Raw genomic sequence first — 113,333 nt, 5'->3', positions numbered from 1 at the left:
CGCCCTTCCTCCCCGCCACACTCTTCATGGATGCCCTAAGGCGCGCCACCTCCTCTTCCCCACGCCGACCCTGAGGCCGTGGCTCTGCGCGCATCCTCCGCCCTCTCCCTTCGCGTTATCATTGGGCAATTTCACCTTGGTCACCTTCTATTGGCCCGCTAGGCGTAGCGTCAGTTTCTCCCTTCCTTGCTCCTCCTTGCCTTCCTCCCTCCGTCCCGCCCCTTCCCCTCGCCCGTCAACTCCTCCTCCCTTTCTCCTCGCCGGCCCCACCCGCCTTTTCCACTTCGGGTCGGGCAAGGTGGCTAGCCTGGGAGCGACCATACAGCCTGGGAAACTGGGGAGCAGGCGAGTGGGCCGCGAGCGCGCTCCCGACCACCAGCCCCGCCCGCGCTCGCGCACGCACGCGTCACGTCACGCTGTCACGCTCGCGCGCCTCGGCGGAGAGGCTCGCGCACTTGAGCAGGTTCGGCTGCGGCGGTGGCGGATCACCGGACTCTCTGGGAAAAGGGAGCAAGGAGCGGCTGCGGCGCCGTCGGTCCCCTCCGCTCATCTCCCTCGGGTAGCCGGTAGTGCGGAAGGGCGGCGCCGCCTGCCGCCTCCCCTCCGAGCCCTGCCAGGCCGACTCCGACCCCACCCCCCGCCTGTCGCTGCCGCCCGTGCCCCCACCCCCCATTCCCTTGTCTGTCCGTCCGTCTCCACCCGCATCTTTGCAGAAAGCCCTCCACCCCACCCCACTTCCTGCCGCTCCTCCGCCCTACGTGTGTGGGGCTGTGGGGAGCCCACGGGGCCTGAGGAGATCGCTGGGCTGAGGCGGCGGCTCCGGCTCCAGCTCCGGCTCCATCATGTCTGCTGGAGGGGACTTCGGAAACCCCCTGAGGAAATTCAAGCTGGTGTTCCTGGGGGAGCAGAGCGGTGAGTGAGCGGCGTCTGCCGCCCCTGCCCTGTGCTGCGGGGCCTGCCCGGCCGCGCTCGTTTGCCCGGCTCCTCCTTCCCCTGGCCCCGGCCGCTGCGCGCGGGCTGCCGTGCCTCTCCCCGCTCTGCCCCCCCGCTCCCTCTCCTTCCCATTTTCTGTCGTTGAGTCTGTTCCTCTGGTTCTTCTCTCTGTTTCTGTCTGTCTCGTCTCCCTCCCCCGTCCGTCTGTCTCTGCCATTCTCTCGGCCTCCCTCCGTCTGTCTGTCTCGTCTCTCCCCCTCCCTCTTCCCTTCCTTCTCCTACCCACCCCCTGCCTTTCCCTCCTCCCTTCCCGTCTTCTCCGGGCCTGCTGCTCCATCTCGCCCTCCGCTCCCCATCTCTCCTCTCTGCCCGTTTTCGCTGTGGAGGAATCTACCTTTCCCCAGCTCCTTTCCCTGCAAATAGAAGCAGACCCTAAGCGCCTACCGTGTGCAGGTGACTGCCAGATCTTGGGGATGTGTGTGGAGCCGGCTCTCACGCTTACTCCTCCCAGCTGCGTGCTGCTTTTCTCGGCTCAGGATTTCCCGTCTCTCTTAAGCCTGGACCGGTTTTTCTCCTGCAGATCGTCTCCTTCTACTTGGACCACCACTCTTACCTTTTTCTATGTCTCTCCTGCACTGCCCAGTCTCTTCACCCATCCTTTCCTCCTCCTTCCCTTATTTAGGTTCCATGGTCTAGGTCTCTCATTTGTCTCTATTTCTCTTGGCCCTCCCCGTTGGCCCTGACAGTCCGGCGCCTTTATATGACCCACCTTAGGTAGAGGCTTTATAGGAATCGGGGTGGGATCTGGGCGTTGCCCCTTCCTCTTTCCCCCTCTTTTGGCCTTTGGAAATGAGGATCGTGTTCTATGGGCGTGAGTGTTAGGTGGGGGCTGGTATGTCTTTGGATTGCTGTCTCTTTGGGGGTGAGGTTGGGAGGGTTGGAGCAGAAATCACCCGGAATTGGGCAGTGATGTTAAGGGTTTTCGTCGGTGGCACTGCCCTTGGAGATAGAAGGGTTAGGCAGTGACATATTACAAATCTCAAAATTCTTCTCTTGACTTTCCATTTCCTCACTTAAGATTTTTTTGGTAGTTTTGATTGCTCCCCCCCCCCATCACTGCCTGATGCCTTGTCATGAACCATTTACCTGGAATTTCTCACCTTTTCCCCCTTTTCTTCTCCCGACATCAACCAGTGTCTGATTTTCCTGCCCATAGGGACCTATGCGTAATCATTAATTATTAATTTCTATTAGAGTATTTTCCAATTATAAATATGTTTAGGATTCTTGTGAGAGATGGTTTGATACAGTTCTGTTGGGGAAAAATTGACTGCTAACCAACATGTTTTTTGAGGGGATGGGAAGGGATGAAGCAGAGTGTCAGTGATCTTGTTATTTAAATTTTAAGAAGTGATACTTAGCTGAAATTTTAAGTGGCTTAATGCTTAAGTCTTAAGTATTAATAATTCCACAAATAAGATTTCCTTTTGGTATTTGTCTAGGTTAGTTCTCTGAATTAGCCTACAAGATTTTCTTTTTTTAATGGTTGTCTCCAAGGTTACTTTTGGTAGCATTTGTTTTATACTGTAATTCAGTTTTATAGCATGAACTTGATACCTAATTATTTAATTTGGAGATAAGAAGGATTATATATCATCTATTTCTCCATTAGTCATTTTCTCCCATTTTTATCTTTAAAACTCAAGATGTTGAGAAAATTAGTGTCTGGCATAGAAAAGACTGGAGGACACATGCTAATACTAAATTCAGAAATATAATCGCACCTAGAACCATACATTTGGAACTTCTGTAGCCCCAAAATGGATTAGCATCAGTTAAAAAGTATCCCTCAAATTTTTGTACCTCATCCTATTAACCCGATTGAGAATTTTTTTCTTTCTTTATGAGCAAATTATTGTTTTTCTTATGTAGTGAACAGAGAAAATGTTTGGCTCATAAATTTACAGGAAACAAGTTTAGGCTTGTTTTTAGGTGAGTTACCTGGTATTAGTATGTATGAAGTTCCTGGTTCCGCCATTTTATGTCATTTTTGGAGTATATGAGTATAAAATAATCTACTCAAGTAAATATTGATGTGTAGACTGTAAAGTGCCTCTTGTGCATTCTAGGGATGCCATTGCCTGTCTTTTGGTGTGATGCAAAGCTATTTAGTTTGCTTGAAAAAGCCATTAATTTATGTCTCTCCAAGGAAAGTTTTAGCCTCAAATATAGGTCTTTTTTTACTATTAAAATATGAGCAGGTTTTATCTGAATTTTGGGGATGATGCTGGTTTGATTCACTGTATATTTTAGGGCCTTAAATTCTTTTTTTTTTTTTTTGGTTAGGCAATGGGGTTAAGTGACCTCCCCAGGGTCAACACAGTGTTATGTGTCCGAGACCAGATTTGAACTCAGTTCCTCCTGAATCCAGGACACCGGTGCTCTATTTAGTTCACCACCTAGCTACCCCAGGGCCTTAAATTCTTAAACTTAGTCTAAATTGATCATATTTTTCTTTATACTCATACTTTTTATGTTATAAAATTTTAAGTTAGGTATTATTTTGAGCTGAAAATATAACTGTTTTCAGTTTAACATGGACTATTTAGGTGCTCAAGGCATATTTGCTTTCTTCCCTATTAACAAAAGCTTTATGAACTGATGCTACTTTTTTTATGATGATGAATTACTTTTAAGTCTTAGAATTCCAAAATTCAGTTTCTAGTTATCCTGTTGATATACTATGCCGCAGTGTGCTATGTTTCATATCATTCAGTAGCTCAGTAAACATGTTAGTAGCCTTTTATAGTGAATATGTTGCCAGCATAAATTGTGAGTGTTAAGTCTAAGACTATGACACCTTGTGGCTTTTGGTGGTTGTTGTTTACAAAGGACATAAAATAGGTAAGTAATGGTGATGGTAATAGTTTGCAATTTATGTAGTACTTAGCTTGGGAATAAAAAGTGCAAGTGTTGGTGTGTTTCATAAGATTTTTGCTTTTCATTAAGTTTAGAAAAAATCATTTGAGACTTGTTAAAGTAAGTCATTGATAAGAGAGATTGCTACATTTTTCTTTTTTCCCTCTAGTATACTATACAGTATATTAAGTGATGTTACAAAGATGTATAGAACTGATGGGATATTTAGTAGACTGTACATTTTGTATATAATTTTTAAAGCAATCACAGGTACTTATTTCAAAGACAAAAATTGTATATAAAGTTGTACATAATAGTTAACTTTTTTTTAAAAGTTTTTTTAATATATTTTATTTTTACATCCTGGTCAGTTAGGAGAAACAGTGTATAGAGTGCTGGGCCTAGAGTCAGGAAGACCTGAATTCTTATGTGGCCTCAGACACTTAACTATAACTGTGTGATCTTGGGCAAGTCACTTGCAACATCCTTTCCCTCCCCATTTGCCTCATTTTCCTGATCTGTAAAATGGGGATAATAATAGCATTTACCTTGAAGGGTTGTTGTGGGGATCAAATGAAGCAATATTTGTAAAGTGCTTAGCATAATGCCTGACACATAGTAGGTGCTATATAAATACTAACTGCTGTTATCCTCATCATCCTTTCCCAGCATCTTGCTTCTCCTTTCTACATAGAAAAATGGAGCAAAAAACAACAGCACAGTCAACTTCATCTGAAAGCACATTCAAGAGATTGTGCATCTGTAGTCCCCAAACTCTTCCTAGAGGAAGGAAGTGGGTTTTATCATCTATTAGCAATATTCTCTGGGACTAAGATTGTTCATTACAGTTAATCATAGTTTGTCAGCATTTTGTGTTATTTTCATGTACATAGTTGTAGTTATTATATGTATATATTCTTCTGGGACTGCTAACTTCATTCTGTATCAGTTTATAGAAGTGTCATGCTTCCTTGATTTCTTCCTATTCATAATTTCTTATGATGCATTAATTCCATTACATTCATGCAATGCAATTTATAGCTAACTTTTGTATATGTTAGACAAAGTAATCTTCTTTAAAGAAAATGTGGTTTACATTTTTTACATGATAGTTGGTGGGATTTAATGAAGCTCTAGTAATGTATATTATTGATTCCAAAATCATGTTGTTAAGTGAGTTGTTTACTCTTTTTACTTCTGTACTGTTTTCTTGAAAGTCAGAAGTACTTTGGCATCATGCATATGACAGGTTCTGCAGCATATAAATTTCATCGATTGTGAATCAGTACTTTTGCTTGAGAATCATTTATTGTGTACCTCATTTGACCTAGCATCTCTTCATTTTTCAAACATTGTTTGCTTTTCCAGTTTATCCATCTGTAACTCTTTTTACATGATGAGTAGGGAATAGGTGTAAAGTACTGCATAACAGATCTGCTAGTGTTGATTAGTTTGCGTTTTATTGATAATGGAAAGTCACTTGCAATAAATGCTGAAGGAATTTAGGACTTTACAGAAATGTTTTCCAGATCTGTTTGTTAGAGTTGTAATGAAAATAGGAAGGAAATAATAAACCCATCCCTAATCTTCCAATTCACACATCTCTTTAGATCCTATGACCCTACTCCTTCATTCTACCTCAGCCACGTAAAGGGATGGTCACACACTGGATCTCACCATTACCTGTAAGAGTTTCTCTTCCTTAACTAAAAGCTGACATTTTTCTGTCTGACCATAATCTATTATTCCATCTTTTCCTAGGCCTCACCTATCCTAAATCTATTATTCACTCTCATGATGACCTACAGACTCTCTCTCTCTTAGTACTTTCTCAGGCTGTTACACCTGCTTTGACTTCACTTCCCTCTGTTTCACAAATCTTGACCCTAAAGTTAGCCAATTCAACTCTACTCTGTCCTCTACTGTCCTTTTCCCCTTGTCCTCCTTACCAAACAACCCTGGATTCTTCCCACCATCTAACAACTCTGCTTCAACGCATATATTGCTGAACAGAGCTAGACAAAGTCACATAACCTTATTTACTGGATAAATCATAAATTCATCTTATCCAGCTTCAACTGGGTCCTCTCTGTGGCAAGGTAACCCTTTTATATCTTTCTCCCTAGTTGATTCCCCATACTCACTTCATTCAGAAGCTATGCCAAATCCTCTAACTCCTCAAGCCTCCCACATATCCATCTTCCCCCTCTTTTCTCAGGGAAGGCCTAGCTCTCATTTCACTGAAAAGCTGAGATAATTAAATGTGAACTCCCTCTTCTTCCATTCTCTTCATCTTGAAACCTTTTGATGTCATCCTCCACTTTCTCCAGTGTTCCCCTAGTCTCTGATTAAGAGGTGGTTTTTCTCCTTGCAAAGGTCATCCTTCCCGCCTTCCATGTGCCATTGATCCCCACCTCTCCTATTTTCTCAAGTTGATTGTAACTTCAGTAATTCCCTTCCACATGCCAACATCTTCAGCCTCCCCTTATCAGGTTCCTTCCTTACTGCCTTCAAACTTGTCCAAGTCTCCTCTGTTCTTTAAAAAAAAAAGCTTCTTTAGATGCTGCCATCCCTCAAGTTATCATTCTACATCATCTTATCTCCATTCAGATTTCTCAGTGCCTTTCTTAGTCAAATTCCTTGTAAAATCTTTCTATACTCACTGCTTTCTAGCTGTGGACCTATAACTCCCTTCCCTTTTGTGGCTAAATTCTTTGTCCTCTCTGCATTCTTTAACACTGTCAAATTGTGACATTGCTTTCCTGCTTCTCCTTCGACCTCTCTTCAATCTCTTTTGATAAACCTTCCTTTATAGAGTTTACATTACCTGCCGGGGCATCTCTAGTCGTACTGATCACTATCTTGCCACTCAACCCAGATGGCTCTAGAGGAGAAGGTGAGGCTGGTGACTGTCCAGCTATCCCTCACTTAAATCCAATTCACTTGCATGTCATAGTGTCACCTTCCTGATATCATGGTCCTCTTCCAGAATGAAGGACAAACAACAACAACTTAACATGTTGGTCTTCCTCTCTGTCCTTTAAATGAATACAACTCTTGGGGACAAGGTCACTTGTTTGGTCATTCATATTCCAGATATCTTTTACATCCTCTCAAAAGTAATTGTTGGTAATATGTTGCAGACTACTTACACTCGTCAGGATGTGTACTTACTTAGTAATACTAGAATAGATTAAGTGTTAGTCTTTCTTGTACTTCCCCTGAGCAGTTTGAATTTATTAAAGGATCTTTCTCTAAAGTTCTCTTTATATGTAAGGTGGTCTTCTATTACAGACCTTATAGTAAGCTTCTGGTAAAATAATAGAATTTATGTTTCGCGTATAGATGCACTAAGACTAGTGAATCTCTGCTGGTAAGCTAGACAATCAGCAAGTCTTATTGCATGTGAAAGAATACATAACTCTTATTAAAATGTGAGAAGTGTTAACTGAATCAGGTGGAAAACATTTTTCGTTACAAAGAGAAATGAATTCCAAGATTAGTCTCAAGAGTACAGATGGAAGTACGAGTGAATATCCCTACAATGTCACAGAATCACAGATTGGAAGGAATATTATGCCATCTAGTCCAACCCATGTCTGAGCAAGACTTTCTTCTGCAGCATGCCTGACAAGTCCAGCTTTGGTGTAAAGATCTTTAGTGAGGGGCAGCAGCTCTTTGGGGTGGAATTTGTTTTTTTAGATAACTTTAATTATTAGCAAGTTTTTCCTTATACAGAGCTTAGGTTTGCTTCTTTGTAAATTCTGCCTGTTTTCTAGTTCTGTCTTTTGGGCCAAGCACAATTTTAACCCTTTCCACCCCATGATAGCCTTTGAAATACTTGAAATGATCATGCCCTATCCAAGTCTCTTTGAGGCTTAGCATCCCCAGTTCCTTCACTTGAACCTTGAATGGTATGATGTGGAACCCCTTCACCACCAGGTAACCCTCCTTTTGAAGCTGTCCAGCCTCATGTTGTTCTTCCTAAAATGTGATGCCAAGAATTGAACATATTACCGTAGCTCAGATACCAAATTTTGTTTAACAGTTCCTCCAGGCAAGATGTACCCCATTTTGCTATGATATTTTGATAAAAATGGGAGAGTACTGCAGCACTATTATTTTTCTAGTACTGGACAGTATGTCTTTATTAATAAAGCCTAAGGTGATACTTGCTTTTTTTTTTGACTGTTTTCATTTGTGCTTTGTAGAATTAAATAATTGGTTTTTTTTTTTTTGCTTAGGCAGTTGGGGTTAAGTGACTTGCCCAGGGTCACACAGCTAGTAAGTGTCAAGTGTTTGGTCTGAGGCCAGATTTGAACTCAGGTCCTTCTGACTCCAGGGCCGGTTCTCTATCCACTGCGCCTCCTAGCTATCCCTTGTAGAATTAAATAATTGACAGTGAAGTTGTATCCCTTAATAACGTCAGTAAAAATGTTGCTTATTTGCTTCAAGATTATCTTTCTCTGTTAGACTTTGTGGATAGCTCATGTTATTTGTACCATAAAGTCTAAGTGGACTTAATCTAGAAGTTGATAACATAGGTGGGAGCTGAAGGCTCAGAGTGCTTAGGGGCCAGTATAATGTAGTTTTGCATTATCATTGGTTGCACAGGGATGTGAAATATGAATATGGAAATAATGAACACCATTTAATAATTCTCTTTTTCATGGTCATAGTATTCAGGAAAGTTAGGTAAAATTGATCAGGTTGGGGTGATGGTTGCTTCCTACAGGTTGCAGTCTGAGTAGCTATGATTACCAGAGGTCAAATTCCTTGACTAGAAGGAATTTTTTAATCCAGTATACAAATGTTAGGTAATAAAGTGAGTTCAAGAATTTTAACCCAGAAGTCATGTATGTGATTTTGACCCTCATCAGCTGAGGAGTTTCCAGCTTCAATGAGAAACTTTCAGTTCTCAAATGTCTTGTAGCACTTTACCTGGTCTTGCATTTATTTCGTTCACCTTTGAATCATAGTTATTGGTATGCATGTATTTCTAATAATCTTTATTAGATTTTAAGCTCTTTGAGGTCAGACTCTATTTCATATCTCTTTTCATAACTATCATGCTCTCTGCCCCAATGCTTAAGCACAGGGTTTTGCTTATAATAGAAAATTGTTGAATGGATATGAACTTTTTCTATTTCCTCGAAACTTTGAGATGATGGGGCTTGAGTTGCTGAGGGAAAGAGGGTTGTTGTAAAGTCCCTGAGCTGACTAGGGAGGCAGGCTACTACTGTCAGTTGTACTACTCTTTTTCCTGGAAATTGTGGCAAGCTTTGCACGAACGAGATTTGGCTTACAGTTTGATTATGCCAGGGAAGTCAGTGGTAGGAAGAAAGGTCCTGTTTTCATCAAAATATTCATAGCTGTAGTTTTTGTGGTTGTGAAAAACTGGAAACAATGGGATACATCTTGCCTGGGGGAATTGTGTAACAAAATTTGGTATTTGACCATAATGGAAAATTGTTACGCCCTAAGAAACAATTTGTACCCTCTTTTATCACTGCGCCTGGCATATAATAAGCAATATATGATTATTGGTTGGTCAGTTATCATGAGGAATTCAGAGAAACATGTGAAGACTTATATGAACTGATAGAAAATGAAGTAAGCAGAACTAGAAGAATATTGCTAACAGTGACTAAAATGATGTACATTTTTAAAAACAAGGTGAATTGAATTCAATAAATGCAATGACAAATATTTAATCCAGAGATCACATGTCTAGGAAAGCTTAATATGCTAATTGACCCAGTTGCTGTATTGGTCTGGTTGGTTTTGCTTAATTATTTTTTATTGTTACAAGGAAGAGTTGAGAAGGGTAAATAAGGAAATTATTGTTATGTAAAAAACAGACGTTAATGCTAAATCTTATTTTTAAAAGATTACTAGGTAAGGTTTTTTATTTTTTGGAGGTAATTGGGGTTAAGGGACTCGCCTAGATTCACACAGCTAGTGAGTGTTACGTGTCCGAGGTTGGATTTGGACTCAGCTCCTCCTGATTCCAGGGCCAGTGCTGTCTCTGCTGCGCCACCTAGCTGCCCCTAGGTAAGGTCTTAAAAAAACCTTTAAGAACAGGTAAAATGGGATCCTTGTTCACTGTACAGAAGTGAGGGTGTGTGTATGTGTGTGCGCCTATGCCTCTAAAATAAATATTTATTGGAGACTTACTATTGTGTGCCTGGCACTGAACAAAATAATGATAGTTTCCTGTTCAGCTGGAAATCTTTACTGATTTGCATTTTGGATGTTTATGTTGTCTAACATGTGTTTTCACCAAGGTAGGCAGATTATTTAAATATTTGGTTGCTACTTCAGTATTTTACCATTTCTTCCTGAAAAGATTGACTTTGTGTCTAAGAAGTCTTTTATCTTTTGTGTAACTAATTACTCATGCAAGGTATTGCATTCCCAGGTTTTTAATGAACAAGAATGGGTTTTGCTTCCCCTGTACTCTCCCCCCTCATAACCAGAGATAAAATGTGGGAGAAAAATGAGTAAGTGTGAAGTGATTCTTTTCTGAGAATATTTTCTAGAACGTCAGAGCACTAATTTATAACTGTGGTTTTAAATGATTTGGCCTTCTGTGGCTATTCATCTAGGCAAAGGAGATATCAAACTCTCATAGAAAGGGATCCCTGGGGACAGCATATTTACTTAAAAAATCACAAATTAACATTATCTTTGTTGTCTTGTATTTTTATTTTGTTAAACACTTCCTAATTATATTTTAATCTGGTTCGGCCCACACTCAGTAGTTTTGCAGGCTGTGAGTTTGATACCTCTGGATTTTTTTCAGCATCTTTAGTCCAACTTCAAGTAAACAAGCATTTATTTAGTGCCATCAGTATGCCAGACCTTGTACCAAGGACTAAGGATAGATACAAAGACAGTCAAAACAAAACAAAACAAAACAAAACCCAGTCCCTGTTCTCAAGAAGTTTACTGTCTAATGATACAACATGCAAACAACTATGTACAAACAAGACATATACAGGTTAAATTAGAAATATCTCAGAGGGAAGGCACTGGTATGAGGGTGGGGCAGTCAGAAAAAGCTTCAAGTGATACTGACTAAACCTACCTTTATAAACAATTTAACTCTAATTTAAGTGCTTTAAGCTCCAGCTTTCTTCATTATTATTCTGCTGACTAACCTTGATGTTTTTCTGTGTTGAAATTCAAGTATATTACTGCTTTTTTTTTTGCACCCCAAAGTAGAATGCTAGGTAATATTATCAGCATTAAATTTTGAAATAGGTGATTTGGTTTATGTGATATTTCTTCCTTTGCAGAATCTTCCTATGTCTCGTCGGTCATATATGTGGGAAATTTCTGATAGTTGGTATTGACTCTACAAGTTTTTTACTCTCCATTTCTACCGACCTGCTCAAATTTTCACCTTGTGTGTAGACTGTTTTACTCAGGCTAAATTATTGCCCACTCCAGTTTTTTATGCGAAATTCTCCTTGTTCTTTAATAGTTAGCTCAAGGCTAACTTCCCTTACAGTTTCTTGACTAGCCCCAACCATGAAGTGCAATAATTCACTTGTCCAGGAACATGTTCCTCTCTGTAAATCCCTTGTGCATTAATGTTTTTTTTTAAGGTATCTATGGAGAGGTAACATTTATGTATATCTCTCTATAGATACATAGAGAGGCAATGAGTATTGTGGGAATAGCATTGGATTTGTAATGTTAAACTCACTGTTGCTTAATACTTATTGGATATGTAACACTGGAAAAGCCACTCAATCCTTCTGGGCTCCAGATGTTTCATCAGTGAATTGGCAAAAGTAATTGCACAGTCTTCCTCACATGTTGTTTTAAGAAGAAAGTGCTTTGCAAATTAAAGTTCTCTATGGATAATAAACGTCTATAAACTTCTCTTCTGTACTTAAAAAATGAAGTATATTATCATGCTCTATATTTTTCATTTCTGAATAATTCATCCTCTTAAATGAAGACCTTGCCAAAGCAGCCCAGAAACTTACATTGAATTTTTGAACTTAGCTATTGTTACTACTTCACCAAGCTACCTTTCTGTATGTAGATTTATTACAAGAGCACTGTTCTTGGATGTCTAACCTATTCTGACACTTTTCTTGTGACCCTTGGGCAAGTCATTTAACTGAGCCTTGGTTTTATCTGTAAAATGAGGATGATTGAATTTGTTATGTAGTTGTTTCAGTTGTGTCCAACTCTTCACGACTCGTTTTTGGGTGGTTTTCTTGGAAGAGATACTGGAGTGGTTTGCCATTTTCTTCTCTAGCTTATTTTACAGATGCCAAAACTGAGCTAAATAGTGTTGTGTCTTGCCAGTGCCACGCAGCTATTTCACTACTGTGAGAAAAATGCTGTCTAAACCCATGCTATAAGAAATGGGTGTTATGAACTTTGAACAGAAAGAAGGCCAAAGACAAAATACTTGCTAACAACAATATTTTGGTACAAAGATTAATTTCCTAGGGTAGAACAAAAGGAGGCTACCTATTTGCATTTAGGCAGATTATCTAAACCTAAAGGTAAAAAAAGTTAAAGTATAACTTAAAAAACAGCTATAGAAGTGATTTTTGAGTAAAGTTTTAAAATTTTCATGTAGTATCTTTAAAAAAAATTATGTCCATATGTCCATTATGCGTGTGTATATATACATACATACACACATATTTATGCACACGTGTATATGTATATGTACATGTCTCAGTCTACATTCTACAACCATTACCTCTCCACCAGGAGGTGGGGAGCATATTTTATCATGAATCCTCCAGATGTTTGGTTATTGGATTGATCATTGTTCTTAAATCTTTCAGAGTTGTTTTGTTTTTGCAATATTGTTATTATTGTACAAATTACTCTCCTTGTTCTGTTTACTTCACTCTGCCTTAGTTTGTACAAGTCTGCCTAGGTTTCTCTGAAACCATCCCCTGTATAATTTCTTTTTTTTAAAAGTTCAAGCTGATGATACTTTTATTATTAAGATGTAGTAAATTTACATAATAAATCTGATATAATGTAGCTTCCAGGGCTTAGTGTCTTAATTATGTCTTTAGAGAGACTTGAAATAGTGATTCTGACATGTATTCTTAAGTGTTACCTATTTTATTTAAAGAAGGTGGATTCAGTTTCAAGGAGCATTCACTTAACGTTTCTGTCCCTGACTTCAGTGTCTTCAGACTCTGCACCTTTGTGTCACACTTAGGAAGAGTGAAGTACATGTCAAACAAGTAGCTGCTTTTAACATAATAATGACAAAACACGGTATACAACCTATGTTATAAGGGCCATTCTACACAAAAGGATCATTCTTTGCCATGGGTAGCTAAATGTGTCATCACTGGTAGGAACATGTGATAGGGATACACTGAGATAACAACTTGGCTTTCAGATTTTGAAAATTAATAAGTGGTAAGAGAAAGACCAGAAATTCTGTAAAACCATGCTACAAAAGTTTCCTGTTCATGTACTCAAAGCCAACTTTCCCAATGTTTTGAGTTTACAAAATACAGATTGACTGTCTAAGAGACGTTGATGTAGCAAACTTTGCTTTTTGAAAGAAAATCAGGAAATTAACCAAGCTATGTAATTTAGAAAGTCTAACAATAATATTGGTACACTGTTCAGTTTTATAGAATCATGCTAATTGATGGTTATGGAATAAATCATAACATCTTCTAACACCTTCCAGCCGTGCAAATAGCATACCATAACTTTTTATTTTTAGTTAGTGGCTGATATTTCTAAGTTTGAGAAACATCATTTTTGTATTGGATATTCATAATTGACTGTCTCACAGTGGCAGTTTTGGAGTAAATGGTGAATCTCTGTAAGAAAAGCCACAAAAATGCTTTTTACCTTTGGTTCAAACCCAGATAACAGCCTTGGCTTAAATGCATGAAAACAATGAGTAAATTGGGACCAAACTAATTTGTTTCAGGGCTTTGGTTCTAGAGCATTTATTCTCAGTATGGAGTTTGTGTGCTCAGTATTCTTTCCATTGGAAGATGTCTTTTTCACTGCAAGACTAATCTGAAGAACAGTGACTCTGGTATGGTTTGTTGTAATAGGGCACTGTATTGGTATTCAGTAGATAAACACCCATATTTTGACTGCATCACTGGAATACTGCAGGCTAGAACATAGGAATGAACCTGGAACAGAGGAAGCTAGTCCCTGGGCATGATAACCACAAAGGCCCGAGCTTGGGGACCAGCGGAAGGAGGATGAGGCAATTGGGCGGCTAGCTGTCAGTCACTTCCTTCCTCCAGTGGAGGCACCATCAGCCAGAATGATGTGGGAGGTACCACACAGTCCCAGCTGAGTTTCTCAGAAACATTCTGTAGATGTTCCCCCCTCATCCCTTCCCCTTCCCCAACCAGGCTGACCTGTGCTTCCCAAGAGGCCCCCTGTATAATTTCTTACGTGACAATAATATTATATTAAATTTCATGTATCATAACTTAGTCAACCATTCCCCAAATGATAGGTTTCAGTTTCCCATTTTTTCTACCACAAAAAACTGATATAAATATTTTTGTACTTATGGGTGTCCTTTTCCTTTTTTTTTTTTTAATCTCTTAGGGGTATAGACCTAATAGTTGTGTCGCTGAGCTAAAGGGTATTCACAGTTTAATAACTTTTTATGTTCTAAATTGCTTTCTAGAATGACGGGGCCAATTTACAGTTCAACCCACAGTGTCATCTTTTTAATATAGCATAAAATCCACCTGTTTGCCAGTGTTTAAGTTAAGCTGGAATTGCCAGGGATGTAAAGTTACAATATTTCTTATTCAAACAATAATATTCATTTAGTATTTTTATAAGAAGCTCTGTAGGATAGGTATTATTTTAATTTAGTTGAATGTTGGTGGCTGCTCATATTTTGTTCTTGGCTTTGTTGTAGTTAGCTCTTTTATTTGCCTGTTTCTTATGTAAGTATCTGATTATTTCCAAGTCACCTTTCCTTTCTTCAAGTCAAATTCAGTTGCCACAAATGCCAGTGCCGTACCACATCACATCTATCAGATTGGCCAATATGACAAAACAGGAAAATGATAAATGTTGGAGAAGATGTGGGAAAATTGGAACACTAACACATTGTTGGTGAAGTTGTGAAATGAGCCAACCATTTTGGGGAGCAGTTTGGAACTATGCCCAAAGGACTTAAAACTGTGCATAAGCTTTGACCCAGCAGTAGCACTTCTAGGGCTGTATCCCAAAAAGATCATACAAATGGGAAAAGGACCCACATGTACAAAAATATTTTTAGCAGCTCTTTTTGTGGTGGCAAAGAATTGGAAATTGAAAGATGCCCATCAATCGGGGAATGGCTGAACAAGTTCTGGCATATGAATGTAATGGAATACTATTGTGCTATAAGAAATGATGAACAGGCAGACTTTAGAAAAACCTGGAAAGACTTGTATGGTCTGATGCTGAGTGAAGTGAACAGAACCAGGAGAACATTGTACACAGTAACAGCCACATTGTTTGATGACTAATATCGATAGACTTAACTCTTTTCAGCAATACAAGGATCTAAGACATCTCCAAAGGCCTCATAATGGAAAATGCTATCCACATCCAAAGAGAGAACTATGGAGTTTGAATGCAGATGGAAGCATACTATTTGCTATTTTTTTTCTTCTGTTGTGTTTTGTTTCCTCTTTCTGGTGGTTCCTCCTGTTGTTTCTAATTCTTACTTACAACATCACCAATGTGAAAATATGTTTAATAGGAATGTATATGTATAGCCTATATCAGATTGTGCACCCATCTTGGGGGGGGAGGTGGGGAGGGAGGGGGAGAAAAATTTAAAACTCAAAGCTTGTGAAAGTGATTGTTGATAAATCAAAATAAATTAATTTTTAAAAAAGCATTAAAAATTCCAATGCCAAAAACATTAATTTAAAAAACCACCAGGATCTGGCAATAGATTATTCCTTCACTGTCACCAGATTACGTGCAGCAGAAATGTAAATAGCTGCTTGTTGTAATGGGATTGGATTTAAGAGTTGAGGAGAATGATCATCAGATTGGGAAAGTTAGGACACAAATATGTAAAAGGGATTTGAAATGCAAGATGAGTGACATAGTGGTAAGAGAGTACTATGCTGTTCTTAATCATTATCAAACTTTGGACCAGGAGGGACTTTGTTAAACCCTGAAAGAATTGGTGAATATGATTGATAAACTGTTGTTATTGCTTTTTGGAAAAATTATGGCAAAAGTTATTGTAGGACTGAATGAAGATAGTCAGATATCTCAATTAAAAAGGAACTTCTCCAAGTAATTTTTGTTCTTCAGATTGTTGAGTTTAACTCTTGGGCTCTTCTTCTAGTCAACAGTGTGGTATGGCAAGCCAAAGAAGGCAACTTGATTGGAGGCTGCATTGATAGAGGCATAATGTGTAGGAGTAATGGGTAGGTACAGGAAGCACTAAGGGGAGCTTAACTTGGACAACCCTTGAAAATATAGAGGATATTAGAGGGTGTGCTCGGAAAGTCCCCCAAAGAACTAAACTCTCTATAAAAGAAAGTGACTGTTCTCCTTGTTGCTGTCCTGATCATACTGCATCTGGATGGAATATTGAGTTCAGGTCTAGGTACCCCATGTTTATGGTAGAGAGCATTTGGAGAATGGTCAGCAGAATGGTTGTCAAGGATCTAGAGATCATGACATGTTTTAAAGGGTCAGTTGAAGGAATTAGAGAAGACCCTTTGGAGGGTGTGAGTTCTGTCTCCCAAGTGTTCAAAAAGCTATTTTCTGGGTGAGAAATTGGAATTGTCCTGATTAGCTGGAGAAGTGGATGAAATTTAGACATAGCAGAAACATTTCCTCCATCCTTTCCAAAATTAGAATAGGTTGCTTGCTTGCCCTGGAAGGTGATGGCTTCTCCCTCCTTGGAGATCTTCAAGCAGAGGTTGAATGATGTTGTAGAGGAGCTTCCTATTCAAGTTGGAGTAGGTGATTTTTTAAAAAAATAAATTTTAGTGATGCTTTTTAGAAACATCAGAAATTTTCTGGAAAATAGCTCTATTAAAATTGAATCCTTAGTTTTAATAGTGAACAAGTTAAGCTAAAACACCTTCATATCCTATGTGTGTGTGTGTGTGTGTGTGTGTGTGTGTGTGTGTGTGTGTAGTGCTATTGTAGTCTCCTCAGCCTCTGGCAGAAGGATAGGGATGTATTTCATTTATGTTTTCTGGAACTGCTCAAAAGTCACCGTCCTCTTAGTGATCTTTATATGTAAGTTGTGGTGATTGTTCTTTGGCTGCTGCTTATTTCATTCAGCATCAGTTCATACGAACCTGCCCGTATATCTTTCAATTCCTTATCTGTATTGTTACTGCACAATAATATTCTGTTACTGCACCTACTTGGTTTCTAGTTATTTGCTACTTCAAAAGATGCTATGAATATTTTGGTGCATCTCTCTCTCTCTCTCTCTCTCTCTATATATATCTGTATATATATATATGTATATATATATATATATATATATATTATATATATATATATGTATATATATATGATCTTTGGAATATATTGGCCCCACAGACAGTGTGCCCAGGAATGGGTCCCTAGGTCAAGGTTTGAACAAGATGATTTTTGGGGTCGTCTACACTCTGAGGTTCTTATTCTAGAGCTTTTTAAAGCTGAAGTAGTGGAGAAATTACTATTTAATTTCATTTTAATCTTTATAGAAATGCTACTAGGTGTATCGAATCTTCTGTTTATGAACTTGCTTGGTTATATTGCAGTAACATTATTTTGGTTTAATTGATTTTCCTTTTTTGCTGTGGAATTGCATCATCTATATAAAAAGCAGCACTGGGTCTGGTAATGAAGAACGTTTTGTAACAGGTGAGGTTTTCTGCTGTAGTCCCAAGGCATTCTTTCCTGCTGTTTTTGTTATGATGTTAGAGCACTGAACGTTACTGGTATTCTTACTTATTATATTCAATTGAAAGCCACTAGTTTTAGCTAAAATAAGCAGTATTTGCATTGTAAATTAATCTTTTTAGCAGCTTGCTTTTATTAATGTGAAAAGAAACAAATTGTAAAGATTATGCCCAGGGTCTGAATCAGTGCTAAAGAGTGAACCAAATTATAATTATAAATTTGAATAGAATACATTGTACACAGTTCACTTTTTGTATGCCTATAATGGCATGTTCCATTTAATACAACAAAAATCAAATTTCTACTCTGTTCTTTGGTATGTTATAAGGATACAGGGTTTATAGAATCATAGGTCTAGAGCTAAAAGGAACCTCATTTTACAAATGAGGAAATTAAGCCCAAGGTTATCTTTTTTTTTCCCTCCTGCATTAACTGTATTTCTGGAGCAACTCACTGTCTCAGGGCTGAATAGTCATTCCATTCATGGACAGTTATAACTGTAGTCTTTCAGTACAAGTATTCTGGAATTTGCCTCCGTGTGTTTTCTGGTTTCCACTCAATGTTTCTAGTTCATTTTTTTTTTTTGAGCCAAGTGTATCAAGTCTAATCCTTCTAAGATATTTGAAGACTGTAATCATGCTTCCTGAGTCCTCACTTCAAATTCCTTTACCTCTCTGTTTAGTAAACACAGCTTTGAGTCCAATCACTACATTTATCTTCTGGTTTGAATTCTATCCAGAAGAGATCATTAAATCATAGATTTAAAGTTGAATGGGACCTGAGAGGTCATTGAGTCCAACCCCATCTTTATAGATAATGGAAACTGAAGCACAGAGAGGTTAAATGGTTCATTTAGGGTCGTGTAACTAGTAAGTGCCTGAGGTGGGATTTGAACCCAGGTATTTCTTATTCCAAGTTCTGCACTCCTTCCACTACAACACACTGCCTTTCAAGCTTTACCTATCGGTTAACCATCTTCCTTGACCCACAATTGTGATTTGCTGGTGTCTTGCTTAATTGCATGGGCTAGATGGAACCAAATTATGATTATCAGAACCAGTGGTGCTGGTGCTAGTGGTGTAATTAGTTAGCATTTATATAATGCTGTAAGTTTTGCAAAATGCTTTACATATGCTATCTCTTTGAATTCTTCCAACAACCCTAAAAGGTAGCTGCTCTTATTATTCTCATTTTACAGATGAGGAAACAGGCTGAGAGAAGTTAAATGAGTGTCTGAGGCAAGGTTTGAACTTAGGTTATTTCTTACCCCCAAATCCAATGTTCAATATATACACACTGTAACACTTAGATGCCTCACATACCTATTAAACTGATGGTAACATGGGTTGAGAAGTCTCCTTAGGAGCATAAAGAAAAGGAAGATTGAAAATGATTTTTTTTTCACCATTTGTTGAAATTTGTCCAACTTTAATTTATCTCTTAGTTGTTGTAGTTCTCTAAAATTCTGTATATATGCTTTAATGTGACCTTATGGGTGGTAACATTGCTAATGTTAAGGACAGACCCAAGTCAAAGCACTTGGCAAAGTTGTGACTTTGGAAATAGATGGTGGTATAACTTTCATGTAGTTTAGAGTATCTTAAAATTGTCAAAGATAGACATTAATGCAAAATTATTAAAATGTCAATACCCTTTGACCCTACATATTCAACTGCTAGGCTCATTCTCTAAGGAGATTATTGATTGATAACAAGAAAGTTCTCATATACACTAAAGTATTTATGGTAGCACTTTTTGTGATAGGAAAATTTTCCTTATTAAGCCTAAATTTGCTTTTGCCATTTTTTTCTGGTTCTGCCTTCTGTGACCAAGTTTATCCCTTTTCCATATGACAGCCCTTCAAAAACTTAAAGATAGCTGTTAGATTTCTGTTAAGTCTTCTTTTCTCCAGACTGAAGTTTTAATGTGAGTTGCTTCACTGTCCTGATTGTTCTACTTTGAATATTCTTTTCAGTTAATCAGCTGCTTTTGGAATAAATTATTTTGGTGTATAGGAAAGATATACCTTCATTTTATGAAACAGGCATAAGTAAAGATATGGGCTTTTACTACAACATTTCTTAAGTGCTTACTGTTTGAGTATTATGCTAGAGAAGATGTTTATTGAAATGAGACATGCCCCCTGCTTTCATGGGCATTACTAGAATATACAAAGAAGATAAGCCAGCCAGCTTCAAAAACTATGATGCATAATAATACATGACAAGAGATCAAAGTGTTATGATGTTTGTAGGGGCCTAATTTTAATTCAGTTCAAGAAACATTGATCATCTACTTTTTTGCAAAGTACTCTTTGACACAAAGACATAGTGCATACTTTCAAAGAATTTAAACATTTTCAAAATACATGGAGACAGCTGATGAAAACTCCTTGTTTCTTGTCCACTTTCATATCTTTTTCATGCTGTCTCTTCCTCCTTTCTAGCCCAAATACCAGGGGTTTTGCCTAGATCTCATCTTAATCATACATCCTCCTCTTAAACAGATGTGTATTTGGAAAACAACTCCAGAAGGAAAATGACTCTTGATGTGCAACACAGGCATTAAAGTATAGCTAAACACAGAAGTCATCTAAAATTTTATTGAACAATTTTTCATCGTATTTAAAATTTTCATGTTTCTAAGTAAATCAGTACTTATAAATTTATAACCATATTATCATACTATTGTTCAGCCGTGCATTTATTCCTTTACTCCATTATAAAGGGCCAAGAGTAACTTTTATAGTAATTTGTCCCCCTTATTTTGTGTTGGACTGATAGGGAAAGAAACAATGTGTTTTCTCTCTGAAACACCTATTATAAAATAGAGTTCTTAGTAATTGTTCTGTATGGATTGCTGAAGAAATATTTTTAAAACTAAAATTTCATTTATTTTAAAAATATATCCTTTTTTGCATAAGATTTTTCAAACTTTCCTCTCATTTTGTGTTATTTTCTTTACAGAGTCAAAAGAAACTGCCTGACAAAAACTTTAGCTTCTGTGTGTTTTATTCAGAATAATCTGTAATACCATATATTCTTAATAAACTCTTAAATTCCTTGAGAGCTGCGACTGTTTGTTTCTCTTTTCTTGAATAAAGGAATACTTGTTAGAAGATGCACCTCCCATGGCTCCTCTAACCTTCATTCTCAGATGAGGACCTTGCCTTATATTTTTGCTATTCAGAAAATTGAGTCCATTCTCTAAGAGCTTCCTTTTTTCTTCTCCTCAGCTCCCATCTCTTTGACCTTGCCCATACTCTAATGCAGGTCCTCCTCACCTCATGCCTGGACCATTGCAATAGCTTGCTGCCTGTTCTGTCTGAGTCACTGGCCACTCTCGTCTATTCTCCATTTGGCTACCAAAGTGATTTTCCTTAAGTTCAGCTGTGATTATGTTACCTTTCCCCTCCCTTGCCCCCACTCAGTTAATATCAGTGATTTTGTTATCTTTTTGAGGATCACATATAAAAATCTTCTGCTTAGCCTTCAGAATCTATCTCCCTGCCCTTAAGTCTCCTTACACTTTACTCCCTTCCACAAACTCTTGAGATCCAGTGAGTGACAGTGGTGCCTTTGCTTTTTAACAAGATGCTCCATTTTCAGCTCCAGCTTTGATTAGCTAAACACAGAGCTTTGAATGCTCTTCCTTCTCTTCTTTGTTTTCTGGTTTTCTTGTCTTCCTCCAGGTCTCAGCTAAAATCTCACCTTTTGTGAGAAGCTTTTCTCGAACTCAGTTTAATGCTAGTGTCTTCCTTATGAGATTACCTCCAGTATACCCTGTATATATCCTATTTGTATATAGTTGTTTGCATTCTGTTTCTTCTGTTAGACTGTGAGCTCCTTGAGGCAAGGGCTGTTTGCCTTTCTTTTTAACTATCCCCAGTGCTTGGGGTTAAGAGTTCTTGAATAGTAAGTGCTAAGTAAAGGCTTGTTGACTTACTGACTGCATCATGTTGTCTACTGTGTCTAACCAGCTAGAGCCATGTTTTTCATTACACCTCTAACATCTTGCCATTTTCCTTGCTGCTGCACTGTTTGGACCCTTGGACCTCCAGAGACCATGCCCTGGGAGACTTAACTCTCCCAGCTCCAAACCTCCCTCTGTACTGATTGGTAAGTGGTTCATGTGGCCTGCTACCCTATCATCTATTTACTACTTATGTCATGCCAAACTCCTTCACTCCCTTTCAAGGAACCACAGTCACATCAATATAGCCATCACTGTGGGAAGGGCAGGTGAATTAGTTATTTTCACTTACCATCTCCTTAAGTTTTCATGCCAAAATACTTCTCTTGATAATGTCAACTTCTGTGGTTCCATTTCTTTGTGTGTGTTGGCTCTCCCTACTAAAACATAAGACCCTTGAGAGCAGGAATTCACTCACTTTTGTATTTGTGTATCTAGTTCTTAGCATATTACTTGGCACATAGTAAACAACCAATCAGTAATTTTATTACTGTGTCCTGATTAATTTATTATCTTTTTTAGTTAGTTTATTAAATTGATTTTTAAAAAATCTCTGAATTCTTATAATTTTTTCCAAAGCTAAGCTCAGGTATTACCTCTTCTGTGCCACTTTACTTTATTCACCCCAGTTATTAACTGTTCTCTTCCTTTGTGAATTACTTCTAAGTATCATCTTTTCGCTGTTGGATTCCTTACTCTCCCTGTGTTCTCCTCTCTCCTTCTCAACTCCAGCTTCTCCAGACTATTTTTTTGTCTTCATATCTCTAGTTCCTAGCAAGGTACTATTGGCTAAGGCTACATGTATGCATATATACACAAACATACACATATACATATATTGTATGTGTATATATATGTGTGTGTGTGTATATGTGTGTAGTGCTTAATAAATGTTTATTGAGTTGAAATTGGAAGGTACAATCTAGTCTTTGGTTAAACTCCCTGGGAAATACTCAGGAAGATGATTTTGGTGATAAATATGAAATTCTCTTCTTTTCTAATTATGCGTTTAATTTGATCATCGTTTAAAAAGAAGGAAATTCCATTTCCAACCTTTCAAAGTACCCAAAGAAATTGTATAAAGAATAATTTTAATGACTAAACATGCTTATTTTTTTCCATTCCTAGAGGCCCATTTTCTTATTTTAAGGAGAACATGTTTTCCCTTCCTTCTTTTTAATGGATAAGCTGTTAATTTCCCAGAAGGTTTGGCTTATTTTTTCTATGTTATATCCCACAGTCTTTATGTTCTTTTTTATATAATAGCCTTTCTATATGAGAATCCTCTGTGAAGATTAGTTTAAACAAAAAGTGCTGACTGGAAAGCTTAGTGAAAAAGGTTTACTATTTTAGCTATTTTTTAAATCACTTGCTTCTATTTACATAGTCCTAGAGAAATGGGGATCATTTTCTTTTGGTTTTAAAAACTTGGGATTTTAGCAAGTGAGTTGTTTTTATCTGTTCACATTGAAAACAAAACGAAACCTAGTTATAAATGCTGCTCAGGTTGCTTCTTTACTCTTAAACTTTGGGGGAAAATTTAAGCATTTTTTAAAAAAGCATCATCAGCCTTTTCATTTGGAAGATGTTAAAAAGTCATCCATTGCTGTCATTTAGAGAAATAAATATCTCTAAAAGAATGACTGTTGATATTGCCAACATTACATTGATAAATCAGCACTTTAAAAACTAAAATCTGAATAAGGTAGCACTAGTCAGGTGTCATATCAGAACTTCTTGTGGAATTTAGGTCATCAAATCTTGGTAAAGCAGGACAGAATTGTTTTGATTCAGAAAATCGATTGGTAGGTACGCCTGAGGGTGGGCAGAGAACTTTCAAAATCTCTTTTTAATTTTATAGTGCTAGATGAGCAGTCTGCCCATGTCTCTGTTAATGGAAAGTAAGATAATACCTTTCCTGTCCCTCCTTTCCAATATATTTTTCCCCCAAGGCCATAATTGGAAGGAAATAATAGGCATGTGAATGGAAATGGACTTTTTCATAACTGGAAGATTGTGGAGTAATTCAAGGTGAAGATTAGTTTAAACAAAAAGTGCTGGCTAGAAAGCTTAATGAAAAAGGTTTACTATTTTAGCTATTTTTTTAATCACTTGCTCACTTCTATTTATGTAGTCCTTGAGAAAAATATATTTTTTTTTTACTCTCTACTTGTAGTTCTGTACTTGTTCCTTTTGGGAGATATCTGTATTTGTAGTATTGCTATGTATTCTTTTTGCTCATCTTCTTCAGCTTTAATTTTCGAATTTTTGAATGTTGAGGCTTTGTGCCAGGGCCAATCTTGGCCCCTCTTGAGTTTTTTTTAGATGGGGGGGAAGGGGGAGGCATGGTTGACTCTACTTAGTCCTACCTGCCATCCCCTGTATTCTTGCTCTTTCCACTCTTCCTCCTGGAACTAGGAGTAGGGAACCTTCAGCCTCGAGTCCATATGTGGCCCTCAAATGTGGCCCTTTGACTGAATTTAAACTTCACAGAACAAAAATTTGTGAAGTTTGGATTCATCAAAGTGCTACACTTGAGATCTTAGAGGCCATAGTTTGCTCACTCCTAGATTAGTCCTTCTGAGATTTCTGAGGTTCAGAGTTCTGTATCTCTTGGCAGACAAGTTTTATAGAGTGCTAGGGACCCTTATTGCCTGTGAGCCTCTGGCTGACTTTTTGTATAGTAGTTTCTCACTGGATTTCTTGATCACTTTTCATTGTGTTGTGAGCTTCTGGGTTTTGTTGGAGTGTTTGTACCTATGTGGTAGCTAGGTGATCTGCCTTATTTTCCCCATCTCGGCAGAAAGTTTTCCCCCTTTCCTTTCCCCAATTTGTTTTTTTTCCCCCTTTTCAATTTAGAGAGATTACCTTTTTTTTTTAAAAAATTAGGCAACTGGGGTTAAGTGACTTGCCCACAGTCACACAGCTAGTAAGTGTCAAGTGTTTGGTCTGAGGTCGGATTTGAACTCGGGTCCTCCTGACTTCAGGGCCGGTGCTCTACCCACTGTGCAACCTAGCTGCCCCCACACCTTGATTTTAAAAGAATAAAATTTCTTGTCCTTTTCTAGTTCAGAGAGAACCACCTCCTGCCAAGTTGCTTTTTTGGTTAGGCTTGTTAATAATCCTGCCTTGCACAAATCAGTAACTAAGCAGAGCAAAAAAGGACAATTCCTTCTCATCATCTTGAGGGAAGATGAAATATTGTTTTCTCTGTGTCATCTTAATTCAGAACCTAGTTAAATGCATTTGTGTATGTTAATAACTTGGCAATGCATATACTTTGTGAGTTGGTATGGGACCTTTCCTTTTTCATTATCTCCTCTCCTCCATTCTCTCCTCCTTCCAAACTTCAAGGGTACCCATCATGCTCCTAGTCGTACCCAGGCACACTAGGCTGGCACACAGCCTAGTTCTTATCCTCAACTTCTCACTCACTAATACCTTCCTTATCCGGTCAGTGGTCAAGGTGTGTCAATTTCACATTCATAGCATCTCTCAAATATGCCCCTTGTCTTTCCTCTAATATTATCTCCATCCTGGTGCACACCCTTATTACCTTGCTCCTGGACTATTACAGTAGCCTATTGCTTGGTTTACTTGCCTCCAGTTTCTTTCCTCTTGCCTGTCAGAGTGATCTTCCTAAAGCTCAGCTCTCATTTCACACACCCCTATGCCCTTTTCCTACTCAATAGACTTAGTGACTCCCTGTCACTTCCAGGATGAAATATAAATTCCTCTGTTTGGCATTCACAACTCTTCATAACCTAGCCTGTCCTTCCTCTCCAGTCTTTTTTTTTTTTTTGGTGGGGGGAGTGTCAGTAATTCTGTTTTATTATTTTTTAAAATTAATTTATTTTTAGCTTTCAACATTCACTTCCATAAGCTTTTGAGTTTAAAATTTTCTCCCCCTCCCTCCTCCCCAAGATGGCATGCAATCTGATATAGGCTCCACATATACATTCATATTAAAAGTATTTTCACATTAGTCATGTTGTAAAGAAGAATTAGAACCAAAGGGAGGAACCTCGAGAATGAAGAAAAAAGAAAAGAAGAGCAAATAGTATGCTTCCATTTGCATTCAGACTCCAAAGTTCTTTCTCTGGATGTGGATGGCATTTTCCATCATGAGTCTTTTGGAGCTATCTTAGATCCTTGCATTGCTGAAAAGAGCTAAGTCTGTCAAAGTTAGTCATCATACAGTGTGGCTGTTACTCTGTACCGTGTTCTGCTCACTTCACTCAGCATCAATTCGTATAAGTCTTTCTGAAGTCTGCCTGCTCATCATTTCTTATGGCACAGTAGTATTCCATTACATTCATATACTACAGCTTGTTCAGCTGTTCCCCAATTGACAGGCATTCCTTCAATTTCCAGTTGTTTTGCCACACAAAAAAGAGCTGGTATAAATATCTTTGTACATGTGGATACTTTTCCCATTTTTATGATCTCTTTGGGATACAGACCTAGAAGTAGCATTGCTGAGTCAAAGGGTATGCACAATTTTATAGCTCTTTGGACATAGTTCCAAATTGCTCTCCAGAATGGTTGGATCACTTCACAACTCCACCAACAATACATTAGTGTTCCAATTTTCCCACATCTTTTCCAACATTTATCATTTTCCTGTTCTGTCATGTTGGCCAATCTTATGGGTGTGATGTGGTACCTCAGAGTTGTTTTGATTTGCATTTCTCTAATCAGTAGTGATTTAGAACATATTTTCATATAATTATAGATAACTTTAATTGTGCATACCCTGTTCATATCCTGACTGTTCTCTGTAGATTTTAGAAATGAGGCTTTTATCAGAGATATTGGCTATAAGCATTGTTTTCCAGCTTTCTGATTCCCTTCTAATCCTGGTTGCATTGACTTTGTGCAAAAACTTTTCAATTTAATGTAATCAGAATCATCCATTTTGCATTTCATGTTTTCTATGTGTTTGGGCTGTTTTCCATAAATCTGACAGGTAATTCCTTGCTCACCTAATTTGTTTGTAGTATCAGCCTTTATATCTAAATTGTGTGCCCATTTTGACTTTATCTGGGCATAGGGTGTAAGATGTTGGTCTATGCCTGGTTTCTACCATATTGTTTTCTAGTTTTCCCAGCAGTTTTTGTTAAATAGTGAGTTCTTATCCCAGAATCTGGAGCCTTTGGGTTTATCAAACAGTAGATTACTATAGGCATTGACTGTTATGTCTTGTGTACTGTATCTATTCCACTGATCCACCACTCTATTCCTTAGCTAGTACCAAATAGTTTTGATAATTGCTGCTTTATAACGCAAAGTAAGATATGGTATGGTTTACCTCTCCAGTCTTTTACACCTTACCCCACACCTCATACTCTGCAGTCCAGTAACTGACTTCATTACCCATCTCTTGTCTTTGGCCATTTTTACTGGCTTTCCATCCCTGGAATGCTCTTTCTCCTCATCTCTGCCTCTTGGCTTCTGTCAAGTCCCAGCTGAAATCCCACTCTCTTACAGAAAGACCTTCCTGATTCCCCCCACCCCCGACCCCTCTTAGTGCTTAATCTGTTGATCATTTCCCATTTACCTTATATATAGCTTGTTTGTACATAGATGTGGCATTTAAAAAGTTTGAGAGACGTCATTTCTGGGTAACTAATCATTTTATTAATAATGTCAACATTTTAATAAAAAGAAATCAGTAGCACTCTGGAATGCCAAAGACAATTATGGAGGCGGGCTCATGCTTATATGTCCTTGGAAGAGGAGGTGTTCTGAGGGTGGCACTTCACTCTGATTGGTTAATAATTAATGAGAGAATGAATATTATAGTGAGGGGCTGGACCTGTTCTAATGAACTTTGGTTGTGTCATTTACTTCTAAGTTACCCTCCAGCCTTGGGCAATCTGTTCAAAGAGTTCATCTCTACTTAAACCTGAGTACTGAGCACAGTGGCTTCCCCACCTGGGCGGAGCCTGAACAAGATTATCAAAAATGTCCTCCAAAGACTGAACTTTTGAAATTAGGACTTGAGAAAAAAGGAGGAGCTTTGGATCTCCCCAAATCATTGGTTATTAATAATCATTTTCTTTAAGGGCAGGGACTGCCTCTTACCTTTCTTTGTATCCCCAGAGCTTAGCACAATGGCAGACACAGAGGAAACACTTAATGAATGTGTATTGACTTATTGACTTGCCCCTAATAAAATATTGGGTTTACATCGGCTTTATTTTCTGAAAAACTGATGTTTTACTGCTTATTTTCTCAGTAGTCTCCTATTGTCAGAGATGGGTAATACAGGTAAAATCTCATTACTAAGGAGAATTTGGAATAATGAAGTAATTTTTCTTTCTCATATGTGACCATATAAAAAGCATAAAATTATGCTTTTTAATAAGGAATTCATGAGAAAAAATAATGCTCAGCCACATTTGCTATTTCTATTCCCTAACCTTGTACCAATTAAATACGAATATTTAATAGTGTATTTCTGGATTTCTTGAACATGAAGAATTCTAGAAAAAATAGTTTGTCACATTCAGATTTCTTTCTTTTCTAGCTGTGTTACCTATAGTAATCTTAATATAGTAGGTATTAATAAATATTGAGAAAGTAAGCAGTGCAGTTTCAGGTTCACTTTTGATTTTCAATTATTAGAGGCATGTCTGTAGCTAAACTCTGGCTTTCCTTGTCTCTTTTTTGCCAGGGCATGGAATGTTTCAGTCATGCAGTTCTATAGTTTGGAATAGGTTCAATCTAGCTTGCTTGCCAATGAATGTTAATGCTCATGGGAAAGCTGAATAGGAATCAGACAGAGATGATTGTCATGGTTAATCTACACAGAAATGTAGAAAGTACATAAATAGGATTTTGCAGATGGTCTGATTTCAAGAATTCTCTCACAAATGTTTGGTATGGAATAGAATTTAAATTTTATTTCTGGAGGTGGTATTAAGAATGCACTTTGAATATCATTCCAGTTTTTCCAGAGATTATTTTCTGATTTAAGTATTTATATAAGAGATTTTACCTAATGACCAGTACATTTCTAAATATTAAATTTTAATTCATTCTAGCAAGTGTTAAGTGCCTAATACATGGAAAACATACTATAGACTGGGGATAGGGAGACAGGAAGAAAAACACCCCTTGCCCTCAAGGGCTTTTTTATTCTACTGGGGCAGAAGTTCTCAACCTGGGGTTTATGAACTTACAAATTTTTTTTGATAAGTATTTATATATAGTTGGTTCCCTTTGTAATCCTGTGTATTCTGTTTTGTGTACTTAACGCAATTTTATTTAAATAAATTTAGTTACAGTATATGTGTTTTAAGTATTTTAAGAAAGGGGTCTATAAGCTTTTCACTAGATTGCCTAAAGGGTCCATGTTAAAAAAGTTAAGAATTCCTCTACTAGGAAAATCTTTTTTTTTTTTTTTTGCTAGACAGTGGGGTTAAGTGACTTGCTCAGGGTCACACAGCTAGTAAATGTTATGTGTCTGAGGCCGGACATGAACTCAGGTCTTCTTGACTTCAGGGCTGGTGCTCTATCCACTGCACCATGTAGCTGCCCCACAATAAAATATTTTGAAAAACGATTTTATACCTGATAGTTTGAAAATGGAGAGGGCACTGATGACTAGGGAGTGAGGGAAGATTTCCTTTAAGCTGGGCCTTGAAAGAAAATAGGTGTTCCAAGAGACAGAAGTGAGGAGTGAGTACAGGCAGAGGTAAAAAGATCAGGTATGGAATGCAGAGTTTAAGGCACATCAATTAGGCCAGTTATTTCTCCTACCCCTTTTGACCAGTCTCAATAATCTACCTGCAGAAATTTTCTAAATGCTAACCATCTTTGTTTTCTGAATGCAAGTTCAGCTGCAGGTGGTTCAAACGATTGATGTAGTTTCTTAATGTAGGTGTTAGTAACAGATTTATGGAGTATTTAAGGTTTACAACGTACAGTATCTTTAATTTTATCCTTATTTTTATATTGTTACTGATAAGTTTTTAAAAAATCACCTTGCTTTCTAAATATATCCCTCACTTCCCCCAACAGCCATATGGCATAACAAAGAATAAAAAAGAGGGGAAAAAATGCGATTTAGCAAAACTAACCAGTATATCAACTGATTTTGGCAGTGTGTTCAGTATTGCATACTCATAATTCCTCACTTCTGTGAAAGGAGAGAGGTGTATTTTCTTATTTCTCTCTCTTATAAAAATTTTATTTATTGCATTTTGAGTTCTAAGCTGTCTCCCTCCCAACCTCTCACTACCTCAGGCCAACATTTGACACAGATGTATGTGAAACCATACAATACATACTTATATATATCAATTCTTTCTCTGGGGGTAGATATCATCTTCCTTCATAGGTACTTTGTAGTTGATTTTAACATTCCTGTTACTCAGAATAACTTAGTCATCCACAGATACTCAATATTGATGTTACTGTATACAGTGTTCTCTTCATTCTGCTTGTTTCACTCTTCATTGTTTCATGCAAGTCTTTCCATGTTTTTCTAAAATCAACCTGTTCATCATTTCTTACAGCGCAGTAGTATTCCATCACAATCATAGATCACAACTTCATTAGCTATTCCCCAATTGATGGGCATTCCCTCAATTTCCAGTTCTTTGCCACCATAAAGAGCTGCTATAAATATTTTAGAACATATAGCTTCTTTTCCTTTTCCCTTCATCACTTTGGGAAACAGACCTAATAGTGGTATTGTTAGGTCAAAGGATATACAGAGTATTATAACTCTTTGGGCGTAATTCCAGATTGTTCTCCAAAATAGGATCAGTTCAGAGTTCCACTAACAGTGTATTAGTGTTCCAATTTTTCCATATCCCTTCCAACATTTATCATTTTTCCTTTCTCTCATTTTAGCCAATCATTTTAAGTGTCAGTACCTCAAAGTTGTTTTAATCTGCTTTTCTCTAATCAGTAATTATTTAGAGCATTTTGTCAAATAACTGTATTTAGCTTTGATTTCTCTTCCAAAAATTGCCTGTTCATATCCTTTGGCCATTTATCAATTCGGGAATGACTCATATTCTTATAAATTTGACAGCATTTTCTGTATTTGAGATAAAAGGCCTTTATCCAAGAAACTGTCTATAAAATTTTTCTCCGATTTTCTGCTTTCTTTCTAATCTTGGCTACATTGGTATTATTTGTACAAAAACTTTTAAATTTAATGTGATCAGTTATCCATTTTACATCTCACAGTGCTTTCTATCTCTTGTTGATGCATGAATTTTTCTTCTCCCCATAAATATGATAGGTAATATGCTCCATGTTCTTTTGATTTACTTGTGACACCTCCACTTATGTCTAGGTCATGAATCTGTTTTGACCTTATCTTAGAAAATGGTGTAAGATATTGGACTATACCTAGTTTCTCCCAGACTGCTTTCCAGTTTTCCCAGGTTTATTTTACAAAATAGTGAATTCTTATCCCCAAAAGCTTAAATCTTTACATTTATCAAATACAGGGTTACGATAATTATTTTATATCTATTCTCTCTCTCTCTCTCACTCACTCTCTCTCTCTCTCTCTCTCTCTCTCTCTCTCTCTCTCTTTCTGGCAATTGGGATTAAGTGACTTGCCCAGGGTCACACAGCTTGACACAGTAAGTGTCAGGTGTTTGGTCTGAGGCCAGATTTGAACTCAGGTCCTCCTGACTTCAGGGTTGGTGGTCTATCCACTGTGCCACCTGGCTGCCCCCTATATCTGTTCTCTTCCACTGATCCTCTCTGTGTTTCTTAACCAGTACCAGATAGCTTGGGCAGCTAGGTGGTAAAGTGAATAGAGTGCTGAGTCTGTAGAATCAAGGAAACCTGAGTTCATGTGTGCCTCAGACACTTACTAGTTGTAGTGGCCCTGGCCAAGTCACTTAGCTCTGTTTGCCTCAGTTTCCTCATCTCTATAATGATCTGGAGAGGTAAATGGTGAACCAATCCAATATTTTTGCCAAGAAAACCTCAAATGGGGTCGCAAAGAGTCAGACACAATTAATCAAATAAATAACAGCAACCAGATAGTTTTGATAATTACTGCTTTATAATACAGTTTTAAATCTGCAGCTATACCTTCTTTTGCATTTTTAAACGTTAATTCCTTTGATATTCTTAACATTTTATTCTTTCAAATGAATTTTGCTATTTTTTTCCTAGCTCAAAATGATTTTTGGTAATGTAATTGGGATGGCACTGAATAAGGAGATTACGTAGAATTGTCGTTTTTATTATATTATCTCAGTTTCCCCTCCTCCCATATGAGTAATTAATATTTATTTTGATTATTTAAATCTGGCTTTATTTGTATAAGAATGATTTTATAATTATGCTCTTATATACAGTTCTTGCATTTGTCTTGGCAGGTGTACTCCTAGACATTTTTTATTATCTGCATTTATTTTAAATGAACTACCTCTTACTGTCTCATCTTGCAAGGGTTTGTTGGTGATATATAGAAATTATGTGGGTTTATTTTATATCCTGCTAATTTGCTAAAATTGTTTCAATTAACTTTTTTTTTTGTCTAGGCAATGGGGTTAAGTGACTTGCTCAGGGTCACATAGCTAGTAAGTATTAAGTGTCTGAGGCTGGATTTGAACTCAGGTCCTTCTGATTCAGGGCCAGAACTCTATTCACTGTACCACCTAACTGCCCCTTCAATTAACTTTTTAGTTAAATCTCTAAGAATTTCCAATTATACATTTTATCATCTGCAGGAAGAGATAGTTTATTATCTCAATGACCATTCTGATTTCTTATATTTCTTTTTCTTTTCTTATTGCTATTGCTAGCATTTCTAGTACAACATTGAATAATATTGGTAATAAACATCTTTGTTTCACTCCTGATCTTATTGGGAAGGCTTCTAGTTTTCCCCCATTATGCCCATTTTCTTTAATATAATCTACCAAGGTTCCCCAGCCCAATGATGTTGACAGTTCCATAACCAATTAAATAATTATCCTTGTAACAAGGATGTATAGGATCCTTGTTACAGATAATGCTGGCTGGTGGTTTTAGATAGGTGCTTCTTATAATTTTAAGAAAAAATTTATACCTGTGCTTTCAAGTGTTTTTAATACGAATGAGTTGTATTTTCTCAAAAGTTTTTATTTCATCTACTGATATAATCATATGATTTTTGTTACTTTTGTTATTGATATAATCAGTTATGTTACTAGTTTTCCTTATATTAAACCAGTCCTGCCTTCCTGGTGTAAATCCCACTTGATCACATGGTACAATCTTCGTGATATATTGTTGCAGTCTCCTAGCTAATTTTTTTTAGGCTGTTTGCATCAGTATTAATGAAATTGTCATAATTTTCTTTGTGCTTCCTGGTTTAGTTATCAGCACAATATTTGTTTCATAAAAGGAGCTTAGTAGGACTCCTTTGCATATTATTCCAAATTTATTTAATATTGGAATTAGTTGGTCTTTAAATGTTTGGTAAAATTTACTTCTAAATCCATTTGATCCTGATAACTTTTTTCTTAGGAAGCTCATGTATGACCTGTTCAATTTCTTTTTCTAAAATAGGGTTTATTTAAATATTCCTTTTCTTCTTCTGTTAATTGGGCAGTTTATATTTAAGTTGTTAAATTTATTGGCAATATAATTGGGCAAAATAACTCCTTATTAGGAGTTAATTAGTATTGTTTTAATTTTGTCTTCATTAGTGATGTGTTCACTCTTTTCCTTTTGGATGCTAGTGATTGGGTTTTCTTTTTAAAAAAAATCATTAATCAGTGGTTTATCTATTTTGGTTTTTTTTCCCCCATAAAACCAATGCCTAGTTTTATTTATTAATTCAGTGGTTTTCTTAATTTAATTTTATTAATCTCACCTTTAATTTTTAGGTTTCCAATTTGACATTTAATTGAGGATTTTTAATTTGTTCTTTTTTTTTAGCTTTTTAAATTGCATACTAATTCATTAATCTTCTCTTCTCTATTTTATTGATGTAATCGTTTAGAGAGATAAATTTTCCTCTGATTACTGTTTTTGTTGTATCTTTTATAAGTTTTGGTATGTTGTCTCATTATTAGTGTTCTCTTTAATAAAATTATTGTTCATATGGCTTGTTCTTTCCTATTTGTTCTTTAAGATTAGGTTATTTAGTCTTCAGTTGATTTTTAATCTGTTAACATGGTCCTCAGTTTTCCCCAGATGTCTATCATATCTAGCTTACTAAGGTTCTATGTTCATCTTCTTGATTTCTTATTTATTTATCTTTTTGGTTAGAGAAAAGGTTAAAATTTCTCACTATTGTAGTTATGCTGTTTCCACCTATAATTCATTTACCTTTTCCTATAAAAATTCGGATGCTATAGCATTTGGTGCATGTATGTTTAGTTTTGATATTACTACATTATCTATGGTACCTTTTAACATAATGTAGTTTCTGTGTTTATTTTAGCTTTAACTTTGTCTGAGATCATGATTGCTACCCCTACTTTTTTTATATCAGCAAAAGGATAATAAATTCTACTCTAGCTCTTTATTTTTATTCTGTGTATGGCCCTCATTTTTAAATGTTACTTGTAAACAGTATACTGTCAGGTTCTAGTTTTTGATCTATTCTGCTATCCATTTCTATTTTATGGGTGAATTTATCCCATTCACATTCAAAATTATAATTACTAGTTGTGTATTTCACTCTATCCTCTTTTTCCTCACTGTTTCTCTCTCTCTCTCTCTGTCTCTCTCTCTGTCTCTCTGTCTCTCTGTCTCTCTCTCTCTCTCTCTCTCTCTCTCTCTCTCTCTTTCTCTCTGTCCTTGTCTCTGTCTCTCTCTCCTCTCCTCTCTCTTTCTACTCTATCCCTCCTCAGAAATCCAAGTTATTTATCACCACTGCCTCCCTAATCTTCATACCCTTCTAAAAGTCCCTCCCTTATCCTTCTCCCCTTGTCCTTCTATTTCTTAATCCAGACACCTTTCTGAGAATCCCTCCCTTATCCTATCTCCTTGCCCTCCTATTTCTCAGCAAGTTAAGAAGACTTTTATACCCTATTAGATGTATATGTTTTTTCTTCTTTAACCTAGTTTTGATGAGAATAAGGTTCTAGCACTACCAACCCTCCACCCTTCCTCCCCTTCACTGTAACAGTTCTTCCATTCATACTTCTTTTGTATGAGCTAGTTTGCTCCATTTTACTTCCCTTTTCTACAACTTTTTATTTTTTTGAGAATCTTCCTATCATAATCAATTCAACCACAATCCTTCGATCTATACGTACTCTTTTGAACTGAGTAATGATAACATTTTTAAGAGTTACAAGTAACATTTTCCCATATAAAAAGTAAACAGTTTAACCTTATTACATTATAATTAGTGTTTCATGTTTCTTTCTCATGTTTCTTCTGATTCTTGTAAGTCAAATTTTCTATTCAGTTCGGTCTTTTTCTCGAGGATACCCGAAAGTCCTTTAATTCATTAAATATCATTTCCCCCCTTACAGGATTATACTCGGTTTTGCTAGGTATGTTATTCTTGGTTGCAAACCCAGCTCCTTTGCTCTTAGGAATATCATATTCCATGGCCTTTGGTCTTTTAATGTAGAAGCTGCTAAATTTTGTGTTATCCTCACTGTAGCTCCACAATATTTAAATTGTTTCTTTCTAATTGCTTGTAATATTTTCTTCTTGACCTGGAAGCTTTGAAACTTAGCTGTAATGTTCCTGTTAATTTTTATTTTGGGATCTCTTTCAGGCAATGATCTGTAGATTTTTTTGAATTTCTGTTTTTTCATCTAGTTCTAAAAATTCAGAGCAATTTTCCTTAATGATTTCTTGAATTATAGTGTAGTATAGATTCTTTTTTTGATCATAGCTTTTAGGTGGTCCAACAGTTCTTTTTTGTTTTTTGTTTGTTTGTTTTTAGGCTGTTGGGGTTAAGTGACTTGCCCAGGGTCACACAGCTAGTAAGTGTCAAGTGTTTGGTCTAAGGCCAGATTTAAACTCAGGCCCTCCTGACTCCAGGGCTTGTGCTCTAATCCACTGCACCACTTAGCTGCCCCCTCTTTTACTTGATTTTGAAAGTCCCTTTTAAGCTCTTCAGAAAACAACAACAACAACAAAAACAAGTTCTTTGTGCTTATGATATTTTACATTTTTCTTTGAACCTTTACAAGTAGCTGTTTTGTTTTTGTTGTCTTCTGAGTTTGAACCCTGATCTTCTCTATTATAGTATAGTTATCTGTGGTCAGGTTGTTTCTCTGTTGCTTACCCATTTTTTCTTTTTTAAACAGCCCATTTCTTGGCTGTTAACTTTATGTTAGGGTCAGGTTTTGCTTCTGGGGTGTAGGGTTAAATGTCTTAGACTTCTGTTTTTAGTGCTGTTATTTTCTGAGCTCTGTCTCAGGGTCTTTGACTTGTTGGTTCTTGAAATGTTCTGTAATCCAAGGCCAGGTGTGGTCACTGCTCTTCTAGCTCATGTCTTGGTCTCTGAGTGACCTCAGGTACTATTGATCGGAGACCAGGGCCCTTAGCACTGCTGCCATCACAGATGCACTTAACTCCCTTTATTCCTTCAGGCTGCTACACATGTCAGCCCTCAAGGACACTCTGCTCTCCTGCAAGTGACCACAACTTGCAACAGGGCCCCAGTCTGTCTGCTGCTACACTTAATTATGTGTGCTCAACCTTGTCTAGTCAATAGGTCTGGACCCTGTGTCCAGCCTTGATCAGCCACCTAACCCCCGCACCATCCATGGGGTGAAAGTTCTTGAAGCTGAGGCTAACTCGGGCTAACGTCCATAGCTGCCCCTAGCACTTGCCGTTTGTTGACTAGGCTGTAGCTGTATTTGTAGTTTGCTCTGGCTAGATATCCACTGAGCCACCTAGCTGCCCCTCATTGTGTACTTTCTGTTCTCTTGTTCTAATTTCTTCACTTTGAAGCACTTAATGTAGTTCCTACACTTCTTTCAATGCTTCATATTCATCATTTCTTCTGGGCAGTAGTCTGTTATATTGAAGTACCATAATTTGTTTAGCCTTTCTCCAGTGAATGGACATCTTTGTTTTTTAGTCCTTTGTTAGAACAAGAAGTGTAGCTGTAAATATTTTGATATACATGGGATAGTTCTTGTTAACCTTAGATCTTCTTTGTGTATATACCTAGCAATGGGTTCTATCTTTTCACTTGTATGACAGCCTCATTAGGAGCAGTAGTCTACCTCAATCACCCACAGGGACAGTCACAGGAGATCTTAACATTATTCATAAATATTCTATTACCCATAAATGTTCTAATTCCATGATTAGCAATTCTGTTATTCCACGACCTCACCACAACTTAGCATTCTACATTTTCTTATGTTACACCCCTCCTAGGCCTGTCCTCATTGAGATTTCTAGACCCTTTTAGTCTCTGCTAGCTTCACATTCCTACCTTTCTAACTTCAACCAAGTAGTTAGCCATGTTAATGCTGTCAAATTTATTATTTTTTTTGATGAACGTGAATCACTTTTCTCCTCTCTCTCTCATCCCCCCCTCACCAATGGAAGGAAAAGCTTCTAACAGATATGCATAGTCAGGCAAAATGAGTTGTCACATTAGTCACATCCAAAATAACATGGCTCGTTATGCACCCTGAATCCATTAACTCTCTGTCAGGAGGTAGAGTATGTTTCATACTATAGCTTCTGTAATCATAATAAGTACACCGATCAGCATTATTAAGGTTTTGAAAATTGTTTGATTTTGGAGTGTTGTTCTAAGTATATAAATTTTTCTCTTGGTTCTAGTCACTGCATACAAGTTTTCTCAGGTTTCTCTGAACCCATCCCATTTATAATTTTTTAGAGCACAATAGTATTCCATTATATGCATATGCAACATTAGTTTAGCCATTCTCTCTATAGTTTATTTTTAAAAAAACATTTCATTTTTTTTATTCAGTTAAAATCCATTTTTGTTTCCTTGGAAAAGCCCCCTTAAAACCTGTATGGTCAAGCAAAACAAATTCCCTCATTGGCTATATCCAGAAAAGATAGGTTTCAATCTGCATTCTGAGTCTACCTAATTGCTTTCAGGAAATGGGTAGCATATTTTATCACGACTCCTTCCAAATCATTGGTTTATCATAGGATTAATCAGAATTCTATAGACTTTCAAAGTTGTTAATCTTTACCATGATAATGTTATTGTATAAGTTGTTCTCCTGGTTCTGCTTACTTCACTCTGCGTTAGTTTGTACAACCCTTCTCAGGTTTCCCTGAAACCATTCCCTTCATCATTTCTTACAACACAATAGTTTTCTGTCACATTTGTACACCATGACTTGTTTAGCCATCCTTCATATCGCCTTAGTTGTTTGCCACTGCAAATAGAACTGTTATAAATATTATAAGTATTTTTGTACAAATGGGACCTTTTCCTCCTTTGATCTCTTTGAGGATAGACTTAATATAGGCATTCTTGGGTAGAGGGGTGTGCACAGTTTAATAACTTATGTATGTAGTTTTCCAGAATGGCTGGGTCAGTTAACAGACCCACCAACAGTTTATTAATTTACCTGTTTTCCCATAACCCCTCCAGCATTTGTAATGTCCCTTTTTTTGCTTTTTAAATAAACTTTGCTGATCTGATGGCAATTAAGTGGAACCTCAGAGTTTTAATTCGCCTTTCCCTCAATGTTTATTATTTAGAACAGTTTTTCGTACGACTGTTAATAGCTTGGATTTCTTCCTCTGCAGAATACCTGTTCATGTCCTTCTGTGGTTTATGAATTGGGGAATGGCTCTTATTTTTACAAATTTTATCAATTCTCTGTGTATCTTAGAAATAAGACCTTTATCAAAGAAACATTGTAAAACTTTTTTCTGTTTACCTGCTTCTTTTCTAATTTTAACTACTTTGGTTTTGTTTGTGCTAGACCTTTTTAATTTTGTGTAATCAGAACTGACTATTTTACCTCTGTGATCCTCTTGATCTCTTCTTTGGTCATGAAGTCTTCCCTATCCATAGATAGGTAATTTCTTATTTACTCCACAATATGTTATGATTTCAGTCTTTATGTCTAAGTCATGTACCCATTTGGATCTTGTCTTGGTAAATAGAGTGAGATGTTGGTCTGTATCTAGTTTGTGCCAGATTGCTTTCCAGGTTTCCCAGCAGTTTTTGTCAGATTTAGTTTTTACCCTAATAGCTGTCATTCTCCCCCCCAACCCCGCACCCCTTTCCAGTTTCTACTTATTTGCCACCACAAAAATAGCTGCAGTAAATATACTTGTACTTATGGGTCCATTCACCTTTTTTTTTTTTAAATCTATCTCCTTTATGTATAAGCCTAGTAGTAGCATGTGGGTCAAAGGTATACAAAGTTTAGTAACTTTTTGTGCACAATTTCATAATTCCAGTTTGCTTTTAGAATGGTCATATCAGTTTTTATTTTTATTTTTTTGATGAGGCAGTTGGGGTTAAGTGACTTGCCCAGGGTCACACAGCTAGTAAATGTCAAATGTCTGAGGCTGGATTTGAACTCAGGTCCTCCTGACTCCAAGGCTGGAGCTTTATCCACTGTGCCACCTACCTGCCCCAATAGAATGTCATTTAACAGGATTCTGTTGTTCTACTTTCTCTTTCTGTCTGTCTGTCTGTCTGTCTGTCTGTCTGTGTCTCTCTGTCTGTCTCTGTCTCTCTCTCTCTCTCTCTCTCTCTCTCTCTCTCTCTCTCTCTCTTTCATTTTCAGCTAGACAATGGGGTTAAGTGACTTGCCACGGTTACACTGCTAGTAAAGGGTTGTGTGTCTGAGGCCGAATTTGAACTCAGGTCCTTCTGACTGCAAGGCCAGAGCTCTATCCACTGCACCACCTAGCTGCCATATCAGTTTTTATCAGTTTACAACTCCACCAGCAATACATTAGAGTGCTTGCATTTGTTTTGTTTTCATGATTTCTTGAAATATGATGTCGAGCCACTTTTTAAAGTAAGGTCGTTGAGGTAGTCCAGTGATTCTTAGTCTATCTCTGCTTCTTCTGTTTTCTGGGCCATTCATTTCATATATGAGATATCTTATGGTTTTCTTCTGTTTTTTCAGTCTTTTAACTTTATTTTAATACTTTTTGTTTTGTGGAATCATAACTTCAATTTGCTCATTCTTATTTTTAGGGACTTATTTACTTGGTTTGTTGGTTTTCTGTCTTTTATGCTGAGGTATTAATTCTCTTTCCAAGTTTTTTCTTCATAGTTCTCATTTCTTTAATGGTTCTTAACTATCACTTCATTTTATTTATAATCTCATTTTAGATCTATTTTAAAACCCTGGTTTCATTTCTCTTGGAAATTCTAAATGACCTTGTATCCAAGCTGTGTTTTTCTTTGAGATTTTCCTTGTAGGTTTTGGTATTAATTCTTCTCCCCTGTATTTATATCTTGGTCATCTCTTGTATTATGATAGCTGTTCATATATATATATATATATATAGAGAGAGAGAGAGAGAGAGAGAGAGAGAGAGACAGAGAGAGAGAGAGAGAGACAGAGAGAGAGAGAGAGAAAGAAAAACTTTGTATTAGAACTAGGCTTTCCCTAATTCTTGTGGGACTGGGCTTGTATGATCCTAGCCTTTCTTGTCTGGTATCCTAACCACTATTCTTTGGGTACTGTATTTTTTGAGTGCTGCATTCTTTTTAAGGATCACAGGGATAGCTTGAACAGACTTTCAGCAGGGCCAGGTCAGATCTAGACCACTGTGAGATCAAGAGGCTTTTTAGGTTCTTGACCCTAGTATGTGTCCAGGCAAACCTAAAGCAGTATGCAAATATGTTAGTAGTGTTTGTGATTGTGTTAGTTGTTAATTACAAATTCATGTAATATCTAGAGTTTCTCTTCTTTATCCTAATAGTTATCTTTATGTTCTCCTGAGTCCTGATGTAATAGTCTTCCCTGATGTACCTATTTGATCCTAGCTATAGCTAAGCTTGACTTGCCTGACAAGGTGGAACAAGTGTTAAATTCAGAAGACACCTTGGGTCTAAGTCCTGACTTTGATACTTTTGAGTTGTACAATTGTTGGCAAGTTGCTTAATATCTCTGTACCCTGGTCTCTAAAATGAGGATAATACTTGCATTCCATATTTCAAAGAGTTATTATGGGAGAAATGCTGAGTAATCCTTAAAAGTATTATATTTGACTTATTGTAAAGGTTTACTATGCAGTGTAGATTGAGGTTGTATTCTATAAGGTGCATAATTTGATAAACAAAATAGAATTAAAAAAAAACTTCCATGACATACTTTGCCAGTATATTAGTTCTTGACACAACAGGATTGTTTCAATATCCAGAGCCAAGACTAGATTTTTAATATTACTAGTTATGTTAAACAAAAATTTCTTCAGAGTTTTTTTGTTTGTTTGTTTAAGAGCACTGTTTCTGGTTCTGGCCCAAGTAAAAGTGCTGACTGTTCACTTTTTAAAACTACTGTTAGAAGGAAGGATTGTAAACCATTAGACTAAAGGATTTAGCTGAAACAGATGGTTTCTTGGCTACACACTGAAACCCACTATGTGAATGGAATACTAATTTCTAAGTTAAACAGTTAAACCTTCAAAGTAATAGGTATGTCAACAAAAACAAAATTGCATTATTAAAACAAATGATTCTGATTAAACTTATTTTTAACGTATCTTATTTATCTGAATGTTTCAAAGATTAGCTTTGTATTGAATGAAGACCTAATTGTATTTAGTTATTAAATAAGAGCATGTTGGTGGTTTTCATTTATACCATGCATTTTTTAAGATCTGAAAGAAAGCAATGACCATAATAAAGAGCGGTTGAAGATTACTTTATTGTTGAATTATGTTATACAGAATGACACAGCATAGAAAAATTAACATATAGCTTTTCTGATGTTTACAATTCACTTGGGAATATTTGTATGCATATTTTCATGTATGTAATGCACTGAATTTAGTCTATAACATACTTAGCCAAGTAACCAGTTAGTTTCTGCTTAAACATATTTTTAATAACATGAAACTCACTGCCTGTTTCAATAATCTATTCCGTTTTTGGACAACCCTATTTTTATTAGAAGTTTTCCCATGTGTTAAACTGTTGTCTGTTTCATTGCAAATTCTACCCATTCATTCTAGTTTACAAATATTACCTCATTTTATTCTCACAGCAACCTAGAAGTAGGTGCTAATGTTGTCCCCATTTTACAAATGAGGAAACTGAGGCAGACAAGTTAAGTGACTTGTCCATAGCCTCACAGCTGGTGAGTATGTAAGGCTGGATTTAACCATAGGTCTTTCTGGCTTTAGGTCCAGCATTTTATACACTACACTACTTAGCTACACTAAATACAGAATTATGGACTTGTGGAGCAGGAAAGAAACCTACTTTACAGGCCCTCTAGTGGAATTCTCTTCTTTATGGTTGCATCCCATTTATGATGTCCTATAAAAGTGGTCTTCATAGATTGGCTTACTTAGACTTCTCCAGACACAGAGAACTCAATACCCACCAAGGCAGTCAGTTCAGTTCAGCTAGTCCTTATATGGCTTTTTTTTGTCTTCTTTCCATGCTGTTTCTTTGTACAGCTAACAGTTTTGATTTATATATCTATGTCTGTCTGTCTGTCTATCTATCTATCTATCTATCTGTCTATATCATTAGTGATTGCTGATAACAAAAACTATTTTGGATTTTGCAAATATGTTTTAAATCTACAAATCTTGTGTTTCATTATTCAGAAGCCAGTGTTTTCATGTGTTAATTCCCCTGACCAAGTGACAGTTTAACCACAGCTGGCTCTCATATTTTTAAGTCCTATTTTCTCTGGGTCACTACTACAGAGCACATAACTTGGATGGACTGCCTACATTGTTTGAACGCCAAATGTAGGCTTTCCAAAGGGACTTTTATGGAGAGCTCACACAGGGCAACTGCTAACATGGTGGTCAGAAGAAGTGATACAAGGACACTCTCAAGGTATCTTTTAAGAACTTTGGAACCTGACCTTAACATAGCAGTGTCATTTTGGGCCTCTTCTCTGGGACAAACATCTCAGTTTCATAAGAGGCCAGTTTTAGAGCTGGGAAGAACCTTAAAAATAATTTAGTCCAAACCCCCTTCATTTTACAGTAAGGAAACTGAGGCTTACAGAAGTGTGTTACCCAAAGTCACTTAAGTACTTGAAAGAGCTGAGATTTAGCTTCAGGGTTTTTCATTCCAGATACTGCAATATTTTCATTATGCCAGTTGATAGTTATATAATTTGGAGGCTTCACCATCTGGTTACTTTTCTTTTCTCCATATGTTGTCCTGCTTAGTATTGTCCCTCCTACAATGTTCCTAGAACTGAACCCAGTATCCCAACTATAGCCCCACGAAGACAGAGTATGGTCTTCTTTCTGGTACTGGACACCATACCTTTATTAATAGAGCTAAAGATTCTGTGTACTTTTTTTGTTTTTCATGTTGTAGTTTAAGTTTTTAATCTCAAAAAGAAGCAGCATGACAAAGTGACTTAGAGAGCCAGCACTAGAACCAGAAAAACCTATATTACCTTGGGCAAGACATTTGAGTGATATTAGCAGTTCTTTTTTTTTTCTTTTTTTTTTTTTAAAGGCAGTTGGGGTTAAGTGTCTTGCCCAGGGTCACACGGCTAGTAAGTGTCAAGCGTTTGGTCTGAGTCCGGATTTGAACTCAGGTCCTCCTGACTTAGGGCCGGTGCTCTATCCATTGCGACACCTTGCTGCCCTAGCAGTTCTTAAAACTACAAATTTCGGAGATCATGCTGAACTCATCATTCAACCAAAACTGGTTCCAAAATTACCAAATCAGATGGTCTTCCCTTAATCTTCATTCTCCTTGACTTCTCTATTTTAAATGGACTTATAAAAACAGGCATATTATCTAAGAACTTCTAAAAGAAATTCTGAGTCACAGAGATTTCTTTTATAATTGTTTGCTTCCTGTTGGTAGTTTTTGAATCTTACAAATTTGAGGTGATAAGAAAAGTCCCTGAAGTAAATCAGGTTACCATGATTGGGAAGATGCCCTATTCTTTCTTTACCCTCTTGCTCCGGGTATAAATTTGTCCTTACTCTAGTGAAAGTGATCATCATTTAATTAATTTATTGAATTTTGAGGGTAGGTTAGGATTTTGTGCACGAAAATTTTTATTTAGGATCTAGTTAGGAATGAGTTAGAAATTAATGGATTACTGGTAGGTGTTATACCTACCACTATGTCTGATGTTTACTGTTTAGAAAAAGATGTTTATTAGGTTTCCTTTGGGTGGGGATGGGGTGGAGAAAGGGGGTTCTACCTTTCATCATTACCCAGAGGGATATAGTGCAGTAATGCATATAACATTGACAAATGATCTACAGTGTTCATATTTATAATTTATAAAATGGTCATAAGATTATTATTGGTAAGCTTGTTTTTTGGCTTCAGTGTCTTAAGACATGATACTATTGATAGTACACTTTTAATTTTTCAGTTACTAGTCATGATAAATATTTTGTCTTTCTAATAGCTATAGCAGAAAACCCAGTTTCACACAAATAAGATAATACAAACAGTAGCCGTTTCATTGTTAAACCAGAGAACTCTACTCACCCTTAGCAAAAACATAAAAAGGTTTTCAGGTTCAACTGCTTTTTTCTTTTCTTTTCTTTTCTTTTCTTTTCTTTTCTTTTCTTTTCTTTTCTTTTCTTTTCTTTTCTTTTCTTTCTTTTCTTTTCTTTTTTTTTAATAATAATTGTTTTTCCCCCATTACATAAAAAGACAATTTTTAACATAAGATTAAAAAAAAGTTTTGAGTTCCAAATTTTCTCCCTCCCTCCCTGAGACAGTAAGCAACTTGATATAGGTTATGCATGTGTAATCATGTAAAGCATATTTCCATATTAGTCATTTTGTGGAAGAAAACTCGAACCAAGAGAAAGAAAGGAAGGAAGGGAAAAATGGTATGCTTTGTTCTATATTCAGACACCATCAATTCTTTCTCTGGGGGCAAATAGCATTTTTCATTATAAGTCCTTTGGGAGTGTCTTGGATTGTTGTATTGCTGAGAAAAGCTAAGTCATTCATAGTTGTTCATTGAACAGTATTGTGTACAGTGTTCTTCTGGTTCTGCTCATTATACTTTGCATCAGCTCATGTAAATCTTTCCAGGTTTTTCTGAAATCTGCTTGCTCATCATTTCTTTTTGTTTTTGTTTTTGTTTTTTTGTTTTTAGGCAGTTGGGGTTAAGTGACTTGCCCAGGGTCACACAGCTAGTAAGTGTCAAGTGTTTGGTCTGAGGTTGGATTTGAGCTCAGGTCCTCCTGACTTCAAGGCCGGTGCTCTATCCGCTGCGCCACCTAGCTGCCCCATGCTCATCATTTCTTAAAGCACAATAATATTCCATTACAATCATATACCACAACGTGTTCAGCCATCCCTCATCCCCTCGATGGCCAATTTTTAGCCACCACAAAAAGAGCTACTATAAATATTATTGTACCTTTCTTATCTCTTTGGGATGTAAACCTAGTTAGTAGTATTATTTTTGGATCAAAGGGTATGTGTGGTTTTGTAGCCATTTGGGCTTATTAGCTGCTTTTTTCTATGAACGATTAAGAAACTAGTTTGTTAGCTCTTCGTCTGATGAAGTAAAAATAAATGTATATTTATTTGTCCTTGGTAAATGAGTTCCTTATCTATTTGTATTTAGAGATATATAGATTTTTAAAATAAAATGAGAATTGCTTTGGTGAATTGGTCAAATGATTAATAAGAAAGTCTTGTTTTTCCTTTTCAGGGTTCTTTTTTAAATTGGGGGAAAATTAAAGAATATTAATTTTTAAAATAATCTAGCTCCAAATTTTTCATAAATTAGATCAAATTAAATGACAAGCAATGAAGTTACTTTAACTTTCTAAGTTAGAGTATTAATTTGAGGACTTTGCGTTAGTTTAAAAAAATTTCATCAAACATACACATTTTAGGAGGAATTTTTGCTTTAAATTAAATGAATTTGTTTTGTCTTTATTATGATCACTTAAATAATGGCAATGTTTTGTTTTAATTCAAATGTCCTTTGAAGTACTTTATCACAAGAAAGCCCTGTGCTCTTCATATCACACAATTTTGCAAAGAGCTTTCCTTAATGGACTCTAAAAAAGTTGAATACTCTTGTAGCAACCTTTGGAGCTTCTTTCTTGTTTTATATTGTTTTTAGCATAATTGATTATCTATGAAGTGTGCCATTTGTCCATATTGCACAAGGGGTTGCATTTTTAAGTAGTTTTTATTAGATGTGTGTTTCAGCCCTATATTCATAGAGCTCTGTCAGTGCTTTCCTTATAGTCCATCACTCATAACCATACATTGCTACTTGAAAAACCATAGCCTTGACTCTGCAGACCTTTGTTGGTAAGGTGATGGCTCTGCTTCTTGGTATGCTGTCCACATTTACCATAGCTTTCCTTCTAAGAAGCAAGAAAGCATCTTTTAATTTCATGTCTGCCAGTCGCCATCTGCAGTGATCTTTGAGCCCAAGAATATAAAATTTGACATTGCTTCCATTTCTTCTCCCTCTATTTGTCAGGAAGTGATGAGACTAGTTGCCAAGATCTTAGTTCTTTTGATGTTAAACTTCAAACCAGCTTTTACCCTCTTTCACCCTCATCAAGAGCCTTTTTAATGCCTCTTTACTTTGTGCTGTCGGAGAGGTATCATCTACATATCTGATACTATATTCTTTTGCTTCTTTATGTTATGTACCTAATAACCTCCCTGTTTCTTAACCTACCAGGGATGGGGAACCTGTGTCCGCAAGGCCACATGTGGCCTTCTAGGTCCTTGGGTGCAGCTTTTTGACTAAGTCCAAGTTTTATAGAATAAATCCTTTTATTATGGGGATTTGTTCTGTGAAGTTTAGATTCAAAGGGCTGCACTTGAGGACTTAGAGGGCCACATGTGGCCTTGAGGCTACAGGTTCCCCACACCTGACCAAAATATTTGATGATTAATACTTGGTAGTATAGTTTGATATCTAGTACTGCTTTTCCCACTTTTTTCATTTAGATTTTTTTTTTTTTGTGAGGCAGTTGGGATTAAGTGACTTGCCAGAGTCACACAGCTAGTAAATGTTATGTGTCTGAGGTCGGATTTGAACTTAGGTCCTCCTGACTCCAGGACTAGTGCTCTATCTACTGCACCACCTAGTTACCCCTTTCATTTAGATTCTTACTTCTTCAGATGAATTTCATTACTGTTTTTTTCCTAGAATAAACAGTAATTAGATGGTATTTTTACTTTTATCCTATTGACTTGGCCAACCTGTAAGTAATTTACATTTCTCTAATTATTTAAGTCTGTGACCTTAGATTCTAATAGAGGGATGGTTGTCTGAATGTATATAGAAAGAGGCAATGGCATAGCAAGTAGCACAGTGCTTATGCTATTTTAGCTGTTGCTTCATCCACTTGGCAAGATAGAAACATTTTATTTCTCAGGTAATTAATCAGCAGAGTTGTCAAGGTCTTCAAACCACCAAATTCTTCATTCTATATTAATTATAGGTAGAGTAATTTGAAGCTACTTAGCCAAGCATCATTTAAACCACACCAGTAGCTGGAGGTAGTACTAACATTTCTCCTATTGAATGAGATCTTTTCCATGTATGATGTTATCAGGTGGTTGTGGAAAAGTTCGTTTTTGTTTATCACAAGAATAGAATTTTCTTTTAAAAAATTCCTTTGTTTTGTCAGCATATTCTGCATGTGTATTTGCAAATTATCTTTTTTATTTGTTAGATTTCAGGCTTTTGCAGCTAAAGCATTCATATAAAATTAAACATTAGTCTTTCTTTTTCATTTGTAATAGCATTTATGTATTCCAGTGATAAATATAGCGAATTGTATTATCTTCAATCATTCTCAGATTATTTCAGTTTTAAAGAGGTTGTGGTTTCTGGAAACCAGCCTATTGTTATATACTTACCAAGATGAATGATTGTGAGAAGTATACATGATCTTATTTATACTTTTTAAAAACTTGAATACAAATATTGTTTATTTTTGCTAACTCATCTTTGTCCTGAGCCTGTACCTTCAGATGGTGACTGCAGCTAAATGAATTGAGATTTACTAACTTTGATTCAATCTCATTTCCACTGTTTTCATCTCTGTGGTCAGTGCAGTCACCCTCAGAGTTTATTTGCCTTTCTAATTTCATTTTTGTTGATCTTAATTTGAACTTTATTTTCATTGAGAAAGTGGGTATGTTTACATAGCAATCATACTTGAAAATATCTAATAATTTTGGTCATTACTTTGTCACCTCCCTCTCCCGAAGGCCATGCCCCACAGTTACCTGTCCATTTTAGTTGATGATTAGGTTCGATTTTTCAGTATGTTATTTTGTGTTGTAACTCGATCAGCTTTTCTTATTGGAATATATTGTTCCATTCACTTTGATTTCTTGTTACCATGAGTTAATACTGGTTTGTTTAAATTGTCATTCCTTTGTATTTTAAGAACTTTTCCCTGACTGCCTGAAAAAAAGTTATTTTAATTATAAAATGTAATCAATACATACTGTACAATGTCAGGCATTTTCTTTTGTGTAGTTGCTTTATCTGTGTTTCATTTGCTGTATTCAGGAGTTGTGGGCAGTTTTCTTATGTCATATTCTATGGTAAAGGAGTCAGGGTTTTTTGATTTGTCATATTTTTCTGGAAGTCTATAAATAGTTTAAATTATGTCTTTATGTCTTCAAGGTCATTTGCTTTGGTTTGAATAGAATTATAGGTTTTATTTAAAGTTTCTTTCTGCATATCTTCTCTTAAAATTTTCTTCTACCTCTATATTCTTGTGTTCCAAATTCTTTCTGGGAATTACCTAGATGGAGATGATAGTTGAAACCCATAGAAGCTGATGAGATCACCAGGTGAGATTTTACAGAGGAAGAAGAGAAGGTTTATGCATAACTTTGGAGGAGGAGGGATGGGATTCATGGATAGTGGGTATGAACTGGGCGATGATCTAGCAAAGGAGACTGAGAAGAAACAGACAGGAAAAAAACCAGAAGAGAATAGTGTCACAGAAACCTGAAATAAGGAGAGATTATCCAGGAAGAGAGAGTGATGACCCAAAGGCTGAGGAGAGGTCAGGAAGTAGGAGTAATTGAGAAGTCATTAGATTTAACAGTTAAGAAATCATTGATAACAACAGTTTCAGAAGCCTGATGGCAGAGTTTAGAAGTGAGAGAAGAAGTGGAGGTACCAATTGTAGATGCCTTTCCAAGGATATAGCCATGAAGGGGGAGAGGAGGTTAAGAAAATAGCGGGGACAGATGTATCAAGTGACTTTTATTTTTTTAAAGTATGGGGGAGACTAGGCATGTTTGGAAAGCAGAGAAGGACCCAATAAATAGGGAAAAATTGAAGAGTAATGAGAGATTATTGATGATAATGGGAGCAGTCTGCTAGAGAAGATGGGAGGGGATGTTCTTAAAGGTGCATGTTGTGAAAAACTAAGTTTATTTCCCTTCATCCTATCCCACCCCCCATTTATTCTATTCTCTCTTTTGATCCTGTCAGGACAGTTTTTGAGACCTCAGTGCCTCTAGGCCAGGATTGTGTGGGTCTGAGCACTCTGGTACCTGGTCAGATATTCCTTGGGGCTTACAAGATCCCTACCCTGGGTCTTTTTTTTGTTTGTTTGTTTGTTGTTGGGGTTTTTTTTTTTTTTCAATTTGGTTAGGCAGTGGCATTAAGTGATGTGCCCAGGGTCACACAGCTAGTGTTACGGGTTTGAGGCTGGATTTGAACCAGGTCCTCCTGAATCCAGGGCCGGTGCTGTATCCACTGCGCCACCTAGCTGCCCAAAGGTTTTATTAATTTTTTTTTTTTTAGGCAGTTGGGGTTAAGTGACTTGCCCAGGGTCACACAGCTAGTTGTCAAGTGTTTGGTCTGACGCCGGATTTGAGCTCAGGTCCTCCTGACTTCAGGGCCGGTGCTCTTTCCACTGAGCCACCTAGCTTCCCCTCCTGGTGCTTTTTCAAGGGAAGCCCTCTGTTCTTCCTGCGTCTGTCAGTTGTCCTCTCTGTGGTCAGTTGTGCTGGAAATCACTTTTCTGAATCCCTATTGCCATTGAGCTTCTGGCTGATTTTTGTGCACTTTCAGATGGAAAGTCACATTTTGTAGTTTCTTATTGCATTTCTTGATCTTTATTTAATGTTAGTATAGTGTTAGTTAGCTTTAGGGTTTTGCTTGAGGACGCGTGAAAGCGGAGCATCTTGTTTCCACTTTGAGCTAACATTTTGTGAGGAAGTTGAGAGACTGAGATAGGCACTATATGTGGTTTTTGTCTTTCGTTCTCTAAGAGGACCATGACATCAGACAGGTGATGACTCGACTTGAGTGAGGGAGGGCTGTGAAAAGTCACCAGCCTCGTTTTATCCTCCAGGGCTATCTGGGTCCAGTGGCCAGATGTAGATCAGGACGACTGGAGACAGCCCAGGATATAGTGGAAGACCTTGGTCCTTTTAAGCCAAGGTCTTTCCAGGTTGTCACTTTGAGTGAAGCAATGCCCATTCAGTGAATAGACCTCTTTAAGAAGTGAGTCAAAGGATGATCCCTTTAATAATAATGATTAAAAATAAAATCAAACTAGGAGGAGAAGACCCTCAGGGTTATTGGCCAAAAGAGAAACAGTTACTATTTACATTCACTTTGAGCCAGGAGGGCCCAAAAAATAACCATTAAGTGGTGCTTGGGCAGGGACCTGTTGTCCAATCCATGAGAGCCAGAGTGAATTGGGTTTAAGGTTTGGTCTTTGAGAAAGAAATCTAGCCAGTAAACCCCAAGATAACTAGGTAGCTTTCGGGCCATCAAAATTTACCCTCCTTTGGGCAGAACACTCTCAGGTGAGAGAGGAAAGGGGAGGATAGGCACATTAAACTCATTAAGGAAGGAAGAAGAATGTCTTGGAAGTAGATAGATAATGGTTACCAGGATCTGGATTGGGTGATATATTTGGATGGTATGAACCTCAAAGGAGAGGTTTCTGAATGTACTAGTCCTTTGCATTCGTGTACTACAGTTTGTTTTGCTCTTCTCCGATTAGTGAGCATTTACTTTTTTCATTACTACTTCATAAATGTTACTCTGCTTTGAAAATTTTTTATATATGAGACCTGTCTTAGCTGTAGCTGTCCTAGACCTTTTCGCCAAACAAGGGATGAGGATAATAATAAAAGATAAAATAATTAATTTTGGCTATGTGAAATGAAGCAGTTTTTGTATTAACAGAATCAGTACAGGAGAGAATTGTCAGTTGGGAAAACTTTGCATTAAATATCTCTCATTAAGTACCTGGTATCCAAGATATAAAGGGAACTAACACAAGTATACATGTATGTGAGAGCCATTCTTCAAAGGTTTTCAAAGGAATTACAAACCACTCTACCTTTTTAATCCTTATTCCATTCCACTCCAATCCCTGTTCTTCATTACAAGCTTCTTTCATCCTAATAGTTATCTATTTGGCGGGCAAATGTTAGGTGATCTATGTGCAGGGTTTTTTTTTCCTGATAGTGTTTAATTCTTGCTTTAAAAAAAAATGGGAATTGGAAACTTTTAAATTGTAACACATAAAATGTTAATATTGAGTAATCTTTTCCTTACTTTCCTTTCAGTTGGAAAGACATCTTTGATCACCAGATTCATGTATGACAGTTTTGATAACACCTACCAGGTATGTATTACTTAGATTTTAATTGAAGCATAAAACATAATTACATTTGGTGGAAAGTAAAAGTAACAAACATTTTCACTATAAGATATATGTTTAATAGATCTACCCCTTATTAACCAAATAATCTCAACAGGCATATGCTTTCCTTTCCATGAAGTTCACCCTTCAAATCCCAAGTAACTTTATACTCCATATCTCCACCTATTCTTCTTTTAGATTTTCCCTTCTAAAATATTTCCAGAATATTTTTCTTCATGCTCTTTAGCTTTTGTTTTACTTTAAAATTTTTATATCTGTATTTCTTAAATTTAGATCTAGTATATGTCTTAAGTGTAGTTTAAAGTTGTGGTTTTGGTTTTCATTTACCAAAGACTATGATTTCCCCCACGTATTCTAATGGTCTGTTGAAGGAGTAGACAGTAAGCCATTCTAGAATGGTCCGAATGTATCTCTTGCTTGTAGTACTAGAGAAATTGGTTTTCAGGATATTTTTCAGTTCTAATACACTATTATTGCAGTCTAGGAGTCTTGAGGACCCTGAAACACAAGGGCAAAGGGCATGAGTCTGCCTCAAAAGAATTCAACCACTCAAGCCTTCTTTCAGTCCAAGTAGTTTATTAAAACACCGCTTGGGGTGGGCGAGATTCTTAGTGAATTTGCACTATTTGTGATGCCAATATAAGCGGGCCAGATTTTAAGAATCTGAGCAATTGATGAGGGTAAGATTGATGTTTTATACAGAAAGACTGTGGGAAGATCTAGATGGGATTAAGGAGTGGCAAGTAGCCTGGGATAGGGCCAGGTGCAGACAGTGTAAGGAGTTATGTGGGGGAGAGTCCCAGTGAAAGGGCAATTAAAAGGATTATTGAGTAGTATGGGCCAGGTGCCTCAGGCAAACGCCAGAGATCTGGGTCCAGGTCCCAAAGACCATGGTCTTTTCCTTTTAGGGGTCCAGGACAGTCCTATCCCCATCACTATGATCTTTTCATCTAAAACTGAGTAATTCTAAGATTCCACAGTTTTTCTGTTGGCCTAGGCATAGGATATCAGTGCCTGTGTTTTATTTTTAGTAAAGGGTACTATTTAAATAAATATATACAACTATGTAGACCTATTACATGTTTACATTAAAATGTCATAACATTCTTATTTGCACCTGTTGGTATCTTGCTCCTTTTTAGTTAGCAGTGAATAAAAAAGATTAAGACATTAGTGAGTGAGAACTATTAATGTCCATCGAAGATAATTCTGCTATCATTTCATTATTAGACAGCTTTCTTTTCCATTGAGCCAAGTGACGTATTTTTTCAGCAAAACAAAAATTTGCAAACTAATAACACTCCACAGATTTGCATAGAGTATGGAATAATTTCACATAAAACTAAAATATCAGAAATATTTACATTTGGCATAAAATGTAGTATAAATTAACAGTGACAGTTATTTCTTCTGTTTTCTCTTTAGTTGTCTTTTATCTGCAATACATACATTTTCTGCCCTGCCTTCTCCTTCACTGCTTTGTTAACTTCCTTTTTCTTCTCCTTCTTCTCCCCTCCCCTGAAACTTCCCTGAACCTTCTTTCCTTCTCTCCTTTCCCTGAAACTTCCTCTCCCAGTGCAGGCTCGTACCTGCAGCAACATATTCAGTGTTAGAAGTGCTCAGGATCACACAGCCAGTTATGTGTGAGAAGCAGAAGTTGAACTTAGATCTTTGTGACTTCCAGTGTGAGCTCTCTAGTCACTATCCCACACTGCCTCTAGACTTAACACATCTTAACTAGCATGCATATGTGTATGGAATAATAATGAACTTGAGTACTTTCTAAAGTGCTTTACATAGATTATCTGATTTTATTCTCACTACCCTAGGAAGTGTAGGTACTCTAAACTTTTTTATCCTTAGTTTACATAAAGTGAAATGGAAGTTGAGAGACTTGCCCATGGTCACACAACTTGTGGGAGAGGTGGGTTTCAAACCCAGCTCTTGAAGGATCTTCCTGGAATTGTCTTTCAGTAAAACCAAAAGTTTTACTGAGTTTCTCCTCCTCTCCCATTTCTTTTATACTCTTGGTTATAAGAGGTGGCTTATTGATTAGGGGAAGGGAGGTTGAAACAAAACATAGCAATAAAATTTTTAAAAATAAATGTTTTAACTCCGAGGTACCACATCATACCTGTCAGATTGGCTAACATGACAAAACAGGAAAATTTTAAATGCTGGAGGAGATGTGGGAAAATTGGAACACTAATGAATTGTTGGTAGAGTTGTGAATTGATCCGACCATTCTAGAGGGCAATTTGGAACTTTGTCCAAAGAGCTATAAAATTGTGCATACCCTTTGACCCAGCAAGGCCACTTCTAGGTCTGTATATGTAGAGCCTATATCAAATTGCATGCCATCTTGGGGTGGGGGAAGGGAAGAGATGGGGAGACAATTTGGAACTCAAAATCTTATGGAAGTGAACGTTGAAAGCTAAAAATAAATATTTTGTGTGTGTGTGTGTGTGTGTGTGTGTGTGTGATGTTATAGATATGGATCTAGAAGCACTGGTTTGGGATGTTGCCTCTGACTCTAAATAGGGGGTGTGTGTGTGTGTGTGTGTGTAAAAATTCAATGAAGAATCCTTTTAGCACTGGGGAATTCAGTGTGATTTTATTTCTGAAAATAGGTCAACTACTTAGGGGTGATTATTTTGCCATTAGATTTCCTTTGACTATTATACATATTAGTTCATAACTTATTATTTATTTATTTAGCATATTGAAGAATAGGATGCTTTGATTCTATTGTCAGTATTTGAATTTTTTCTTTCAGTAGGCCCTCTAATGTTAACTTATGCCTGCTTTGTGTGTAGCTATGTGTATATATGTAGTGTAAACATACATAGATATATGTGTGTGTATATATACACATATGTACATGTTATACGCCATTAGAATGTAAACCCTTTGAAGTCAAGGACTATTTGTCTTTTATCTTTAGATTCCTTGACACTTAGTAAAATGCCTCGCATATAGTAGATACCTCTAATAAGTGATTGAAAGACTAATGACATAATTAACCTCCCTTTTCTATCACTTAACCATTGTTAGATGTGAGCAGTACTGTCTTTTTCACTTTTAATAAAGTCCTCCTATTATCCATTTCGAGACAACTGTGTGGCTAGTGCTCTACCTAGAATTAGCAAGACTCATCTTCCTGAGTTCAAATCTGGCCTCAGACAAGTGTCTGAGCTGTGTGAACGTGGGCAAGTCACTTAATGCTGTTTGCTTCAGTTTACTCTTCTGTAAAATGAAGGAAATGGCCAGAAGGAAATGGCCAGTCATGCCAGTATCTTTGCAAGAAGACCTCAAATGGGTTCACAATGACTGAAAATGACTGAACAGCACTGTCCATTTCAGTAAATATGTGCTCAGCTTTAAGACAAATTAAAAAAAAACAGTGTAAAATAATGTTTTCTGATGTTGTTCGTCCTTCTTGTTGAAGAGGACCAGTGACATCACAATTTGAATTTAAGTGAGGCAGAGCTGTGCAAAGTTGGCCTCACTCTTTCCTCCAGTCATCTAAGTCCAGTGGCAAGGACAAAAGTCAAGATGTAGTGGGTAACCTTGGCCTTTCTAAATTAAGGTCTTTCCCAGGTCTCATATTGTCTGAGGCAACAGACAATTCAATGACTAAGAAATAGGTAAGAATAGGTAAGGATTGAGACAAAAGATGGCCTAATTTATCATCACAAAAATATTAGTCTGGGAGGGGGAGACCCTCTGAGTTTCTGGGCTGAATAGAAAGTCATTGCTATTTACAGTCATTCTAAGTTATTAAAAAAACCTAAACAATGAGCCACTGAGGGTTGGGCTGGGGGGCAATTAGTTTCATTCTATGAGAACCAGATTGATTTGGGTTTAAAGGCTAGTCAGCTAGTTCCATTTAAAACACAATGGGCTTTTTAAAAGCCTGTTTTTTCAGAGCTATATTTCAAGAAATCAGAAATGAAAACTGCATGGGACAAAAAATAAATTGTCCCAGCTTTTTTTTGGGGGGGGAGGGGGAGGATAACACATAAATGAATGAGAAAGAAATAAAATTTTGAAATGAAGATATCTAGCCCCCAGGCCTCAAAATATCTCACAGAATATAAGTGACCAAAAATTGTTTTCGTGTGGACTGACCACCCACATGTAAGGATATGACGCCTAAAGTGGAGAGAGGGGAGGAGGGGGAGGAGAAGGAGGAGGAGGGGGAAGATTAAGAAGAATAGGAGAAAGAGGAGGAGTGAGATGACTTATGGGGAGAGGAAGGAGGAGAAGGGTGGGTGGAGGAAGAAGAAGAAAAATAGCAGTATTCCCAATTTCTGCTCTTAATGGTCAAGTTGGGTCAAGCATGGTACTACTACTGGTCAAGGAGCTACTACTACTCTCTAAGTGCCAAATGCAGTAGTCCACATTGACAGTCATCCAACAGTCTCAATTAGTTTTCAGCAGAGGTAATTGCTGGATAACCTGATAAAGGCAGTTAATATAAAATTTTTTCTGAAAATCCTGGTTTACTCCTCACAAATACAGCATCCATGAGAGGAGTAAGTATAAACATAGACCACAGTAGTCATGAGGCACACATGTAAGAAACATGTGTGACAAAGGTTTAACTTGTAGTGCCTGCTCTGGAAATCCTCTCTGGGTAGAGAGAGACCCATGCAGAACCATTTGTTGTTTGTTCATTCTCTTCTGATCTAAAATGCCTTGGTCAGGCTGGGGAAAGAAGGCCAGCATACCTCACAACTTTTAATCATAGTGTTTTACATTTTTATTTATCTCACAAATGAGTACCATCTTTGTTGTGCTGTAGGAATTTGGAGAAGGCACAGTCATTGTGAATAGAGCATTTAGAAAAGAAGTAAGACTTTGTTCATGAAATGTTAATTAAGCACCTAGCATTTGTAAAAGTCTATTCATTGTTGAGGTGGTTGCAAAGTTTAGGTAAGACATACTTCTTTCTTGTGCTTGTGGAGCTTGTTGTCTAGAGGGAAGAGGATGGCAAAAGCATGAGTGACTAAGAATAACACATCGCAGCACACAGTAAGTAGTACATCGGAGTGTACAGAGCAGTGATATGTGGATTTGAAGGGGGAAGGTTGATACTGAGTGCTGTGTCAGAAAGGGCTTCATCAGGTTGTGTTGCCTTGTTGCCAAAGATGTTGAATGCCAGGCAAGGATTTTAAACAAGGAGTTTGTTTACACAAGAGGTAATAGAGAGCCATTGATGATTTTCCACAAGGAAGTGATATGTCCAGATTTATGTGTAAAAAAGATGGCTCTTCAATTTGGAACTATGCCCTAAGGGCTATAAAAATGGGCATACCCTTTGACCCAGCAATAGCTTTTCTAGGGCTATATCTCAAAGAAATCATAAAAATGGGAAAAGGACCCACATGTACAAAATTAATTATAGCAGCTCTTTCTGTGGTGGCTTTGGAAATTGAAAGGATGCCCATCAATTGGAGAATGGCTGAACAAGTTGTGGTATGTGAATATCTGGAATACTATTGTGCTATAAGAAATGATGAGCAGGCGGACTTCAGAAAAACCTGAAAGATTTGAGTGAACTGATGCTGAGTGAAGTGAGCAGAACCAGGAGAACATTGTACACAGTAATAACCACTAGCTTTGATAGACTTAGCCCTTCTCAGCAATGCAAGGATCTAAGACATCTTCAAAAGCCTCGTGATGGAAAATGCTATCCACATCAAGAGAAAGAGTCTGAATGCAGATGGAAGTATACTATTTGCTTTCTTTTCCTTCTGTTTTGTTTTGTTTCTTCTTTCTTGTGGTTCTTCCCATTGGTTCTTATTCTTCCTTACAACATCACTAATGTGAAAATATGTTTAATAGGAATATGTGTGTGTGTGTGTATACATACACATACACACACACACACACACACACACACACACACAAAACCTATATCAGATTGCATGCCATCTTGAGGAGGGAGATGGAGAGAGTGGGAGCATATGGAAGTGATTGTTGAAAACTAAAAATAATTTTAAAAAATTTAATAAATGGCTCTTGGCATTTGAGTGAAGCAGGATTGGAGGGGGTTGATTGTAGGAAGTGAAGGTAGAATTTTACTAAGAGATAGTTCAAGATAGAAACTAAAAAATGGCTACGATCTGGATTCTTTGGGTGGGTGGCAGTGTGCCTTTGGCATTGTTCAGGGGATGGATAGCATGAATCAAGTTAGGGAGGCAGGTGTAAGGATGACATGATCATGATTGGCCTGTTTCAGAATGTTTGTTTTGTGCTGGGTTGTAGGGGAGATTCAAAGATTCATAAGACCCTCTCTTCCATTTCTACTGAATTGTGGAAAATAAGATTGGATATAGAGGATGTGATCATGTTATTTAAAATCACTATCCTTTGTTTATTCATCACTTTCATTTCCAAATATATTCTCTCCTACCCAAAGACCATCCCCTTTCATAAAGAACAACAAAAACACGGAAGTATTAAGCACTTAATATTTTCTAGGCACTTTACTAGTCAGTAAGCATATAATGAATAAAACAATCCCTAAACACAAGGAGCTTACATTATAACCAGAGAACCAACAATAATATGTATGTGTATATGGAATAACTATAAACAGAATAAACACAAAGAAATACAAAATAGTAAAATCCAAGGTAGCTTAAGAAGGGAGGGTACTAGCAGTTTGGAGGCTTCACAGTGGTGCTTGAGCTGCATTTTGAAGGAGGGGAGGGCTTCTTTGAGACCATTGTAAGGTTTGAGACCATTGTAAGGAGGGAATACATTCTAGGCATGTAGGAGGGCTAATAGAAAGGCATGCACCGGACTGGATACTTTGAAGAAAAGAGAGCAGAAGAGCTTATAGCTTATTCCACTAGAATTGATTGAGGAAGAGAATGACATCTTCACTGAAAGGTTTGTTTGGCAGGAGTTTTTAGGATAGATTGGAATAGGGAGCAATTTGAGGCAGGGAAACCAATTAGGAATTTATTGTCATAATCTGATAGAGAGATGATGAAGGCTTTGAACTAAGGTGGTAGGTGTGTGAGCAAAGAGAAGGGATTGGATGCAAGAGATATTTGTGGAGGCAGAAAAAGTATTATTTGGGCACTGATTGAAACGTGGATTAAAGGAGGGTGAGTACTTGAGGATAAAGTGGAATGTGAGGTGGTTAGTTGGAATAGGAAGTAAAGAAGACAGGCAGACATTTACTTAGCACCTACTATGTGTCAGGCATTCTTCCAAGCACTTCACAAATATTTTCTTTTATCCTCAAAACAATCTTGGGAGGTTGGTGCAGTTGTTATTCTCATTTTACTTTTGAGGAAACAGGCAGAAATTGTGACTTCCTCAAGGTCACATGCTAGTAAGTAGTGTCTAAGGCAGTATTTGACTCAGGTCTTCCTGACTCCAGACCCAGGACTCCATACACTGAGCCACCCATCTAGTCATTCATTACATTAATTTCCTACCTACACTTTTGCGTAGTCTACCATTCCTGGAAAGTACTCCTTCATCTCTAATAAAATTGCTTAGCTTTCTTGAAGGCTAAGTTCAAGTGCTATTTCCTAGTCTGATACTCTCAGTTGCTAGTGTCCTCCCAGAAGAAATTACTTTGTGTCTACTATATATTATAGTATATATTTAATTTTGTGTGTATATGCTATTTTCTTCCTGTCTTGAAGGCAGAAGTCTGCTTTTTTTTTTCTCTTATCTCCAGCATCTGGCAGGTCCCTCACACATAGTAGGTGCTTAGTTAATGTTTATTAAACTAGTGAACACATTAGCTTACTCTTAGCTTTCTTAGATATCTTGATTTATGGTGTTCATCTTCCTTTGAATATCCTTTACATTTCTGCTTGTCAAAATCCTATGACCATCTTTTATGACTCAGATCAAGTAATGCCTACCTGGCTTTCTGTCACTCTGAGTCCTTTCTGCTTCTTATGTAATATTTTGTTTACAGTTATTTATGATAGCTTATCAAGTCTGCCTGATATTTTAGTTATTCTTATACATTTAACTCTTCTTTATCTTCTTTCCCCTTACTCCCAAATTTTAAGTTTCTTAAGCATAAATTTTGTATTACTCATCTTTGTATCACTCACTTATCTCTTCTATTGCCTGCTAAGTACTAGGCAATTAATATTAGAGTAGATCATATGTCTTACAAATTCTGGTACACTGGGAAGAAACTTGAATCCTAATCCTGGTTCTGTTTTGTGTGAACAGGAGCGAGGAAAATCTGTAAAAATGAGTATGTTGAATTAGATGGTCTCTAGGAGAAAGTCCTGCTCTAACTTAAAATAATTCTTTTGATTTTTTTCCTTTTGAGCTGGGATTTTTCATGTTTTTAGTTATTCTTTTAAAAAAGTATTTATTTCAATGTATTGATCTTTTTTAACCATTACCATAATCTCTGCAGTGACCTTCTTCTGCAAAATCAAAAAATATAGTCAGATATAAACAGATATAAGACAAAACAAATATAACAATAAGACAAAAAAAATGAAGAAAAATCAGCACAACTGATTAATACATTGAAAAAGTCTGAAAATAGCTTATAGTGTACAATACTTGTGGACCTCTCAAGAACCTCTGCAAAGGGTGAGAATGTCATCTTATATCCCTTCTTCCAAGTCATGCTTGTTCTTTATAATTTTTCAACATTCAGGGGTGTGTGTGTGTGTGTGTGTGTGTGTGTGTGTGTGTGTGTGTGTGTGTGTGTGTTGGTTCTTTCTGTTTACACTGTTGTGGTTACTATATATATTGTTTTCTTGGCTTTGCTTACTTCCCTCTGCATCAATTCATGTAGATGAATTGTATCTGTATTTATCACATTCCTTATTTCTTTTAGCACAGTACTACTATACCATTGCATTCATGTGCCACAGTTTGTACAACTTTTTTTCCAATTCTTTGCTATCACAAAAATATTTTTGTGTATTTCAGGACTTTCTTATCTCTGGGTCAGAGTATTTGGACATTTTAGTGACTTTATTTGCGTAATTCCAGATTGCTTTTCATAATGATTTTCCCAGTTCACAGCCCTATAAACAATGCACTGAATAGAGTATCTTCCCATAACTCCTCCCCACACTGACTATTCCCATCTTTTGCCTTTTTTTTTTTTGGTTGCTGATTTTCAAGGTGTGAGGGCGAAACCTCAGGGTTATTTTGATTTCATTTCTCTTATTAGTAATTTAGGGCATTCTTTCATGGTTTTTAATAGTTTTCAGTTCCCCTTTTGAGAACTGTTTATATCCTTCCTCCACTTTATTACTAATGACTTTTGGTCTGAGATATGTGTGTATACATATGCTAATTGTTTGCATCTTTTGGATTCTAGAGAATTTTGATACAAAGATTTTTCTTCTGCTTAGCTGATTTCCTTATTCTAAATGTATTAATTTTTGTCTGTGCAAAAGCTTCGCAGTTTCATATAATCAGATTTGTAATTGCTTCTGTCTCTTGTTTGGTTAAGAATACATCTGCTTATAGCTGTGAAAGGTATATCATCTGCTTTTCTTCTCATTTTTCTGTTGTACGACCTTTAACACTAAGGTCATGTATTCATTTAGTATGTATACATGTAGAATATGGTATAAGGTGTTGGTCTAAATGTAATTTCTGCCAGCCTACTTTGCAGTTTTCCCATCAGTTTTTTTTAAATCATCAGATAAGTTCTTTTGCATGTAATTTTTTCTCTGGTTTATTGATCAGTGGGTTATTGATTTGTATTATTTCTGATTTTTCCCATGTCCAGTCTCTTCTTTGGATCTACCTCTCAGTTTTTTAACCAGTACCAGATGGTTTTGTTGACTGCTGCTTTATAACATAGTTTGAGGTCTGGAAGTGCTGTTCCCCCTTTATCCATCCTTTTTTTCATAATTTCCCTTGAGAGTCTGGATCTTTAGTTTTTCCAAATGAATGTTGATATTTTATCAAGTTCTACTTTTATCAGAAGTGTCCATTAATTTTAATAGTATTGCCATTTTTATAATGTTGGCATGGCCCATCCATGCGCACTATTTATCCAGGTATTTGTTTTTCTTTATTTCTTCCAGGATCTCTTTGTAATTGAATCTATACGAAGCTTTTGTGTGCTTTGATAGATTGATTCCCAGATGTATTTTGTAATTATTTGGAGTGGAATTTCCTTTTCTATTATTGCCTCTTAGATTTTGTAATTATTGTATAGTAATGTAGTTGATCTTTTTTTTTGAGTTTATTTGGTAGCATATAATTTTGCTTGAACTTATTGTCTTAGAATCTTTGCTGATTCCCTAGGATTTTCCAAGTAAACCATGTTATCAAAAAAATAAGGGTAGTTTTAACTTCTCTTTACTTGTCTTTTATACTTTTAATTTCTTTCACTCATCATCTTATTATTGATAGCATTTTTAGAACTATATCAAATAATAGTGGAGAGAGTAGACATCTTTGTTTTACTCCCATATTTATTGGGAAAGAGTCTAGTGTGTTCCCATTGTATATGATGCTTACTTTTGGTTTTATATACATGCTTTTTAAGATATTAAAAGAAAGGTTCCTCCATGCTTACACAATTTTTAGCATAAATGAGGGTTGTACATGCTTTATCAAAGGCTTTTTTCCCGTTGAGACAATCATGTGGTTATTATATCTTACACATTCCAGTTTTCAATCTAAACCGTGGGATAATTGCTTTTGTTTGGCTAATGTTAAAAGTCATCTTTTTGTATTTTGTTTTATAGGCAACAATTGGCATTGACTTTTTATCAAAAACAATGTATTTGGAAGATCGAACAGTAAGTAGAATTTGTGTCATTTTCTTCAGTATTCTGTATTAGAAAATGAAGATCAAGGATTTGATCAGTATTTAGAACCAAAAGGAGTAAGAACTTACTGGAATTTTCCTAGAAATTTAACAATTTATACAGTCATTTGCTATCATACAGATATTGGTGTCTAACCCACTCTCCACTCTAGTGATTCACTTAGAACATAATGAGGATTCACACAAGCCTTTTGCCTTGAACCCCAGAGGAGCAAGAGAAATTGAAAGAACTACAAGCTTGGAAAAGACTTAAAAGGATATTTTATCCCTTCTTTCCTAGGTATAGGCATTGAGGGATATTTGGGTTGGAAGAGAAATCAGTCTGTGACCTGATAAAATAACTTTGCTAGATAATACTTTGTTGCAAGATGGTTAAAAGGAAAAAGGAAAGTTTTATTTTGTCAGGCGCTTCCTTCTCATTTCTAAATGCTTATTCACTGTAAGTATAACGTATACACTTGTAGGGACCTTTCAGAGATAGATGCTTGTTGCATTGAAAATGAAGACAACAGCCAGAACTTTAAAAAAAAAAGGAGAAAAAGAAAAAAAAAATCTAGTATCTTTACCAGAGAAGCATCACCATGTTGATAGCCCTGTTTTTAAAAAAATTGTCATCAGCTTGGGCTAGAGAGACAGCGTTATGAATGTTGTTTTGTATTTTAACCCAGATCTTGTGAGTTTTTTAATTTGGAGAATTTTTAGAAGTAAATTTCTAACATAAAGAGAACTTTGTACTTTCTGTTATTCTCTTCCCTTTCCCCTTTTCCCTCTCCCATTTGAATATGAGAAAGTAGAACTACCTGGCTTATTTACAGTTGAGTAAAAAAAATATCTCTTTCTGGTTGAGTTAAGCAGTAGCAGGGAAAACATTAATAATTATCCCAGTGGTCTTTTCCCCCGGCCCTGGGTAACAGTGACACATCTGAGCTGGTGGCAGCCCAGCCAACTGTAAGTCCTTCCTTCTCTTATCTGTGCAACCTGTTCACTGCTACCTCCATTTTTATCCTATATTATCATGAATTGTACACCAGCAAGTGAGTCCACCATTCGTTATCTAGAAGGGTCAACAGTTTGGAATCTCAGAAGGTGGAAGGGGGAGGGCTAGGGAAAGAAAGCTGTTATGTCTCTTCTCCTGGAACCATTTCCACCAGGTTCCAACAGAACAAGTAGCATGAGTGCCTTTGGTGCTTCCTTATGGGAAGGGGAAAATGAGCACTTTGTTCCTGTATCCACCCTTCACTCTTTTAACTCCTGCATGAGTTTTTTTCCCACCTCCTTTTAAAACATTATTACTTTTTTTTTTAATTTTTGGTATTAGTTTGCCTTTTTTTTTTTATTTATTTTCTCCCATCCCACAGATCAGGCTGCAGCTGTGGGATACTGCGGGTCAGGAACGTTTCCGTAGCCTCATTCCCAGTTACATCCGTGATTCCGCTGCAGCCGTAGTAGTTTACGATATCACAAGTAGGTATTTTGCACTGGGTTGACTTTTCTTATTTTTCTTGCTTGTTTGACTGATTTTGTTGTCAGGTACGGTTGCAATTATGGGACACAGCAGGTCAAGAACGGTTCAGGAGCTTGATCCCTAGCTACATTCGTGACTCCACTGTGGCAGTTGTTGTTTATGATATCACAAGTGAGTGGGGGGAATTCTGCACTTCTAATCCTCTCTCAGCCTCTAGCTTAGCTGCATGCTCTGTCATCATGTGCTCATTTTTCGTACTAGCATGTAAAACATTTTCTTTACCATAGAAAAATTTAGAACAGGCCATATCAGAAACTTGTACTCTGGTGATATTTATATACATGCTCGTACTTACACTGTTCTTGCTCTTCCTCTTACCTAATCATGGCTGTCTACCACCCTGAGGCCTAGCCATGACTTTGGTTGGAGGAATGCCTCCCTTTCTTCTAACTGGCTCTAAAATTTATTTAAAAATAAATTATGAATTTAAGCATCTCACCTAATTTTCTAGCTTTCCGAGGCTTGGTTTAGGACTCTTTGGGAGTTTCTGCTGCTTGACTTTTCTCCACCTTCGCCTCACCACCAGTTTATAAGGGGCAGTAGGGGTAGAGAGTGAGGAGGTGGAGAAACTGCAACACTGCATTTTTCTGTTACTCATTTTCATTTGATGGAAGCTAGGTTCCATGACTAAAACTTATTTATTTTTTTTTGCTAACAAATTACTCTGTCATTTCTCACTAAGAATATGTAAAATTTAGAAATTAGTGGTCTCTTCTACTGCTTCTTGCAAAGACCGTATTTTGAATTACTTAGCATTTTCTGTGGGGAGTTGGTTCCTAAAGAAGAGGTTACTGAAATTCTCCACGTAACAATGTGTGAAATGGGTTAAAGAATTCAGCTTTCTAGAGTGTGTTCAGGTTTACAAAGCCCCATCCAAATGGCTGTCCCAATTTTACAGATGAAGGAAATGAGAGAAGTTAAGTGACTTTGCCTTACACAGCAAATGAACATCAGAGCCAGGATTCAAATTCAGGTCAGATGAGTCTAAATCAAGTAAGCCAAGCTATCTAAACACGATTTGATAAAGAGAGAGAAGGTCCAGAATACTCTTTGCCTTCATATAATAGAGAATAGAGAGAGCTTAGCATTAATGGATAGAGAATCTAGAAGATCAGGGTTTAAGCCTCATCTTCATTGGTGGAGTGAGTTTGCTTCTTCTCCCTTCACCAAGAAAATTCCAAATCTAGACCAGAAAATTGAGAAGGCAGTGTCCAGGTTATTTTGATTTTTTTTTTGATAGCAATTTATTACATTATGAGCCTGAGTGATTTGTTGTTGTTACCTGTTGACTCAGTTGAGGTATGCGAAGAAGTATCAATTAGATTTATCTGCCTGTAAGATAGTAACAGTTTAAATAAGACTGTAATTCATATTCTTTTGCTACATGCAAGCTTCTCTCTTGCGACTTTATACTACTCTTCCAAAAAATGTATGTCCATTACTGTGCATTGACACGTTTTGCAGCTTAAAAGTTTTTGTGCTTACTTTAACTAAAATAAGTGGAACCAGGGTGGGAATAAGGGGATTTTCCTAGAAAAATGACTGCAAATTTGAGTTTAGTACCTGTTTTTCTTGTCCAAAAAGCATTTTGAAATGCTGTAATGGAGAGGTTCTTACCAGTGGTAGAACTGCATTTTATTGCAGGTGCTTTTGGCATACCAAACCATTAAACTCCTCCATAGTTAAAGTGATCACAGACTGATTAAGCAATGCAAACAGTGACATTTAAAAGCTCTAATTTTCTTCATTTTCATTTATTTATTTATTTATTTTTACCAGTTCTCTGGACTTGTTGGGACTTAATGGCTGACATATTTTTTGACATGCTTTACTTTGTGAAATAAATGTAAGTGGTGGAAAAGCAGGGAGGCAATATAAAACCATGTTATCTGCCACATCTGTCACTACTTGCAAATACATACCTGCACATACATACATACATAATTTTAAAAATTAATCCGTTATGCTTATTTTATAAATCTCCGAATGCAAAAATTTCTTCCAACATACAAACCATCTTTTCTGTATAGTTAAACTACTGACAGCTGTCATCAGATAAAATGGAGTTATGTTGCAGGCACATTAAAAGGGTGGGTCTTAATGTGCCAGCTCCTGCCAGGGTGGTATGGTTTTCTGTCACCTGGGGAGGTATCTACAGTTAACACTTATCTTTTTGTCCGCCCTCCTACACCAGATGTAAACTCATTCCAGCAAACCACAAAATGGATTGATGATGTCAGAACAGAAAGGGGAAGTGATGTCATCATTATGCTAGTGGGAAATAAAACAGATCTTGCTGACAAGAGGTATGGAGTAACTTTCTTCTAGGGCATTTGATTTCTACATTGAGCAACCTGCCCTTACTCTCCTGTCAACCAATTTAAGACCTGTTTTAAATTTTATTTTGAAACTTGGGTGCATTTATGATTTCATCCATTTTGGATACACCACCGCAGGATTGGTAAAGTTGCTAACTGGCCAGTGTTTTCTGGGTCAGCATTTATGACAGAAGTAGCTTGTTTTTTATACATATATAGTGTTATGGCCAGTGGGTTTTTGGATTTGTTTTTGATTTTGGTAACCCTAATTGGTGCAGAACACATTCCATCTCTGTCTTTTTATATTGTGTGATTTACATCTATGTCTTTCTACAAATTTATCATAAAGGGCCAGCTGTCAGGTATTCCTCATTTCTGGTTTTCTTCTCATTATATGACCTACCCAACTACTTTTCCAGTCATACATGTATTTTGATTGTCTCGTTTTCCCTTATATTTTATTTATTCATTCATTCATTCATTTTTTTATTTTGTGAGGCAGTTGGGTTTAAGTGACTTGTCCAGGGTCCCACAGCTAGTGAGTTATCATGTGTCTGAGGTCAAATTTGAACTCAGGTCCTCCTGACTCCAGGGCCAGTGGTCTATCCACTGTGCCACCTAGCCGTCCCAATTTCTAAAAATTTATATAGCATAAAAAAGATAAGTCATTAAAATGAAGTGAGTTCTGATTTATTTAAACTCACCTACAATAGATTGGATGTGAGAAAGTTCATAGAAGAAACTGATAAATAATCTTGTACTTCTGGAGGTTTGTAAGCGAAGCAGTATTTTGCACGTAAAACTTATGCAGAAATGCTGTAAAAATGAATTGTGTCTTAAAATTATTTGTCTGTACAGATTAAAACCCCACCATTTTTTTCTTGACAGTATTCAACTAACCATATTTTAATGAGATATTTTGTTTAGTAATTTTTGTGTCCCTTAGTTATTTACTTTTGAATTGATCTGAAAGGCGGCTTCATTTTGATACTATAGTGAAATGAGTAAAATGGTCTTCAGGATACAGAATGTACATGTTTTAGCATTAATTACTTTGAAGCCCCTTAATTTGAATGAATGATTGTTTTCAGTGAAAATTTTAATGGGCCTGTTATGTTTTGGCCTTAAAGAATATTGACTACTCTCCTTAAAGAAGTGTATATTTCAGCGTCTAGCATTGCATGATGGGTGGCATTAACATTCATGTATTGAATTTGTGATGCTTATTAAATATGTGGCAAGGGAATGGACTGAGTATAAGCCAGTTTATTCCATTAGCAACTGTTGAAAGTCTCATTATACAATAAAAAGGACATCTTTTATTTTGAAAAGTTTTTTAGACCTTTTTTCCCCCCGAAAAAAAAGTCTGTTTGAAAGTGAATTGCTGTAGGCTAATTTTAAGTGTGTTCCTTGCATTGCCTTTTATTTTGTCTCATGGGCATTTGTGTTAAGCTAATAACACGTTTCATCACAAAGCTAAGTCGTAGTCATTTGAGGAGTTATAAAGAATCGTAACACCATATTTGTGTAGCACTTGACAGTTTACAATACACTTTCCTTACAACCACCTTTGAGGTAAGTATTGCAATTATTGTACAGAGGAAACTGAGTTTCAGGAAGGGAGTAACTTGTTTGCACTTGGAAAGTGAAAAATTATCAGCTCTCTAGATTAGCTGCCTATTATTTACTTTGAAGTTCCCTGACTTGATTGGTTTTAGCCTGGAGATGAATGTTATATTTATTAAAAGTAAGGTAAAAACAAAATAGGGCTAGCAATTTCTTTGTTATTGCTACTGAGTTTGTATTGAGCATGTCCAGCCTGAGCACTTTTCTCCAAACAGTAATATTATTCCACCTATTTTAAGGTAAGGTACAATCAGTTAAGAATGACTTTCTCCCCTAATCATTTCCGCCAGCCTTAGCTCCTTAGATGTGCAGTTAATCAGCAAGCATCAAACACTTAAAATGTGTGAGGCACTATGTGATGTACAAAAAAAAGAATATTGTATTTTAAATGCCTACTTTTAAAAAAGTGAAAAGAAGCACTTGGCTGAGTGTTTGTACATGTTGATAACCTATCTCATTTTAGGAGCTCTTAGATGCTCAAGACTATATTTGCATTTCCAAAAATACCTTACAAGTTGCAGGTACCTGATAATCAAGAGCATATACTTAATATCCCTTATGGTAAATATATTTAGGATGTCATATTCAAGACTACTAGCGATTCTGCTGAGTATCCTTGACTCCTTATACTATATGGCAGCTGACATCTAGTCTAGATTGGGTATAAGAAAACAGGAAAAAGGTGTAAGTTCTCTCTGTTCTTGAGCTTCTCATGACCACATTATGAAACTTTATAGAAAGCTAATGCCTCTGTTTCTTTCTGAAATGCGACAACTAATTCTTAGGATTTTGCAAGTTTCATACTCATGAGCTCTTTGAACGGACTTTTTCCCTATAGCTTATCTCAAGTCATCTCTCTCTTTTTTTTTTCTGTTTTCTACAGGCAAGTGTCTATTGAGGAGGGAGAGAGGAAAGCCAAAGAGCTCAATGTTATGTTTATTGAAACAAGTGCAAAGGCAGGATACAATGTAAAACAGGTGAGTTTTACAAGGTAAAACAGGTTCAAGGTGTGTGAAGGATGGGAGGTAGGGATAACTGAAAGGATGAAGTTGGTAAGACTTCCACAGATCCTTTAAGGAGAAACTTGAGGTGCCTATTAGTGCCAAATACCTATTGTTGCTTTTCTGCAATTGTGTTTCTACCTTTTTTCAACACATTGTTGAACATGGAAGGAAAATTGGTACAGCAAGTCATAAGATTTAGAGTTAACAAGAAAACTTTCACATCATCTAGTACAAATTCTCTACCATCTAATCTGTAAATTAGGAAACTGAGGCCAGAAGGGGAGAAAGGACTTTGCTGAAGTGTTCGTTCTTACATACTTCATTGCCTCCACTTCATACTTCAGTATTTCAAAGAATCCTTGATTTTATTCATATAGGTACCTCGCACAGAAATTGTGTCCTAAGTGGTTTTAGGAGCTACATTCCTTGGAAGCTGTTGAACTTCTAATTCTGAAAAAGCATAAGAGAGAGATATCATACTTTCCGAAGTGTACAAATTAATAAAAATTTTTGGTAGATATTCCAAAACCTATCAACTCTCAAAACAGCAAGTGCCACCTAACCGAAGAATTTAACTTGAGTTGGAGGTAGATATTGCAGTGTTTTAGAGTATAAGGATGAGATTGCAGTTTGGGAGGGGGATGGGAATGGAAAAAGTAACTTGCATTATGTGTTTGCTTGTTAGAAATGACACTTTATTCCTTTTGAAAGAACAAGCTTAATTACTTTCACAGCTCCAATAAAATTGTCAGAAATTTCCACATTGCTTGGCAGCATCTTAAAATATCATGCTCTTTGTCCAGATCTAGAAGTGTGGAAAAAAATAATGTTACCAGTAAACCATTTTTCAAAGAGGCAGGTAGGTAGGTAGTATAAGGCAAGATAAGATTTGCATAGAGTGGTTTGAAAGTCTTTGCCATAAAGCCGTAGGCAGCTTAGCACCATCTGCTGGGTAGAGTCGGGGCAGAAAGATGTCCGTTTCTTTCTTTACAGCTAGCTCTCTGCAGGAGATTCTCCATTCTGTGAATAATAAAGACAACATTTATATCTGGTACATTAGGAAGTGGCCCTTTGAAATAAGCAATTTGGAATAGCACAACATTTTACAGATGAAAAAGCTGAGGCTCAGTCAAAGGAACTGATTTGCCCAGGGTAACAGTAAGTGGCAGAACCAGGTTGTCTGTCAATAATCATTGATTAAGTATCTACTAGGTACTAAGCACATATATGAGGATACATATATGAAAAAGATAGTCCCTGTCCTTAAGGAGCTTAAAATCTAATGGAGGAAGTCAACACATAAGAGAGCTGAAAAGGGGCAGGAGGTTGGGGGGGGTGTCATACACATCCAGTGCTTTTTTCCCACTATATCACGTTGTCTTTAGGGGTTAACCTAGAAGTTACAACCTAGGAGGCCCCAACAGTGCCAAAAAATAATACAGGATTCTGACTGACCTCTGAATGTTCAGTGATTGGCATAAATTCCACAAGATCCAGTGTCCTCTTATATGAGGACATATATCCTCTTGGATGTTCTTTGCCACAAGATATAGAAAGCTAACCTCAGACCTGTGTTCAGGTGCAGCCTCTGATGAATACCGAGTTAATCCTGCACTTAACCTGACTCTGGGTGCTCTCCTGCTTATTAATATACTTCAGCTGGAGCTCTCAGAACTAAGCACAATACTTGAGGTGTGATCTCACTAGGGTATAGTACATAAGTAATGTTACCCACTTATTCTTGGAAGCTAAGTCTCTCTTGATGCAGCCAAGGATTACGTTAATATTTTTGACTGCTGATTCATTGAACTTGAAGTACCCTAAAACCTCCAACATTTTTCAGACAAATAGCTGTCTAATCATCTCTCTCTGTCCTGTACTTATAAAATTGAGTTTTTTAAACCAAGAATAAGACTTTGTTTATCCCTGTTGAATTTCATGTTATTAGTTGCAACCCAGTGCTCTAGCCTGTCAGGATCTTTTTCAGTCCTATCTCTGGCATATGGCATGTCAGTTATCTCTCCCAAGTTTATATCATCTTCAAATATGATGAGAAGCTTTTACAAAACCAAGTCATTTACAGAACTTTTAAGCAGCACAGCCAGCCCAGGCATGACCATTCCTAGGACATGCCACTGGAGACCTCCTGCTACCCTGACATTGAGCCATTAAGGACCAATGTTTTAGTTTGTCCAGGAAGCCATTTCCAAATCCATCTTATTGTGTCATCATCTGTTACTCATCTTTCCATCTTTTCCTTCAAGAATAATATGAGAGGGGTTTTTTGGTCAAATGCTTTGATAAAATGTAGCTAAACTATATTTACAGCATTCTCCTGATGCACAAATTAAATAGTCTTGGATGAGCCTGCCATAGCTTGGTCCTCAAAGCCAGTAGTACTCTTTAACCACCACTTCTGCTAGTTGTTCATTAACTGTTTTTAATATTCCCTTCTTGGATTGTTTAAGGAATTAAAGGTCAGCTAACCGCCCTTTAATTTGTAGACTCTTTTCTTGAGGCACTTATGTAAGTGGTTCAGCAGTCATGACTACTAGCTCTTTCAGTACCTGAGGAGATAGATAGATATACACGTAGAATTTATCTGATCCACATGACTCATATAACATCAGCGAGATGCTTCCTTAGCTACAATAAGTAAGGACATTGTATCAACTCCCTACTAGCCATTTTTGATCTATAATTTCTAGGGCAAAGATAATGCTCCTTAGTGTAGAAAAAGCAAGCCAAACAATCCAGTGGTCTCCAGTGTGGAAGCCACAGTTGACACTGGGGCATCAAGGTAAGGTGCAATCTCATCCAGTTAGAAAGTGGTGAGAAGAGTGAGTTTATCCTATATCATTTATTTGATCTTATTTATAATTAATTGATTTTGTCCTGTAACCGCTTAAGTCATGGTTCTCTGTCTCTGGCCTGTAATGGGTTAAATTTAAAAATCCAGTTTTCCTGCTATTCATTGATTTATTCTTGCCTCAGAGAATTTAACTGACCTTGAGCGATGCCTGTGAACACGAGGGAGTCAGGCCTAGTATCTTTCTACCACCAAGCTATCCTTTAAAGATGTCTGGTTTGCTCTTTAAAAGTCTAGGTCATTATCAATAACCTCGAAGTAACCACTCCAACAATGAGCACTTACTAATCACAAGGCAGGAAGGAGGTGGGTCATTCCTAGCCTCCATTACCAAACTTATAATAACCAATCCCTTCCCCTTAGATCTGTAACCAGTTATATTGTTCTTTGCACCTCTGTTATTTATGTCAATGACCCTGTTCTGTACTTTATTCTGAGGCACTGAGGTCCTATTGATTTGTGCTTTACCAATAAATTGATCATGCTCAGAACTTCTGTGCCTCAATTTACCTTATTTTTAACTGTTACAGCAGGAAAGTGGGTTGCATTCCAACATCTCTCCAATTGCAAGACTTATTTCTGACACAGCCCATTCAACCCCTTTAATTTTTATAGTCTAACAGTCTTGTATCAACTCTTGCTGCTTTGCAATCTCCCAGCCTCTGATCTTCTGTGCCATGTTAGCCCTTCAGGGTAATTCTAATCTAACCATGACCTAGAAACCCATCGTAGCTTGTGCAGGTAACATTGGGAAAATCCCCTTCTTCTCCTAGGGTACCCTCACCCTTCTCTCTTATCTTGGTAAGTTGGTGGATGAGTAACAGCCCTGACTCATCCATTTTTCATAGTGCATAGGATGAGCAGGCAGGGATAGTTGCAATTGGGATCAAATATCTCATTTGACTTTATTCCAAACCCACATTCCTTCCAAACTCATTATTCCTGTTGAGGTTGCCAGTATTCCTTCCATCACGCAGTTTTCATGATCTCACGTGTCACCCTGAACTCTTATGCTCAATCATCCCACATATCCATTTGGTTGCCAAGTCTTTTTTGGGGGTGGGGGGGAGCAATCAGGGGTAAGTGACTTGCCCAGGATCATACAGCTATTAAGTTATCTGAGGCCACATTTGAACTCAGATCCTTCTGACTCCAGGACTGGTGTTCTGTCTGCTGCACCATCTAGCTGCCACTGTTGCCAGGTCTTTTAATTTCTACTTTCACAACTTCTTTCATCTCTCTCCTTATCTCTACTTACATGGCTACTACCCTCATTCAGGCTCTTAGCATCTCTCACATGAACTTTGCATTAGCCTCTTAATTGGTTTCCCTGCCTTGAGTCTCTCTCCTCTCTAATCCATTTTCTCCATAGCTGTCAAAGTGATTTCTTAAAGTGTGTCTTTCCCTTACTTAGTAATTGGCAGTAGTTCCCCTCTAATGGTCCTAAGATCAAATACAGGATATCCCTAAAGTTAGTGCAGTTTTAAACTAGTAAAGCTTAAAATCCCTCTTTGCCTTTTAAAGACCTTCACAAGTGGGGCAAGCTGCATGTCTAATCATATACATTACTACCCTTCTTGCACTCTGGTGCAGCCAAATTTACCTTAATACTGTTCCTGAACACAAAATTGTATCTTTCCACTTTCATTTGTGATGGCTGTCCCCTCTGCCCCTTAGATTCCTTTATTTCCATCTGGACTCAGCTCAGGCACTGTCTTCTGCATGAAGCCTTTATGGATTCCCCCTTGTTCCTAGTGCCCTCCTTATCTAAATTACGTTGTATTTATTTTGTATCTATTCTATTTATATTTATTTATGTATATAGTGTCTCCATCATAGAATATAAACTTTGAGGCAGGGACTATTTCATTTTTAATTCATATTCCCAGAAGGTAGCACAGGGAGTGACACTTAGTAAGCACTTAATAAATGCTTGTTGGTTTATTGATTGATCGTTGTAGGGAACTTCCAAATTGATGAGATCACAGATAATTTTTTTTTTTTGAGAATTTCACTTGCTTGGTTTTAACATCTCCAAACTTAGCTGGATTCTTGTAAAAGATAGAAGACATATGCAGTACATTGCAAAAACATTTGTATAGTCCTAAACTCAAGAATTGGAAAAAGGTAAATATTTTGCCATTAAATGTTTATTTGGCAAATGCCACCAAAACAAAACCTCTCCAGAAACTTTTACCCCTAAAAAAATGACATATGCAAATATTTTGTTCATGCAAGTTTGCTGACTAACTCCTGACAAAGTGCTTAAAAGTTGTTGAACTTAAGGATGTTACACATTTTTAAGCTTTTATTAATTTATTTTTAGTTTTCAACATTCCTTTTTGAGTTCTAAATTTTCTCCCCATCCCTCCTCTCCCCCTTCCCCAAGATAGGGTTATACATTTTTCTCTTATAAAAAGACACATGTCTCAAATTTCTTGCATTTTCCACTATGACAACTGGCTGTCAGTAATTATGATGCCTAACCACAATTAAGCCGTCCCTTTTGAAGTAAGATGTCATTAAAAATACTTTTTGCTAGCTTTTGTTTTTACATAGCCTTCATTTCATAGCCTTTCCCATTTCTCTATATTTGTCTCTTCAGAGAAACTAAATTTTTCTTAGTTTTTGGAATAATTGAGATCAGAATTTTTTTTGTTCTATAAATAGAAGAGCCATTAGAACAGTGTTAATGGAAAATGAAAGAAAGAGGAATAATGGATAGAACAAATTCCTTTTGGTACTGATGCGAGTACGATCAAAGCACAGGTAGAAGTGATGAACCTTTGAAAGTAGGAGGGATGCTAATTTATTTGAGACTGGACAGGAGGAAGAGAAAGACAAGTGAAGAAGCAAACCTTTTGAAGTGATGAAGAAGACGGTGAGATAAGTTGTATTGGGATGGCCTCATTAGGAAAACAGCTGCTAAGAGGGAGGGCACTGTGCAATGGAAGGAACAGAAGTTTGAAGTATGGAAAGGGTTTGCTGTGGGAATTATAATAGGAAAACTACAAAATTAATGAAAATGATTGGCACGCAACAGTGGAGATCCAGCTGAGATTCAGAAGCATGACTTTTTTGGTAGACTTGGTGAGTATGGGAGGGGAGTCAGTGAAAAAGCTGGTAATGTAATATTCAGCAGTATTGGGAGCACCTGGGAAGTTTGTGGTGGAACTTCCTGAGGGGGAGATATTGAAGGCCAAGGGATAGGGGATTTCAGTAATCACGTTCCAAATGTAGTAGGTACATTAAAATTTAGTTTTCTTACTAACATAGGAAAAAGGGTTGGAAGATTATGATTTGTACCATATATACAATAAGAATTGCTGAAGAATGTTAGGCTGACCGGTTTTACTTGCTTGCCCAGGAGAAGACTTCCAAGTTTTGTTTTTGTTTTTCTTGATGTGAAGGTGCTCTTTTCTTTTCACTCTTGGTTTTTAGTGCTCTGTCTAGTTCCCAATGAGCTATAGGCACCAGAAACTTATTCCTGCTTGAGTGTTGTCATTCCCTCCTATCTCACAATTTATTCACCTAGCTGAGTGAGATTAAACTGGATTATCAGGTGAATAGGTTCAAGAAAATACTTAAGAATTTGGCTAGAAGAATCCAGGTAACTGACTTAACCTGAAACAAAGATGGTAGTAAAGTTCTTGTTTACAGTGAACTTGAATACTTATAAGGCACTTTCCTCACAACATTCCTATTAGGAGATAGGACATATATTTTTATTCATATTTTATAGCTGAGGAAATTTAAGGTTTGAAGTACTAAATTACTTTTTGAGAGTCACATATGTATAGCTCATAAATGTCAGAACTGGAATTTGAAGCCAGGGCCTGGGTTCTCCAGGTTCCAAATCCAGTTTTTCTCAATCCTAGCCCTAAACCTCTATGCATATATTTGTAGAGGGGTCACTTGAGTTTTGTGCACCTTATTTTCTTCATCCGTAAGATATGGCTAATATTTCCTCTTCTTCCTTCTCAGGGAGATTGTAGAAAAGTGCTTTATATAAACTAAGCAGTACTGAATATAGGGACTGTTATTATCATACATTTAGTTTTTCTCATAGAAAACATACCTTTTTATACATGTTGGATTTTTCCAGCATCAGAAACACAGTTGCCTATTGGGTGAGCTATATACTGTAGCTTCCTTTTTTTTTAAATTAATTTATTTTTAGTTTTCAACAGTCACTTCCATAAGCTTTTGAGTTTTAAATTTTCTCTCCCTTTCTCCCCACCTCCCTTCCCAAGATGGCATACAATCTGATATAGACTCTACATATACATTCCTATTAAACATTTTCATATTAGTCATGTTGTAAAGAAGAATTAGAACCAATAGGAGGACCCATGAGAAAGAAGAAACAAAACAAATGGAATACTATTTTGCTATAAGAAATGATGGGCAAGTGGACTTCAGAAAAGCATAGAAAGATTTGTATGAACTGATGCCGAGTGAAGTGAGCACAGCCAGCGGAACATAGTACACAGTAACAGCCACATTGTGCCATGACTAACTTTGATAGACTTAGCCCTTCTCAGCAGTGCAAGGATCTAAGACATCTCCAAAAGTCTCATGATGGAAAATGCTATCCACATCCAGAGAAAGAACTATGGAGTTTGAATGCAGATCGAAACATACTATTTGCTATTTTTTTTTATTGTTTTCTTCTGTTTTGTTTCTTCTTTCTTCTGGTTCTTCTTATTGATTCTAATTCTTCTTTACAACATGTAGCTTCTGTTTTAATCTCAAGTTCCCATCTGCTCACCTCTATGTACACTCAGATGTATATTAGGATATTTTTAAAGCATTCATCAGTTGCAATTCATCAGTGCAAATGGTTCAGATACACAAATATGGGACAATGTGAGACACTCCCTTCCCCAACAGAGATTGTAGCAAATAACAACCAATCTGCATTGTGCATAAATCTTAGAGGAAGTAGCCTGAAATACCAAGAAGTGAAGTGATTTGCCTAGGGTCACACAAATAGTGTTGGAAGCAGGATTTAAACCCAGATGCTTCTGACTCTAGACCCAACATTCTGTCCACTAGACCAGCAGTGGGGGGAACCTGCAGACTCGAGGCCACATGTGGCCCTCTAGGTGCTTGGGTGTGGCCTTTTGACTGAGTCCAAGTTTTACAGAACAAATCCTCTTATTAAAGAGATTTGTTCTGTGAAGTTTGGATTCAGTCAGAGGGCTGAACTTGAGGACCCTAGAAGGCCACATGTGACCTTGTGTCAGCAGGTTCCCCAAACGTGCACTAGATTAGCTGAGGTCTTATGGTTTGGATAGGGATATAGAGTGTCCCTGTGATTTCATTAGTAGAGTGAACTCCTGTATCTTCTCTGCAATTTATAATCTTAGACCAGAGGTGTCAGACTATATTGCAAGCTGCCTGTAGAGCTTCTGAGTGGTCCTGAACCAGATTAAAATGTAATTAGGAAATTTTTAACAAAGTATATAAAAATATGTTACAGAATAGTTGATATGTGACCACAAGGACATTTCTCTTTAACACCACTGGTCTTAGTTGCCTAGAGCACCAGTAGATTGTGACTTGTCCAGGGTCACACAGCAGCGTGGCATAGTAGATAGGTTGAATGCCAACCTCAAAACCAGGAAGATCTGGATTCAAGTCCCAACCCTGACACAGGGTTTGGATATGGAAGAAGGAAGAAGGTTAGTGAGTTCATAAACAGGATAGCTTATCAGGGCACTCTGTAAATTAGCTTAATGGATTTGAGCCAAGAAAAAGTTTTTGTGCGTTTTTAACTTTCATGATTAAAAACTGTGATATAAAAATAATTTTTTTTGAACAGGGTAAATTCAGAATTTTGTAGTTCATTTCTGAAAATGTAATCTGTTAATATTTTTCCTGTTAAGGTTCTTGGCCCTAAGGTATTCAACTCATTTATATTTCCCTGGAGACTTTCCACATTAAAAGAGATCTGTAGTTTGTAGGTGGTAATATTCATTTAACAGGCAGATAGATCTTTCTCCATCTTTGTTCTCCTGATTGCACTGGGAATATATTTTTCTCCAACTCTTTCCAGAGCATAGAGGAAGAAAATATAATGTACATAGAAAGGTAGGAAAAGATGACTCACATACCAATATTCTTTCTTATGTATAGTTTTTTTGGGGGAAGGGGTGATAAAAGTCACACGTGAAAGAATTATGAAGCAATGTATGGCAAAGATGTCGTCAGGTGTCATAATATATGGCGTAGACCTGTGCTTGGGACAGGAGGGAGGCGGAAAAGAGAGAGGTCAGCGTAGAACTAATTTTGAAAAAGATTTTTTGGTGAGAATCTCATAATGCCACCCTTGGTGCTTAGTATTTACCATTTCCTGCCACAGAGGATTGAACTGAGTAAAACCCCAGAGAAGACAAATTATGTGGGGAATTATCCTGCACTGATGTTTAGAGAGAATCCTATCTGCCTAAATAGTGAGTTAGGGCATCTTGGATTATCTTAACTTGCAGCTGAACTGGTATGGAAGCCTTTTGCATTTGGGGGCTAATGATTGTCATCAAGAGCAAATAGTTAACATTTTTTTCATTCTCAGTATTTGAAGCAACTTTATAGAATATTCACATTTGATTTTACTTTGTTTCTAGAAGCTCTTTGAAAATGAAAATTGTATTCATACTCCAGGTGCTCTGGTTGTAGTTTATCTTGTCTTGAGTTGCTTTGTTACTCAGTCTCAAGTCATTGATTAGATTCGCAGTAATATAGCCTAAATATACACACTTAAGTGTTCACCTCAAATTTGGGATAAGCCAATTAATTACAGCAGTCAGAATGGTACTACTTTTTGTGGATGAAGTTGACCCCACCTTTAATATGAGGATTTTATTATTTGAACACTATTGCATAAAATTCTAGGATATGCAAACTTGTGTGTCTGTTACTAGTTAAGATGTTTTGATTCATTTCAGCATTTTGATAGGTTGGCAGTACCAGAATTTGTTTAGCCATGTATCCTTTCAAGGCTTTGTTCCTTTTTATTCTGCTTCTGCCTTCAACAACTCCATGATTTTTATTGAAAAATACACAGCTAAATAAATGAAAAATAAAGATAAGCTTTTTTTTTTAATAAAACCTTTTTATTCATAAGATAAGATAGGATTGTGGGCACTGTGTCTTTCATAAATAGATCCTTTATCTAATTTTCTAGCAGTCAGCTAGTTGGATTTTTTTTCTTGGTTTGCTTGGTTTGAATAATGATATATATATAAGGTAATAACTTAAAAATAAACTTCCTCCACTGACAAGTTTACTTTTTAGATAGATAATTCAGGTGAGAGGTTTAGCTGATATATCTTTTAGTACCTGCCCTTATTGTAAAATGTTAGCATTTGTTGCCAACAGCATGGCTTCAAATGAAACAAACCTAGAAAAAAATGTCTTCATCAGATAACATGAATTCTCCCTCTGTTGTTTTTGAAATGCACTGTCGTAAAAGTCTTTTACCATTTGGTCCATTTATGTACTTTTAGGAAAATCTGAGAGAATAAAACTTTAATGGAAGACTAGATTTTAAAAATTCTTAGTTTAAACTAAAATTAGTATAAGTATTAGTGCAATAAGTTATAATATATTGAGCCTTTATTTAAAATTCTTTTTTCATATTTAATGAGACACATCAAAAAATAATTTTCATGCCCTTTATATTTCCTTTACATTAATTTCTAGATTATTTCAAAAGCAGTATGACTGCATGAACATTATATCACATGTTGGATATACTATATGTTAATATTAATGAAGACACTGAAGCTGGATATGGCACTTTTAGCTACTCTTGGAATAGACCAGAGTAGCACAAGATAACTTGATTGTGATACAGAAGACCTGGTTTTTAATGTGACAGTAAATATTTTTTGGATTGCATTGGATTGGATTTTGGACAAATCATTTTCCTCCGTGGGTCTGAGTTTTCCTGCTCTTTAAAAGGAGGGTTTTTTACTAGATGAATTCTAAAGTCCTATCTGGCTCTAAAAATTGGTGATTCTGTGATTCTTTTAAGGGCTAAGTCTTTTAATAGGCTGAAGTTTGTGATTCATCCTCATTGCTATTCCCCATACTTAACTGTATTGGGGGGAAAACCCCCAAAATACTGATGTAAAAGCCTCTGGGATCTAAACTCTTGGTCTTCAGAAAAGTTCTGTTTGAGAATAGAGCTTTGTCAAAAAGAGTAGTAATTGATATACAGGAGCACAATGCATTTTTAAAGGGTTGTAAGGATGACATGAAATGTGTGTGTGAATTTTGAGGTTTTATTATATCTGTTCACAAAAGGACATCAGTAGAGAGGTACTACATATGGGCAAAGGCAGAATTGTATTGGACAAGAGAGTATGGGATCCATAAGCACTGGAGGTTTTTAATCAGATGCCATTACATGTGCTTCATTCATTGGTTTATATTTTTGTCTGTGTGATTGGCAAGTGCTGTGGGAGGTTGTGTATAATAAGATGTGATCCTCACCTTCAAGAAGTTTACCATTTAATGTGATATAGTAGGAACAACACTGGAGTGGGAGGAAGTTCAGAATATTGGAATTGTGGTTCTGAGTCTTAGCCAGTAACTAGCTTTATGACTTTGAGCCGATCATTTCAGCTCTTGGGTCTCAGTTTGTGGATAGTTCGTGGATGTGGAATGAATGCATAGGACTGATCTTTAAGGCCCCTTTTAACTAGAAAGTTCTGAGTCTAGATGAAGAATCAATTCACATTCACTGTAGTGAGTGCCATAGGAGTTGAGAGGAGGGAGCAGTCATTTCCGACTGGGCTGGTCAGGCTTCCAAAGACAGATTGGGTTAGACTAGGCAGAGATAAGGGAGAGGAGGATGTCCTAGGCAGGAGGAACATTTTTAGGAAAAAACACATAGTAGGGAATGTGTTAAATACAAAGACTAATTTGTTTGCCTGGAGTGGAAGATTTACATAAGATAGTAGTAAAAGAAAAGGCAGAAGTTGTGATAGATTGGGGCCAGATTGTGGAAGAAGATGAATACCAAACAAAAAAGTTGGGACTTTATCCTGTAGATATTTTCAAGGTGGGGGGAATTGGAGGTTTTTGAGTAATAGAATGCTTTGGGAAGATGACTCTGGTGGCTTAAAGAATAGAATTTGAGTCAGGAAACCAGTTAGAAGACTGCTGCCTGCTGTGATGGAGTAACTGTAGTGGCCAGATATAAAGATTAAGATATTTAAAGTGTTTGGCAAGCCAGAGTGTTTAAAAATCAGTGAATTCTTCAGGTTGAGTTACATTTGTGGGTTGAAAAATATTTGCCCAGATTTAGCCGATAGGAGAAGTAAAGGGAGACTGAGCTTACAAAAAAAAATCCATGAGACCTGAAATAAAAAGGAAAATCTGACACCCCAGAAAGTGCTTTGGATAAAGTAGAGCAAGTTGAGATTATGAGTAAAATTTTCTAACATCAGGACCAGTTAGTAATTATTATAGAAATGTTGAAGCTACTGTCAGGGGGATTAGCTCATTCTCTCCAAGTGATAGTATACTTTGGTGTTGTACAAAGAAGCCACGAGAATTAAACCGTTTCTAAATATGGAACTTATTCCATATTCAAGTTAGACAGAGAGCCTGGAACAGACAGGGCTTTTGTTCCCCATTGAATTTTTGTTGTCTAGATCTGTGATTTCAGTAATTTAGGGAGTTCCTAGTGAGGAAACTACCAGTACAGATCAGCAACTCCTGCTGGTTATGATCTTAGTTGCTTGGGATACTAAGAGATTAGAGCTTGACCAAGGTCCTACTAATATTATGTCAGAGGTGAAACTTGAACCTAAGTCATCCTGATACCACCAGCCTAGCCCAGCCCAACTATCTCTCCATATGAAACAGTGCCCCTTTTCTTTTAAATTATATCGTGAGCTTTTCAGACTTTATTTGTAGGAAAATAACACTGTCTTGGTGTGTCAGTTGCTATTTGTAACATTCACATGGCATTTTTGTCCAGACAGCTACTAAATATTTAATAATTTATGCACCATTATTTTCAAAGGACTTTCACATTTATTATCTTCTTTGATATTCAGTATAACCCTGTTCATACCCAGGTAGGAGCAAAATGATATTGTCTTTATTTTGCTAATGACTAATATAAAGATAACTTGCCCAATCTCATGATTCCTTTTTCAGTAAATAATAGTCATAATTTTCGTTGACCATTGAAAGATAAAGATTTAAGACTCTGAGCTTCAATCCAGAGGTCAAATAAGGTGATACTTAGAAACATTTTAGTCATTTCTGAGCAAAGCACATGGCTTATAAGACTATCAAGGAGAGAGCTTAAGCTTTCTGTGTCAAGAACCTGACATTTTGAAGTTAATGGTAATAACATATTTAGAGCAATTAACACCTATACAAGACCAGTCAGCATGTACTTAGGACACAATAAAATGGACAGTGATGGATCTAGAATATATCCAAACAAAATTGTGCCTTCGGCTCATCATCCCAAGGCATCTTCAGAAAGATCAAAACTTCCTCATCACAAAAGAGGAAGAAGATATATAGATGTTATCAGAACACATTATGTGTTTAAAACATAATGAAAAGTTTTGGAACAAACAGATTTTGTAAAAAGCCAACAGCATGTGTACCCAGTGTATTTATCAAATTGTAACCAAGAGTGATTTGTCTGTGAATAGAATCTGTCAAATCACTAATACATAAGAGGAATCAAAAAGGTGCTTCATGGGCAAAGTTGGTCATTGCACAATGTTGCTTTTACTCTGTGCAATGTTCTCCTGGTTCTGTTCACTTCACTTGGTATCAGTTCATATAAGTCGTTCCAGGTTTTTCTGAAGTCTGCCTGCTCATCATTTCGTATATAGCACAAAAGTATTCCATTACATTGATAAACTATAACTTGTCGAGCCATTCACCATTTGATTGGCATCCTGAATTTCTAGTTCTTGGCCACCACAAACAGAACTGCTATAAATATTTTTGTACTTGTGGATCCTTTCCCCTTTTTGATGATCTCTTTGGGATACAGAACTAGTAGTGGTATTGCTGTATCAAAGGGTATGCATAGTTTTATAGCCTTTTGGGCATAGTTCCAAATTGCTGTCCAGAATGGTCGAATCAGTTCACGACTCCACCAACAATGCATTCATGTTCTAATTTTCCCACATCTTCTCCAACATTTATCATTTTCCTGTTTTGTCATGTTAGCCAATCTCTTAGGTGCGATGTGGTACCTCAGAGTTGTTTTGATTTGCATTTCTCTAATCAAATAGTGATTTGGAGCATTTTTTCATATGACTATAGATAGCTTTAATTTCATCTTCTGAAAACTGCCCATTTATCAGTTGGGGAATGACTTGTATTCTTATAAATTTGACTTAATTCTCTACATATTTTAAAAATGAGGCATTTATCAGAAACATTGGCTGTGAAAAATTATTTCTCAGCTTTCTGCTTCCCTTCTAATCTTGATTGCATTGGGCTTTGTGCAGAAACTTTTCAATTTAATGTAATCAAAATAATCCATTTTGCATTTTATAATGTCCTCTGTTGTTTGGTCATAAATTCTTCCCTTCTCCATAAATCTAGGCCGTTTTTTTCACAGACAGAACATCATTGCCCCAGCGTAACATTAATCCATGTTAAAATGTCAGGGTGGGGGGAATTGGACCTGACAAAATGTTAAAATGGCAAGAACTTGGTAATCAGTTGTGTTGAATTTGTTGAGGCTTCTTTCTTTGATCTTCCCCTCTTTCAATCACTTACCTGAAATTAGACTCTGATCCATTAAATATGACAGTTTTTAATAGAATACCCACAACCAGCTTGTCATTAGCCTGTGTCACTTGCACATCTTTGTGTCTGTTAACTCCCAGAAAATGGGGTAATTAAGATGCCATACATACAGTCTATAGGAAAAGAGCCATGTCTCATGTTTATCAAGCCTTTTGACAGGTATCCAACTTTACACATAATGGCCACTCAATAAAATGTTGGCTAATTTTAAAAAATTACCCTCCCATCAAACTTAATTCTCCAACCCATTGGAATATTGGAGTAAAGCATTCTGGCCATGGAGTCAGAAGTCTCAGTTCCAACATTGATCTGTTTTGAGGTTCCTTCAACACTCAGCCTCTGATTCCTGTCTATGAATTAGGGGTATTTATCCTTGCCCTTTGATCTTTTTTCAACAATGTAGTTCAGTTGTGTAAACTGATATGCAGTGCCTGCTACATATATAGCCTTGTGCTGTAGTTGTTGAGGACACAAAGCCAAAAAACAAACATTCCTTGCCTTCAAGGAACTTCCATGAGGATAGGCTGAGGGGAGAGATGGAGATAGAGCAGTGCACAGATAAGTAAGTAAATACAAAGTAATTGGGAGAGGCAGAGGCTGCTGATAACCTTGCAAGATGGGGAAAGGCCCGGATGGGAGGTGCACCTGAGCTGAGATTAGAAAGAAAGCAGGCATTCTGCTAGGCGGAGGTGAGAAAAGGGGAGTACATTTTAGTCTTTGGAGACTACTTTTTAAAGGCATGAAAGTGGGAAATGTAATATTGTATGCAGGGAATAGCTACCAGATCACTGTGACTGGAACAAAATGTGTGTCAAGAGGAATGACAAAATGAGACTGGAAAGGCAGATGGGATACATATTGTGGAGGACTTAAAATACAAGGCCACAGAGTTTGTATTTTATCTTAAAGCAGGGATTTTTAAACCTTTGTGTGTGTCATGAACCCCTTTGTCAGTCTGGGAAGTCTGTAGACCTTCTCTAGAATGTCTTTAAATACATAAAATAGGATTACAAAGGAAATCAATTATATTGAGACACCATAATCAAAATACTTAAGCCAAGTTCATGGACCTTGTGTTAAGACCCTGTTCATGAAGCAGTAGGAAATACTGGAAAGTTTTTAGTAGGTGGTTATTAGGACTTTGAAGTGCCCATAGAATGTCCAAGTAGAGATCTCTAGCAAGTATTTAGTAATATGGTACTAGTTAGGACAGAAGTTAGGAGTGGTTTTGTAGAATTGGGGTCATCTTCATAGAGGTAGTGGAACCCAAGGGGAGTTGATGAGCTCACCAAAAGAGAGAGTAGAGAAAGAGAAAGGAAGACAATCAGGGATAGTCTTAGAGGACAGCTCTGCTTAAAGAAGTGGGAAGAGGATGATCCAACAGAGATCATAGTGGGAGCAGTTGAGTCAGAGAATTGGGAAAACATTGTAAGAGGAGGATATGTTTAAAAGCTATAGAAAAGAGTATCAGAAACTCTGGAGAGAGAATTTCAGTTGAATGATGAAGTTAAAAGCCAGATTGTAAGACATTAAGGAATGGGAGGTTTTCTCTTTGAAATCATAAGGCAGTGATTCTCAAACTTTTGGGGCTCAGTCTTGACACTCTTAAAAATTACTGATGGCCCCTTTACAGTCTTTAAGTTTATTGAGAGACACCCCCCCCACCCCTGTAAGAGCTCTTGTTTATATGGATTATGTTTGTTGATATTTACCATATTAGAAATTAAAACATAACTTAAAAATGGTTAATTCATTTAAAATTTTTAAAAATTGATTACCTGTTAACATAAATAATATTTTAATAGTATAAAAGTGCAGCTACGTAGAATGTCAGGTTTTAAGTCAGGAAGACTCATCTTCCTGAGTTCATATCTGGCCTCAGACACTTACTAGCTGTGTGATCCCTGGGCAAGTCACTTAGCCCTGTTTGCCTCAGTTCCTCATCTGTAAAATGAACTGAGGAAGGAAATAACAAACCATTCCAGTATCTTTGCAAAGGAAAACCCAAGTGGAGTCACAAAGAGTTGTACACAACTGAAGTGAAAAACAAAAAAAAGAGAAAAAATTAATTTTTCAAAATAAAAATTTGGTGAGGAGTGATATTGTTTTACATATTTTTGCTAATCTCTTTAATATTTAATATCTGGCTTAATAGAAGACAGCTGGAAATGACTAGCTGTCCTGCAGCTAGTAAATAAAAGAGGGAGAATTTGAATCCAGCCCTCATGCTCCAACAATATGCCATTTTCATCATTGACAACTTGTTTAAATATACAGACTATACACAGCTGACTCAAGAATGAACCTCATTCCTGAAAACCTTAAAATACCTTAATGATATTCTCTCTTCTTTATGTATTTTGGAGAGATAGCTCATTATGAAGCTTTATTCTTACCCTCATCTTTCAATATAAGTGTTATGTATTCAGTTTATTTCATAAATAACTAAAATACTCAAGCAACTTTATGAAGTCCAGTGTGTGAGGATTAGAGGAAACTTCTTGGAGGAGATGGCATTTGATTTGGGCTTTAGAGGATTCAGCAAATGAGTAACAGGAAGGGGAGTGATGCCATGTATAGTGAATAGGGTGGACATAAGCAAAAAGATAGGAAAATGCAGTGAGTGTTCAGGAGGCCAACATAGTGTATAACAGCATGATCAGATTTTTCAGATCATTAGGTAATGCAACAGAATTATTCTAGGGGACAGAGCTTTCGATTCTTCAGCATTTTTAAAATGTTTGTGATTCCATTTGGCTCTATGAAAGCCAGCTTTCTAAATTATAGTATCCATACTATACCGTCACTGCTCAAACATTTTTTGTGATTCCCTGTTAACTACAGAATAAAGTTGATATCTTACTTTGAAATTCAAGGCTGTCTCTGCATTCTGGTTTTGGCTTTATAATGAATTGGTATCCAAGTAGTCTTTGCTATTCAGACTGAAGGGTCTCATTGTGACTTGAGTATGGCTTATTTTCCTCCTCCCTGCAAGCATTTGGTTTATACCACTTCCTACACCTGGAATGTCCTGCCCTATCTCCACTTGTCAGAATTCCTTTTCAAGACCCAGTCTCAATACCCTCGCCAATAAGTCTTCCCTTTTCCTCTTAGCTACAAGTAATCTTTCCCTCTCCAGTTTCCTTTGCATTTTCTTACCTTTACTTGGAGTTAGTCACACTGTTTTGTATTAAAATTAAGATTTACAAAGCAGGTTCCTCACAATTTTGTCGTGATAGGGAGTGTAAATATTATTTCCATTTCACAGAGGGGAAAACTGGAACTTAAAGTGACACCATCATCACACGATTTATAAGTTCTGGAGCCACCTAATTCCAGAGACCAATCAGTCAGTGTTCTTTCCACCATATGCAACTCTCTACAACTGAAATCCAGGTCTGGTGCTGATCAGAAGTTCCTTAGGGGCACAGGAGGCAGAGATGTCACCGTGTAGCATCTCTCTTGAGAAGAAGTGTGGCTCAGATGAGATAATGTTGGCAAAGCCTTTTGTAAACTTTAAAGCTGCATAAGTAGCTATGTAGGTGTAGTAAATACAAAGCCAGCCTGGGTTCATATCCTGCCTCTTACCCTTGCTGGGTTTGATCCTGTGTAAATCAGCCACTTCTCTGTCACACTCTGTCTGGTAACTCTCTGAGGTTATAAGGTGCTCACTGCTGGTCTGCAGTGGTAAAGGGAGTTGCCTCACTGGGAGTTCCCTATTCCAGTGAAATTATAGATCTAGATAATAAATGGTCACATTCTTAAAAATAAATTCTTTGGTTCTCTGACTTGGTTTGATCCTTACACCCTCTCTCACAGAGTTATTTTAAAAAGCATTTTGTAAACTTTGTAAAGTAGCATAAAAATGGGAATAGTTATAATTAACTTTAAAAACTAACAAACAAAATTCTATCTCCCCCCTTTAGTGATAATAATTACAAATAAATGCACCCTGACCTTTATTTCCTCCAAGGAAGGAAACACTACTTTTAGCTTAATAGCCTTTCAGAATCCATGAGGAAAATGATTATTATACCTCCAAGTTACCATTCAGTTTAGGAAATTTATCCTGTCAGAAACAGGCAGCTACCACAGAGATGAGTCCTTCATATTATTATTAGAGCAAACAGCTTAAATTCTGTTGGAATTTTCTTCCAAAAGACCTTCTGTGCCCCAGAAATTAGTTTTTCATCATGGAGTTTTTGAGTCAGTGTAACAGGCTCTGCAAATTCATGGCCTGTCCAATACTAGTTTGCCACCTAATCTAGTGTGACAAAAATAGTGGTTCACTAAGATCTTTTCAAAATATATTAAAGCACTGGCAGTGTTAACAGAAACTGCATCTGGAATACCTGTAGGCCAGTGAAGTTTGCTATTATCACTAACATGATTTGGCTAGGTAAGAGAGGGAAGCCAGTACCTAGTTTTTAATAAAGGCAGCTAAGCTAGGTGGCATAATGGATGGAGGATTGGGCTTGGAATCAAGAGGATCTAAGTTCAAATCCTGCCCCAGGCACACTAGCTTTGTGACCCTGCATAAGTCACTTTACCTCTCTGAGACTGTCTCCTTATATGTTTGAAGTGACCTCCAAGGTCACCTAAACAAAGCACGAATTCCCAACAAATCATCAATCCTACCTTCGCCCAGACATCCAGTGTCAAAGAACTCATTGCACCCTGTTGTAGGTTGAATAGCTTTAACCATTAGGAAGTTTTTCTTTACTTTTAACTATACCTTGCATCCTTTTACCTTCTTTCAGGAAGTAATGGCTTCTGTTCTGAGGTCAAGCAGAACTAGTCAGTCTAATTCTCCTTCATCTGATATTTGAAGATGGTGATCATGTCTTAATATTTTCCCCTACCGAACACTTAACTGAATCTAGCTTTTAAACCTCGTAATTCTCTTGTAATCTAGACCTTCAATTAAATGGGTCTTTTTACCTGTCTGGGTCCTCACTGCTTCCAGGCAGTCATTCTGTAACTCTATAATTAACAATACTCTGAATTTTTTAATATTTTCATGACAATGTTCTCCCCAGTTCTCTTTCTATCTATGTGACTACTCCTTTTCAGTCTCTTCCCTGGATCTTCATCTAGGTCACACCCACAAACCATGAGAGTTCCCCAAGATTTTGTCTTTGGTCCTCTTTTCTCTCTGTACTACCTCACTTGGTGATCTCATCAGTTCCCGTGGTATTAATTTTCATTTCTATGAAAGTGATTTTCAGATCTCTCTGTATCTAGCACTAACCTCTTTGCTGACCTTCAGTCTTATAACTTGAATTCCCTCTTGGACATTTCAAACTGGATGTCTTGTGGGCATCTTAAACTTAGCATGCCCAAAAGTGAATTCCCTGTCTTTCCTCAAAAAACTCTTTCTTCTTATCTTCTCCATGCAAGGGTACCACCATCCTCCCTGTCACCTAGGCTCACAATCTCTTTGTCATGCTCAGCTACTTACTTATGTCACATATACAATCTTTTGCCAAGACCTGTCATTTCTACCTTTGTAATGTGTCTTGTATATGCCCCCTTCTCTCCTTTGACACTGCCACCACTGTAGTGCAGCCCCTCATCATCTTACACCTGGACTACTTCAGTAGCGTGCTGGTGGGTCTCCCTGCCTCAAGTCCCATCCACCCCACCCCCCACCCCCGTTCAGTTGTCAAAGTAATCTTCCTGAATCTCAGTCCCATTCTTCCTTCCTTTCCTTACCACTGCTAGTGCTTTCCTGAGATCACCTTCACTTTACTCTGTATTTATCTTATATGAACTTAGTTGTTTGCATATTGCTTCCCCTATTAGAATGTGAGGTCCTTGAGGCCAGGGATCTGTTTTAACCTTTCTTTGTGTCCTCAGGGCTTAGCATAATGCCTGATACATAGTAAATATTTACTTATAAATGCTTGTTAACTGATCTTCAGATCTTGTTATTAGAGTTCTTTCTTGCATATGCTGCCAGATTCGTTTTCCTGAAGCCCAACTTAGATCACGACATCCCTCAGGAATCTTCATGACTCCCTATCGGCTACACGAAAAAAGTACACCCTCCTCAGCTTGTCATTCAAGGCCCTGCATGATTTGGCCCTAACCTACTTTTCCAGATTCTCATAAAATCTGAATTAGAATGAACCTCAGTAGGCATCAACTCCAACACATCCCTGAAATGTAAATCTCTTCCATAATCTCCCCTGAGAGCTCACTGTTAGAGTCCTTAGAGTCCATCTAGTGCAATATGACCACAGGCAGGTCACCTTCCTTCTCTGGGTCTTTGTTCCCTCTTCTATAAATTTTAAGTTCTCATCCAGCTTTAAATTATACAATCACTTTAAACTCTTTTAAGAGAGGCGATTGTGTCCCACAAAATGGAAGGCATTTTCCCCAAGTCTCACAGCTACTAAGTGGTATTACTAGGACTAAAACCCTGGTCTCCGTATTCCTATCCATTTCTTTCTGTTGTAACATAGACTTGCTCTCAATTAAGAAGCCCAGTCTTGAGGGGCAACATAGCACAGTGGATAGAGAAATAGGCCACAGGGCACCTTTCAGGACTTTAGGCAGCTAAAACTAGAAGATGCAAATCTGCCTCAGTGGAAGGAACTCCCAGCATCAATGAAACCACAGGTCTGGTTTGGAATTTTCTACAAAAGAATGAAAGGAACAAAACCTGAACTTCATTAGTGCTCACCCCAGACTACACAATAATTCCAGGAAAGAAATTATTCCAGAAACAATTTGATGCAATGAGCATTTATTAATTGCCTCCAGTGGACCTTTGCATCTTCTGAGAGAGATACCTATCCTAGATGACACAGTTTACAGGGTAGACTGTGGATACGACAGACATAAATATATGTAAGGGTTCAGAGATGTACAACCAACATGCAGTCTGGGTCCTGAGGAGAGAAGGGCTATTACTAACAAGAAAGGTTGGGTATGGAAATTAGAACATTCCGTAGAGGAAACATTTTGGATGAGCTCTAAAGCAGAGATGTGTCTAACACTCCCCAATTAAAATATAAAAGAAATAAGAATACAGTAGAACACAGATAATGTTAATATGTCTTTTTCTAAGTCAATAAGTGGCCCTCAGGGATCCTTATGTATGGTTTAGTGGCCCCCTTTCTATTTGATTTTGACATCACTGCTCTAAAGGATGTATAGTAGGAATCCAAATCCAACAGATGGGTGCTGGGAATGATGGATTTCAGACAAAGTAAACATCTAAGCCAAGACAGAGAGAAAGGAAAGACAGGGTGCTAAGCTCAAGAGTTTTAACTTTGCTATGGTTCAGTCGTTTCAGTCATGTCCAACTCTCTGTGACCCCCATTTGGGGTTTTCTTGGCAAAGATATTGGAATGGTTTGCCAGTTCCTTCTCCAACTCATTTTAGAGATGAGGAAACTGAGGCAAACAGGGTTAAGTGACTTGCCCAGAGTCACACAGATTTGAACTCCTGACTTCAAGCCCAATACTGTATCCAATGTACTATCTAGCTGCCCTTCTGACTTTACTGAGCAGGCAGTAAATAGCCACAGAAGGGTTTTGAGCAGAGAAATGACATGACCAGTTCTGTGCATAAGGAAGATTTAAGTCTGGAAGCCTATTAAGGATTAATTTGGAGGTAGGCAGAGAGTCAAGGCAGGGAAGGCTTGTGTGGCTATTGCAGAAGTCCAGGGAAGTGGTAATGAGGGCTCTAGAAATGGGAATAGAATTTTACAAGTTGATACCAAGTTTCTGTCTTGGTTTATACTGACGGTGTTTGCTAAATCCTTTCTCTGTTTAAAATTTTGTTCCTTTTTCTCCCCACTAGCTTTTCCGACGTGTGGCAGCAGCCTTGCCTGGGATGGAGAGCACACAGGACAAAAGCAGAGAAGACAGTATCCTTCATGTTTCCATCACTGTGACTTCAGAGAATTTTATTTTTAACACCAATATTGTTAGGGCATGTGGGGGGGAAGAAGCATGGTGCTGCCTTTAACGTGAGGCCTAGAGTTCTGTTTAAAGGCACATTCCCTCAGCATGCTGCTAGTGCCCATGAATCAATGGGCAGGACACTGAGTTCCCAAGTCTCCTGTCACTGCCCAGTATACCCTAGTGAGTTGGGGCCATCTCCAGCCTGGCTACCATTTCTCTACTCCTTCCCTTTCAGCTTCCTGTGTCATGCTGGCATGGAATAAAGGAACAAGCCTCCTTTGTATTCTCTGCTGTGAGAGACGGGACAAGATTTTAATGACATTTATTCCATATCAGTATAAGCCTGGTTAGTTAAAGGAATGATGTGTGTGTACATGTGTGTACGTGCTAAAGCTGTTACCAACCAGCCCATGCTTATAGACGTGAATTTAAAAGGACAAGCAGTTTTATAGAGATACCAGCTGGGTAGATATAGCTATGTTGGATGTTGCTGGAGGTGTGGGGAGTTCTGGACTACACTAAGGTAACATGTTTACTGCTCAAGAGAAAGGGCTCTTCTCTCAGAGCATTGTCTGGCAGCTACACTCCCAGTCATTGCTAACCTTAGTGTTTTGAAGTTCATGTGGCCTTCTTAATCTGTCCTTGTGTCACTTTATGCTCCCATTAGACATTTGTGTGTGTGTGTGTGTGTAATAAATGTGTGTGTGTGTGTAACAAAATGGTTAGCTCTTTGATGGCAGGGAACAGTGTGTCTTTTTGTTGTAAAAGTATCCTAGGGTAGTGAAAAGAAGGCTGTACTAAGAGATCAGAAGGCAGGGAATTGTATCCCAGCTTCTGGCCTGCTTGTTGTCTGGCCTTGAGCATACCCATTCACCTCAGAGATAGCTTCTGCATCCATGAAATGAGAGTGATGATAATATTTCCACCACCTTAGCCCACAAGTCTATGAGGCGTGTACCTTATAAACCGTTCAGTGCTATAAAAATGAAAACCCTGAGTGTATCTACCATCACTGCTGCCAGGGGCTCTTTCTTGCTTGCACTCCATGTTTAAAGATGTATGAACAGGTGTGAAACAAGGGAGTGTCCAGGTGCTTTTAGATCTCAGGAAAGGTTTTTTTTTTTATTCTCCTCTCTATTGTGGCTCAGCTGCCATGTATGCAGGTGTGAAGATCTGTAGTTGGGTGGTGGCTTTATCACTACAGGAGTCTGAGGGCCCTGAGCAGAATGCTACCTTTTGATACATTCTTCCTTAACTTGTTTTTCCTTCAGTGATTGACATTAAACTGGAAAAGCCTCAGGAGCCACCAGTTAATGAAGGAGGCTGTTCCTGCTAATATCATGTGGTTCCTTGAATCCTTCCCCAGAACCTCACTGCTTTTGCCCCCTTACTCTTCATTGACTGCAGTGTGAATATTGGCTTGAACCTTCCCCCTTCAGTAATAACGTATTGCGATTCATCATTGCTGGCTGTCTCGTGGAGATGATCTCTTAGCTTCACAAGAGCGCGCGTATGCATACGCGCACGCGCACACACACACACACACACACACACACACACACACACAATGTCAGTGTCTTCATTATTTATATAAAAAAGCCAAAATATTCCAGCATATTCCAGTGATAACTTTAAAAACTAGGTACATTTTCTTAACATTTGTTCCTTTTTTAAAATATGTTAGGATAGTGCACTTTGAAATTATGGAAATCTCAAAGGTCTAAGTTTGACTTGGTTAAGGAGCAATATGTTCAGAATAGCACTCACCTCTCTACCTGATCTTTCCCTCTCTCTCCCACTGTTCCCCCAAACCAACCTGCCCCTGATACCTTTACCCCTGCCTCACAAATCAAATTAGGAGTAGCCCATTAGCAGTCAAGGCAGGCAGATTTGGCATATCTAAGTCAGCCTTCAGCATTAGGGATAACCCAAGCCCCTGTCCTTGGGCAAAGATTGATACCATGAACCTTCCAGCTCACTCATGGAATTCCCTTGAGACAAAGCCAACTGGCATTATGGAAAGGACGGTGTTCTGATGGGGGATAGGCTTAGAAAATTATTCTTTTTAATGAGTCACCTTGGGCACACTGAAGGGAGCCAGGTGATAGTGACTGACAGCCTAGTCTCTGACCAAGAGAAATAACTCCCTTCATATGTGTTTACCCAAACACTGCAAGCAGCAAACGAGCAGGTATTTCCATTTATGTTGCATTTTTAAAAATAATTGTACCCACTCCTCATGGTAAAATTGGAAAGACCTTATGGACACTCCCCATCAAGGTTTTAAGACTGTGAAGTGGGAGCTATTACATTATTGAAAAACTTTTTAAAAGCAACAGACCTTTCCCCCTCTTTCTCTGTCTTTAATGCAGTACAGACAAGGCACTGTGTAAGTATAACTCCCCAAAGAAAGAGTGGAAGGATTTCAGGTATGGCCCTGTGTGACTGGCAGAAAAGGTTGTAGACAAAAAGACAAAAACCCTCAGAAGAATAGCACATACTTTGCTCAGGACATTTGAGGTCAAGTTGGAGAGGGTAGCAGTTTACTTGTAAGCCCTCAAAGCCTTTGTGGACAAGGAGAGAGAAGAAATGAAATGCAAGATTATGCAGGCTTATGCCATTAATTTCTGGCCTTTTTATGTTGGGTCTTCCAGGTCGGTTTGGTTTTTTCCCATTAGATCTGTATAGTTTGGTTAATTAACCAGGAATTTAGTTTTATATTTAACTGAACTACAACAATCATACAATTAACAGTTTTTCCTTCAGTGATATTTATTTCCTTGCCTTTGTTCCTTTTTTAAAAAAAAATACTTCCTATCTTTTTGGCTGTTGTGTCAAGGAATCTGTCTCGAGCTTGGTCAGTGTGGCGATATGTAGCGCCTCCCCACCCTCAAACCATCATTCCCCCCTCACCCCTGGAAAAAACACTGCAAACAATACACTAGGAGTGCACCCTTTTATCCTTTACTAGTTATTGTGAGATTGCTGTGTAAGTCAATAAACACATTTGTAAATACATTGTTTGCAGAAAGAGAATTGCGGAGTTATAGTGCAGGATGGCCATTGCAAAATCTGTTGTAAACATTTACTTAACATAATATAATAAAGGTGAAATTTCAATGAAATATCTTCCCCCTCTGTCCTTTGCCCTTCAAAAACTAACAAACTGGGAAAATCTCCACTCACTTTCTTTCCTTCCCGGACCCTTTTTGTCACCAGGAAGTATATGCCCCAAGTGCTTGGATTATGGGACTGAATGGAAGAGTCCATCAACTGGAGTTTCAGGACTAGCATTAGTCTTCATACCAATAATTTATGTGATAAAAAAAAAAAGCAAATTGGGATGGAAAGTGCTTTTATAATGCAATATTGTTGTTAAAGGCAAGTTTTTTTGACATGGCATGTCCTGAAATAAATATCAATTAAATATGACATGAATCAATCTTTTTTTAGTATTCTGGTGGGTTAGGGAACAGGACTCAGACTTTCATGGAAACATTAGATCCTTTTATATTTATTAAGGAAGGTAAGTAGTTTATAGCTTTTGATATAGATCTAAGCATTCTTGGGGTGAGAGATGGCTTAGGGATTTTAAACTGAAGTAGAGATGTATATTCATGTTGCAGATTATTTTTTTAAGCAACCACATTATTTGCTGCCAATAAAATAGGGGTGTAACACAAAAGAAAAACTACAAATATTCCCTCCCTCTTTCTCCTCGTGGCCCCTGTCCTAAATTTGGAATCCCGTGCTCAGTGGAGTCTTATTAACTTGGTTTTAACAAGGAGAGATCTTGATTCTTTGGAGGTAGCATAATACTGACAGTTCACTTGATGCAGACTTAGCTGCATCATCTGGAGAGACTCATACTAGTGCTGTACCTTAACAAGTTATAAGATAAAGTTGGTCATGATACGATCATCATCATTTATTCACTAAAGTTCTTATTGTGGTGTGGAGGTGATGGCTTCTCAAAAGCTCCCAATACAAGCTCTGGCAAGTCCTACCACGCGGGAAAGACTACAGATGTAGGCCTAGCGATGGACTTAGGTCTGTATCTTAAGGGCCAGCTTTGCTAAGTGCAGAAAGGCTCTTAAACAGGTTGGTGATAGGATTGTTTGGACAGCAACTTTAGAAATGGTCTCCTGAGTTGTGAGAAGAGCTTGTCATCTCTTGAGTGGAGGGAGTATCCATCCAAATGGAGCATTCTTTCTTACCAGCTTTAGCCTTCTAGGTGAAACACGTGGGGTTTTTTCCTTCTCTCTTTTCTTCTCTCTTTTCCTTTCTCTCTTTTTTTTTTTTTAGTGGAATAGGCTGCTGGGATTGTCTGGCCCAGGAGTGTGGAGCCTGCGGCCTTGAGGCCACATGTGGACTGAATTCAAACTTCACAGAACAAATCCCCTTAATAAAAGAATTTGTTAGGGCTACATGTGGCCTTGAGGCCACAGGTTCCCCACCCCTCATCTGGCCTAATGCCTTCATTTTATAAGTCAAGTATCTGAGGTCCAGAGCGAAACTGAAGACCACAAGTTCTCTGTGGCAGATATTGGACTAGACCCAGAACCTTCTGGTTTTTGGAGAATCTTATTTTCTACTACACTAGTCTCCTCACTCAGCTAACAGGTACTATTTGTTTCTTACTCATGACTATCAGTAAATAATGAACATAAAGAGCACTGTATCCAGCATGTTGCTGATGAGAGGCTGTTTTTTTTCCCCCAAGAAGTTTTGGTGTCAGTGGAGGAAACATCGCCTGGGGCAGAACGTTTGCTAATTGTTATTTGGTCCCCAGTGAGGACAAAATTGAGCCTTAGAGGGAGGTGCATCTAGTAGACCTGATGGTTTCAAGATCTCAACTCAAAAAACCAAGTTGACTAGGAAGTCTATGGCAAGCATAAACTTCCCATTTCCATGATCTTATAAAAGTAATACTTCACATTTCAGCCCTTGGGAGCAGTTTAATTTACAAGTCATGGGAACAAGGCTCCTTTTTGAGCTAATAGAAGGTAACAATACCCACCAGGAAACAATCCTGTCTATTTTTTTGCAGCTCCATGGAGCACCCTGGCCTGGAGTCAGGAAGACCTGAATTCAAATCCAGTTTCAGACACATATTAGCTGTGTGACCCTGGGCAAGTTGCTTAACCCTGTTTGTCTCAGTTTCCTCATGTGTAAAGGGAGCTGGAGAAGGAAATGGCAAACCACTAAAATATTTTTGTCAAGAAAACCCTAAATGGGTTCACAGAGAGTCAGACATAGCTGAACAACAACAACAAAACCATTCTACACAGCAATGCCTATTTTTGGCCGTTCTAACCATTCTCAGCAGGCATCTGTGTTTGCTAGCCCCTGCCCCTGTTCTTCCTCATTATAATTTTATCATTCTTAATCTTCAGCAGATGACAACCTTACTAGGGGTTCAGTTGCCTTAACTGTCCCATTACTGGTCAGAAAATAGGTATATTACAGTTAAAAAAAACAATTCTGTACCCAAGTGCCTTTGAAAACTTCCTTTTCCAGGCTCTCCACGTGGAAGGCCATGGGGGTCTACAGGAACACTCGAACTCCCAGCACCTCAGAAGCAGAAAGATTTGTAGTTATCTTGAGTACAGACTATATAGGATTTAGAGCTGGAAAGACACTGCCATGACAGAGCCTTCACCCCTTTCCTGCCCAGATTTCACAAGGCCTTCCTCCCTGGACCAAGGAGTCAGCACAGCAAAGTTATTAGGAGACAGCTCACATTGCCAGGGTTCTAAGGGGAGCCTATCCTGGGGTCTGTGAACTTGAAATTGCTAACGATTTCAATATTTGTTTCTTTTGGAGTCCTGTTTATGCGTTTCAGAACATTCTGAGGAGTGTTATGATTCAAAAAAATGTTAACACTGGTTCTAAGTTCTGTCTGAATAGGACCTGTAAATCTTTGTCAGCCTAGTTCTGCTGAAAGATCATACCACAATAATTTACCTCCTGTTTATTGTATTGGCTCTCCAATTCCAGTCTTGCAGCCTCAGCAGCATCATGCCCAAACTACCCCCTCCAGAACCGTCATCCCTAGTCCTATTCCAACCTTTACTTATCCATTGTGCCCCTTGGAACTTCTGCACTATTGTCCTCAAACTGGCGTCCACTCTATCTTGGCTTAACTCTACCTATCTTGCCAGCCTCCTTGCTACCATTCCCCCAGTTCAGTTCTACAAGCATAATGAAATCAATTCTATAATTACTCCAGAAAAGTGTGTCAATCCACTCTCTTATGGCTCCAGTCACCATCCCTTGTAACTTATCAAACCACAATTTCCTTCCTTTGGCCACTACTTCCTTTGAGATAAAGATACATAGATAGATTCTTTCTCCCCATTAAGAATATAAGCACCTTGAGGGGAGGTACTGTTTTGAGTTTGTTTTTGTATATTGTGTTTGTCTCCCCAGCAGTTAGCACATTGGGACATATTAAGTGATTAATGTTTTGGTTTTATGAGGTGTTTTTTGGTTCATTCATTTACCAATTAATATGTCCTTGAATTCAACCAATATTCTTTCTACCAACTCCTTTAACAGAAAGAGATTTTGGGATATTACATTCCTTGCAGCCCACTCTCCTGAAGACCATTCTTTTTCCCTTTGACTCCCAGGGCCAGAAGACAAGGCATGCTTTTTGTTTCACACAATGCTTCTAAATCATTTCTCTGCCACCATCCATGAATTATTTCTTCTTTTGAAGACTATTATTAATTTGGGCCGTGTGTTTCATAACCACCTTCCCAACCTTGTTGCTATCGCCTATAGAACTTTTCAATTAAATTTTGTACCTGACTTTTGGTTTTGTTCTCATTTAAACTAACATTTAAGGGCTTGCTATCTGCTAGGCATGGTGCTAGCGCCTGAGGATGCAACTATTAATAGCAAAACTACCTTTGTCTTCCGAGAGCTTACTTTGTTTTGGGGAGGAAAGGAGGGCCCACACTAAAATGAGGTAAGGCGGTTAGATCCAAAGTGCTTTAAGACTGAGGAGGAAGAGAACACGTATAGTGGTGTCTAGATATCACCATATTGCCTGACCATCGTCCTGTAGTTCTTCATTATTCATTGTTGACTCCCTAGCAACCTGATCTCAATTCCTCAAATCTAAGATTCTTTATCATCCTTTTTTTAAAGGTTTTATCCATGTTTTGTTTCTATATTGCATACATTGACAGATTATGTCTACTTTGTGTGAGGTCTGTGATAACAATTACAATTAAGTAAATCACAATTCATTTCAGCCGTCACTCTCACTTTTTTTAAGGCTTTCTTCTCTCTCTCTCTCTCTCTCTCTCTCTCTCTCTCTCTCTCTCTCACAGTCAGTCCATTAAAAAAATTCTTGTAACAAATTTTTGTAGTTAAGCAAAACAAAATTCCTTCAATGACTGTATACAAAACTATATATCTCATTCCGTACTGACTTTACATGTCTCTATAATAGCGTGTTTCACAATTGGTCTTTTAGACTCATGAATTATCAGTACAAATAATTTTATTGATCATAGTTCTTACAGTTCTCAAAGTTGTTTTTACAGTGTTGTTATTGTACAAGTTCTTCTGGTTTTGCACATTTTATTCTTTATCAGTTTATTACCCATTTTCACTTACAGTTACCTGGTTTTGGAATTGAGCTACTTCCAGGATCCAGAAATTCAAAACTCCCAGTTTGATCACAACCCCCTGTCTTCCTCTTCCACTCATGCAAAACATGGTGGTCATCCTTATTTGGCTTCCATATTCTCCCAGTCAACCTCTCCTCACACACTTTGGTTTGCTTGTCTTTATATCCAGCTCAGTGCCACATTAGTGTCTCACTGTCCTCAAGTTCCTTCCTTTCCTACCTCTTCCACTTTTTCCTGTCTTGACTTGGAATGGTCATCCCTGGATAATCCTTACTATCTGATTTCTCTGCTCCTGCCACTAGTCTGCAGAGAAAAATCACAAAAGTGAGCTGTTTCACCTGTTACAAGTTTGTAGTATGTTAGCTTAACTGGATCTTTGATCCTGTGTTATCAACTCATTTTTTCATTTCCTACAAAGACTGTTTCAAGTATATTTTTCCCCTCTCCTGAGCATCCATCTCTTCTCTCTCTCTCCTCTCTCTCTCTCTCTCTCTCTTCTCTCTCCTCTCTTCTCTCTCTCTCTCTCTCTCTCTCTCTCTCTCCCCCCCCCCTCCTTCTAAGCTTTCTCATTTTACTACTAAATTTCTTGTAAAAATTGTCTATGGGGGCAGTTAGGTGGCGCAGTGGATAGAGCACCGGCCCTGAAGTCAGGAGGATCTCAGTTCAAATCTGGCCTCAGACCAAACACTTAACACTTACTAGCTGTGTGACCCTGGGCAAGTCACTTAACCCCAGTTGCCTAAAAAGGAGAAAAAAAAGACTTTTAAAAAAAGTTGTTTATGCCTAGTGCCTCCATTTAAAAATCTTTTAAATATATTTTGTTTCATTGAACATTTCCCAAGTACGTGTAATTTTTTTAAACAATCCCAGATTAACAGTGACCTCCTAATTGCTGAATCCAGTGCCTTTTCTTTTTTGCCTTTTTTTTCTTTTCCTCTCTTTGACTTGATACCCTTTTGACCACTCATCTTTGATACTAAGTTCTTCCTTGTCTTCAGAGATAGCCTTTCTCTTACCTCTACAATGGCTGCTACTTTGTCTATTTTACTGCCTCCTAATCCTCTTCCTAGAAATGTATTGCTGATTTTTTTTTTTGGTTTTTTGTTTTTTGGCTTTCCCTTTTTTCCTTAGCAATCTCATTCATTCAAGGCTTCAATTACTGGCTTTATCCATGTGATTCCTAAATCTTATCTTTAGTCTTGGCCTTCTTTGTGATAGCCAGACTCTTACCTCCAACTATTTCCAGAACACTTCCACCTTTTATATCCTGTTGACACCTCAAAATCAACACATCTAAAATTGAATATAGCTTTCCCCCTAATGCTGTTGCTCCTTCTGGTTTTATTATTTTTTCCTCTCTTGTCATCTCTCCCTAAGATAAGAACCCCAGTTTAAGATTTTAGCCTACACTCCTAAAATTATAGCTCACAAACCCCAGCTCTTGTTTATCATTCACTAGTAATCCAGAGAACGCAATTCAAAGCAAAAGCATTTACTGAAATGGTATAGGTTTAAAAAAGTAACAATAAAAATCTTCCCCACAAGACTGGGGTTTACTGTCCCACAAATATACCCAATATCACTAGGAAAAGAAGGTACAGAGAAGTTACAAGTGGAGAAGCACACACAGAGAACAAAGAGGCAGTTTGTTCCTTTGACACTGTGGCTGAAGAAACAGTTTGCCGCGATCTCATGGTCTCCACCAAAAGCTGCTTCATTGGTTGCTGCTGGATGTTGCTTCAGTGAGCACTGCCCAGTGATGCAGAAATCTCCTTTCCTAGAGGGTTAGATTCAGAAGTCTTGCTATCTATGGAATTCAGAGCTGCCATGCCTCTGCTCTGAAGGCTTAGGGTTCAGGGATCAATGTCCCTAAATTCCTCTCTTGGGCTTCATGGAATTTCTGTAGCCATGTGCTTCTGCTACAAGACACCATGGCCAGTAGGGATTGAGGGCTGGAAAGAGAGGGAAACTTCCTCACTTACATCGCTCTCAAATAGAGGTGAGAGAAAAAGTAAAGCATAAAGAGTGAATTCTCGCTTTTTAAAGATCACCGGGGAGATGGCTAATAATTCACCCAAGACAATTACCAGTTTGATGTACATCAGTTGCCTTCATCTAATGGCCAATGCCCTGTAATTCCAGCAGGTTAATGCAGGGCCTGGTACTGGGGAGCTAACAATATAGAGGAAGCAGGTCCAAATGCAAACCCTATTCCCAAAGAGGTTATAGTTTTAGAGGTGTTGGGTGTCCTTTGTGCTCAAAGAGGACCAAAATGAAATCACTATGTCAGGGTCAGGATACTGTGTGTCCAGCTGTGGCCGATCAGAACAGTAAGAGCTCAGAAAGCTCTACCACAGGTCAGGCACAAATAGTCCATATGAACATTTGGAGTGCAGATGTCTCTAAATTTGACAGTTTTAGGGCACCTTTTCTAGCACCTTCCTCACCTCCTACAGCAGTGTGGTCCTTCAAAAAAAATTGCTTAGCACAGACTGGGCCCCAGCAAACCAGGAGCAGGCCTTGGGAGTGACTGAATCAGCAGTGGCAGCTGTTGCTTCCAGAGCTCTCAGCCCACAGATGGTAAGGGGGTAGAACAATTGATGAGAAGGAGAAGGGGCCTCTTTGCTGGCACTGGGGGCAGGACTCAGTTGCTTTGCCCATACTCAAATCTGGGTCTCAATCCTGGGTGGCAGTCCCAGGGCAGAGAGGAGCAGTAGCGCACCAGAGCTTGCAGCCACAGTGGAGCAGGGACACATGTCACAGTTCCAGGGCAGAAAAGAGTGCTTGTGATCACTCACAGACCAGAGCACAGGCCAGGAGAGTAGTAAACACCTCGCCTTAGATAATACTATCTTGGAAGAACTAAAAAAGTACAGGTCCCTAGAAGTACCTCTGAAAACAGCTGCAAAAATACTGAAGCCTGGGGCAGTGCATCCTCCATCCTGGAAGCAGAGCCCCACTTTAACAAAGAGTTAAAAAGTCAAGAAATAGACTGGGAAAATGAGCAAATGACAAAAACATTCTGAGTATAAAAAGTTACTATGATGACAAGGAAGATCAAAACACACACTCAGAAGATAACAAAGTCAAAGCTCTGAGTGGGATTGAGACCACTTACCCAAATGAAAACTCAGAGGTTTCTCCAGGTAGAAAACAGAAGTTTTATTCTAGCAAGTCTTGTTGGGCTTCACTTACCCAGGGCAGACTGGAGTAGTGAGGCAAGATACAACAGCAAGCAACCAGTTATATGCCCTTAGACAAACCACTCCAAGGAACCTCCCTCCCCACTTGTTTACCTCAATCTCTTTATCCTCATTGTTTGAGGCAAGAGACCTCACAGTCTATATTTAGAACCCAAGAGATACATTTTACCCAAACCAAGCTTGGAAGCTAGAAGATTGCCTTATTTGGTAAGGATAAGGCTGGGGTGATGGTTACAAAACAAGGGAGGCGGTGGGAAGCTGGTGTATGACCCTATTATATGGTTTACAGGAAAACAAAACTTTGGCCCAGCTAATGCTAAAGCCTTAACTAAATTTCTGGGGCATGGCTTCCATTTTATATGAGAAACTTTCACTTGTCCCACACAGCTCCTACATCCAAAGCCTCCAAGAAAAATATGAATTGGTCTGAGGCCATGCAAGGGCTCAAACAGGATTTTGAAAACCAAATAAGAGAGGGAGAGGAGAAATTGGGAAGAGAAATGAGAGTGATAAAAGAAAATTATGTAAAATGAGTCAACAGCTTGGTAAAGGAGACACACAAAAAATGCTGAATAGCACCCTAAAAAACAGACTAGGCCAAATGGTGAAAGAGGTACAAAAATTTACTGAAGAAAAAAATCCCTTAAAAAGTAGAATTGGCCAAATGGAAAAGAACGTACAAAAGCTCACTGAAGAATAATTCCTTAAATGTTAGAATTGAGCAAAATGAAAGCTAATGACTTTACAAGAAATCAAGAAACAATAAGACAAAACCGAAAGAATGAAAAAATAGACAATGTGAAATATCTCATTGGAAAAATAACTGATCTGGAAAATAGATACAAGAGAGAGAATTTAAAAATTATTAAACTCGGGGCAGCTAGGTGGCACAGTGGATACAGCACCAGGCCCAAAGTCAGGAGGACCTAAATTCAAGTGTGGCCTCAGACCAAACACTTAACACTTATTAGCTGTGTCACCCTGGGCAAGTCACTTAACCCCAATTGCCTGAAAAGAAAAAGAAATATTAAACTCTTATTAGCCATGTGATCTTGGGCAAGTCACTTAACTCCACTTGACTTGGCCCCCCCCAAAAAAAAACCATATTGGACTACCTGAAAACATGATCAAAAAAAAAGTGTAGACATCATCTTTCAAGAAATTATCAAGGAAAAATCTGATATTCTAGAACCAGAGGGTAAAATAGAAATTTAAAGAATCCTGCAATCACCTCCTGAAAGAGATACCAAAATGAAAGCTCCTAGGAATATTATAGCCAAATTCCAGAGCGTGGAGATCAAGGAGAAAACATTGCAAGCAGCTAGAAAGAAACAATTCTAGTTTTGTGGATACTTGTCAGAATAACAAAAGATTTAGCAGCTTCTATATTAAAGAATCAGTGGGCTTGGAATAAAATATTCTGGAGGGCAAAGGAGCTAGGATTACAACACCTACCCAGCAAAACTGAGTATAATCCTTCAGGGGAAAAAAATGGATATTCAGTGAAATAGAAGACTTTTAAGTCTTGATGAAAATACCAGAGCTGAATAGAAAATTTAGCTTTCAAATACAAGACTTAAGAGAAGCATAAAAAGGTAAACAGGAATGAGAAATCATAAGGGACTTATTAAGGTTAAACTGTTTACATTCCTACTAAAGATGATACTCGTAACTCGTGAAAAATGCTGCTCAGACACCCAGGGTGTTGCTGACTCCCTGTGCTTCTTCAGTCAAGTGAGAAGATGACCCTGTGACCTAGGCTGCCTGTATGCAGCGTTATGACTACAACTCTCAGTGTATCCACACCTGCTGCCTCATCACTTGCATGTCACCACAGGACTTTGAGGTAGGTAGAAATGGTAAAAATTATATGGGTGATGTCTTTTGACTCTTGCATAAATTGGATTTAAGTGAAACAGAATTGCATGATGTCATCAACCTCACTCTCTCTTACAGACTCCTTGAAGTCCAGTGGCAAGACAGAAGTCAAGACAAGTGGTGATGGCATGGGATGCAGCGGATGACCTTGGCATCTTTGATGTCCAACCAAGTTCTAAGGGCTCCACAGTGCCTGCTTCAGCTGCCTTCATGGCTATTAGAACAAATGTTCTCATCTACCCATTCCACCAGGAGAAGTCTTCACTTTTGTGAAGTAGATACCCCACTAAGTCACTAATGGGTTCGAAGACTTTCTGTTCTCCTTAACCTGATTTAGCCCATTTTCTGAGATGGTTTTACTGGCTGCTACCCATACTACAACTTCTCGGAGCCACAGATTAGAATTGGGTGAATCAGGTAGACACCAGAAGTAGAATCCAAGCAGCCCTAGAAAGGGCTGGGCAGCCCCCCCACACACACTGGCCTTTTTTTAAAAAATCCTGAATCTTATGGTTTTGGCTGTCAGTAAGTTTTCTCAGTCGAAGTTCCTTCAATTCAACAAACCTTCAACTATCTCTCTGTAAGACATATGCTTGGCACTGGGAAATATAAGCAGCAACTTAGTTCTTACCCTCAGGGAGCTTATAATCTAATAGAGGGAATATACATGTATATAAATACCTATGCTAGAAGGTACAATGGGATTGGAGAAAAGGAGAGAAATCAAGTCAAAGGACTCCAGCAAAACATGAGATGCTGGAAACTACCTTTAGCTGGAGAAACAAGTAAGACTTCATCGAGAAAGTGCTGCCTACTCCAGGCCTTGAAGGAGAGAAAGATTTCAAGTGCACATGATGAAGGGACGCATTTCTGGCATGAAGGATGGCTTCTGTCAATGCACAAAGGTGGGAGAGGGCAGGACAGATTAGGCAACAGTAGTAGAATCTTACACCCCTCCATGTACCCAACCCTCCAGTGACACTGGCCTGCTGGCTCTTCCTCATACAACATAGTACAGCTCCTACCTCCATGCATTTTCACTGGCTGTCCTCATACTTGAAATTTTCTCCCTCTTCACCTTCACCTTTTAACTTCCATCAAGTCTCAGCTAAAACCTCTCCTTCTGAAAGAAGTTTTTCCCCTTCTCCTTAAGAATACTACCATTCCTCTGACACTATCTCCATTTTATACTGACTATATCTTATTTCTACATAGTTGTTTTCATATTATCTTCCCCATTAAATTGTGAGCTCCCTGAAGGCAGTAATTGTTTTTGCCTTTCTTTGTATCCATTGTACTTGGCACATAAGTAGCCTGGCACATAGTAGGCACTTAATAAATGTTTATTGACTCGACATGGAACATCAGCATGTGTAAAAGGGAAGAGTGTGATATAAGGATGAAGCACCAGGCAAGGCTGTGATCAAATGGTGGAGAATCTTAAATGCTAAAGTCCTGTAGGCGATGAGCAGGCACAGATGGTGCTTTGTAAATAAGTTGTCATATAAATGAAAGCTGTTCTTATTTCACATCTGGCCTTGTGACTTCAGGGGAGATCTGGTTTCCTGAAAAACCTTTCAAGACAAGGTGGGCACTTGGAGGCAATAGAGAATAGTGGGAAGCCACTGGCGGGGGATTCAAGAGACCCTGGCTTTGTCAGAGCCCTCCTGCCACTGCCTCTAGTAGCTTATTTTCCCTCTCTGGGCCTCAGTTTTTCCAACCAACAAAGTGAGGAAGTCGGGCTGGATTCACTTCAATTTAAATATTTATTAAGGACTATTCATTCTGCCAGGTGCTGAGGATACAAGGGGGGAAAATGGAGCAATCCCTGCCTTCAAAGAGCTTACAATCTACTTAGAGTTGGGGATGGCAACAGCATGTACACTGATGAGTTAATACAAAATATTTGCAAAGTAATTTCAAGGAGGAAGGAGGAAAGCTAATAACCAGGCGACTGCTGAAAAGCCCCGTGGGGGGAAGTAGCACTTGGTCAGTCTTGAATGACTATTTCTATGATCATTCCAGCTCTGACCATCTCTTCCTCTGTTTTAAGGTCTCTTTTCCAGGGACTTTACTTTTATAAATTCCTGTCATTCTTGGCACACTGATATAACTCCTCCTATTCGATGCAATGGCAAATATCAGAAAATGTGTCCTAAGAGTCAAATCCAATAAATAAACCTGTCTGATAGCCTAGTGGCCTTTTACTGTCTGAGTACGGCCATTAGCAGCTGCCTTAGGGGGAAGGAAAACCACTAACATTTGTTTTCCATTTCAATACCTCAGCTCCCTCAGTGACATCTTCCTGGGTTTTAATGACTGAGTAGGGCTTAGATCATCTTCCTTTGCTTTTAACACTCCGAGCAATTCCTAAAGGGCCAATGTGTGTGTAAGATGGATGGGAGCCCTGGTGCTGAGAAAGCAGAAAGGCTGGCAGCTTATGTACAGAGGACACGAGCCTCCCTCCAAACCTCTTTGGGTTATGTTGTGTCTGGCTAATTAACGGAGGATGAAGAGAGGAGGTGGGCAGGATGCTAAGCATTGCTGGGAGTGTTCCTCCAGCCCTAAGGATTTTGGCTAGGACCTAGGGCCTCTGATTTAGAAAGAGATGGGAAAGCCGAGAAGAGGGTAGGGAGAAACAGCCCTCTCATCCTGAGAGAGCAAGAACAATGGAAGAGCCTTGAAATGTAGCTCCTAAGTGCGCAGGGTGTTTTGAGGATGGGAAGCAGATGGGCAAGCCTGGCAAGCATTACATCGGGAGTAGTAGATATAGATATGAGGAGAGAGGGTTCAGGAAGAGCTCCCCTCAATCCCTGGGCCTTCTCAGGACTGAGATGGACACAGGCAGCTGGAGGATATGAAGTTGATTTTTCTGAGTCATTTCTCAACCTCTCTGCAACCTGGCTTTAGCCTCATCATTCAATTGAAACTACTCTCTCCAGTGTTACCAGTGATCTTTTAAAGTACCTAATCTGGTGGCCTTTTCTCCTTCCTCATCCATTTGACACCATAAACCCCCTCCTCAGTGATCTTCTCTCTGGATTTTCATGACACTGCTCTCTTTCGATTTTTTCTCTTGTCTTCTCTCGTCTGGTCTCTCCACCTCCTTCGCAGAATCTTCATTCAGGTCACATGTGCTAACTGTGGGTGTCCTAGGCCCTCTTCTCTCCTCTCTATGATCTCTTACTTGGCGTTCTCATGACTACCCGTGGTTTCAATCATCCTCTCTACACAAATGATTCTCAGAACTGTACAGCCAATATTAATCTCTCTTCTGAGCTCCAGCCTCATATTGTCAACTGCCTATTGGAAGTTTCAAACTGGATGTCCTGTAGGCGCTTAAAACACATATCCAAAACAGAACTCTTTGTCTTCTTCCAAAACCCACCCCTTTTCCTCTTCCTCTCATTGGCACCCCCATCCTTCAAGTCACCCAAGTTAACATTGGCATTATCCTTGACTCCTAACTCTGCCACCTGACACGTCCAGTCATTTGCCAAACCTTAATGTTTCGGCCTCCACATTATCCCTGGTATACATCCCCTTATCTCTATTCATTCACTCAGTTATTGTCACAGTCCATGCTCTCACCACCCCTTGTTGGGACTACTGCAGTAAGCCTCCTAAGTAAGTGATCTCCTGGCCTTGGCTCTTTATCTTTCACCTACTCATCTTTCACTTAGCTGTCAAAATTATTTTCATAACATGTATTTCTGATCATTACTCCTCCTCCCACTCGATATACTCCAGTGGCTTCCTGTTGACTCTAGATCAAATTTAAACTTCTCTTGGTCACTTGAAGTGCTTCACAACTTGGCCCCTTCCTATTTTTCAGTCTTCTTGCCAAGTTCTCTATTCCCAGTTCTACAGACCAGTCATCCTGGCTCACTTGCTGTCCTTCGCCCCGGATGCTCCGTCTATTGTCTTTTTGCCTTCGCCTTTGTCTGTTCCTCATGCTTGGAATGCCCTCGCTCCTCACCTCTGACTCTCAGAACCCTTGGCTCCCTTTAAGACTCAGTCAGCTTGGATACCATCTTCTGCAGGACGCTGTTCCTGATCTCCCCTGGCTAGTGCCTTCTCTCTAACATTGTGGATTGTGTACCTATGACCATGTTGTCTCCATTCTAATGTAAGCTCCTTGAGAACAAGAGCTAGCTTTATCTTTGTATCCCCTGTGCTTGACCTAGTGCCTGACACACAGTTAGAACTCAATAAATGCTGCTAAATTTGTTGATTCATTTCCCAGATGTGTAGAGATGAAAAGGACTGCTGGTAATTACATATAATTGCATTATTTTATGTTAATTTGACTGACTTATTCTCTTTACTAGACACCTGGACTGTGAGCTCTGTGAGGATAGGAACCTTTTAAATGGTACATCTTCCCCAGTCCTGAACTCCGCATATTTCAGGAACTATGTTTCAGGGCTTCTCCATTGTTCTTGCTCTCTCAGGATCAGAGAGCTGTTGCCCCCATCCTCTTCTTACCCTTCCCATCTCTCTCTAAATCAGAGGCCCTAGGTTCTAGCCAGAATGCTTAGCGATTGTGTGTGGAATGAATGGAGGGATGAATGAATGAGACTATTCTGTTTAGAGAAAAATGAATGAAATAATGAATGAAAAAAAAAAGAAAAAAGCACTGGACAGCAAAGAGAATGGCATTTGAACAGTCTAAAAGAAGCCAAGGGTTCTGAGAGGCAGAGGTGAGGAGTGAGGGTGTTCAAAGCATGGAGCAGACCATGCAAAGGCGAAGAGAAGATGGAGCATAATGTAAGAAGAACAGCAAATAGGCAGGCATGACTGAGGAATACTCTCCTTTGTCCTCCCCACCTCCTAACTTCCCTGGCTTTCTTCAAGCCCCAGCTGAAATTCCCTCTTCCACGAGAAGCTTTTCCTGCCACCCTGCTACGCATTGATTAGCTTCAATTTATTCTGCATATATTGTTTGTACGTGTTGCTTTCATGTTGTTTCCTCCATTAGATGCTGAGCTCCTTAAGAGCAAGAACTGTATTTAACCTTTCTTTGCTTCCCCCAGTTTAGCACAATGCCTGGCATGTAGTAAGTGCCTAATAAAAACTTGTTGGCTGATTGACATGAAGACCCTGTTGTCTTTCTTCTATTTGCAGAGTTCTCACTCTGGCTTGCCAGGGTCTGCTTCTCTTCTGAGCTTGACTCTTGATTGCCAGAGGTCCTGTTCCCTGAAGCAGCTTCCTGCCTAAGGTAGATTGTCTCTCCCTCCCAAAGGTCTCTGTATCTGCATCTGTCTGTGCTGTGTCACTCTCCATTCCTTGTAGGATGTGGTGTCTCCTGCTGGTCTAGTGATTCTACCAGGTACCTCTGCTCTGAGCCTTGAGATCCTCTGGGTTTTGCTATTTCGATCCATCCCCCTGAGGCATGAGTTACTTTTCTCAGCCAATCTTGACCCTCTGAGAGGGAACACTCCTTCCTCCTAAAGGCTGCTAGATGCAGGCTTCACAAGTTAGCTCAACACCTCCTTAACACCTTGTGACTACATTCAGAGCCTTCCTGTAACTACAAATCCACAAAGAAGCTCAGAAGAGAACACAAGCTGGGTGATTCTGTTACTATCTTGCTACATTTAATAGATACTTTAAAAAAAAGAATGTCACAGAGGTTCACATTTGCTTATTTAGTCCTCTTTTATTTGCATTTAGAAATGTTTGTTGATGATTATTAAATTCACAGTAAAATGTATGAATAAAAAGAAAAGTAAGGTGGTATCATTGTGGGTAATTTTAAAGGGACTTGGAATACCAGGCTTAGGAGTTTAAACTCTATTCAGTAAGGACGAGGATGCATGGAAGCTTCACAAGCAGAGAAGTGATGTGGCAAGTGGAAAGAACATGAGCTCTAGGATGACCTGGATTCAAATCCCACAGCAGGCACTTATGGTGTGACTCTGGACCCGAGCTGGGGACCCTGCACGAGGCTACATGTGGCCCTCCAGGTCCTCAAGTGTGGCTCTTCAACTGAATCCAAACTTCACAAAACAAATGCCCTTAATAAAAGGATTTGTTCTGTAAAACATGCTGGGTTATTCTGAGTCCAGGCCAGGCCTGGACAAATCATTTCCCATCTCCAGGCCCCAGTTTCTAGATGAAAGAGCTAAACTTGATGGCTTCTAAGGTTCCTTTCAGCTCTGAATCTATGATCTTGTGACCTAGGTTGAGATGTCACCTGTGTGAACTTGATGAGTTACTTGCCTCTGTTCCTCGTCTGTCAAATGAAGAGGTTTGCGAGTATGTCTATCTGTGTGGGGATGCTGTATGAGCTGATTGGCTCCAAGGTTGTACACTTACGGTCCTGTGATCAGACAAATAGGAAGACTATCCTGGTAGTGGAATGAGGGATGGATTGGAAAAGGGAAAAAATGGAGACAAGGAAGATTTTTAAAGGAGTCTATTAACTATATATAGTCAAGTGAATGATAATAAGGGTATGATGGAGATTTTATAAGAGCTAAAAGTGATTTGTTAAGCATTAACATAACTAACTGCATTTCTTCTGTATTTGCTTTTTTTTTTCTCTATGATGTCTCAGCAAAATGTCTCTCTCAATACCTCTCTTCTCCCTTAATCACTTTATGACTATAAAAGAAAACTCAGAGAACCTAAGTAGCTCAAGGAAGTTGCTTGCCCCCTTCTTCCTAGACTGTTTTCCTTCAGCAGCCTGACATAGGGTTGGGCTCTTCCATCTTCCTTCTCAAAGGAAGAAACCAGAGGTGCCCAGAGTGACGTGAAGAAGACTCAATAAGGTTGGATAAGAACTGAAGCTCTCTTTCTCTTGCCAACTCCATCCCACCCCTCATGCAGGGCAGGGTATTCTTCTCCACCAGTGTAAGGAGAGAGTCCTATATCAATAGGCTTTGGGACAGGCATTACATGAGATTGGAGGTCAGCAGAGAGTCTGGGGCAGGATAGGTAGATTTGAGAATCATTAGCATAGAGATGGTAATTAAATCCGTGGGAGCTGATGAGATCATCAAGTGAAATAGTATAGAGGGAGAAGAGAAGAGGGCCCAGGACAGAACCTTGGGGATACCTGTGGTTGGAGGGCATGAGCTGGATAAGGATCCAGTAAAGTATCAAACACCTAGGTTTTGAGCCTGAGGGAGTAAAGGAGGACTGAGGAGTAATCAGGTAGAAGAACCAGGAGAGTGTGGTGTCCTGAAAACCTAGAGAGAAGGAATGAATGCCCAAGATGCTATGGAGGCTGATCAACATGAATGTGGTGATAGATTGGATATGAGAAGTGAGGGAGAAAAGTGAGAGGCATAGGGAAAAAAAATTATTGATTTGCCTTGGGAAAGGGTAAAGAAATACTTGAGGCCCTCCTTGGGTCTGCAGATGCCAGAGGGGTGGCAATCAGGGTGCTGTCCAACTTTGGCTCAGAAGAGTCAAGAGGAGGCAGGGCTCTATGGTGAAAAGAGTGGCCTCAGGACCTGGGTTCCAATCCTTGGCTCTGCTACCCACTAGTTGTGTGTTGTGAAATATGTCTAAATCTTTCTGGGCATCAGTTTTCTCATCTGTAAAATGATGGACTAAAGCATCTCTAAGGTCCTACAATCCTGTGACTGGGAAGTCACTGTCCAGGGTCTGAAAGCTCAGGCTGGTCAGGCAGGTACACAGACAATTATCCTTGTGCAGCAGTTGTGGCCAGATGCAGTGGAATCTTTACTCTTATGTCAACAATCCACAGAGCCACTGATTTAAACACTCAGCAAGGAGCTAAGCTTCTCTGGCTACCTTGATACTGATCCCCTTCAAGGAGAATTCATAGACTTCTCAGGGAGTGATTCTGGACAGCCTGGTGCTGGAAACACACAACACACCCCGGGAGAATGGATTTCTCCTCATGGGGGTCCACTGGTTTTTGTGTTCCTAGAAGCCCCTGATTCCTTTTCCAGGGAGTCTACATCTTAGATTGCCTGAAAAAAAAACTGAGGGTGTGGTAATATGGACAAGAGAAGACCTAACAGGGCACGTGAGAGCTGTCTTCAAATATTTGAAGGGCTGTCATGTGGAAGATGGATTGCACTTATTCAATGTGGCCCCAGGGGACAATCTAAGAGCCATGGGAGGAAGATGCAAGCAAACTTTCAGCTTAATATAAGAAAGAGTTTGTAAATAATCAGTTATTTCATAATGTTTGGAATGGTAGTGAGTTCCCTGTCCCTGGGGAATATGGGTAGATGTCCTGTAAGAGTCTGGATGGCCACTTGGGAGGAAAGTCCTATAGGAAATCCATTCTCTATATACAGGTCAGACTTGACCTCGAGCCTGCCTTTGGTTTGGGATTCTAAGATTCTCTGACTGCAATTGACCCAGGTTTTAAAAGGATGAAACATATGCACATAGGCTGCTAAGGAGACCAGAGATTCTGGCCAGAGTCCAGGACAGGACAGCTCCGAGGTCAGCCTTGGCTTCCCATGGGCAACTGCTCGCTACCTCCCTGGGCATGGGGCAGGGCACCAGGACCAGTCTGCTGATGCTAAGGGACGCTGGTCTGCTACTGCGGCAATGCCCAACCCACGTTGGCTGGAAGCCTGTTCCTAGCAGGGGAATATGCTGTGGGCACACTGCCACCTGCGGGCTGTTTCTGGAATAACACCAGGTGAGGCTGCTGAGAAATCAACACCCATAAGCCAGGTCATACGAGAAAGAAGGGGCCTCAGGGAACATCTAGTCCAACCCCTCCTCATTTTACAGATAAGAAAACTGAGGCACACTATTAAAAATGTGAGCTAGGCCTATACGAACTGATGCAAAGCAAAGTCAGAACCGGGAGATCATTGCGCACAGTAACAGCAATGTTGTCATGATGATCAACTTGGCTACTCTGATCAGTACAATGATCCAAGACAATTCGGAAGGACTCAAGATGAAAAAATGCCATCCACCTCAGAGAGAGAAATGATGAACTCCGAGTGCAGACTGAAGTATGATTCCCTCCCTCCCCCCTTTTTTGTTTTTTTGCAGTTTTGCATGAATTCGCATGTATAATTGACGTCATATCGTTTGCCTTCTTAGTGGGTGGGAAGAGAGAATCTTTTGATTTTAAATCAAAATTTAAAAAGATTGTTACAAGGTATTTTTTTTAAAAAGGAAAAAATATGAGTTATTATTATTATGTCTGGGAAGAACTCTAGAGGGCATAAAACATATAGTTTTTGGGAGGAAACAGATATAATGTAGCCCAGGGGTTCTTAAACTAAGGAACATGGAT

The 113,333-nt window shown here is 38.1% G+C and overlaps 1 protein-coding gene and 1 pseudogene across 2 annotated transcripts; one reads left to right on the top strand and one right to left on the bottom strand.

Annotated features, from left to right (window-relative positions):
* Positions 1-739: 739 nt before the first annotated feature.
* On the top strand, positions 740-94,791 carry RAB6A (RAB6A, member RAS oncogene family). Of its 2 annotated transcripts, none has more exons than XM_020989595.2 (8): positions 740-912; positions 51,389-51,447; positions 62,211-62,264; positions 63,824-63,929; positions 66,013-66,124; positions 68,646-68,739; positions 91,256-91,322; positions 92,631-94,791. In XM_020989595.2, exons 1-8 carry the CDS (start codon positions 843-845, stop codon positions 92,693-92,695), a joined length of 627 nt encoding a protein of 208 aa, XP_020845254.1. In that variant the 5' UTR covers positions 740-842; the 3' UTR covers positions 92,696-94,791. The 2 variants fall into 2 exon arrangements, with proteins under 2 accessions (XP_020845254.1, XP_020845255.1); XM_020989596.2 differs by lacking the exon at positions 63,824-63,929 and adding an exon at positions 63,652-63,757.
* Positions 12,948-27,118, bottom strand: LOC110210712 (peroxisome biogenesis factor 2-like; annotated as a pseudogene).
* Positions 94,792-113,333: the final 18,542 nt, after the last annotated feature.

This window comes from Phascolarctos cinereus, unplaced genomic scaffold (assembly GCF_003287225.1).
Source record: "Phascolarctos cinereus isolate Bilbo 61053 unplaced genomic scaffold, phaCin_HiC Scaffold_726;HRSCAF=1367, whole genome shotgun sequence".
Classification (NCBI taxonomy): Eukaryota; Metazoa; Chordata; class Mammalia; order Diprotodontia; family Phascolarctidae; genus Phascolarctos; species Phascolarctos cinereus.
Note: the sequence above shows the minus strand (reverse complement) of the source record. Positions and strands in the feature narration are given on the sequence as shown.

What these genes read in the sequence shown, in the direction of transcription:
- RAB6A (XM_020989595.2), top strand. Translation starts at nt 843, where the DNA reads ATGTCTGCTGGAGGGGACTTCGGAAACCCCCTGAGGAAATTCAAGCTG. An exon ending in TGTTGTTTATGATATCACAA is followed by an intron (nt 63,930 to 66,012) that starts GTGAGTGGGGGG and finishes CTCCTACACCAG; the next exon opens with ATGTAAACTCATTCCAGCAA. An exon ending in GGACAAAAGCAGAGAAGACA is followed by an intron (nt 91,323 to 92,630) that starts GTATCCTTCATG and finishes TTTTTCCTTCAG; the next exon opens with TGATTGACATTAAACTGGAA.